The 120090-nt window shown below is 36.7% G+C and overlaps 3 protein-coding genes and 1 pseudogene across 12 annotated transcripts; 2 read left to right on the plus strand and 2 right to left on the minus strand.

Annotated features, from left to right (window-relative positions):
- The first annotated feature begins 1350 nt into the window (after positions 1-1350).
- Positions 1351-10919, plus strand: HSBP1L1 (heat shock factor binding protein 1 like 1). Of its 2 annotated transcripts, none has more exons than XM_020986900.2 (4): positions 1351-1483; positions 5274-5340; positions 6873-6967; positions 9299-10919. In XM_020986900.2, exons 1-4 carry the CDS (start codon positions 1469-1471, stop codon positions 9302-9304), a joined length of 183 nt encoding a protein of 60 aa, XP_020842559.1. In that variant the 5' UTR covers positions 1351-1468; the 3' UTR covers positions 9305-10919. The 2 variants fall into 2 exon arrangements, with proteins under 2 accessions (XP_020842559.1, XP_020842558.1); XM_020986899.2 differs by lacking the exon at positions 1351-1483 and adding an exon at positions 2138-2363.
- Positions 10920-12455: 1536 nt separating this feature from the next.
- Positions 12456-30690, minus strand: TXNL4A (thioredoxin like 4A). Of its 6 annotated transcripts, none has more exons than XM_020986893.2 (4): positions 30583-30690; positions 29446-29618; positions 20226-20329; positions 12456-16728 (listed from the first exon to the last, which is right to left on the minus strand). In XM_020986893.2, the coding sequence occupies exons 2-4, from the start codon at positions 29596-29598 to the stop codon at positions 16557-16559; spliced, it is 429 nt and encodes a 142-aa protein (XP_020842552.1). In that variant the 5' UTR covers positions 29599-29618; positions 30583-30690; the 3' UTR covers positions 12456-16556. The 6 variants fall into 6 exon arrangements, with proteins under 6 accessions (XP_020842552.1, XP_020842553.1, XP_078009683.1 ...); XM_020986894.2 differs by lacking the exon at positions 30583-30690 and adding an exon at positions 30296-30564; XM_078153557.1 differs by lacking the exon at positions 30583-30690 and adding an exon at positions 30148-30256.
- A 32153-nt stretch (positions 30691-62843) lies between these two features.
- On the minus strand, positions 62844-77121 carry LOC110208773 (centrosomal protein of 97 kDa-like; annotated as a pseudogene).
- On the plus strand, positions 68773-101424 carry LOC110208743 (glyoxylate/hydroxypyruvate reductase B-like). Of its 4 annotated transcripts, XM_078153559.1 has the most exons (8): positions 68773-68879; positions 87990-88083; positions 93738-93803; positions 94359-94743; positions 95356-95527; positions 96288-96466; positions 98368-98464; positions 101208-101424. In XM_078153559.1, exons 4-8 carry the CDS (start codon positions 94362-94364, stop codon positions 101362-101364), a joined length of 987 nt encoding a protein of 328 aa, XP_078009685.1. In that variant the 5' UTR covers positions 68773-68879; positions 87990-88083; positions 93738-93803; positions 94359-94361; the 3' UTR covers positions 101365-101424. The 4 variants fall into 4 exon arrangements, with proteins under 4 accessions (XP_078009685.1, XP_020842551.1, XP_020842549.1 ...); XM_020986892.2 differs by lacking the exon at positions 93738-93803; XM_020986890.2 differs by lacking the exons at positions 87990-88083; positions 93738-93803 and having other exon boundaries at positions 68774-68879.
- Positions 101425-120090: the final 18666 nt, after the last annotated feature.

Here is a 120090-nt window from a genome sequence, read left to right on the forward strand (position 1 = left end):
CCCCCCCCCTTTTTTATGGTGTTGCTGGGTCAAAGTGTATACATAATTTTATAGTTCTTTGGGCATAGTTCCAATTGCTTTCTACAATGGTTGGATCAGTTCAAACTCCACCAACTGTGCATTAGCATCCCAGTTTCCCACATCCCTCCAACATTTATCATTTTCTTTTTTCTGTCATATTAGCCAATCTGATAAGTGTGAGATAGTGTCTCAGAATTGTCTTAACTTGCAATTCTCTAATCAATAGTGATTTCAAATATTTTTTATCTAACTATAAAGAGCTTTGATTTTTTGGTCTGAAAACTGCCTGTTCATATCCTTTGGTCATTAATCAATTGGGGAATGACATATTCTTATACATTTGAATCCATTTTCTATGTTTTTGAGAAATAAGGCCTTTACCAGAGATACTTGCTGTAAATTTTTTTCTCAATTTTTACTTTCCTTCTAATTTTGGTTGCCCTGGTTTTGTTTGTGCAAAATGTAATTTTTAAATTTAATATAATCAAAATGATCCAATTTACATTTCATCATGTCTTTTACCTCTTATTTGATTCTAAATTCTTCCCTTATTGAAATATCCAAACTCATTAAGGAAAATAAGAAATGAGAAAGATAACCAATTTTCTCAGTATTGTAATTCATATTCCAACTGACTGGAACATAGTAGGCCCTTAACAAATTCTTGTTGATTGATTAAACTGGTGCTATCACAGTGTGTTTATGCATCATGAAGAAACTGAACTTGGGTGATACGCTATCAGGGAATTCAATGAAAATAAGAATTACTTTACCAAGCATGGCCTCTTTAATTAAAGGAACAAGGGAATGGAATACTCATGACCAATTCAAATTGTTCTTTTCTCAATGCATTTAAGTAGCACAGAGAATAATCTGCCAGAGATTCTACAAGTCTTGTAGACATTATCTCAAATGAAATCCAAATTGGGCATATATAGGAGTTTTTTTAAAAATTACTGCATTTGGAGCTTGGTCTAGTTCCAAGTATGTGTAAAGAGGGGCATAGGGTTGGATAATAGGCTTGATTGCCTCTGTAATACTACAACGTTGAATACACTGCTGCATACTTCAGGGGAGTTGGGTAGAGCAATCAAATATTCAGAGACTATTTCCTGGTCTTGGGATTATACATAAATCTGAAAAACCCCACTTTGAGAAAGGCTTTGTGGTTCTTGAGAAGGTGGGAGATTAGAAAAGGCACCTATTTTGAATAAAAACCAAATCATACTCTTGGAGCCTACCAGCCCCCTTGAGATCATATCTTTAATCATTTGTGATGTAAGAACAGAAACCACAGCTCATTACTTGGCAGTCCACCAGGTTATTAAAGAAGCTTTTAGTGTTAGGCTGCAAAACCTGATAGGTTCCTGGTTTTAGTCGAAGGGAGGGCCTAGTATTCAGCTTTAGAAGACAACAACCCCTCCCAACACAACAAATAAGAAGTCGAATGAAAACATACAAGGTAACAACCAATTATACCCTTACACTTATCTTCTCCTACCCTTCACTGGACTAGTCATTTCCTCCGGAGATTATCTCCTTCCTGATTTGGCCAGCGAAATCAGATAAGCCAGCCACTGGATTTGGGTGTGTTCATTTAAAATTTTTGTTTGTTTGTTGTTGTTGTTTAAGCTCTTTAACCTGTAAATAAAGGTCATTTGAGGTGAAAACTGTAGGAATTTTGTTTCGGAGTTCGAATACTTTTTTCTTTTTGCTGCAAGTTAAACTATGACGAGCACATACAGATCCGTATTTGCATTTTATTTTGTAAACCAGAAGCTTCAGGTTGGAAGCCTCCCCATCCCTTCTATTACTCACACCTTCAGTCATCACTCCTTGACATCTACTGTAGTAGGTAGGGTCTTGAGGAAACCATGAGTTTGGGTGAGACTTTTTCCCAGCGAGAATCTTTTTTAAACTCGATCTTGGCACACAAAGATATGCTTGCTCTTAGCACTCGAAGAGCTCATTAACATTCACGTTGGGTTATTTCGTCTTGGGGTTTATAAATAAGGTGAGTGGGAATTACCTCAACTCTATCACAGTGCCAGGAAGAGGAAGGAGGGCAAGCAGAGCTAGAGGGCTGTCAGACTGGGCTAGGGTTGGCAGTGCTTTGTCATTCGCGGGTGTTGCCTTCCACCAGCAGGCGAGTGGGAGGCTGCTCGGGACGCCGCCTGTGTTAGCTCTGGCGGAGGGAGCTCCGAGAGCTTCCTGGTTGTTGCCTTCTCAAAGCACTTGGGCTGCCGGGCGCAGCCAGGGCTGGCCCTGTAAGGGGGCTACGCAGGGAGAGGTGACCGATGGCAGACATCGATACCCCAAACGGGCGGGCTCTCACCGAGTTTGTAAGTTTCGAGCTTCGCCCACAACTCCTTGTTCCCATTCTTCCCTCGTCCTTCTCCTTCCCTCTTCTTGGGAATTCAGGTTCCTCGGGATTGAAGACAGCAACGCTGCACTAGCTCCTGAGTAAAGCAAAGGAGTTGTGCAGCCGAGACCTAGGCACTGGCTGTTTGTACATAGTGAAATTATCTGCACTCGACTTTCTCGAAAATCCTACCCAGACGAGCGGGCTAATGCCTGGCTGGGTTTACTGCCTTTCTTTTCTTCGGTTTAAGCCAATACCTATACACATATGCATGCAGTGGGTGATGAGAGCCTGCTTCTTGGAAAATTTTGCCTCTCTCAGCCAGGCATCTGAATCCGCAGAAGGCTTTCCAACGGGGCGAAAGGCATACCTTTTATATTGTCAGAAAAAGTATAACAGCAATATCCCACCTCCCAGTTCAGAAGACTGGAATCTGGAAGCGTGGAGCTAAAGGGTGGGTGAAGGGAGATAGGACCCGAGGCTCTTAATAAAAGGAAAATCATTATCATAGAACTTTTGAGCCCAGAAGAACGAGATGATGTTTGACTGTTATTTACATTTAAGGACTGAATCCCAGAGAACTGACTTTTCCCTCACCCAAAGACGTATCCCTTTAGTTAAAAGCAGAGCTGAGATTAGAAGTTCATTCTTCTGATCCCAAATCAAATGTATACCACGCAATTTTCCACGTTCTAGCCATTACTCCCCCTCCCTGGATTCAGCCCTACCTCATCATTGGCATTTGGGACCTTTTGTTGCCAGCCTCACTTAGCAGCAGGTTGTCAGAGAAAGCTTGGGTAAAGACTGTCTGAAAAGTAGGAAGTCGCATAACTTTCTCTTGAAGTGATTTAATGATCTTACTACTGGGGGAGGAAGGGTGTTAAACATCCCATTCAATTCAATGATTCAGCATTTTCTCCCTAGACTGGCAACCAGATGAAAGGATCTATTATCTGAAGGGCTCTGTGAGATTGTTTCAGACAAGAGATGGACTGGCTTTGCCAACTACACCCTCTCCTCTCTTCCTTAAGTGACAACTAAGATTTAGGTTCTAATTAAATGCAATACTAAATTATGGCAGCAGTTGGACATTGTAACATAGAATTTAAAAGTCTGGATATTTTACCTGCCTTCTAGATGGATTACCTACTGGATCTTTATAGTATATAGGGCAGATTGTATAATTCAACTCCAAAAAATAAGTGAACGTTACTCCCCATTCCCAGAGTGATGTATTATCTGTGGTTTAACTGATTCAAGTCTGAAACACGTTTTATTGTAGAGTTGTTAACTGTGTCCCCCTCGTACATATTATATACCAAATTCTATTTTGTATATAGAGACAAATGCTCTATTATTGACCATTTTCATGAATCTTACAACCTAACAGTAAGGAAAAAAAAGACAAGATGTTAAATAATAATTCACTTTAACAGTTTTACATATAACTTTTAGAGCTACAGATGTTTCTGGTGCTTGGAGAATGAACACTTAGAAACCTATTTGTTAGTAAGTTTAACTTCTAGGCAATATCCATGTTTTGTTTTGAAAAGTAAACATTACTGTCAAAGGAGGTAGCATGATGTACTAGCAAGAACACGGTATTAGCAATAAAAATTGGCCCTAGCTCTGCCACAGATTGTATGACCTCGGCATGTTGTTTGACCTATCTAGGCCTCATTCTCTTCATCTATAAAACTGAGGAGAGGTAGACTATACAAAATTTAAGATACTTTCCATTTTTAACCTTGTATGAATTTTTTCTAGGGCAATTCTTTTTAGCCTTCAAACAGGAATAATTGGCTCCCTGGTCAGATCATTATTGTGGTCCTAAGAAATACAGAAAGCATAAATAATCACAAGTCTATATAAACAAATCTTAAAACACAGTTGGTAATTCCAAGAATAGTATCAACAAATGAGAGAACAGTATGATATGCACTTGCCGCCATAATCACATGTATATTTCTAGCTGGCAAATTCTGCATCTACAACTCTTAACATTACATTATGTCTAATGTCTTTATGAATATTTAGGACAAAGGACTGCAGCACAAATATTACATGTTACCTGTTCGCAGAAGTTAACAAGCTTCTTAAGACTTGGCTTTTATCTTTGAAACAAGATAGCAGGCACTATAAATTTTAATGTTATAAGCACTTTAAGCTGTAGTGACTAGGTGTAGGTAGTGTGGTCTAAGAGGTATAATTGCATTTGGGAATCAGGGACAAGATGTTCTCCATGAGCTACTGAAAAACCTCACCAACTACTCTAACAACTGTTATTGTCCCACTGTCATAAAATAGGCGACATGCAGCTTAAAAGAGCAAATATTTTTTAAAGTCTTTTAAAACATTTAAATGGATCTCACCAACATGGTCATTCCTTCTAAGGAAAGAGATCATGACCCATCTAAGCTTACCCATCCTATGTAAGTCTTGTCCATGTCCTCCCAGTTTGCCAGAGGACCCATCAAAAATGCTTGGGGGGTACTTCTTGGATTTCTCCCGACATCACAAAGGATATCACTGGAACGCCAGTTCTCTCTCCTCCGTCTTGCCATGTGATTAGCTTTTTTTTTTCAAGAATACACTTCTTTGAAAGCATTATTTACTGTTAATTCTTTTTAGTTCTTTGTAACATATTGCAGCCTGCTCATAGGCACTTTGGGCCTCTCCACTGCTGGGAAATTTTTACTCTTTATTTGCCACACTATTCTGTTACTAAGTTATACAACAATATGGGTAGACTATTTATATAAAAAAGAAGGGGTTTTATTTCTGGAATTAGAGTCATTAAAAAAGTTTTACAATTTCCCAAGGGCAATCTCACCCCAAAATTTAGAAATGTATATTAAACATTATATTCAATGATCTATTTTTGTTCCAGGCAGAAGATTTATTACAGGAACTTCAGGTACACTTTCAAGCTCTGACTGAGACAATAACTCTCAAAAATATCCTTTTGTATTTTAAAAGAATGTACAGTGTTGCTCTGAAATTGCATAGTGAATAAGAAATGTTTTCATGATCAACATTCCTGGCCATTTTTTTCTTTTCATATAATTTTTCTAGTATGTATATTTTTTAATGTAAAATGCATATTTCCATTTTGGTGGCATACTTGGAGATGTATTAATATTCACCCGTAGGATGGAAGATTATTTCATATTTTATCAAGAGGTGGAAAGAGAACTGGTATGTATTTTTCAAGGATAAAATAAAAATTCATATTTATAGTCCTCAGTATGTCAAAGATATGTAATTCTGTCATTGTGGAAACTCCTTCTACCAGCTGCCTGAGACTTAGAGATGTTAAATGATTTGCCCATATTTACAGAGCTAGCAAGGGTCAGGGGAGGGATTTGATTTCAGAACTTCCTAGCTCTAGCCTCTACTCTATACACTATGCTAAGTTAACTCTGAGTAGCCATTGTGGTGCATTGTAAAGAATGCTGGATTTGGAGTCAGAGGCCCTGAGATGAAATCTGGCAAGGCCTTGAAGGGGCTGGTCTATAAAGACTTTTAAGGTCTCTTTGCTGTATAAGCCTTATCTTATCTTATATTTATAAAGTATTATAGGAAGAAATCACTAGTTCTATATCATCTGAATCCCACTATTCACACCAACAAGCATCAAACATTTTCAGCAATGCAATTTTTCTTTTTACTTCCAACTCTTTCGACTTGTGGCTTTGACTTAGCAATAGTCAAGTATGACAGGCTGTTTCCAGTTTGTATAAAACCAGAAGAAAAACTATCAATTTGCTGAAAATAAATTTTACCTTACTTCAAAAACCAAATTCCTGAATATCTGTGTGCAAAACATATATGTACAATAATTTCTCACTAACTTATACTCCAAATTTGGGAATTAGTTTCCTTAGGGGGGAAAAACACTGATCCTAAGGCATAATGAAATTAATACTTAAATACCTTAAAATGTGCAAGTGTAAAAAAGAGAGTTTGTCTAACACAATAGGGCAAGACAATTTAGTTAAAAAGACTAAGTCCTCAAAATGTTTAAATGTTTAGTCACATATTAAAATACACCATAGTTAATTCCTATTTCCTTGGATTTTATTCCAGACTCTATTCAATTAAATTAAATCCACTGGATTTCGGCTTTTTAATAATTTTTAATATATCAATGACTATGCTTATGCTCCAGTTATTTGGCAATATATCAGGTCAGAGAAAAATTATATGAAGGGATTTTTTTCCTTTCACAGATTAGACAGTGGAAGTAAATTAATTTGCTATGATTTCTTTGTCCTCTTAATTTGCTTTAAATCTTCATAATTTAATCAAATTATCAGGATTTGTTGCAAGTGCTAATAAAAAAGGGTCTTTGAAGAGGGATTTTTGGCCAACAGTTCGAAAGTGACATTAAATATGCAAACTGAAGGACTACTATAAAGTATGTAATGGAGAAGTTATTACACTAATGAAATCAATCTGCACTATTCAGTTCTCTTTAACTTTATACTGGAAGAAATGGGGAATCGAATTGATGACTTACAGAACAATGTAACTGATCTCATGATAGAAGCAGGGATCCAAAATACAGACAAAGAGCAAATGGTAAGGACCATTAATTTTTTTTGTTTGATGTTTTTAAAGGCTATTATTTGTTTTCTTCTTTAAAAACTGACAACACACTTGTTTTTACAGCCTGAGATACTATACAACCTGTATACTAAAATAAAAATCTTGAAATCTACAATTTTTTCAAGTTATAAAGCCACAGGCAAATTTCCTGTGCTTTTTATCTTTATAGATATCAATTGTAAGAACTTGAATGCATATTTTTTTCTCCTTAAATAGGCATAAGTTAATGTTTTCATACTTAACCCTCAGAGAAATCACTTTGGAAAATGTATTTAGGAAAATAGCTAGTTTTTAAGAGAATATATTCATGTAGCCTTCAAGAAAAGCTTTATAAATTATTAGGTTCATAATATAGTCTCTGATACATCTTAAAAGAGTTTCTGTTGTATGTGAATGCACCAGAAAGTTTAGTTTTTTATGCTACAGATTTAAAAACCACCCTATTAGTCAAAATTGGCATTTTTAGTCTGAAGAATTTAGTATTTTCAGCTTATGGCATTATATTAACATGCTTTGAAAATAAAATATATAGGGGCAGCTAGGTGGCACAGTGGAAAGAGCATTGGCCCTGAAGTCAGTAGGACCTGAGTTCAAATCCAGCCTCAGACCAAATACTTGACACTTATTAGCTGTATGACCCTGGGCAAGTCACTTAACCCCAACTGCCTAAAAATACATACATATATGTATATGTATATGTATGTATATATATACTTGGAAATAGGCATGTTTCATTTAAAATAATTATGCATATTTGCTGACTTAGCTTGTGATATTTGGTGGCAGCTGTCCTAATTCAGCTAACAAAAATTTTCATACCGAATAATAACACCGAATTCAAGAGGGTTCACTTTTCAATGCCTGATTGAGTTAGCTTTTCTATGAATAACTATATTATAATCATATACTAGTAATTCAAAATCAGGCATCATGATTAGCCCTAGTAAGGGAAAGAGTTTCAGAGGGAAAAAGATGCTGAAAAGTTTTGAAGGAATTGAGAGCTTCAAACTTGTCAGTTAAGTGGGAAGTCATTTGCTCCAAGAGTTTAGAGTTTTAGTTTGGGTTTGAGACACAAGGAAGAAGCCTGAAACAAGTGCTTTTGAAAATTAGATGGGCAGCAAGAGTAGGATCAAGAGGCAGAAAAAAGTGAGGGCCCAGTTGTAGTTAGGCACCATAAATCTATAATGGGTTAAAATCAGTGTTTCTGTCAATGGCAGCTGGGAGCAAAGGGGGCCCAAAGTGGCAAAACTGGACAGCAGGGCTGAACCACAAAGCAGAAGGAGTAAGCTATTTAGGAATGCTAGGTCAGTGAGAAAAGGCATTCTAAAGTAGTGGCTAGTAAAGCATTAAAGTGGCAGACCATGGGCTCAAGGCTGGATAGGATGGTAAGAGTGTGGAAGAATAAGCATAGGTCAAAAGACTAGAGATAACAATAAAGGAAAAATATGGAGTTAGTGTGAATCAGAGTGGGTAAGGTAGGTAATTGAGAAGTGTTGCTCAGAGACTAGACATTTTCAAACTTCTGGTTCTTGGAGGTGGTGTAATTCCAAGAGATATTAAGTCTAAGATGTGACTGAAGTGCAATGCAAGAGGTTGTTGCAAATGAAGAAACTGAGGAATTGTGTTCAGGTTATTCACTAGGTCATTAACATGAACACTGAAGTCTCAAAGGATCACACTAAGGAAAAAGGACAGAAAAGATAACCATGAGCTAGATGCTAAAGTCATTCAAAAGAGTTGGGAGAGTTATCAGGTCAATAAATAACAGCAACAAAGATGGGGCAAGAATGGTATAAACTGATTTCACATAGCACTTCTTCATTCTCATTACTCCAAAGCCATTGTATATGAAACGAGCTGGTCTCTGAACTAGATAGACTTGGGTTGGAATTCCAATTCTGATCCATACTGGCTGTGTGATCCTTGACAAGTTACCCAGCCTCTTTTAGGGCTCTGGGCTCCTAAGACTGTAAGGGGCAGATAAGGTGCAGACCTATATTGGCAAAAGGGAGTTTTCTCATTAGGGAATTTACTACATCATAGATATATAGGTTCCATCCTTATCCCTATTACAGTTATCTATGTATATGTATATGACTTATTCCCCATGATACTGTAAGCTCTATAAAAAGGAGTTTTAACTAAACTGTGTACTTCCCCCAGCATCCAGCACAGTAGCTTAATATTTGTTGCAGTGAATTGAACTTAATTATATAGTTACCTGGAAATTGAATTTTAAGATGTTTAGTTTTAACTGTGCATGAAGAGATGTAAATAACATCTATTTCAACTTTTCCCAAACAGACTTGAATTACTGTAATGTTAAAAGATGCAAAGTGCATTCTTTATGGATAAAGATTCTGCTGCACAGAAGCTGTTCCTACAAGAGAAATCTTGTCAAAACAGTTTGAAAATTTAAGCATATGATATGATAGACAATATTACTGTTTCAAATGTATGTTTGTTTTAGTAACTAATTAGATTTGTTTGTAGAAATTCAGTTCTTAAATTACTTTTAAGATTGATAAGGATGTTTATAAAAATGTCTTTCAGGGAGCACATATCAATACATAAATATTTTCATCAAAGATGATAATAGCTGAAATTCACATAATGCTTAAAAATGTGCAAGTGCTTTTGATATGTATGATCACATTTGTTCCTCATCATGATCCTGTGAAGGAGGTACTGCAGGTATAATTATACCTATTTTACAAATGAGGAAACTGAAGGAAAACTCTAAGCCATTATTACAAATGGACCTTTGGCCTCCAGAAGTCATTATCCTTAAATGAGATACCCAGTCAGTCTCTTAAAAATGGATGTTCATTTTCTATTGTATGGTATAACATCCTTACCTTTGGTTTAATACTCATGATAGTTCACTGCTAATCTTCGGGGGGGAAGAAATCTTGAAGAATCTTAGTTATAATTTACAAATTTACCATGGCTAAAATGCCCAAAAAAGCTTCAAGAAATCAATTGAACAAGTGAAATAGCACTTATGGTCTATCTAGTGATTTTGAAACATACTAATATATTGTTCATCTTGGACTATCAAAAATACAATGGAGTCTTTTAAAAAAAACAACTGCCGAATCAAGCCAATCTCCTATTATAGGCTGACATTCTACATCTTTTCATTCATTCACCTAAACTCAACACACCCATTTTTATGGGGAATCCAGTAGGGTAATCATCTGAAACAATTATACAATGGTACCTCCTTTTACTAATTCTGTCTGACTTTTCTATAGTAACTGTTTTCCCTAGTACCCTGTTATAACAAAGATTAGAATATCCTCTTATAAGCATGATAACATATATAATGCATAAGGTTTAAAAGTTATTTAAGCACCCTAGAAATTCTTATCACCTTTATTTAAGTAGTAAACTGCTATAGCTGAACACAAGTTTTAAGTATGAGATAGTTTATAGTATACCCAAATAGAACATATACATTTCCACAACTAATAATATTCATACGTTTAAATAAAAGTATCTTAATTTTTCCAAATGTGTTCAAACACTGTCTTAAATTTCAAATCACAAATAATAGTTTTTTTCTGAACACAATTTTTATATTCAGAAGAAAGAATCTGGAAGTAAAAAATTCTGGTACTATTACAGAAATACGTGGGGAAATTGTTGGAAACATCTGGAAACAAACATCTTCAAAGTCAGTTTCTGAAATTATAAAATAACTTCAGTTAAATGTGAAAATGCCACACATAAATGTCAAAGATCAGATGATTATTATTTTTTAAAATGTTAACAGTGCAGGGAAAATATTATAAATTGTACTGAGTACTACATTGTTGTTTCTCAGTACTTAGTGCTGCTTTATAGCTTTTTAATGTTTATAAAATGCATATTTTCTTTGTATCTACTTTATAAGAAATAAAATTAAGTCTTCTTAAACATATGTTAGCAGTCATTATTATCAAAGTATAAGGACTAGCCTTTAAAGACTTTACCTCAAAGCTACTTTAAGAAATATGAAGAAGGAATTCAGGGGATTTTGCTATCTAGACAACCAAAGGTTTTGTTTTCCTATGTTTCTCCAATAGCTAATTTCAACAAAGTCAATATACACAAACTAAAATGCCAAACTATTATTATGAATCAATTATACTCTGATAGTACTTTGTCACACAATCCAATTTTGTTTAAAAACCTCAATGATCTATAAATCAGTTTGGTCACTGTTTAAATAAGCAAGAATCTTTACCAAGAAACTATAATGAAAAGCAATGGTAAATATAAAACAAATGACATCTGTATTTGATTTTTATTGTGCCTAGTATCCATAAGCCTCATTTGGCACTAATTGCTTGATATTGTTAGCTAACTTTTTATAAGTTAATTCTGTTTCCCTAACTAGATTGTAAGCCCTTTGAAAACTGTCAATCACACATACATAAAGAAGGGGCTCAACAAATACCTGCTAAATAAATTAATAGCACCAGGTAATGAAAGGTTAACATCAATTAAAGTATAAAACATGATACAATTTTCCTTTATTCTACTAAAATAAACATCAGAAATAATTAAGTTACACAAACCTATTCCATTTCCCAGTGATATAAGTGAAAATGTCATTGCTGTGAATGTATGGCATCACAACTATAATACATGCTAATCAAATCAATTGGTACAGTGCTTCATTTTGCACAATGGAGCAGAACAACAAACAATAAAACCTTTCTGTTATTAGACCCCAATTTCTACTAAAAGCAAAGGCATATCTTAATGTAGACTAAGGAATATCACTTATAGTGACACTATTCAAAGCTGGCTTTAAAATGTGCTAGTTGAAAAGTTTTAGCTAATAATCTAAGGAAAAATGTTTTATTGCTGCACACTTACCAACTGGAAAGGAAAATTGGGGATTTCTGATTTAGATTTGATACTTTTTTTTTCTTCTCTTTTTCAGAGATTACTAAATCATGACAATAGTTTCTCTATTTGATCATCAAAAAAGTGCTATAAAGATATAATTTACTTATAACTGCCATAAATTTATTCCCAGCAGGAAACTTTTCCAAGTTTTTTTTACATTTTTTTGATTTAGATTTTATTTTTAGTTTTCAACATTCACTTCCACAAGATTTTGAGTTCCAAATTTTCACCCTATCTTGCCCCTCCCTCCTCAAGTATTATTTCTAATCAAAATAATATGATTCACTTAGGGTTGTTTATAATTAATAGAGACCACATAGAGATTCTTGGAAATGTTTAATTCTTACTGATGATTGGAGACATAAAAGCAGGAAATGTTATGAATGGGTCAATATTTAGAAATAAGATATTATTTATGATTGGATTACACTGATGAAAGCTTGTGGATTGGTGACAATGAAAATGATCATTGCTTTGAAATGCCCAGTAGCAAATGTTGGTGATTTGTTTTCTTTTCATTAAAGATACTGTCTTTGCAAAAAAAAAAGTGCTATTTCCATAAACTTAACTAAGTAAAGCATTTTATTTTCCCAAAATGATGTGAGGTGGTTTACAAAGCTGGCATACATAAGACAATAAAAATTAAAATAGAACAGAATTAAAACTCAAAAACTGATTATGAAGAGAGCATCAAAACCCCCATACTAGGCACGGTAAATGTTTGTTAGTTACTGCAGGTGAACAATAAATCAGTGTGGAGCTTCTAGACAGCTAAGGCCAAAGGGGAAATATGTAGGGTTCTCATTATCAACAATTCAAGACATTTGTAATACCTACTAGGTGGCAAAGCAAAGTATGCCTTGTGTTCAAAACACAAAGACACAAATGAAGTAGTACTTGCCTTTAAGGAACTTACATTTTACTATTTGTGTACATCATGTACATAAATAAGTAAATGCAAAGTACATAAAGTAACACTAACAACTGTGGAATAGGAGCAGGAAAGGCCTCATTTAAGAGATGTCACCTGAGCTAAAACTCAAAGGAAGTTGGGGATTAAAAATCTACAGATAAATAAATATAGTTTAGTAAAGGAGAGAGCACTAACAATGTGGGGAGGGGAGCGCAGGTGGGAAGAGGTGGCTTTGTAAAGATTTTTCATGGAAGTGGAAACTTAGATGAATGTTAAAGGAAGCTTGAGATTTTAAGAATCTGAAGTAAGGAGGGAGCACACTTTAGACACAGGAGAACAGATTGTGCAAAGGTATGGATGGAGGTGGAAGATGGCATGTCAAGTTCTGAGAAATAATGACCAATTTGACTGGAACATAGATTAAATGAAGAGGAGAAATAATAGAAGATATGAAGGAACCAGATTGTAAAGATCTTCAGTATGTAGGGATTGTTTCATTATTTACACCTATGACTCCAGTGCCTCATACAGTGCTTGGAACATTGTACACACTTAATTAAATGATCAGCTGAGAAGTCTAAATTGTATCTAGAAGCAATAGAGAACTACTAAAGATTTTTGTGTAAGAGAGACATGATCAGACCTTTGTTTCAGAAATATTAATTTGGTAGCTGTATGGAAAATGGATTAGAAAAGAGGAGAAACTTGGAGCAGAAGAACCAAAGGAATCTTACAAGTTTAATGGGGAGAAAAAAGTTTTCTTGGTAATACAGTTCAAGAGGAATTCACCTCTAGGATCCTTTCATAATAGGTATTACCAATTACAGTTTTGCAAGAGATACAGTAATACCCCTCATATAGACTTTTTGTATTAGTCCTCTACCCTCTATGATAGCTGAGGGTCATGTTAACTTCTAGCAAGGGGAAAATGTTTCTCCAGGGAGCTATGGTAATATGGTCTCTGCACACAGCTTCATAATGATCTAATTGATATAGGGATAAATCTTTTAAAACCCCAGAGGAATCAATAATGAACACATTAGACCCTTTTTCTCTAAAATATCAAATGTCTCAAATAAAATGCTCGCAACTGACAGACATCAGATTGTTCATGGTTAAATTACATGACAATTCCCTGATATAACAATCATAAATGTTAAAGGATAAAAGGATTGATGTTTTACACATCTGTCAAAGGAAAATAGCATTAATGCTGCTATGAAAATGCATGACCATAATCTGAATTCTTACACAGACAGAAGGCTATCCCATTTTTGTAGAGAGGTGGCCAAAACTGCTGATTTAGCCTCCACCCTTAAGCTAATGCAAATGTTATTACAGATGAGAAACAATTAAAATGGTAGGTCAAATATTTGACAACCAGAAAAAACTGCATTCTCTGTAATAATTTCAATATACAAAGGTGTTAAAGGTCTAAAGATAAAATAGAAAATAATTTCCATTTGTGTTGATCATGCTTAAATAACCTTTTAGCTATTATGAAAAAATATAGAACATGAATGTCACATTTAGTTTTACTTAACTACCAGTCAGCTAGTTATTTTCCAGATTGGAATTAGCCAGCTATCATATATGCAAGGTGATAATGAAGTAACAGGACTTTGACTGCCTTGTTCTAAACAAACAGAAGTACTTACATATTCAAATGACTACTGATCCAATCACTTAAATTCAATAAGTAGCTTTATTACATGCCAAACAATATTGTAGGTCAAGGGTGGGGAACCTGTGGCCTCGAGGCCACATGTGGCTCTCTAGGTCCTCAAGTGCGGCCTTTTAACTGAAACTAAACTTCACAGAATATAGAATCCCCTTAATAAAAGGATTTGTTCTGTAAAACTTGGACTCAGTCAAAAGGCTGCAACCAAGGACTAGAAGGTCACATGTGGCCTCGAGGCTGCAGGTTCCCCACTCCTGTTCCAGGTCAAGGACAGGTCCAAGAGCCAAGAATAGTTTTCACATTTTAAAAGTTTTGTTATATTTAAAAATGTAAAAACCATTTTTAGCTTGGGGCAGTAAGCAGTAGGCATCAGGGAAAATATACCCCCGGACAGTAGTTTGCCACTTCTTTTTTAGGTTCTACAAAAACAAGAACAGTCCCTTTTCCTCAGGAAGTTTACATTCTACTAGAGGGATATTAAGAGGTACAAAAATAAATATAAAGTACATACACAGTAATGAACAATCCCTTAGGATAAGGGTGAGCATTCTTAATAATGGGGCTGGGGATCAGAAAATACCTCATGTTGGAGGCAGAACAAGATCTGAGTTGAAGGGAACGAGGTATTCAAAGAACCAGAGATGAGGAAGTGGGTGAGTATTCTAGACATGGGGGAGGGGGGGAAACAAAATTTCAAATAACATTCCTTTGAAAGAAGTCACCACAGCAGGCTACATACCTATCCCAGTGATGCTGCCATTGCTCAAAAAGAGGAGTCCCTTGAAAGCCTGACAATGCATTCTTTTGAATATCCTCTATCAAATCTTATTATTCATTCTTTAAGGATATAAATTTTGGAAAGTAGCCAAAAATATTCAAGGTCAAACCTGATGACCATAGTAAGTGGTCATGCAAGACACCGTCTTTTTTGTACCCTCCTCCAACCTCCAAGGGTAGACACTAAAGAAAGCGGTTTTAAAAGAACATTTTGCGTAATGGAAACAGAGGAGTAAGTACCTCAAGGAAAAGTTTTTCGGACATTAATTTAGATGTTCAGATTCTGATATATCTGCTAAAAAAAGAAGTTAAGGACTTGTTTTGCAATTTTATTCAAATGACTGGCAAAATTGCCCCCCTCCCTATATAATGGAGATACGATAAACATAAGCTATTCTATAAGACTACCTAATATAGCAGAAAGAGTACTTGATTTGGAATTAGAGAAGTTAGATTCAAATTTGGCTCTGCTATGTACTACAAGATATGACCTTGGTACAAATGAAATGACTTGACTTCTCTGGGCCTTCGTTTTTTATCTAGTTCTAAATCTACATCCTATAATAACCACCTAGGCTAGAATAAGAAAAGTGTGATTAATTTGCCACAAGGAAGGTTAATATTGAAGATTTTTTACCTTTTAGCATTATAGAGTGAACTTCCCCAGAGATTTTTAATAGAGAAAACAAATAAATAATGATAATGAATAAGAAGGCTAAATATGTTAGACACAGACCTAGCTGAACAATCAGCCCTTTAATTCTAAGTGAACTTAAAAAAAAATTTATATTGTAGGGTTCTGTTTATAACCTGATGATAGGATGAACACTTCTTGTTCACATTTGGGGCGGGCACTTTAGGAGCTTTGGACAGTTATTAAATAATGAGAACAGAACAATGACAGATTATAAAATATAAAGGATGAACCCTTTAATCTTCTGAGGCAACTTTAGTGAAACTTTTAACTAAATGCAAAGAATCCTCAATCACAAAGTTGTTTCAAAACAAAAAAAAATCACATTAACAAATAGCGATCACATTTTCATATATTTTAATTTTTTCAGCTATGAATTGTTTATAGTTATTTAATCATATAAAAATACACTGAAAACACAAGGCTATATAGCCCTTATTCCAAAAAGATGTTAGAGCTCCTTATTTCATGTAACTTCCAAGCATTTTCCCCAAAGGACTTAAATATCTAAAAACAAAAAACTCCACATACAAAAAACCCCAAAGAGCCTTTATATACTCTTAAAGAATTAGAGCACCAGATGTCCAAAACAACATCAGTATCTGTATTTGGTGGAATAGTCCTTTGGAGAAACCACAAGACCTCTACCTTTACGAGCGCCTCTATATACTGTTTCTATTATGTCAATCATCTCTTGCTTGTCTTCCATTGCCCAGTTAATCTTGTTGTTGTTACCTGTACCCAAATCGATCATGATGTGCTTGTTCCTTCAAAGAGAAACAAAAAGAAGTCAACTCACATGTGACTTTAAAGGAAAAAGAACATTAAGTACTCCACACATACCCCATCCAAAGCCATATGTTAGTATTATTTTTTCAAGTCTTGTTACAAGCTGCAGCATCAACATCACCTTAAATATACAGCAATCTCTGTATTTCTGGTTTTGTGTATGTAAAATAAAAACTTACTCTAAAAATGCATTGCTGCTTTTACTCCACTAAAGAGACATCTAAATAGACATTAGACATGTGGCATTTATTAAATACCCACTATATATGTCAAACAATGAACTAGGTCTTGTAGATAAAAAGGAAAAAATGAAAACAGTCCTTGTTCTTAAGAAGCCTTCATTCTACTGGGTTGTGAATTGTTTATAGAAATGGAGCAGTCCTCAACTAACAAACTGTTTTTCAAAAGTTCATTTTACATCAATTAAACAACTATTCATTTAAGCACCTACTATATGCTATTTATTGGGAACATAAATGATTTTTGAAAGATCAAAGAGAATACAACTGACAAGTACAAATGTCCTACTTTCAAAAGGAGAGTGAGAATGGAGTCTGAAAATTATAAATCAGTGACACTAACTTCATTTCCTGGTAAAGTTCTAGAATTATTAAAGATATGTTTAGTAAACATCTCATGATGAAGCATAACTTCACCAAGAACAGGTCACACCCAAGTAATCTCACTTCCTTGACTGACAGGGCTGATAGATAAATACATAAATTTTAACTAAGTTATTTGACACTGACAATCTCATGCTTTTTTTGCGTGTGAAAAGATTAAGGCACGTGGGGTAGGCAATAGTACAATTAGGTGGATTTGGAACTAGTTGAATGGCTGGACCAAAGACTGGTCATGACGGATTAATGTTAACTTAGAAAGACATCTCTCCTGGAATGACTCAGGGTGCTACATTTGCCTCTATACTGTTTATGACTTTCATTAGTGACTTAGATGAAGGTAAACAGATGGAATGTTTATCAGATTCACTGAGGATACAAAGCTGGGAGGAATAGATAAGACAGTAGATGACAGTCAAGATCCCAAAAGAATTTGATGAGCTATATGTAATAAGGTAAAAATGTATTAGAATATAGAATACAAATGAAGCCTTATAAATTAATTTCATAGGGACAAGTTAGGGGAAGCATGGGTTAAATGGCAGTTCACTTAAAAAAGATCTGGAAAAGACTCAGAAGAGACAAGATAGTTTTATTAAAGTATTTGAAGATCTGTTAAGTAGGAAAGGGATCAGATATTACCTGTTTGGCCTGAGAGGGCCGAACTGGGAACTGAAGGTAAAATTACAAAAAGGCAAATTTAGACTAGTTGCAAAATACTGTGAATTCTACATCCACAACATCTCTTGCATCTGTTCCTTTCTCTACTCAAATAAGTCACCACCAAATTTAGGCCTTCATCACTTTTAACCTGGTTATTTGCAGGTCTTGCTTCATAGTTTCTCCCTTCTCCAATGAATATTCCACACAGCTGCTAAAATGATTTTCCTGAAGTGGAAGTCTGACTATGTTATCCTTTCCCCCATACTCAACAAACTCCAAAGGCTCCCTAGGGCACTAGGGTCAATTACAAACTCTTCTGTTTCGCTTTTATAACCTTTCACAATCTGATTACAAACTCTTTTCAATCTTATTATATAATATTCCCTTCCTTATAGTTTAGCCAAATTGGTGTTCTTATTGTTCTTCACACATGGCACTTCACCACTAGTTTCTTTGCCAAACAAAGTACAGGCTTTCCTCATGTCTGGAATTCACTTCCTTCTCATCTCCACATCTTAGAATTCCTAGTTTCTTTTAAAACTCATCTCAAGAGCCACTGTCTACATAAAATCTCTCCTCATATTATTTCCCCACTCCTCAAAATATTACCTCGAATTTATTTTGTGTGTGTGTGTGTGTGTGTTTGCATCAAACACATACATATAACATAAACACATACACACACATTATCTTTCATTCCAGAATGTAACCTCCTTCAGGGGAATGGATGTTTTATTTTGTCTCTGTATCACAGGGTAGATACTTGAACATAGCAGAAACTTAAAACTCATCAATTGCCTAAAGTAACAAGGTAGTGAGTGGCAGAGATCTGAACACTTTGACTTGAAATAGTGTTCTTCCTACTAAAGCAGAATGTCCAGAACCATCAGTGTTGTCACTGAATCCTACCTCTCCCTCAAATCCAATCAGTAGTTAACTCTTTCCAGTAGTATCCTTCTCATCGGTCTCATCTGTCCCATCCCTTCTCTATTCCCATTACTATCATGCAACTTCTGTTTTCTTACCGGACAGTTCCGATAATCACCTGTGAGATTTTCTGCCTCATCTTCACCTCCTTACAAATGAGCTGTCACTGCAAGTCAATACTGCTCTCATACAGATCTAGTTACATCATTCCCCTGCTCAAAAGTTTTCAATGTCTCCCCATTTATTAGATAAAATACTAGATACTTATACTAGATGCTTATCTTGACATTCAAGAGCCTCCAAAAGTTTCTAACCTGCCTTTCCAATTTTACTTCAACCTATTCCCCCCTTCATATACTTTACACTTCTACCAAACCAGTTTATGTGATATTTACTAACACACTATATCTTCTCATACCACTGGTTCTTACAAGGTGTGCTACAGCACTAGTGCAACACAAGTCTTATTAGGTACACTATACTTATTAGGTAGACTCCTCACACCCTGAGACCCTGACATTCCCCCCTTCTCCCAGCTGCAGTTTGTTGCCTGGTCTTCCTAGGCTGGCTTTGGAAAGGTCACAGTATCAGCTCTCTCCATGGAGGAACACAGTCACCTTCTCCATGGTGAGTCCTGGAGAACTAACGAAGAGAACAAGGGGGTGCAGGATGGAAAAGAGAGGTAGAATATCCCACCAGTCCTACAGGCAAAGAACACTGTGATATGAACACAAAGAACTCATCCTTTATTGACCCTCTCAATGCCATCTTTTCCATAGTCTTCTGTGATTATCCCTTCTATATTGGGCAGGCAGTATAAATTTTCTTTTCTGAATTAGTCATAAGAATTTGGGGAGAACAGAAGCAAATGACAGATTAATATTACATATAAATTATTAAATGTTATGTCTGTTAGGGTACTAAATAATTTTAAAGCCTCCGTACATGAGAAAATCTCAGCATAGCTCCAAAAAATATAAACACAAAATGGAAAAACTCTCTTGAATACATTAAATACACTTAACCGGGTTTTCTTAGCAGTCACATTTTATAAAAAGATTACTGGAAGACATTAAATTGGCATAACTTCATTTCACTATTAACATAATGAGATTCATTTTGTATTCTAAGTTAATTCCACTTGGTGTGTAAATCAACTGTTCCAAAATAGGAAGTATCATACCTAAAGGTGTTCTGAATACGTTAAATAAACATCACAAGTTTTCTAGAATAAACTGAGTAATAATTTTTTTAAAATAACATACCTGAAGAAAAACATGACAGTACAGGGATCATACAATTCATACATCTTATTGAAGTCTGGTACTTCTGTAATATCCACAAGATATATAACTGCAAAATTTTTTACCTAAAAGGAAAATGAAAAAAGAGGAATCAATCTAGGATATTCTCTTTTATTTTCATCTCAGAAAGGCAAATTTTTAAAGAATTTGGTTACAATATATTTAAAAGGCATTTATTCATATCTCTGCCAGAACCATTTTCCCCATGATAGCTTTTACAGAACAAAAAATACCAAAAACATCCAATTTTGACACCTAAATGTTAACATATGCTTCATACTTCCATCTTCTAAGATACCTCAGAATATCCTGGTAAGTTTCAAACAACAATCTAAATCTGTTATGAAGGTAATAAAGAAAATTGCAAAAGGTTTTATAAACAGAGGCATTTTAATAAATGATTCTGACGTAAATAAATAACTGTGCACTAAGCCGTTCTAAAGAAAAGACTCCTAAACATAATCAGCTAGTTATCTTGCCAGACACCTCTGTCCTCACCCCCAATCTTGGCAGGATACAGTCCTGGAGGGTTCCAGTTTGGCATTGACCTTGAACTTGATCCTTTGGCTTCCACTTTTCCAATTATTCTGGTTGAACACTTGCAACCAACGCTGATGTTAAGCAGCACCCAAATACAAAATTACTATGTGAAAGATACTTTGCAGGGAAAAGCTGATTTTCAAAATTATACTCTTTTATCACGTTTTTAAAAGATTAATAAGAAATAGGAGTATAAACTTCTAGACCAAGGTAACTATACATAATTATATATGTGTAAACTATATACAACTATACTTTTTTCCTTCCCCACTCTGCTCAATGGTTAGCACAGTGTTATACACTGAGTAGGCACACAAGTGTGTAATCAGTATGCCAAGAAGATAAGACACTACTCCTATCAAGGATACAGTGTCACCCCAAAATGTAAAAGCAGTATGGTACAGCATAAAGTTAGGATTTGGAGTCAGAGAATATAAGTTTGCATCATGGCTCTGTTACTTGATTTTTAGTGTCACCTTAGGCAAGTCATTAAAACTCTAAGGGCCTAAGTCCCTCATCTGTAACATGACAGGTTTGGGCTACAGGGCCCCTGGGATGCTTTCTAGATCTAAATCTATAATCTTATAATCTTTATCCTTTGAGTTTTCTTTAAATGAAGTTTTATTCAAATTTCTGCATCACCAAAATTTCTCCCAGTTATTGATCCCACTTCCCTCTCCCAGAGAGCCATTCCATATAATATCTATTTGCTTGTACACAATAGACCACTCTATTTTCTTATACGCAAATTAGGTCTAAAGAAGATAAGTGTTTGAAAAATAAACATATGAACTTGTGTGCCAAGATATACGAAGACAGATGAACTGACTTCATCTTAAATGAAATTATGGCCAACAAAAAATAGAAAACATTAAGACAAGCCATAAAAAATTTTAAAACACTCCAAGTAATAAAACTCTTAGTTACACACACACACACACACACCCCTCCTAAATATCACACATTTAGAACCAGAGGAAATGACATATTATTTATTTTATAGAAAATTTGACATGAATTAACAGATATTCCATAATATTATTCATTCTTGAAGATGATATTCATATAGACATACAATTACCAATATTTCTAACTGTAGCTTCATCATTATTAAGTTCAGCAGTAAGTTTCATTGTAACTTTTTTGTTGTTCTTCACATGTCCGACTCTTCACGATCCCATTTGGGACTTTCTTGGGAAAGATACTGGAGTGGTCTGCCATTTCCTTCTCCAGCTCATTTTACAGATGAGGAAACTGAGGCAAACAGGGTTAAGTGACTTGCCCAGGGTCACAGCTAAGTATCTGAGGCCAGATGTGAATTCAGGAAGATGAGTTTTCCTGGTTCAGGCCCTGTACTCTATCCACTGTGCCATCTAGCTGCCACTCATTACATCGACTATCCTTCAAAACTTTAACTGGGTTCAAGGTATTGTACCATGAATTTCACTTCTTTCAATAACCTCTTTTCTTTATCTTCCATGTAACCCTACATAGTACTCTCACTGAAAACCAGAGTGAATTTTGCATACTGCACTTACACTTTTGACCATGCCTGAAGATCAATATACGCACAGATATTCTCTTCCACTACTTCAATCATAAAAGAAACAGTAAATAAATGTCAAAATCTTAATAAACATGATAAAAGATTTGATAATATATATACAGTGACAACAATATATTACCAGGCACTTCAATTTCTGGCCTCTAAAGCAAAGAACAAAATACAGGGAAAGGCAAAACATGGGGATATGAGAAAGATCAATGAGTGAATAAACTACATACCTAAAGGCCTAGAATTCTCTGATATAAAAGCAAAGGTTATTAGCAATATTTTCTTAATAAAAGTAAAGAAATACAAATAATCACTTAATTTTCAAGATTAGACTTCTACAGGAATAAAAGGGCAATTTCTTTACCACTATAATTCTCAAACTCTGAACATAAAGCTGAAAAAGTGTTAGGTTTTTAAAATCCGTATCTTTTTACTAGTCTTTAACACTGACAAAACAAATAATAATTTATATTTCTAAGTGTTTTTAATGGGATGTTGTAATTATAATTACTAAGGTTATCCTTAAAAGAGGAGTTGAAAAGATGCACCTCTACCCCTTTGAAAATGTGGGGGACTATGGATGTAGAATATGGTACATACTGTCAGACAGTGGATGTGTTGGTTGGTTTTGCTGAACACTTTTTTTTTCTTTTTTAAAAATCTTTGTTAAAGAATGGCTTGCTTGGCAGGGGAAGGGAGGACATATACAAAATGAAGACACAAAAGCAAGAGCTATCAATAAAGATTTTTCAAAAGTGTATTCCTGTTTGGCCCGGCTTAACTTTAATACTGAATATACTCTTTACAACTTGACATATAATAAATGTTCTCATTTTAACAGATTATTATATATTATTTAATCTATAATATGAGCTACATCATAGAATCTTAAGAGCTGAATCTAAATATCATCTAGTCTAACCTTGAACTCAATGCACAAATCTCCCCTCTGACATATCCTGCAGACTGATTTTTCAAGCTTTTTAGCATGAACATTTCCAGAACAGTTCATTACCCCCCAAAATAATCCATGTTATTTTCAGTTGGGTATTTGAAAGTACTTTCTTAGTCAAAATCTGTCTCTCCATAATTTTTACCCACTGAGTCAGTCCTCTGAAATTGTATGGAAAACATCTAATTCCTTTTCCCTACAATCTATCGTCACATATTTGGAAATAGCTATGAAATCCTTTAGGTTTTCTCCTCTCCAGGAAAAACAGCCCTGATGCCTTCAACCAACCCTCCTATGACATGTTACCAAGACTCTTCACCATCCTAGATACACCTATGCTGGATATGTTTAAGTTTCTCAAAGTCCCTCTTAAAACACGGCCCATTGGAATGAACCCCAGGTATAGTGTGATACGACACACAGTAATAGGCAAAAAAGAAAAAGAGTCGAGGCATGGTGATGCATGTCTGTAATCTCTGCTGCAACTAGTGAATCACCTGAATTTGGGAGCTGAGCTATTATAGTAGGACTAAAGCTAAATGAAGGACCACACTAAGTCCAGAACAGTATGATACGCCCTTGGGAGCAGGTCACCAGGCTAACTAAGGAGGGGTGAATTAGTCCAGTTCAGAAAAATGGAGCAGGTTAAAGTTTCTATGCAGATTGGTATTGGGATCCAGCCCATGAGAGGATTCTGGAGCTCCAGCCTGAGGAAGATAGACTTCGTCTCAAAGGAAACAAACAAAAAACCAGTAGGATTATTACAGTGAATGACACCTGAGTATCAACTTATATCGAGCTTGTAATTTAAAACCTCTAAGGTTTTTATAGATTGCTGTTGTTGGCTCTTTCTCATCCTGTACATGTGCAGTTTGTTTTTTAGCCCAAGTGAAAGGTTTTACATTTGTATCTATTAAAGTTCATTTATCAGCTTGGTACATTATTATGGCCTATTGAGATCTTCTGAGACTCAATACTGTCATTTAATACACTGACTGATCCATGAATGAAACACTCCATCTCTCGGCTCCAGGCATCTTATCTGGTTGTCCCCCATGCCTGGGATGCTCTCCTTCCTCAACGATGATTACTGACCTCCCTGGCTTTCTTTGAGTCCCAGTTGAAGCCCCAACTAAAACTCTACCTTCTATAAGAAGCCTTCCCTGAACCCTTTCCATTCCAGTGGCTTCCTGTAATAATTATTTCCTATTTATTCTGTATATGACTTGCTTTGTCTCTTTTTGTTTGCATGCTGTCTGCTCCAACAGATGGAAAGCTCTTTGAGGGCAGGGATTATCTTTTGCCTCTTTTTGTATCCTCAGTGCTTAGCACAGTACCTGGCACATACTAGGCACTTAGTAAATGTCTACAATTGACGACTGACAGATTAATTCACTGAATTTCTTCATGATGTGTCTTTCTGCATGAATGATAAGCAGGACTTCTCTACCTTCAATCAAACTATTCATGAACAAGATGGATTCCTGTGGCATGTCCTTGGAGATTTTTCTCTGCTGGCTGACAACAATCCTTTAAGAAATACTCTGGAGACATTATGTGGATACAGGTGTTCAACCAAAAAATATTTTCCATACTATATATTTTTGGGCAGTAATTTTTATACTTTCAGGGGACTAATTTTGCAGTTGTAATAAAATCAAATGATGATGATTTTATTTACCAGTGGACAATCAGGTACCTTACTGAGATCCACTCTACCACAACAATTCATTTGGCCTCATGCAACTTTTTTACTTTTAGCACCAAGGCATTACCTCTGTACAGAGACACTTTCAGTGATTAGGGCTAAGGAGAATCTGTAATCTTCCACAGATACTGCTTTTAGTAAGAATTTTTAGACACACAAACTCAGTGACAAATCAAACAGTATCTTTATAATATATATAACATAATATTATAACATTATATATAATTATATATAAATACAAACATATGTAATATATGTATGTATGTACATATGTGTGTGTACACACATAAAATTCTTGTAATACTCCTCCAAAACAAATTCCAGAATTATATGTTTCTCCTATGTCCTTAAATTGAGGGGGTGGAATATATATGTTCTCTATATATTATATAATGTATAATATAATATATATTTAATATTTCTAGACTTATTATGCAATTTCCACTGGAACGAGTGGTTTTAATTTTTCTAAATGAAGGAGCTTTTTGAGCCCCCAAAATTGGATTTCTAATGCAGTCCCAAGAAAATTTTATCAATATACTGCTCCCAAATGCTACATAATACGAAGTTAAAAACCTTAATCTATATCTCAAGCTTTAACATTCCTTAACTTTATTTTTGTATATATGGTTCTACCTTTCAACTACCAAAGAGTTTCAAAAGAAAAAAAGTATAAACAAGATTTTTATATGCATTGGATATAAATAGGGAATATGAAGTAAAAGCATGGTATGACATAAAGAACACTGGATTTGAAGTCAGGCGACCCGATTCTAGCATCATCTCAGTTATTAACTAGAAGTGTAACTTGGGCGAGTCCACCTCCCCTCTACATATTTTCCCTAACTTATAAAATGAAGGTGTTAGCTAAGATGATCTGAGTTTTCTTCTGTCTGCAAAATTCTATGTTGTTCTAGTGCATCACAAAGCAACACTGACTGAAATTCATTAGTACTACTTCTGATATATGACTTCAAATATTATCGTGAGCCTCAATCCTTCAAAACTCAAAAATGTTTTGTATATATGAAAGAAATATACTTTACTCTAAGCGTTGAGACTACTTGTTAAAATGGCAACTTTATTTAATGCCTGAAAATATTATTGTACCATATCTGTAATAATAAAGACTAAAAATAGTTTCCATCATTAAGTATACACCTCATAACTGAATTAGAATTAAATCAGCCTGAGGTATTGATTGGCAAAAGCAGTATGTCAACAAACTATATTCGAGGAGAAATACTGTATATCCAAGTCCCACCTGAACATCTGGAACTTTTACTCACTTTAAAACTGTCGTGATATCCAAAGATGGCTTGCTAGCAAGATGAGGAAGGAGATCTCCCATTATCTGCCATTTCTGCAGAGGGAGATTTTTAAATAGAAAGTTATATTTTTCTTATTTCCCACAGAAACCTTAAGTGTCAAAAATTCTTGTAATGCTCCCCCAAAACAAATTCCAGAATTTTACATTTCTACTATGTCCTTAATTGAGGGGGTGGAATATAAAGCTTTGAAAAAACAATCTTTGCACCTCAGGTTTGCATTCTATATAGATATTAAAATGGATGTTAATTTAAAAATAAATCCAAATTTCACCAAGTTATAGAAATATGAAACAAATCTACAAAGCCCAGAAGCTCAAATTATTTCTAAAAATGTTTTCATTACTAATGGATTTACTGGTATATACAATTTAGCCTTTTATATTATGATTTATAGCATGGAAACTATAATAATAGAATTAGAAAAAGAACAAATATAGTTAACAGGACACGAAAACTCGTATTATATTCCCTAGCCAGTTGCAATTTATTACAGCTTTGTTGAGATAGGAAGAGAAGACTGATACTCATATCATCAACCATTCCAGCCTCATTTTGACTAATGGGAGCATGATTTAGACCACTTAGAGTCAACATTACAGCTATGTGTACCTACAGTCAACTTTGTATGATACAGCTAAGAAATGGACAAAATGGGAATGAAGGGTCTTATCTTTTATTATTCTTGGCCCCTGTCAGTAGCAGTTCCTAGTTCAAAGGAAATGCAGTTCTTCTCCCTTGCTTTCCCCAGAAATCTGCAGATTCCTTAGTCTACTGAGGTGGGAGAGGGAGATCAGAACATGGCTAGAAGTCAAAAGAGTAGAATAGAGTACACAGAAGTCAAAAGAAAAGCATTTCTTTAATTCTAATCTCCAGCCAACTACCAGTGATAATGACTGCCAGGTTAGCTTCATATAAAATGTTTTTATTGTTATTCGTTCATGTCTGACTTCATGACGCCGTGGACCATAGCATATCAATATTGTCCAAGGGGTTTTCTTGGCAAAGATACTCGAGTGATTTGCCATTTCCTTCTCCAGTAGATTAAGGCAAACAGAGGTCAAGTGACTTGCCCAGGGTCACACAGCTAATAACTGTCTGAGACCAAATTTGAACTCAGGATTTTCCAACTCCAGCAGCATTCCATCCACTGAACCACTTAGCTGCCTCCTGGGCAAACAGAGGTTAAATGGCTTGCCTAGGGTCACACAGCTAATGAGTGTCTAAGGCCAGATTTATAGTCAGGTCTTCTTGACTCCAGGCCCAGCACTCTATCCACTGAGCCATCTAGCTGCTCCACTGCATGGTTTTGTTTTTCAGTTGTTTCAATTGTGTCCAACTCGTGATCCCAAAGATACTAAAGTGGTGTGCCATTTCCTTCACTAGCTCATTTTATAGATAAGGAACTGAGGCAAACATGGTTAAGTGTCACACAAGCCCAAAGTCATGCAGCTATTCATGCAGCCAGATTTGAACTCCTGAAGATTAGTCTTCCTGACTTCAAGGCTGACACTCTATCCACTGTGCCATCTAGCAGCAGCTGCCCTGCATATACATACACATACAAATACACACATACATATATATGCCCATGCGTAAACATGTGTATGTGTGTGTGTGTATATATATAGATATATATCTATCTATATCTATCTATATCTATATAGATAGATATAGATAGATATATATCTACAGAGCTATGAAGAGATTCATGTTGGTGTTTCTTATTAACACTATGGAAGACTTGAAAGAAAAATCATATTTACAAAAATGAGCCATGATATTTGGTGATTTAAATGTTTTATATGTTTTATAGCTTTCATTAACCTTTAATTACATTTAATATTAGTTTAGAAAATTTCATCTTAATTATTTATCAACATCATTATAACATCTGAAAGCAAAATTTCTTGATGCTAAACGATTATTCCTACCACAGCCTCCAGAAATTTGTACCAAAAGTTTAACACCCAACAACACAGTGATACCCCAGATTGATACTATTGTTGTCAGCAAAATAAAACACTGAAATACAGTACTTTGGTTTAGACAACACAAGTCCAACATTTTATTTCCAAATGTCAATGGAATTTGCTTCAGAGGAAGATATCAATTAGTTCATGTATGGTTACCAAAGAGCACAAGTAAGAGAATATTAAAGACACCAATTTCAAGATTATAGTATGCTCTATGTAGGTTCATATAACACACATGCCTCAGAAAATTTTAAATTACACATAGGTAGCAAAAACCAAATTTAAGCATATCTAGAGTAGAGCTTCTAGGATGGTGAAGGAGAATCGTGCCTCTAAAAATAAGGCATAACACTCCTGGAATATCCTCTGAACGTTCAGACCTGTTATTTTAAGTTAATGTTTTCTTTTATGTGGAGTTAACTAATTTTCACAATTTTAGCTGTTAACAGTCACAAAAATGGACTAACACTGAAGGTAGCAAAAAGCAGAAGGCAGGAAGATCCTGCAATCAAGAAAGAATGAATCAACAACACTTACTGATTATCCCCTATGCTGGAAGCCTGTGCCACAGATGTATTTCTATTTACCATGTTTATTATAATTCTGATTCATTTCAATCCTGAATGAAGTTACATACAACTACAAATGATGGGGTAAGTAAATCTTGAAAAATACCTTATGTATCTAAACCATTTGTGTACTGGTATACTAAAAAGCAAATCAATTCAAAATTTTAGGCTTCAATATGAGGTGTGGCTTTTAATCCTTGATCATATACATTCCTCATTTCCTTAGTTCCAGGAAAAATAGTATAAATGTTTAAGAACCTAATTAATGATTTCAATTACAAGTAGCAGCAGTGTACAAAATGGAAAGAGAAACAGAGAATTAGGCAGGTTCAAGTCCTGCCTCCATCCCCATAAAGCTGTATGACCCTTTATAGTCACTTTACCTCTCTGGGTCTCCATTTTTTTCATCTGTAATATGAAGATAATACTTGTTCTGCCTATTTCATGGGCTGTTAAGAGGATCAAAGGAGAAAAAGGACATCAAAGGGCTTTGTAAACAAACAAACAAATGAGGGATCATAGTATTAAAAACTGTTATTCAAATAACATTTACCTTTTCTGCAATACTATATAAAACTTCATCCATTTTCATACAAGTGGGGTCCCAATCATGTCCAAACCTAATAACAACAACCCGGTCCTCTTCTGAAAGAATAGCTTGATCTACCTGCCAACCATTGTGCAAATGTGGAAGCATGTACGACATCTTTAACAGTTAGCTGAGTCCTGCAGAAGAGAATCCACTTATTAAAAATCATGCTGTTTCTTATTGTCCGTCCCATTCCTACTAACATTAAGAAATAATCCTAGTAATAACAGACAATTGATACTTCAACCCAGACTAGTGAAAACCAAAATACTCCCCAATTCCCTCACCCTCCCAAAAAAAACCTCCCCACAACATCCCAACCATACCTATAATTCTTCTGCTACAAACTACACTCCTACAAATGGCCAAGTAAGACTCTCCTCCAAGGGCTTCTTAAATTTTTTCCACTCGAGACCCACTTTAAGAAGCATCTACACTAGACCATTTATGTATTGGAAGACTAAAGAACAAATCAATTCAAATTTTCAGTTTTAATATAAGACGCTGGCTTTTAATACTAGATCATATGCTTTTCTCATTCCCTTAATTCAAGGTCAAAAGTATAAATGTTTAAGAACCCAATTAATGACCTCAATTATAAGTAGGAGCAGAGTGCAATGATGCAAAAAGCAACAGAAAATTAGGAGATGCAAGTTCAAGTCTGACCTTCATCCCTATGTATCTGTGTGATCCTCCACAAGTCATTTTACTTCTCTGCAGTCTTTTAAACCAAAAGATAGCAGGAACGGCCCAGCAGCCGCGTCAGCAGCCCAGGCCTCTGACTGACCTCATGGGGGGGGGGGGTGACTAATACCGGTTTTCCTGAATCTGACGTCCTGTCCCGAGGGAGCAGTCGCCGGGTCTCCTCCGGGCCCGCCCTCCCCGGGCTTCCCGTCGCCTGCCTCGGCCCAAGCGAGACCCCAGGGGGCCGACAGCGGACAACACGCTCCCTTCCGGGCCCCCAAACCGAGGCCGCGCGCGCCCTCCAGGTCTCGCAGATTACAGGCCGGGCTGTAAGCGAAGCCGACCCTCGGGGGAAACGGCGAAGCGACGGAAACCCGCCGCGGGGCCAGGCCCTCACGAAAGGGGTCGCGCACAAACCTGCCGCCAAAGGGAGAAAACCCAGCTCCGGGAACCGCCACTGGAACCGCTGGCTCGACGTCTTCCCCGCCCCCCACCATTAGCGTGTGTGCGTGAGAACGCACGTGCGGGCGCGCCCCCGTCCCAGTCCCAGTCGAGGAGAACGCGCTCCCTGAAGGGGACGCGCGCGCGCGCATAAATCTCTCCTCGGAACTCTGTTTCTAACCTCGTCTGAGCTAGAGTGGTTGAGTCCGTTCCTATCCATTAACGGGTTTTTTGAGCACCAGCTAGGTGCTAGACCCCGGGAGGGCTCAAATGATGAATAAACCCTCTAGGAATTTACATTTCATTAACGTATTAAGGTTTGCAAAGCACTTTTCTCCCCGTAACAATCTCGTCAACCCTCTCGGTAAACACCTACTTTGTGACCTAGTGCTAAGGTCTGGGATACGAAGAAAGGAGAAAAACTTACCTGCCCTCAGGGTGCTCAAATTCTGCTGGGGAAGACAACACTCAAATGCCTCTACAAACAAGTTATATGCAGTATAAAAGAAGTTAATCTCGGAGGGAAGGCACTAGCAGCTGGATGCATAGAGGTGACATTTGCGATGAGCCTTGAAGGTAGCCGAGAAGGCAGAGGAGAGGAGGGAGAGTCAAACCAAAAATATAAGAACTAAACTTTCTTTGAATTGGTAAGGATAATCAGTAAGCATTCACATATTGTCTAATAACTTAAATTTCCTTAGTGTTTAAAGTTTACAAAGTACTTTTCCAACAACTCTATGAGGTAAATAATGAAAATATTATCCCCATTTTACAGATGAGGAAACTGGATGCTGAGAGTTTTTGGGCAAAGGTCAATGAAGAAAGAAACAAATGATTTTGTCTTTGGCATATATTACAGACAACTTGCACAGAAAGAAGAGCTAGAAGAGGAATTTGGGAAATAAATCATGAGACTGGCATAGAGGGAACTTCACTTATCCAGACTTTTAGTTAGTCAGTAACCATTTACTAAGTGCCTGTTATGTGCCCAGCATTGTGCTAGATGCAAGGAATAAAACAAAAAGCAAAAGACAATCCCTGACCTCAAGGAGCTCACCATCTGATGGGAGAGACAACATACAAACAAATACACACAAACTATATGCGGGATAAATAGTAAATAGTTATAGGAAAGGCTTCCTGTGGAAGGTGGGATTTTAGATGGAACTAGAAGGAAGCCAGGGAAGCTACAAGGTGGAGATGAGGAGGTAAAGCATTCCAGGGAATAGAGACAGCCAGAGAAAATGCCCAGCTGAAAGAATGGGTATCTTGTTGGTGGAAGAGCAAGGAGGCTGGTGTCATTGGATCAAAGTGACATGGGAAAGAGAGGGTGTTAAGTGATGGGGAAAGGTGTCCTAAGTTTTTAAGGCCTTTGAATGCCAAACAGAAGATTTTGTATTTGATCCTGGGAGTCAGAAGGAGCCACCATAGTTTATTGAGTATATGGGTGACATGGTCAGACAGTTCCACTGGCTAGAATTCTGTCTCTCTGCCAAAAGCAGAGCAGCTAGAGACTGCTTGAATTTGCTTAGTGGTAGTTTCATCCTTCTAAAAGTAGAGAAACCAACAGGGAGAAATTCTGTTTTTGGATTTGATTCTCACTAACAGGGAGGAACTGTTTGCTAGAGTAAAAATAATGAGATCCCTGAGGTAAAAGTTACCACTTTTTCCTACAGTTTGTGACAGAGAAGAGGAAATCCATCATAGTCTGACTTGTACTCTAGGTGTTTGAGAAAGCAGATTCAAAGGGTTCACAAGAAAGATAGGTAGAATACCATAGACGAAAATGCTATAGAAATAGTCAGCCTGGGGCGGGGGGGGGGGGAGGAGGGAGTTGCTTAGAAACAAAGAGAAACTCCTCATAAAAAAGGAAAATGAAACTTGTCTGAAGAGACTTATGTGGATACATTGGGAACTTATAACTTACATTTAAGAAGAAGTGTAGAGAAAGAAAATGGAAGCAGGGCAGAAAATGGAGGTTGAATATAAAGCACTGTGGTCCCGAAAAAATTACTTTGTTTATCAAGATTAATGACCTTTGCACAAGAAATGTCAGAACAAAAATGACTAAAAGGAAATTGATATCCAAGATAAGAAAGGAAATAGTAAAAGAGTACCTAATTGTACTTAATATATTTAAGTTACCTGACCCAGATGAACTATAGTGTCAGGTACTAAAAGAACTGGAAGATGTGATTACTAGCCTTAGGATTATTTGAAAGACCATGGAAAATGGGAAAGTTACCACTCCCTACATCAAAAAATTAGAGAAAGTCAAATATACCACTTTTCAAAATAGGAAAGAGAAGTGATCTGCAAACTATAGGTCAATGAACTTTATTTGAATTCTTTTGATAATTTTAGAATTGAAGAGGTGGTTGTCAAATACTTTTAAAAAGGGAAGTGGTGGTTACAAAGACCCAGCATGACTTCATCAAGAATAGGTCATATCCAAAAAAAGGAAAATGTTAGATGTTGGAGAGGATGGGAAAACTGGGACACTAATGCACTGTTGGCAAATTGTGAACTAATGCAACCATTCTGGAACTAACCCAAAGGACTATAAAACTGTGCAAACCCTTCGATCCAGCAATAGCACTGCTAGGTCTATATCCCAAAGACATCCAAAAAATAAGGGAAAAGGACGTATTTATAATATATAAATAAATATATACATATAAATATATATATATACATATATATATATATATATATATATATATAGCTCTTTTTGTGATAGCTAAGAATTAGAAATCAAAGGGATACCCATCAATTGGGGCTAACCAAGCTGTGGTATATGATTGTAATGGAATATTATTGTGCTATAAGAAATGACAAGCAGGTGTATGGACTGATGCTGAGTGAAGGGAACAGAACCAGGAGAACATTGTACACAGTAATAGCAATATTGTTCAACTGGTGAATGACTTAGTTATTCTCGATAACAGTGATCCAAGACAATCCCAAAGCACTAATGTTGAAGCATACTATCTTCCTCCAGAGAAAGAACTGATACTGACTGAATACAGACTGAAGTATGTAATTTTTTACTTTCTTTTTTTCTTTAATTCCAGTCTTCTGGAATAACTAACTGTTGCCCACAACGAGATTGTACACCGAATGGAGAGGCGTGAAATAACTTATGACATGGGCCAGGCGGAGTAGAATTACTGACTCAGTTTATTCATCTGAGGGCACAGAATATATAGGGAAGATCTAGCCTAACTTCAAAGAGTCCTCCCCGTGAGATACTCCCCAGAACATCTGCTGAGGATGTAACAATCATGAATTTCCTCCTTATCAGGGTTCCTAGATTGGGCTGTAGATTCCAAGGTTTTCCCAGGCGCCTTGGTGCCACCTGCATAGAGGAGTAAATATGTAAATCTAAGGTTCAAAGAGAGAGAAGGGATGTCTCAGAGACCTCTTTATCAGGAAGGAAGTTGGGGAGCCGTACCACTTAATCCCTGAGCCCTTTGGGGTGAAAGCCTGAGCAGAGGTCAAACTCTGCCTTGGATCTTAAACCCTTATCAGACTCTTAAGATCGGCCCTCAACAACTAACGGAAATGTTTTACATAATTGCACATCTATAACCTATATCTGATTGCTTACCATCTCAGAGAGGGAAGAGGGTAAGGAAGGAAGAAGGGAGGGAAAGAATTTGAGACTCAAAACTTAAAATAAAAATGTTTTTAAAATTTGGGGGAAAAAGAATAGGTCATGTCAAACTTCCTTTCTTGACAGGTCATTACTAAATAAGTAGATGAAGGGAATGCTGTAGCTAAAATTTGTCTAGATTTTAGCAAAGCTTTTGATTAAATATCTCATGTATTCCTATAGAGAAGATAGAGAGATTTGAACTAGATGATAATACATTTAGATGCAGAACTAGTTGAGTGGCCAGACTCAAAGATTAGTTGTTAATATCCAATGTCAATGTAGCAAGAGGTCTCCAAGGAGTACCTAAGGAATCTGTCCTCTGTCTGCTTTGTTCTGTGCTGTTTAAAATTTCTATCAGTGATTTAGATAAACATATAAGTAGCATACTTAAAAAATTTGCAAATGACAAAAATCTAAGAGAAGTAACCAATACATTAGATAATAGAGTTAGAGTTTAAAAAGTTCTTGATGGTCTGGATAATTGGGTTAAATCTAATAAAATAATATTCTACAGTGATAAATGTGAAGTCTTACATTGGGTACAAAAACATAATTAACTTCACAAGTACAAGATGGAGGAGGCCCAGTTAAAGAGCAGTTTTTCTGAAAAAGAACTGGAAATTTTACTGAACTACAGGTTCAGCATGAATCATCGGTGTGATATGGCAGCCATAAAGTCTAATTCAATCTTTGGCACCATTAATAGGCATAGTTTCTAAAAACAGGGAAGTGATACTCCTGCTGTACTCTACCCTCATTAGACCCTATCTGAAGTGTTTTGTCCAGTTCTGAGTGCCACAGTTTAAGAAGGATGTTGAGTGTCCAGAACTAGGTTGGCAGGCCTTGAACCCACGGAGGGGATCATTTGAAGGAATTGGGAATAGAAGACATTTTGGGAACATGATAGAAGAGAATATACAGGAAGGCAAGGTGATAGATATTGTCAAATCCTGCAGAGAGGTCCAAGAAGGAAGAAGATTGAGAAAAAGATCACTAGTTTTGGAAATTAAGAGATCATTGGTAACTTTGGAGAAGGATAGTTTCAGTTAAATAATGAGATCAGAAGCAAGATTGAAGAGGGTTTAGAAGAGAGTGAGAGGAGAGGAAATAGAAGCAGTAAGTGTATATGGCTTTCTCAAGGAGTTTAACACTGAAAGGGAACACAGATGGGCATACAGCTACTGAGGATGGATTGGATCAAATGAAGATATTTTTTAAGGATGAAGAGTCATTGGCATGTTTGTAAGCAGCAGAGAAAGAAAATATACAGGAACAGTTTGAGGATAAGAGAGAATGGATGATAATGGGGGCAATCTGTTGGAGAAGTTAGGAAGGCATGGAATAAAACATTTATGTAAAAGGGTTGGCTCCAGCAAGGAGAGGGGCCAGCTCTTCATTCAAGACTGAAGTAAAGGAGAAGATAGTAGAAAAAGACATCTGAATGATGTGAAAGGAGGAGGAAGGAAGGTACCTCTCAGAGAACAGCCTCAATTTTTTTCAGTTAAATATGTTAAGGTCCTGGGGGGTGGGAGGGCACGAGCAGGGGATTTGAGTTCCAGCTAATTGCCAAAATAGAAATACTTCTATGAAGGATAACACATGGGATCTTTTAAGTTATTTACACTTTTAAGTTTGAATTAGTTTATCAGAGTATTTCCTAAAAATTCATTTTGACTGTGGGGATAAGAAGAAAACCTGAGAATACAGGAGGTTTGAGTGGTGGTGGGAGCTCACTAAGTGGGGTGGGGAAGAGTATAGAGAGGGGAGACTATGGACACTAATATTGTCAGCATGATGGAGGGCTGGACTTGGAACCTTATGTATTTTACCTTCTCTACCTCTCATAAAAATATCTCTTATAAGAAAGAATTTTAAAAAGGGGAGGGGGAAGCAATTCAGTAAAATTAAACAACAAATAAACCAAGTCTGACACTAAACATAGTATTCATCCAATCACAGTATGAGTTTAGTTGGCACCAGTAAACCTTATGTAATGAATTTATGTAACCAAACTGTATAATAGACTGTTCTGATTGCAGGGTAGGTCTTTGGTCACTGGCTGGGCAGAGAGGAGGAAAAGGCGGGGAGGGAGAGGGACTATGACACTGACTTCTATTAATAGCCACTGCTAGCCTTGCTAATAAATAGATTATGCTCAAATTTTTGTGCCTTAGTTTTTCTTCATTGAATATTTTTATCACAACAATTGGCCACCCAGATGGGAACTGAGTGAAGAGATCTTCATCTCAGGATGCCCTCTCCGTGGAAACCTCTCTTTGAGGAGGATGTCCTGGAGATTGAACTTGCTCCTCAGTTCCAAGCCAAATTTCCTTTGAGCTAAGGTAAGCTTCCAAATGGGAGATATAAACCATCCAGAAGTTTTCTGCTGTGTGTATCATACAATCTGTGATAAAGAATGAGAAACTTATTAAAGATAGAACATTTTTCCTTACTAAGAGGAGAAAGATTTATGTTTCTAGCAATCTAAAGAGTTAGGTACTTAGATGATTTTTATACAAAAGTAGAATGATGAAAATTATGAGAGCCTGTAAGCTTTTATCAGAAAACTCTAAAGAGAAAGTAAAACATAATGGGGAGAGTTAAGAAAAATATGCATCACCAGGAATCACTTTTCAAAGTGACAGGTCAGGGCAGCTAGGTGGCACAGTCAGGAGGACCTGAGTTCAAATCCTACGTCAGACCAAACACTTGACACTAGCTGTGTGACCCCGGGCAAGTCACTTAACCCCAATTGCCTAAAAAAAAGAAAAGAAAAGAAAAGAAAAGAAACAAAGTGACAGGTTACCAAGACAATGTAAGATTCATCTGGAATGACAAAAAAATTTAAGTAATCATTTGACCATTTTCCAAATAGTAACAGCAGTCCTAAGGGCCTCCTTAGTAACCACATAAGTCATGACCCAGAGACCAATTCTGTTACAAATCAGTAGTTGTTGCATTAAGGCTGTTTTGAGCATGGTACTGTGATAGCAGTCTAGAAAGCAAGGAGTGTCATGAATATCTGGGAGGGACCACCTGGTGAGGAATACCTGGGTTTTATTAAATTAATGAGCCAAGGATCAGGCCTGTGACTATGCTTCCAAGGCAGCCACATCTATGTGGCCAGGTAAACTGAGTCAACGTAGAGAGGAAAGGCTAAGAGGTACAACTGAACCATATGGTTCCTTGGAAAGGAACTCCTGAGGGATAAAACCTTAGTAGGAGGGTTGGCTGATCTTGAGGACTACATTTCTAAATAACTGGCTAATAGCAGCAAGTCTCATAGCAGGGAATTAGGGCCTTGACTAAGATGTCTGGGGGATGCCCCATGAGTCAATAGTTCTCTTTCATGAGAGTGCCACTGTAGGGTCACTTGTAGCAATCTTCCCTAATTAATCCTCCCCAGGGCCACTTATGATTGTCCAATGTTGATTTCCCACTTAATATCCTTTTAAAAAGTGAAAATGGGAGCAAGAAGCAGTGTTACTCCAACTCCCCAACCCCCTCCCCCACATCCCCCACACCCACCCCAAATCCTGGAGTTAGGTATTCTGCTGGTTCATGTGGGAACAACGAAGTCATATGCTCATATGCTGTTAAATGACTATTGGTCTAAGATGACTAGATACTGTTCTGGCCTAAGTATGGCTCTTTGGACTATTGGATCTGAGAAAAATTAAGACTGACTATTAAAAACTCTCACCCATATCAAATGAACTATTGGTCTCTCTGGGCATCTCTTAGTGGTGAATCATGCCCAGTACTTCTCAAAGTGCCCACTTCTGACTATGCTGTTCTGACTGTACCTTCCTCTTTTGCTTCTTCACCCTATTCCTCCTCTACTATGGTAAAATAGAAATTTGTAGCATGAGAGTGGGGTGCAAGTGGGAATAACTGTCTGTCTTTTCTGTGCTGGCAAGTGTTTCCAAATGTTTATTTTGTTCTATGTCTTGATAGTTCAACCTATGCTTTTTCTTTTGGCCTGATCAACAATAGGAAAGGGCAATAAAAAGTAAAACTTTCAGAAGTCCTCAGAGAAGAAAAATCTCTTTTTTCTCTTTTCTGACACTGGCCAAGTTGGAAATTACAGAGATGAATGACAGATACAAAAATTAGAGACTAAATTTGTTTTTAAAAATGGAGGTGATTTCTCTTCTGGAAATTTCTAAATTATGATGTGAAATTTCTTATGGGTATTTTGATGAATTTTGAGGTTACCAGTAAACTTTATACAGTTTTAAGTTTTGTATATCATGAAATCTGCTCAAGAGAAATTCATTAAAATTCAGAGAAATGTTAAGATAAGAACTTAGGAAGATAGTACAGGAGAAATTGAAGTAAAACTCTTGTGAGTTTAAATAATTCCGTAACTCCAAACTTAAAATGAAACACATTTGCTATTTGACATTAAAGTAATACATTGGGGGATTAAAGATTAGATCTCTAACTATTCAAGTCTCATTTATAAGATCAGTCAGTTCCACTTCTTGATCAGCAGAATAAGTTCAAAGCAGTTTTCAGTTTGTCAAAGCAGTTGTCAGTTTCTGAGTCTGAAGTTTTTGGGTGCCACTCTGTGGAACTGGTTTTTACAAATTCTTGAAAAGATACATTTAAAAACTGTACTTAAAGGGAATGACAAATTTATTGCAGGATGGAATTATTTTTTTTACTAATGAAAGGCAGAACAGGGAAATTTAGACCACTTTCAGTTTTCTATTCCTAAGAATAAAAAGTTAATAAAGTTGAAATTTATTCAGCAAGGCAATTGGGGTTAAGTGACTTGCCCAGGGTCACACAGCTAGTGAGTATCATGTGTCCAAGGCTAGATTTGAACTCTGGTTCTCCTGACTCCAAGGCTGGTGCTCTATCCACTGCACCAACTAGCTGCCCCCAAAGTTATAATTTATTTACCCTTCTATTGCTTGCTGCTTCTGAAGACACCAAGCAAACCATGTTATCAGCCCCTACATTGGGACTCCCAGGTTGAAAGTGAATCCCAAAGTGCTCCCAGAAAGAGAAAAACTGGTTTTACAATCAGAAAGCAACTGAAAAGTAAGTAAAATTTAATGTCTTCTGTGAAGACTATGATATTAGGTTAAGAAAAAAGAAGAAATAGACAGCCTTTGAATGATTTGAAAGGAAATAGAGAAAAAATTATACTTAAAACTCTTCAGAAAATTACGGTTTCCATCAGACTGAGAGAAATGATTCACTGAGGACCCCTACGCAAACTCTGATCAGTATTAGTTCATTATGATTTTATAAGGGGTAAGGCTTGTTAGTAATTTTTAAAATATATTCATTCAGTAATACACATCTAGTCAATCACCTAATAATAGGCATAAGAATAAGCAATGTATTAATCTATACTTTGTATAAGTCACATAGCAATATAGATTCTAATATGAGTCCTATAATAGGCCTCAAACTTTAATGTAATGTTTATTACTTGTTTACCAGCTATGGAGTTCACTTGTGCAACCACAAGAATGCTGACAAAGATATGTCCATCCTGTTTTGCTCAAATTCCATGACGAAACCAAGCATGGGTGGTGGCATGGTAGGGAAAGTCCCCCCTGATATGTTCTTGGAGCATATGTATGGATTGTAACATCTCCTCCTGCCTAACCTAAGGAGGATCACATCCATATTATGACCACCCAGTCAGTGGAGATATTCCTTGCTTCACCCAACTTATGACCCTGCTGACAGATAATTTTTGCTTATTTTAGCTTATGTATCATATGGTCCACCAAAGGGATTCTGTATTTTGTATAGCTACTTTAAAATGTCTAGATAGCAAAACTGGTATCAAACCCTATGAAAAAAAAAAAACAAGGTCCAGGAAGAAGGAGGCATCTCAGATTGTGAGGAAGATCTGAGGTCCACTTCATTAGAGGGTATCATAGACCCTTCAATAAAGTATCATTGGTTCATAGCTTTGCCCTAGTCTCGTTTACTGTAGGTTGAACAATTTTAATCCCCATAAGACACTGTTTTTTTTTAGTAGTACAACTCTTCTTAACTCTAATTCATATTCATTAGCTCTCATTAGTCAAAATTGTGTCTTAATTAAAGGAGATACTTTAAATCTAGAAATTATCATGCTACAAATCAAAGGATACTTTTAATGCAAATCATTGTTGACCATCTAAAAAAATGAGGGAAACTTTATTATAGACCATAAAGGACAATAATTTCTATCAAAGAGATAGTGAAAGTGGTATGAAGTCATTAGGGAAAGCCATGACAAGACTATATCAGTCTCTTTAAATGTCAAAGGACTTAAAAAAGTGTATTGTTAAAAGGTTCGGTTGTTTAATTTACATTTGATTGAACCAATGTGATGTTCACATTTACATCTCAACAGGTGTAGTCTTACCATCACTTTTCTGATTGACAGCAGTGAGACCTGAAATTTAAGATCCTGGCAGTTGATGGTCTTTGTGAAAGTTGAGATTTTAAAGTGATAACATTTATGATTTTACAGCTATATTTGATTTAGTTGAATCCAAAAATTAGTGTGATAAGGTTTGTTAATTTAAAGTCATTAGAAAATTAACTCCTCTTTGATGAGAGAAAACCTAAAATTCTTGATTAATTAGATGCAATAATTCAATAATGAATGGTATTGGAAGATATCACAAAGTTTGTAAAAGGAGGAGACAACTGGGAACTAAGATCATTCACAATCAAAAAGTGCTTACAAGTTTCTTTTTGCATTTAAAAGTTGAGAGAAAGGGTTATTAAATAACTAGTTGTTAATTTTGGGGAGACAGAATTTATCTTTTGCTTTAACTTTTTTTTAGGCGCTTAGGGTTAAGTGACTTACCCAGGGTCACACAGCTAGTAAGTGTTCAGTGTTTGGTCTAAGGTCAGATTTGAACTTAAATCCTCATGACTTCAGGGCTAGTGCTCTATCCACTGCACCACCTAGCTGCCCCACATCTTTTCCTAAAAAGTTATTCTCTACTAGGCCAATCCAGCATCTGAAAGACATCTGATAATGAGATTAGACTAACTTTCTCCTTAATCTTGTCCGGACCCCACCCAGGTGAGGAAGCCTATTGTGTTCTACTCAGGTTTTGGGTGGGGATAAATTCTTTGATTAGATTGCCATAGGCCGGATTTGGTTTGGGAGTAAAGGACTTGACCAAAGTCATATCCTATAATGCCTCATTATAATAAGTCCCCCTCTCCATTATGATATTCATTCTTTCTCATTACTTGTTAACCAATCAGAGTTGATTGCCACCCTCAGGAACACCACTCTTCCCAGGGCATATAAGGGTTGAGTGGGCTCCATGAGGAGTCTTTGGCATTCAGAGTGTCTCTGACCCCTTTTATTAATTATGTGCTAGCATGATTAATCAAATGCTTAATTACTTAGAAACTATTTCTCTCAAATTTTTATGTGTCACAAAATACCGGCACCAAAATGAAAGTTGCTTTTAAACAATAGACCATAATTTGAGAATCCATAATTAGGCTCTGATTAGTTCCCCTGATTATGGCGAAGTAAAGTCCTCTGTGAAATAAGTGGATAAATACTTCTCTAACATTAAAGAGGTTAACTTTAAGAAGGAAATAGATGACTTCATCTCCAAAGTCTTCCTGCTTACTGAAATATATAACATTTTACAATAAGGAATAAAGAGGAACCTAAATTTTGCAGTTGTGACGAGTGAGTTGTATTTGGGTTTATTTGACTATCACTTGTAAAAACTATGTGATTCCAACCAATTCTAATTGCCCAAAAGGCCTCAAAGAAATTGGAATGAACTATGTACTTGTAAGGCTTTAAGATACAAAATTGTAACAGTATTTGAAGTAAAGATTAAGTCTGTCCACAGTCTTAAAGATTAGAGGTATTAATAAAAAGGAAAAAGTAAGAAAAGTATTGGATAAGGATACAAGAAAGGTACAATTTTGGAGGGCTTTAATCAAAGTCCATTGGAGTGATATAAAAAGAAAGGGAGGAAGAGAGTTTAAGCAAGTAGGGATGAGTGAAGACTGGGTACAGAGTTAAAGGAAAGTTGGAGTCTGCATTGACATCGTGTAAATGAAGAGTAAAGGAGTTCGGAGGTTTGGAGAAGGATATTTGAGGAAGGGTTTTGATCCTACTGAAATAAAAAAAGTTTTGAAGAATTTTTAGAGAAACGTGTCTTTGATATGTATAACATGTCTCCCTTTCACATTCAATATAAGATTAGAAAAGAAATTTCATAAGACTTTGAAGGGGTAAGTGGAAGTTTAACAAATACAAATTGACTGACTGATAGAGAAAATATTATTTTTCTTTATCTGGTTTAAATAACTGTGCTAGAGGCCTTTGTAAAAAAAAATAGTAGCTTTTCCTGCCTGGGTTACAAACCAAAAAGCCTCATAGTAAAAAGAAATGTGCCCTTTATCTGCCTCTTCAAGATACACTAGTAGGGTTGTTAGGAAAATAAAAGAAATTGATTTGGCTCTTTAGCTGATTTTTAAAAATAAAGAAACATGGAGCAGCTAGGAGGCACAGTGGGTAGAGCTCTGGAGTCAGGAGGACCTGAGTTCAAATCCAGCCTTAGACATAACACTAGCTGTGTGACTCTGGACAAGTCACTTAACCCCAATTGCCTCACCCCCCCCAAAAAAAAATAAAGAGTTATGGGGGATTGGGAGTACCACCATGAAGTTTTGGTTGGTTTTTTTTTTTAACATGAGCTAACTGAAAACAGTAGACCCTTGGAAAATTGAGATTTAATATTGCCATTGGTAATTATAAATCAAGAACTGATTTGGTTGAAATTTTGTTCTAAAACTAAAGGTGGTCTCATTTATAGTGAGATGAAATATTTACATCTACCTCCCAGAGTTGTTGGGAGACGCACATAACTGTGAAATGCTTAACCCAGTGCCTGGCTTGTGCAAAGGATGAGAATTGCAATATTCACACCTCATAAGAATTCAATTGGACAAAATGCTCTGCCACCTAAAAAGTGCTTTTTAAAAAATTAGTATTGAAAATTAATAAATTTGCTGATATATTTTAAAGATTTAAAATTACAACTGAAAAATAAGCTAAACATTTTAAGTAATACAGAATGCATAGCTCTGAAACTCTTTACATTAAGCTTTACAAAACAAGAAGCCTGACATGTGGGAAGTGCTATATAAACTTTTATTAAGTGTAATTATTTCATACTGAAGATGTGATAGTATAAAAACTCCAGGAGTAATAAGATAAATGATTTTACTGAATTAATGTCACTTGATTAGTAATACTAAAATCTTTATTGTGAAATTTGAAATTTGAGAAACCATTGCATCAGAATGCCATTAGAAAGGTCACTTTCCTTTTTATCTGGATGCTGTTGTAAGAATTCTTAGAAGAATGTAACAAAAATGTTACAACTGTTACATATTTAATGGGTTATAGTTTGTTTTAAATTAGTAAATAATAAAAATGACTTGCTGCTGAGAGAAAAGAGTAGCAAAATCTTCTTAAGAGATCCTTGTCTGTGAGGTTTCTTTGGATTTCCTACTCCAGCTGGGTCATAAGGTCTTACCAATCCTGACAGTGTATTGTAAAATTCTGCATTTTGAGGAACTAAGACCTCTGCCCCTCGAAGTGGAGAAATTCACAAGTTAACTTCAAGCAAAGAGTGATTTAATATCATTTGGAAAATCATGAAATTGTATCTGTTAATAATTAGTATGTAATAAAGCTACATTTTTGAACCAAGTATTTACTGTGTATGTGTGATCCAGTATATGCTGCATCTGAGTGTAAGTCCAGACTGTAATTATTCTTACATGAAAGATTAATAGAATGTTTTGATGCTTATTAAGAGAAAAATAACAATAACCTAGTTCTGAATTGTAATTAGTGAAATTTTGCTTTTTGAGGAAAAGTCTCTCAGGACTTTAATCTGCTGTTATCCTAAGTTTTGATTTCAGGTATAAGCATCTGACCTCTCATAAGGGCACCATTCCTTGGCATTCAAAGGAAATGTGTTCTCCTACAGTCTGAGTACTGCCTCTGGAAAAGTTGAGGGAACAACCTTTTGAAAGTGAAGGTAAGATTTTCTCGACTTAGTTTTCCCATCTTGATAAACAAGCCATTTTCCCGCCTACTTATATCTGAAATCAAACAGAACTTTGGAACTATGGGACATAATATTGCTATGTCGATCCCTTTTTTTAAAAATCACATAGCAAATTCCATGGATAAGGACGAGTGTATAATGATACCTCATTTTTTCATTGTAATAAACATAAGAGATAAACCCTATAGGTGTCTTTTCACTGAATAATATAGGCTAGTATAGAACAATTATATTTAGGAATCATTTTAAGTTGTCATTTGCATTATAAATGATAGAAACCATCATAACCCTGTTAACAATAGAAAAGACACTTCCCCAACCTTAATTGATAGGGTATTTAATTTATAGGAGATCAATACTACAACATCCTTTCATTATGTTAATGTAATCATAATATCCTCCTAAGGGGGAGGAGCAATAAATTGGAATCAGATTTAGATAAAGATAAATGTAAAAAATTTTGGAATTAAATAGAGCATACCATAGACTGTCAAATACAAATGACTTTCATGGACTATATGTTGTTCCATATTATTTTTTTTTGTTACGAGCTTAATTTTTTTCTGTTACGAGTTTTAATTCTGAAATAAAGACTGATAACGGCTCATTTTATAAGGCAGATCTGAAAGCACTTCTTTTAGAATGGATAACAGTGATCATATAAGATACAAGGTTTGGATGAAAAACAAAGATACCCAGGACTTAAATACTCTGAAGTTTCAGGTGTGGGTTCCTAATTTGATGTTACTAAATTGTATACTTAAGATCTGTTTTGTAAAAAGGCTATAGCAGGAACACCTAGGAACCTCTGCATTGGCCAAGTGGCCCATCTCTGAAGACACACCTTCAAAGTCGTCATCAGCTGAGGCCTACTCTAGAATGAGACCAAGAGAAATTGTTTCCAGGGACCACACAAATACTTGAGACATCTGAAACTCAACTGGAGATTAAATGGACATTGTGAGTGGGACATGTAAATTTTCCCTTTTCCATGTGCCATTTTCTCTGTAAGGTTAACTTGCCAAAGGCATCTGCTCTGAAAGGATTTTGTCGATGTATAAACTATAGGTAGCAAGGCTGTTGCACCAAAGCACTCCTGAGTCATAGAAGTCTATTCCTGTTAAGTCATCTTTCCTGGCCCATTTGTAACAGTCAGTCAGTACCAGTAATGATCAAATCTCTCATGGCTGGCCTTGGATAAAATGTTGACCCTTTTAATTGTTTCTTTCCATTGCCCCATTACTAATTTAATTCCAATGGAGTCTGATCATGCCTGGTCATATAAATTTCAATTCAGTTCAATGGAAACATGGCTCCATAGAATCAAAGGGAGGGGGGAAATGTGAAATTATTATTTATTATAGATCAATAGCTGAGAGTTTTGGTAATAAATGTAACCAATTTCTAAGGCTTAGATTTGGATTTATTCCATATAGGCCTTGGTAGAAAAGTTTGGAAGAAACTATGTAAGACACTGTGCATGCAGCTGAGACTGGACCTGACTCCTGAAGGAGGTAATGAAGATGGATGGAGGATGAATCGACCTGGTCAGTAGATATTTTTCCTAGCACTGGGTCTCTCTGGTAAAGGAGGTGGGGGATGGGGAGGGGCATGTGGTTGAGGACTTTCCAGAGAATGTTGAACTCTGTGTTTTCCTTGTTACTATGGCTTTTGGAGACAACCACCCTCCTTTTGCAAGTCAGCATAATTATAGACCAATTATAGTCTGAGTTTAGTTGGCACCAGTAAACCTCATTAATGAGCTTATGTTAACAAACTTTATAAAAGGCTGTTCTGATTGTAAGGCGGGTCTTTGATCACTGGGGTGGAGGAGAAGAAGAGGAGATGGTGGGGGAGGAGCATTGACCTCTAGTATTGGGAGCTGCTAGCTTTGCCAATAAATAGATTTTGCTTGGACTTTTGTGCCTCAGTTTCTCTTCATCACAGATTTGCTGTGATGCTGCCATCTTTTCAAAGAAGGGAAGGAAGCCCATTCTCAAAGTTCTCCCTTGGGGGTAAAACTTGTTCATTATAATTTTACAGTATTAATTTTCTGTTTTCCTTTTATTCTTCTTCCCATTTTCATGTTATAATCATTGTGTATATTGTTTTCCTGTCCTGCTTATTTCATCTTCTATTAATTCATGTCTTCCCATACTTCTCCACTAGTTATGTTTCTCCCAATTTCATACCCATCAGAGTATGAATATTTTAGTCACTTTTTTAGCACTATTCATTATAGCTATTTCTTATATCACAATAATATTCCATCTCATTCACTTATCACAAATCGTTTAGCTATTCCGCAAACTGTGAACATCCACTTTATTTTCAGTTCTTTGTGACTACAGAAAGTGTTACTACAAATATTGTGGTGTACGTGGGATCTTTCTTTTTTATAATTGTCTTGGGGGGGGGGTTATATACTTAGCAGAATCTACCGCTAAAAGGGAATGAATATTTTGTTCCATTAGTGTGACTGACATTTCAAATCCTGTATCCCACTTTTTGCCATTTTGTCAATTTGCTGGTCTGAAATGAAACCTCTGAATTGTCTTAATTTGTATTTCTCTTATTAGTGATATGGAACATTTTTTTCATGTACTTAACAATTTGCAGTTTCTCTTTTGCTTGAAACCTACATCAATGTGGGGGCAGTCTACCAGTGTTGTGGCTGGACTACTTAAACATGGAGGTACAGACTATTATTATAACATTTATTTCATTCTGTGACACTGAAAGTTTTGGGGGGTTTTTGGTTGAGGCAATTGGGGTTAAGTGTCACAGCTAGTGTCATGTATCTGAGGTCGAATTTGAACTCAGGTCCTCCTGACTCCGGGGCTGGTGCTCTATCCACTGCGCCACCTAGCTGCCCCTCTGAAAGTTCTTTTAAACCACACTGGTGATCACAGCACTCAGATCAGCAAACTTAGCTCTAGAGTACAAAAGCGACAGGTATGTTGGCAGAAATACTCTAAAATTATATTCAATTCAGTTAAACAAACATTTATTAAGGAAAAGTGGAGACACATGAGTACACATACCCAGCTCACACCCACACCAATTCACACTCTTACAGAATTATACTGCCACCTTGTGGCCTTCTAATCTCTTTTAATAAAAAATTAAAAAGAGAAAAAAGATCCTGTATTTCAGTCAGTCAACTAACATTTATTAAGTTGCCTACTATGTACCAGACACTATGCTAAGTAATAGGGATACAAAGAAAGTAAGACAGTCCCTGATTCCAAGGAGCTTAAAAGTCTAACAGAGGCAGACAATATACAAACAGCTGTTTGACTGAAATACAGAATCTTCTTTCTCTTTCTTCGATCTCTTTGAAGTATAAGACTAGTAGTGGTATTGCTGGATCAAAGGTTATGCTCAGTTTAGTAACTTTTTGGCATAGTTTCAAGTTGCTTTCAAGAGTGGCTGTACTAAAGCATCAAGAAATATACCCTAGCTCTATACTACAACTCCTTCAAGCATGCAGAAAACACATCAAACTGAGTCACGATGAAGAAATCCAAGAAAGAAAATCAGTCATTTTTCTAGCCTTGGTCAGAAGACAGAGACAAAAAGATCTATGGGCACTGGGATTAGATCTGATCAGAAATGGTCAAATGGAACATTCTGGAACAGGAAGAGGACTAGGTCAAGAAAAGGTCCCAAATCTAGTACAGAGGGGATTAAATTTGTGCAGGATACAGGAACAGGTGTCAGCTGGAGGCTCTGTTGCTTGCTACTCAGTTCTAGGTCATAGAGCCAGTGTTGGGATGATGCTCCAGGGTGAGGAATGATCACAGCCTCCAATTTGCTTGGTCGTTGTCCTTCATTCTTTTTTTTATTATATGGGAAGCTCTGGTTTAATGAGTTAGTTTCAACAGAATCAATACTGAAATTCCACTTATGTTGGGCTTGTTATTATAAGGAAAATTTTAATGAAAACATACTTCTTTTTTCATAAATATGGTATTTTATTTTTCCTCCAGTTACAAGTAAAAACAATTTTTAACATTCCTTTTTCAAACTCTGAGTTCCAGATTCTCTTCCTTCCTCCCCCCCCCACCCCCCATTGAGAAGGCAAGCAATTTGATGTAGGTTATACATATGTAGCTGTGCAAAACACATCCATATTGTGAAAGAAAACATGGACAAGAAAAAAACTCAAGAAAAATAAAGTTAAAAAAAGTATGCTTCAATCTGTATTCAGACACCATCAGTTCTTTCTCTGGGGAAGAATGGCATTTTTCATTATAAACTCTTCAGAGTTGTCTTGCATCATTGTCTTGCTGAGAATAGCTAAGTCATTCACAGCTGATCATTGCTGTTACTTTGTGCATAGTATATTTTTACTTTGTATCAGCTCATGAAAGTCTTTCCAGGTTTTTCTGAGAACATTCTGCTCATCATTTTTTATATAGTACAATAGAATTCCATCATAATCCCATACTGCAACTTGTTTAGCCATTGCCCAATCAATGGGCATCCCCTCAACTTCTAATTCTTTTTTTTTTTGGCTAAGCAATGGGGTTAAGTGACTTGCCCAGGGTCACACAGCTAGTAAGTGTTATGTATCTGAGGTTGGATTCGAACTCAGGTCCTCCTGAATCCAGGGCCAGTGCTCTATCCACTGTGCCACCTGGCCGCCTCTCAACTTCTAATCCTTTACCCACAGAAAAGAGCTGCTATAAATATTTTTGTACATATAGGTCCTTTTCCTTTTTGTTTTTATCTCTTTTGGGATACAGACCTAGTAGTGGTATTGCTAGGTCAAAGGGTATGCATGATTTCATAGCCCTTTGGGCATAATTTCAAATTGCATTACAGACTGTTTGAATCAGTTCACAACTCCACCAATAATGCATTAATGTCTCATTTTTCCCACATCCCCTCCAACATTTGTCATTTGCCTTTTCTGTACTATTAGCCAATCTAATAGGTATGAGGCAGTACCACAGAATTTTTAATTTGAATTTCTCCAATCAACAATAAGTTAGAGAATTTTTTCAAATGGCTATAGATAGCTTTGATTACTTCATCTGAAAACTGATCATATCTTTTGATTACTTATCAGTTGGGGAATGGCTCTTATTTTTATAAATTTGACCCAGTTTTCTCTACGTTTGAGAAATGAGGCCTTTATCAGAGAAATTTGCTTAAATTTTTTTTTCACAGTTACTACTACTAACTTTATCCTATTATCCTATATATCCTAACTCTATACTATTACTATTTCCTCCATCCTACACCCCCCTTTATTCTATTCTCTCTCCTTTCACCCTGTCCCTCCACAAGTGTTTTGCTTCTGACTACCCCCTCCCCCAATTTTCCCTCCCTTCTATCACCCCCCCATTCTCTCTCTTATCCCCTTCTCCTCCTATTTTCCTGTAGGATAAGATAAATTTCTTTGCCCAGTTGTGTATGTTATTCCCTTTTTGAGCCAATTCTGATTAAAGTAAGGTTCACTCACTCCTCCTAAGCCCCTCTCCCCTGCCGCTTCATGGTAAAAAGCTTTTTCTTGCCTCTTTTATATGAGATAATTTACCCAATTCTCCCTCTCCCTTTCTTTTTCTCCCAGTACATTCCTCTCTCACACCATAATTTTATTTTTTAGATATCATATCTTCATATTGAACTCACACCTGTGCCCTCTAACTACCCTAATAATGAGAAAGGTCTTATGAGTTACAAATATCATCTTCCCATGTAGGAATGTAAACAGTTTAAACTTATTAGTCCTTTATGGTTTCCCCTTTCTGTTTACCTTTCTATGCTTTTCTTGAGTTTTCTATTTGAAAATCAAATTTTCTATTCAAGTCTAGTCTTTTCCTCAATAATACTTGAAAGTTCTCTATCTCATTGAATACCCATTTTTCCACTGAAGTATTATACTTAGTTTTGCTGGGTTGATTCTTGGTTGTAATTCTAGGTCCTTTGCCCTTCAGAATATCATATTCAAAGCCCTCCAATCCCTTAATGTAGAAGCTGCTAAATCTTGTGTTATCCTGACTGTGCCTCCACCATACTTGAATTGTTTCTTTCTGGATGTTTGCAATATTTTCTCCATGACTTGGGAACTCTGGAATTTGGCTGTAATATTCCTGGCAGTGTTCATTTTGACGCCTTTTTCAGGAGGTGATCAGTGCAGTTTTCCTTGATAATTACCTGAAAGATGATGTCTGGGATCTTTTTTTTTTAATGGCTTTCAGGTAGTGCAATAATTTAAAAATTATCTCTCATGGATCTATTTTCAATGTCAGTTGTTTTCCCAATAAGATATTTCACATTCTCTTCTGTTTCTTTTCTCATTATTTTGGTTTTGTTTGATTGTTTCTTGATTTCTCATAAAGCCATTAGCTTCCAATTGCTCCATTCTAATTTTTTAGGAATTATTTTCTTTTTTTTTTTCTGATACAAATATCCTTTATTCTTCATCTACCTTCTTGGTGTACCCTCTGATATATCTTTGAACTTTGCTAATCAAGAACAAAATAGGAGCCTTCAATTAGAGTACTGTGGAATACATGCTAAGCAGAACCTAAGAAGATTATGTGTTTGTGGAGGCATCCACCAAGAGAATGAGGTTCATAGCTCTGTCTCCCTAGAAAGCAGTACAAGTTAGTTGTGAGTGAGCTGAGGACCTCTTATGATAAAGGTTACTTGTATAGAGTTAATAACTCTGTTGGTGCATGCATATGTATATAAATATATATATGTATGTGTGTGTATACATACATGTGGTATATAAATACATATGTGTATGTATATGTTTATATGCATATATATGTACACTTGTATTTAATTAATACCTCCATTTGCTCAGTACATATAACCTCCTTAACCTTGTGCAAACCAAAGGCTGGCCCTCCTACTCTACTGAATATACTCATTCCATCCATTATCACCAGTGGGAACTTGCTTACCGGTATATCCAAACATCATTTCTTTATTCTCATTCCCTATTGGCCATTCAAGACAGTTCTTGGAACTCTCTTCTCTTCTGACTTTTGTGACATGGCACTTGTGTTTTTCCTCAGTTTGCTCTAATTATTCTTTCTCTGTCTCCTTTGCTAAGTTCTCTTTTTCCTAGCGATAAGCATTCCTTGTGGCTCACTTCTAGGCTTTCTACCCTTCTCTTTCTACATTCTCTCAGATAGTTCATCTAGTTCCGTCAAGTCAAGCACCATCACTAGTCTGAAAACTCTTCAAATAATATCTTTTATCCTGTCTGCTCATTGTTGCTCTGTGATGTCCCCACCATTTACCAGGGGTGGAGAACCTTTGGGCTTAAGGCCTTCTAAATTCTTTTTGTTTTGTTTTAAATCTTTTTAAATGTTTTTTTTATTTTTCACATGTGTTTTTAAAACTTTGTGTTACAAGTTTTCTCCCTTCCTCCCTCCCTACCCACCCTCATTGAAAAGGCAAGCCTCTCGATTCAGTTTATAGATGTGTAGTCATGCAAAACACTTCCATAGTAGTCCTGTTGTGAAAAATTAAGTGTATTTCCCTTCATCCTATCCTACTCCCCATTTATTCCATTCTCTCTTTAGACCCTGTTTCTCCTCAGAAGTGTTTGCTTTTGATTATCTCCTCCCCCAATCTGCCCTCCCCCTCTATCATCCCCCTGATCTCTTGTCCCTTTCCCCCCTTATTTTCCTGTAGGGTAAAATAGATTTCCATACCCAATTGAATGTGTATGTTATTCCCTCCTTAAGCCAAATCCTATGAGAATAAGATTCACTCATTCCCTCTCACCTTCCCCCATTTTTCCTCCACCGTAAAAGCCTTTTCTGTTTGTTTCATGTGAGATAATTTACCCCATTCTACTTCTCCCTTTCTCCTTCTCCCAGTATAATCCTCTCTCACCCCTTAATTTTATTTTCCAGATATCACCCCTTCATCTTCAACTCACCCTGTGCCCTCTATCTATCTATACATACATATAATTTTTTTCCCTCCCACTACCCTAATACTGACAAAGGACTCATGAGTTACAAATATCATCTTTCCATGCAGGAATGTAAACAGTTCAACCTTAATAAGTCTCTTATGATTTCTCTTTCCTGTTTACCTCTTCCATGTTTCACTTGAGTCTTGTATTTGAAAGTCAAATTTTATATTCAGCTCTTGAAAGTCCCCTATTTCATTGAATGACCACTTTTTACCCTGAAGGATTATACTCAGTTTTGCTGGGTAGGTGATTCTTGGTTGTAATCCTATCTCCTTTGCCCTCCAGAATATCATACTCCATGCCCTGTGATCCCTTAATGTAGAAGCTGCTAAATCTTGTGTTATCCTGATTGTGTTTCCACAATACTTGAATTGTTTCTTTTTGGCTGCTTGCAATATTTTCTCCTTGACCTGGGAATTCTGGAATTTGGCTACAATATTCCTAGGAGTTTTCCTTTGGGGATCTCTTTCAGGAGGTGAATTGGTGGATTCTTTCAATTTCTATTTTGCCCTCTGGTTCTAAAATATCAGGGCAGTTTTCCTTGATAATTTCTTGAAAGATGATGTCTAGGCTCTTTTTTTGATCATGGCTTTCAGATAGTCCAATAATTTTTAAGTTCTCTCTCCTGGATCTATTTTCCAGGTTAGCTGTTTTTCCAATGAGATATTTCACATTCTCTTCTATATTTTCATTCTTTCAGATTGGTGTTACAGTGCGTTGATTTTTCAAATTGTCACTAGCTTCCAATTTCTCCATTCTAATTTTTAAGGAAGTATTTTCTTCAGTAAGCTTTTGGACTTCCTTTTCCATTTGGCCAATTTTGCTTTTTAGGGCATTCTTCTCCTCATTGGCTTTTTGGACCTCTTTTGCCATTTGGGTTAGGCTATTTTTTAAGGTGTTATTTTCTTCAGTATTTTTTTGGGTCTCCTTTTAGCATCACTCTCAGTTTTCCCTCTACTTCTCTTACTTGCTTCTCAAAATCCTTTTTGAGCTCTTCCATGGCCTGGGACCAATTCATATTTTTTTTTGGAGGGTTTAGATGTAGGAGCTTTGGCTTCATTGTCTTCTTCTGGTTGTATGTTTTGATCTTCTTTGTCACCAAAGTAAGATAATATAGTCTGACTCTTTTTGTGCTGCTTGCTCATGATCCCAGACAATTACTTGAGTTATAAACTCTTTGTTAAGGTAGGGGTTTGTTTCCAGTGTGGAAAATGTACTGTCCCAAGCTTCAGGGGTTTTGTGCAGCTGCATTCAGAGATACTTCTAGGGACTTGTAAATTTTCAGTTCTTCCAAGGTGCTATGATCAAGGGCAAGGTGTTTACACCTTTCCTGGCCTGTGCTCTGGTCTATGAGTGACCACAAGCACTCTGTTCTCTCTTGGAACTGTGAGGAGGGTTTACTCTTCACAGCCACTACAATCTCTACCACGCCAGCATTCCTCCTCACTCCAGGAACGCCACCCAGAACTGTGACCCAGATCCAAGCATGGGCAAAGCAAGAGAATCCTGCACCAGCAGAGAGATCCCTGCAATCCCCCTTGATCTGCCACCCAATTCCCCCTCAGTCTGTGGGACGGAAGCTCAGGAGGCAGCCACCGCCCCAGGCCGGGCTCAGGGAATGGGGCTGGGACCCCAGCTCCTCTCTCACCACTGACCTTCTAAGTTGTCTTCGGCGTTTGTGGGTGGAGAAGTCTGTAAACCACCACAGCTGCCAGAGATTCAGTCCTCTTAAGCCTGCTCCAGGTTCAGAGCAGCCTGTGTGCCCACACTGGGCTGCGCTCCTCTTCCAGCCCAGTGTGATACACCTTTCCGATCAACCATCCAGGTTGTCTTGGACTGGAAATTCATTTCACTCTGTCTTTTTGTTGGTTCTGCTGCTTTAGAATTTGTTTAGAGCCATTTTTTAAAATAGGTATTTGGAGGAGGTTGAGGGAGAGCTCAAGCAAGTCACTGCTTTTACTTGGCCATCTTGGCTTCGCGCCCCCCCCCCAGAATTATTTTCTTCAGTGAGCGTTTGGACCTCCTTTTCCATTTGGCCAATTCTGCTTTTTAAGGCATTCTTCTCCTTATTGGCTTTTTTGTTGTTCTTCATTCTTGAAGAGGACCAAAATGACATCACTATGTTGGGGTCAAGGTACAGTGTGTCCAACTGTGGCTGATCAGACTGGTACAAGCTCAGAAGGTTCTACTATAGGTCAGGAACAAAGAGTTCATATGAACATTGGAGTGGATATGTTTCTAAATTGGCTCATTTCATGTTTCTTTTGAGCTACTGCAATTCTACTTTATTCATACAGCATACTTTCTTTGATGTGGGCACACTATGCTGGGCAATCACATGCCAGTGTCTCCTATGTCATACAATCGATTCCAAAGCTCTTCATGGAGATCTTGAAAGTGTCCTTATATTACTTTTTCTGACCTCTAGGTGAATGATTGCCTTGTGTGAGCTCTCCATAAAGTAATCTTTTAGACAAATGTACATTTGGTGTTTGAACAACGTGGCTGGCCCTTGAGATTTGCACTCTCTGCAGTAGAGTTTGAATGCTTGGCAGTTTAGCTTAAGAAATGATGTACCTTATCTTGCCAGGTGACCTTCAAAATCTTCCTAAGACAATTCAAATGAAAGCAACTCAGTTTCCTGGCATGACACTGAAATACTGTCGAAATTTTAAAAGCACACAATGAGGTCAGCACAATGGCTCTGTAAGACCTGCAGTTTGACTCTAGACAGGAGCAAGTTCACAAGCAAGCAGCAGTTGTGTGACTCAGACCTCAGGAGTGGAGTGAGATCTCAGTTCTACCTTCTAGCCCACTCAGCCTGCAGTGGAATAACCAGGTCTGGAGTCACAGACAAAAGTGAATCCTGAAGTTGTATTAGTGAGTCAGCATATACCCAAAAGATAATTTCGTACTTGCTCCTCTAGTTTTTATCATCTTTGTATCTAAGTCATGTATCAATGACTTATTGAGCTTATTTTCGTATGCTGTGCCGTGTTGGTCAAGTTGACATACCTACATGGTGGTTCCTTTTCCTACAATTTGCATGGCACCTATTCTCAGGCAAAGCCACTCTGCAAGATCTCACTCATTGTCCTGGTACTAAGCACTGTAGGTATCCATGTTGGAATGCTCCGAAGGGCTTCCTGATTGTACCTCTCTCCAGTGAATGCAGGACTTTGGTTATCTGACCATGCTGACCTAGATTGGAAAAATGTCTTACTGTGGTTTCTTCTCAGATTTCTAAATCACTGTTTGGGGTCTGGTGCTTCATCTTTTTTAGTTTGGGGAAAGAATTGGAATACACTGCTTCCTCCATTCCATCATTTTTACTGCTATGATATGGATTTTAAAGACTTTTCTTTGCAGTGGGGCATTTTCTATCCCTGTGTACTTGCAAGCTCATGTTGGAATATCTGGAATATCAACCTCTTAAAATTCCTGTTTTCAAGATTCATGTGCCACTTTCTCTGTGAAACCTTCTTTCCTCCAACTTGTTAGTGTGCTCTCTCTCCTCAGTTTTCCCAGTAGGGTATAAGTTTCCTTAATTTGGGTATATAGTGTCCTTCTACGCCTACCCCAAACCTAAGCTCCTTGAGATCACGGTCTATTTCATTTTTTTCTTTTTTATAGCAAATAGTAAAGTATTTTACACATAGGTGTTTAATAAGTGTTGGTTAGATGGAATTGAGATAAATACTGAAAATATTATGACACCCTGCCCGCCATGAAACTGAGTTAATCTAAAGGTAAAATGACTTGTCTAGAGTCACACAAGTAGTGAGCATCTGAGGTAGAACTCAAGTTCAGGGCTCCTGACTGTCCAGTATTCATTTCTACTACATCAAATCATTTTTCATTTTTTCAGAATGTATCTAGACTTATGGAAAAAAGGACCCCAAAGGTTTTTTTCTCATAGTACTTTTAAGAACTTATTCTTCAGAGTGAGCCATGGCAGACCCCGATGTGCACAGATAATGAGTGACCCGGCCTTGCGGCTTATCCGGGAGCAGATTGCAGGAGGACCGGCAGGCACTCAGCGAACACTTAAAGAACCCTGTATCGCCCAAAAGATCCAGAAGCTGATGGACGTGGGTCTTATTGCAATTCGATGATGACTTGTTGAGCCCCCGTCCCTTCCCCCTTATCTGTGGAAAGAGAAGCTGTGACCGCGGCAGGAGCAGAGAAGGGGAAAGAAGAGACCCACACCTTCTCTCTTTATATTTATACACATATACATACATATATATGTGGAAGACACAGACTTCCTCACCTCATTCGTACAGCTGCCGCTGCCTTGTGGCTTCCCCAACATATGCATGGTCTCGCTCTTCACTGCTGCCCCTTTAAAGCCCATGGCCTCCCTTCTACCTTTGCTGTCCCAGCTGCTCTCCTTCCCCTTAGTTGTTGTTTTTTTTTTTTATTTGGGGCAGTGGGTGTGTCAGGGGAGGGGAAGGGCGCCCCTTCCATCCCTTGGGCCCCAGCTGCTCCTGCTCATTGTTAAATCCACATCCCCATCACCTCCAAATAAAACAAGCCAGTTGGCTGGTTAAAAAAAAAAACTTACTCTTCAAAGAAAAGTTCGATCACTTCCAAACGACCAGTGATGATGCATGCTACTCCCCTTCTGACAGAAAAGTGATGGATTCAAGGTGCTGAATGAGACATACCTATTCAGAAAGAGCGGATGTGGGAATTTGTTTTGCTCAACTGAATATTTATTATAAGAGTTTTCTCTTTCTTTTCAAGGATGGGGTGTGTAGGGAGAAGAGGACAAGCAATAGTGCTGACAAAAAAAGAAAAAGGAAAAAGGATCCTTAAAGCATGTCTCAAAAACGCACAGAAGAGGGTAAAAGAAAGGCCAGAAGGAAACATAATCAGGGTAGTCCTGAAAATAACATAGTGAACTTATTGTGCAGGTAAAAGATAAAGCAAGCTGTACATAATTGAGATTCACAGTTTCATAAATAATACTACTTTTCTCAGTCAATTGGGGAAAAGGAGGGGAAAAGGACAAGGGCTAATTAGGGGACATGGATTAAGGGAGAAATTACTCCTATGCAAAATGAACCATAAGGAGTTACAAAAATATATATATATCTTTTTGAGGTAGCAAAGAAGGGAAATCTGAGAAGGTACTGATAAATTAGAGAACAGATTAACAAGTTATGGTATGTAAATGTGATGGAATACTATTGTGTAACCAAGATACGATGAAGGGTATGGTTTCAGAGAAAATTGCAGAGGAAGGAGAGGATGGAGCCAAGATGAGAGGATGCCTCCCCCATCCCTTGGACAAAGATCTAGAGAATAAACCAGACTAAATTCTTATTAGGAAAGCTAAGAAGAAATCACAGTGAGTCATATTTCTAGTCTAGGGTGGCTCAGAGAGATAAATAGTGAGGTCTATGGACAATGGGGAGTGGGATCTGGCCAGGAGCAAGCGGAAGGGAGCCTTCTAGAGCCCAGGGACTGAGAGAGACTCAAGACTGGCACCAGGACAGAAAGTATCGGGGCAGAAAGACATCCCTAGGGAGCCCTGCAGAATGGGTGCCTGACAGCTGTCACTCATTACCCAGTTCTGAATTATCAATCCAGGGCGCAGGGAAGCAGTCATGAGCAAAGGCCCTAGCTATCTGTGTACTGAGCACAGAACAAGCCTTGGGAAGCAAACAGTAGCTTTGTGGCTCTGATTCCAAGAATACTACATAGTATTCCAGATCAAAGAGGAACTGGCAGTTCAGTTGCTCTGAACTTGCAGAACCTCCTAGAGGGCCAGTAGTGTCAAGCTGGAGTCTACTGAAACTCCCAACTAGAAACAAGCCAACAGACCCAAACTTTGGTCAGGGGCTTGCAGAAGTTCAACCAGGAGGGCAAAGAACAGCTCTCCCACCTTGGGAGCACTGAAGCTTACAAAAGAAGACTGAATATGTGGAACCCACCATCCATTAAACTTCACATTATACTAGAAATATGATAAAAAAATATTTAATGAAATCCCCAGCCACTTCAGTGTTCATAAGGCATGTTCATTTCTAACATACTAAATTCATAAATCATGAAAATGGAAATAAATTAATGCAAATTGAAATAGTTAGACTAACCTTAGCTCTAAGCAAACAATTTCAAGATACATATTCATTCTTCCATCATCTGTAAAACTTGTTAGACTAGCCTTGCCTCTAAACCAGTGATTAAAAAAGGAGAGAATGGATGACCAAAGACAGCCACAATATTAAGTCAGTTACAGAACTAAAGTTTTATGGTATTTTTTTTAACTCATGAAAAAAAAAGCTAAAAATTAAACTCTCCAACTTCCTAAAAGTTACTTCACATCCAAGGTTACTTAAATACCCACCTTTTTCATGGCATTTTCACTTTAGTTGTTATTCCCATGATCTTTGTTTTTCTAATTAATTGTCTCTTGTATTGCTTATGCTGTACACCAAAACATTAAGACAAATTCTTTAAAGGTACCTTTTATGATCTGAAAAATGTTTATTCAATCAAATTTTCATAGGTCTACACATTTCTTACATTCTAAATTTCAACTATTTGTCACCTTACCTGCAATGTAAGAAACTGTGCATCTTCTGGAGAAGATCTACCTAATGTTCTTCTATTTCAAAACTTGGTTAAAACAATGTAAAATTTAGCTAAAGAATATTAGTAGCAGCTTATCATGAAGTAAAAGATTTTTGTTCATTATTATTTACCAGATAGAGTAGTATATACATAAAAAAGATGCACATATGCTGATAAACTAGTGTTTTCTTGTCCAGACCTGGAATTTCATTAATAATTTCTCCCCATGAGAAAACTTCAGCGATATAGTTATACAACTCAGAGTCTTGGGAGGACTGCTGAGGACACTAAAGGGTTAAGTGGCTGCTGGCTTATAACTGCACTGCCAGTAGATGTCAGAGGAGAAACTAGAACCCCACTTCTTCTGAATCCAAGACCTCTTTGCTACACATTGCTCTGGCTCTCACTCAGGGTATAGCAGTCAGAATGATGTACAAATAACCTTAATAAAATTTAAAATAAACCAACCGTATGAGTCAACTGAAGGTAATACTGTAATATGAAACGTCAGTGTCTGAAGCAAAACTAACACACTAAGAAATAGCACCTGACAATAGGGCTGTTGAAGCTTTCTCTTTGTTCAGGTACCAGCAACAAACATTGCACTTATATGGAAAACTGGAAAAACAGGAACTTGAAAAATAAATTTGAAACAACCTACAAAAATTTTTTTAAATTATTCAGAGAGAAAAATGCTTCAATTTGAAATAAATTTGACACATTGTCTCTAGTCAAATAATTGAATTGTAAATCCCTATGGCAATTACACTTAGGCAAGTGCATTGTCTGCTTATGATTAGGCAGCTACTCCAGTTACTTCTTTTTTCTTGGTCCAGACCTGTGATTTCCTTGATATGATAAACTCCTGGTATGGAAGCTCCCAACGCCAATATGGATAGGCAGCTCACATTTAACTTACTGAATTTAACTTATGGAAGCACCTGGGGCAGGGTGGGATGAAATGACTTGTTTTGGTCACACAGCCAGAGTCTGTTAGAGGCCAGGCTTAGACCCTGGTTTATTGGACTCCAAGATCAATTCTCTATTCACTACTTCACACTGCCTCTCATTGCAGTTATAGAAGTCAGAAAAGATTTCCTTAGCAAAATATTCTGAGTTCTCTAAGAATTGGGGGTGTGGGAATCAGAGTTTTCTGACTATACTACCTAATAAATCAGAAAAAAGTACTATTTAACCTACTAAATGTTTAAAATTAGTAACCAGTTGAACCCACTTCATCATTAATAGACAAGATCTACATCATTTCTGAAGGGTCAGCCACTTAACCCTTTTTTTTTTGACACTTTAGGGTGGAGTTGCCACTGAGCTCCATAAATTAAAAACTATGCCTTTTCTATTGTTCTTATGGCAGCTGCAAGATGCTAATATGACAGTTTCGGGGGGCAGAGCCAAGATGGCAGAGTGAAAGCAGTGACTTGCTTGAGCTCTCCCCCAAACCCCTCCAAATACCTATAAAAATGGCTATAAACAAATTCTGAAGCAGCAGAACCCACAAAAAGACAGAGTGAAACAAATTTCCAGCCCAAGACAACCTGGATGATTGATCAGAATGGTGTGTCGCGCCTGGCTGGGAGCGCAGTGCAGCGCGGCATGGGTGCACAGGCCGCAACGTGGGCGTGCAGGGTGCGGCAAACCTGGAGCAGGCCTGAGAGGACTGAATCTTGGGCAGCTGTGGAGGTTTTCAGATTCCTCAATCCATGAATGCCAAAGACAACTTAGAAGGTCAGTGGGAAAAGTCTGTTTCCGAGGTACTTAGAGAGGAAAGTGGGAGTGCAGCTCCAGTTCCCCTAACGTGCAGCCCTGGGGAGGCAGCAGCCCACAGACTGAGGGGGAATTCAGTGGCTGATCAGAGAGGAATTGCAGGGATCTCTTTGCCAGTGCTGAGGCAGGAATCTCTTGCTTTGACTGTGCTTGGATCTGGGTCATAGTTCTGGGCCGTGGTCCTGGGACAAGGAGGAGCGCTGGCGTGGTGGAGTTTATAGTGGCTGTGGAGAGGAACCTTCCTCACAGTTACGGGACAGAAAGGAATACTTGTGGTCACAGGCCAGGAAAGGAGTAAACACCTCGCCCCTTATCATACAACCTTGGAAGAACTGAAAATTTACAGGTGCCCTACAAGTGTCTCTGAAAACAGCTGTACAAACCCCTGAAGCTTGGGACAGTATATTCTCCACAATGGAAGCAGACTCTTACCTTAACAAAGAGCTTAAAACTCAAGTAATTGGCCGGGATCATGAGCAAGCAGTGCAAAATGAGTCAGACTATATTATCTTACTTTGGTGACGAAGAAGATCAAAATATATAACCAGAAGAAGACAACAAAGTCAAAGCTCCTACATCCAAAGCCTCCAAGAAAAATATGAATCAGTTCCAGGCCTTGGAAGAGCTCAAAAGGGATTTTGAGAAACAAGTAAGGGAAGTAGAGGAAAAACTGGGAAGAGAAATGAGAGTGATGCAAGAAAATCATGAAAAACAAGTCAACAGTTTGCTAAAGGAGACCCAAAAAAATACTGAAGAAAATAACACCTTAAAAATAGCCTAACCCAAATGGCAAAAGAGGTCCAAAAAGTCAATGAGGAGAAAAATGCCCTAAAAAGAAAAATTGGCCAAATGGAAAAGGAAGTCCAAAAGATTACTGAAGAAAATACCTCCTTAAGATTAGAACAGAGCAATTGGAAGCTAGTGACTTTGTGAGAAATCAAGACACTGTAAAATGATAGTTTAAAAAACATTTCATGTTTGGGAATTAGAATTTTTGTAGCCAAAAATATTAAGATCTTATGTTCTCAAAAGTTGTATAGGTAAAACCAAATATGATTTAATACATAAATATGCACAAAGATGATAATTATTGCTGCTTGAATTCTAGGGTTTAATTTTTTTTAGTAAGACAGAAAATAGGGCTGTATATTGTTCTTAAACAAAATAATAAAATTTAGGATCTAAGGAATGTGTAGCCCAATGAAAATTTCTATGAAATTAATGTTAACAGAGTTTAAAAGACAATTTAAAAAGTCTATATATTTGTTGCTATAAGTCATTATAACCATACTATTCTACCAAATGTAGTAGCTTTCCAGAGTTTTGAATAATTATTTACATAATTCAACCCCCAAACTTTCAGTGAATATATGTTTATATGTGATATATGTCAGGGTACCTATCCCAAGTGAAGGCCAAAGTTGGGGGAGAAAACGATAATGGACATTATAGTAACAAATCAGATATAAATGGGAACAAGTAGGGCAAAGGTTAAAAAAGCAATGCATCCAATGGATTAAAGTATGTGTCCTAGCATAATTTCTAAAGGAATGGATGTTTTGTCCTTTCTGACAAGTAGTAACAATATTGTATTTTTACTAATTTTCATTAAGCAAGTCTAGTTTTAGTGCTAAATTAATTATTTCATTTAGCCAATTAAAGCTTATTGCTTTTTTATGTATTTTTGACATTGAAGACCTATTTCTCAAGGCAATAATCACTTACTTGCTGAAAGTCTTCTATAATTACATGGTTTCTTTCTCCTATTTTTGTTTTAATAAGATTTTCTTAGTTCCTTATTAGGAAAAAATCAAAGCTGGAAATAACTTCTTATCCCTATTGGATGCTCTGCAAAAGTCACTAGTTCTTTCTGTACATCATATTGCCTGTGCCACCTCCTTCCATTTTATATGCCTGCACTTTTTACTTCATTATTTTACATGTTAGTGACAAAAAAATAACAATAACAAAATTTTAACAAATTCTAGTTATATATCCTCTAGAATGAAATATAATGACCACTTTATACAAGAAATAAAGACTTATTTTGATATAAGTCAGTAAAAAAGAAAACTACAGACTTCTTTTAGGAACATCTTTTTTAATATAACAAAGTATTTGAAGACATAAGGTTAACAAAATGTTATTAAATTGAGTCTTAGTTTGGGATTTACAATCCAGAAAATGAAAGAACAGAATTCTATATACATAGTAAATCAAGAAAAAACAAAGGCATGAAAACACAATCAAGATACACACATACACAAAAAAGAAATCAAATGCACAATTTTTAAAGTAGAAAGTCAAGTAGATTATATAGTTTTCCATGAAAACTACACAGCAATACCAGTGTGCAGAACCTGAAATTCAGGGTCACATGCTGGCTGAGGTGCTGGAAATTCTGCCTTCAGTTCATTCCTCTCAGGTGTCTGAATGATTTCATCTTGCAAGATGGTGGCTATGTCATGGTATATGTCTACAGCAGCAATGTTCGTTAATGAACTTGGGTTTTCCAGGGGCAGAGCTGTATGAAGTTTACTAGCTTCCCTTTCACTACTGATACTTATCATTTCAGTAGCATCACTAAGATGATGAACTGTCATTAAAAAATCTAATAAGAGATTACTATCTGGTTCATTGTTAGAGCTACCTTTACTCCATTTACTCTGCTCTTCATGAGTATCCTCTATATTTGGATCATTATAACATCTAACTGTTTCTATTAAATTATCTGCTGTAGAATTCTCATTTTCTCCTGTAGAATTTATCTCAAAATCATGAGAAACTTGCAAGTAATCTGTAAGGGAGGAATGAAAACCAGAATCTGGAGGGATTTTGGGTATCTGAAATAAACCAGTCAAAATAATCAGAAGAAGAGGGCTTTTGATTTAGTGTGAGGGGCAGCTAGGTGGTGTAGTGGATAGAGCACTGGCCCTGAAGTCAGGAGGACCTGAGTTCAAACCTTAGACCAAACACGTGATACTCACTAGCTGTGTAACCCTGGGCAAGTCACTTAACCCCAGTTGCCTAAAAATAATTAGAAAAAAATTTGATTTACTGTGGATAATAGAGAAGGCTTAAATGGCACAGTACTCGACACAGGAACATGATACTGCCAGACAGAATGTAGGTAGTGGTTCACTAAAAGTTGCCGGATTTGTAGGGATCTTATCTGAAAACCACAAGATAAGGTCTCATTATGAATGATGAACCATTTCATTATCTGTAAGACATTTTATAAATGAGTGATAACCTTAATATTTTATAAGTCTGTCTCTTTTGGACAATAATGATACTTTACAATGTAAGATGTTTCAGATAATCATGTAAGGTAAAAGAGGTTCTTTAAATAATTTAAATGCACTCCTCATTAAAAACAAAGATATTCCTAGTTCTTGCTCGGATGACTTTTACTTAGATTTTATTCTAATGAGATCTGATCTATATCTGTAAAACATAGGTTGTGATCCTTAGGACAGGCATAATGCAGGCAAAGACTTTCAGTGTTGTGTTCAAATCACATCAGTGAGCTGAAGATGAACCCTGAAGATATGTGCAAAGAAGTTCAAATGTGGCTGCTGATGTCATTTAGAAAGAAATTAAAGAACTTCCCTCTTTTGGCTGTTTCCCTTTATTCTTACATCTTTGGTTATCTGTTCCAAAGGAATTTGATAGCCTCCTTTTGTACAAGTTTCTGCATGTTTCTTTTTTCAATCTATAATAAAACAATATATTTCAATTAATGATGTAAATAAATCAGACTGTTCTAACCTGTATTTTTTTTTTTAGGTCCAGACCCGTGATTTCATTGGCATAAGGAACTCCTACCAAAGTGCATCAGCATCTGTTCTGCAATTTATAGTCTTGGAGAGGTCGAATTGCTGGAAGGGCTAAGAGGTAGGTGACTTGCCCAGAATCACATAGCTAGTATATATCATGACTCAAATGTGAATCCACATCTTTCTGACTTCAAAGCCAGCTCTGTCTCCACTAGGGGGTATGTTGCTCCCTGTATTCAATGCTACTATTTATTGCAAAATGAATTTGCTCAAGTCTAATAATTTTGCTTTTCCATTTTATAATACGATTACTTAAAGAATAAATGTTAAATGAAACTTCAGTAACAAAATAAACTGAGATGTTTGAATCAATAGCAGCCACCTGGATAAACACTACAGGCTAAAATCTATTTTTATATAGGAATGGCAATGTCAACAGGAATGTCAGTCATAGAACCACAGAACAAGGTTTAAGATGGCTCTTTGTATTTTTGGAAAGTAGACTGTAAGGGATACAATCAATTATATATTTCTCTGATATTTTCAGGCTCAGGTGGATTCTGTGCATCCTATTTTCAAAACTGAAAAAAGTGATAATGTATATAACTCATCCTCTTAAGTTTAATAAAAAAAACACAAACTATGCATTTTCTCAGTTGAGAATTAAATAAAGTTAATGGTCAACAAATAATGGAAATGTAACACAAATTATAATTTCACCTGCCCATATCCAGTTAATTTTCATGTATTTCACTGTTATATTAATATGGGAAACACATGATTTTACAACATGCTAGATGGATAGAAATGAAAGTTGATAATTTTAAATAAATTCTTTCATTACTCTTCAACTTAGCTTGTAAAAAAATGCTACTATTTGATAAAGTGAATTTATATCTTGGGCCATAGAACTTAATAAAGGTTGACTCCAAACTAATTTCTAGCTATATTTAGCATCTAGAAAAGTCTAACATTTTGCCATTTTTGGATATCCTTTCCACATTATCTGACTCTGTTACTTAATAGTTCTCTTTAAATTTTTTTATTCCCTTTATTTCTACCCAGATTATTTCTTTCAGTTATTTACTCATTTCCTAATTTTCCACATCTGAAAACAAATAGAAGCTCCCTAAAAGGCCTATGGAGAACTTTCTATCATCCAAGATGTACAGTGTCCTGAATTATGGCTATAAGGATTCAGTTCCCAAACTAATGGAAAGACATGAGGCAAGACTTCTGATCTACCTCTGTATTTCATCAGTTAAGCAGACAATGTGCTCTTGCATTCTACTCAGCAGAATTTCAAATTGTGCTTCTTTAGCATGAGGGATAAGATTTCTTGTAAAGAATCCCCTCCAGCAGGCTTGAAGTTTGGTGGCTGCTTCATTCATTTTCTGAAGAGAACTCTCTTGGTCCAAAGCCATAGCTAGCTCAGATAAAATTCTGCAGGAGGATTTTTCTGAAATGGTTTGTAGATATCATTTCATTATTACTCATTTCTGTATTGGACATACTATATCCTTCTGTTTTTAAAGAGGAAGTATCATAGTAGTAGCTAATGCTATTTTTTGAACCATAACTAGATATTGTTAGGTCAGGCAAGACAATACTCTTTATTTTCTTCTGGATTGACCTTACTTTTCTGTGCTTCAACTGAAGTCTCTTCTGCAGGCCATAAAGTCTCTTGTTCATCATTATCCACAGCATGTCTTTTCTCTTCATTCACAAATTCAATCATAGCACCATCATCAAGTCAACACCATATGGTATCAGTTCAATGGTAGGAGATACTGGAGAAAGCCCTGAGACAATGGGCATAAAAATAAACTCTGCGGATAGAAGACTACAGTTCAGTTTATCTTCATCTGTCTGTTTATCTTCCAAGAATAACTCATCATAAGACTACTTTTCAGTTGGTACCGAGCCAAGAAAGTATTCTTAACAATATATGAATGATAAGTATTGATGCTTTCTCAAACCCAATAATTTATTTGAATGTCAGGTGCTAGAAAACAGAAGGTTCCACTAATCATTTATCTATCTATGCTGTCTTAAATCAAACTACCTGAAAATCAGTAGAAGGCAATGAACTGTCAAAATCATCTCCTTTAATATTCCACATAAGCCAATATATCACAGTTTAAAAACCATACCAATGGATAGTTTATAATAATTACAGCACTGGTCACAACATATGACTCTGAGGTATGTAATCTTGATTTCTGGTTCAGAAAAAAGGTTGATGCACTGCAGATACTTCATTTATAAAAGGAACCATCATTATATGTATCCCTCTCTCCATCTAAACAGGGGGGATTCTGTTAACTTGAGAAAAAAAAACAAAAAGAGCGACATGCATAAAAACAAATAGAGGTAATCAGCAAGACTGATTTTTTATTTATAGTATGTAGAATCATCCACTAGCTTTAGGGTCATATCCTTATGTATTGCATTTGACCTTTTAATGCATAATCCATCTAACCATTAAAATAAAATCACAGTAGTAGATTGAGATCTTACCACTCTCAACAAGTATATGAGGCTCTTGAGTTGAACTTAAGTTCTCAGGTTCAAGAAGTGACCCTAACTTTCTTGGTCTGGAGAAAGCGAAGACTTCTTCTTTTGAATTTTGGCACATCAACTGCCTCTGGTGGAACCTAAAATCCAATAATATCTGGATGTTGGTAGGTAGACATCCCTAAATTTTTTGCTAGCATCCCCCTCACCCTTTCAAAGCTCTGATAACTGATCTTAATGAAGCAAATAAAAGATGTCAGAGAAATAATTCATAAGAATGTACTTGTATACACATACATATTTAAGAAATTTTGTCCTGGAATACCTTGATCAATGAAACCAAAAGTAAACACTTATAAATATAGTATTTTGAGTATGCCTACATAATATATATATGTACATTATATATATATATACACATATATATATATATACACACACACATACACACACATATGTCTATACTTAGCAGATACTTTATATTTGTATGTAATATTTAATCTAACTCCACTATATTGTAAAAATTGCCTGCTTGGCTTTCCTTCCCATAAAAAAAGGGGGGGAGGGAACAGGATCCCATGGTTGCAAGAGGCGAAAATGAGAAGCTGCAGTTGTTCTGCATTGATTCTGCTCCTCCAAAGGGTTTCAAAAGAAAAACAGCTCTCAGCTCCTCTAAGTTCCTGAAAGCCTAGCAGAATTCCTTTTGGGATATATAATTTGCATATGAATTTTAATGATTACATTCTTTCTTAAGAAGAAAGGATACCTCAATTAAACGTATTCTTTGAAAATCCACCAGTTACTAATTTGGGCTCCCCTTTGCTTGCTCAGTGTCTTCTTCAGCCTAACATCTTCTGTGATTTGAAGGTCCACTGTAGAGGAAGGAGGGCAAGCAGTAGCCAAATACTGGATTAATTGAATAAGTTGGCCAGGCTGATATAAATGTCCTTTGCCTTCACTATAAAGCCATTTACCTTTTAAACTGAAGACATAATAATTAACCTTAAACAGCATCAATGGAGGAAAATATTATTGCTACCATTCTCTACCAGTTTCTCTTCCATTAATCAATCAATGAGCATTTATTAAGTACCTGCTTTCTAGGCACTGTGCTAGATATTGTGAGAATCATTTTCTTTGATAAGTTAGTCTTGATTATGGTTAGTTTGTTTTTAGCCGAAAAGATAAGAATGAATTTAGATAACTTTAGAATAAGATGTATAATCATTATGAAACTAGTTATACAATCAGTAGATTTATGTTAAATATTAAGTTCCTCATTTCTACAGTACTCAGCTTTTGCAAAACCAGCTCAACACAGTGCCTTCCTTGTTTCCCAAGTAAGCATTTGCCTTTTGTGTTCAGCTAAGTTAACACTCTAGACCACATTTAGTACAGTACCAGAACATTTCAGTTACAGCAGTATTTACTTGATGGACGGGCTGATTAAGGTAGTATTGTGACTGATTAGATGGATAGCCTGGGGACTGTCCCTACCTCCAAAATGCTCCATTACACTCCCAACATGCCCATACCTGAAATGTTGGCAATAGTGCCAAGCTATACTTAGCATGTTCCAGAATATACCTAACCTAACCACAAGTCAAGCGACCTGTCTCATTCAATCAAAATATGTTCAAAACAAGTTTCTCATGAATCTGGAATTCTCCAGTTCCTCTTTTACTACTATAAAAAGAAGCTCTGGAACTCCTCTGTTTGTCTCTGACTACTGAGGGTTTCACTGACTCCAATTATTGGCTGTGCTCAGCCAATTGATTGTGCTCAGACCTTTGCACCTTAGTCTCTATTCCAGATTTTACTTTTACAACACCAAGAGAAAAACAAAACACTACCTGTTCTTACCACTGCAGTATAGAATTAGAAGAGGCAAATATCCAGAACAAGAGGTAAGTCTATCTTGGGAGGCTTTGCTCTTTTTGGTGTTTTGTTCACTGGAGCAAATGTTAATTGGAAGGGGGACCAAGCACTTATTAAATGCTTACTAAGTGCCAAGGACTGTATTGAGAGCTTTATAAATATTATCTCACTTGAGCTTTACAACAGATAAGGTGCTATCATGATCCCCATTTACAGCTGAGGAAACTGAGGTAGATAGAAGTTATGTGACTGATGCATAGTCATACAGATAGCGAGATAGGCCTGATTTGAACTCAGGTCCTCCTGACTCCAGGCTCAGCATTCTACCCATAGTACCACCTGGCTTCCTAATAAGTTCATCATCAGCAATGAGTTTGCTATAGGTAGTTAAAATTTAAGAATTTAGTCTAAGATAATTTTTTACAAGATATATTCTATGAACTAAATAGGTTAATAGGATTTAGAGATGGAAGAGACCTTATGGAGCCCCTAAGAGGGGAAGTGTGATGAAGTTAGGAACTTGTCTGGTGATATCAGTAGTACAGGGAACTCCCAACAAAACAAAAAGGTGCATACAGGCACCTTCTCTGCAAGTTACAGACTTAGAGATGCCTACAGTACCAAGAGGCTGAGTGACTTCTCCAAGGACACACAGTTAGTATATGGCAGAGATAGAACTTGAACCCAGGTTTTCTTGGTCTTGAATTGGACTCTCTGTCCATGACATTAAAGTGCTCTTTTATGAAGGAAGGTGAGGAAATCTCCACTGCAGGTGGTATGTGAGAAAAATCCCAATTAGATATTAACTGTTTCAGTACATGACAAGATTTGGAGTAAGCACTGAATAACACTATCATACAACAAAAAAGTGTTGTCTCTGTGTCATTTTAGTTAAATCAACTCAACAGACATTTATTATGTGCTAGGCACTGTATTAAGTGCTGGAGACACAAAGTATGGCCAAGACAGCGCCTCCTCTAAAGGAGCTCATAATCTAATGAAGAGGACAATATGTAAACAGCTATATTTACATAATAAACTGAAGATGATCACAGAGGGAAGGTACTGTTAAGTGGAACCAAGTAAGACTTCTTAAAGACTCAGTTTTAATAAATTTACCACTTTCTAATGAATAGAGGCTGAGATGATATATCAACTTAGTATTGGGTCATATCACCGGTAAACATAACTTTTCAGATGAATCATACATTCAGCTTCTAGGCATTTAAGAACAAACAGCTTTTTCACTAATGCTTTATTACCTTGTGGAATAAACCAAAAAAGGCATAACTGCAAATTGTTAGGATATGGTATTTTAGGTGTTAATGTCATATTTCAAGTTAAGAATGGTTTTAATACTCATTTGTAGTTATTACACAGAAAATCATGGAGTAAAGAGGTCATACTCACCTTTATTTTTAAGAAATCATATATCCATCTAGGGCTTTGAGATTTAGGCACCAACTAACAACATATGGTCGCTAATTAAATCCTGGAACAGATGGCACAGTCATTACACAAAGATTGTTCATTATTGATAACTCTTCTATCCCAGAAAGGGATGACAAGAAAGAGATCAGTAATAAAAGATCTGTCTGTTGAACTAAAAAGACTCAGTGTCACACAATGGGTTTCAAGGTTTAATTATCTTCAGCATGTATGAGTGCAACAATTTCTCCCTGGTTCTGAAAATCAGCTCCTCTTCCATCTACCAAATTTAAACCAAAACAATATGATCATATGTCTACTCTACTTTGGATGAATCCTTGGAAAGTATTATCTCCCTTCCCCTTTCCTGTCAGAAGGGACGAATAAAGTTTAAAAAAATTTGTCTGGAAACCTAAGGATAAGTGGTTTATTCCTTTTAACTTCTCTTACCCATTCAGAAGCCAGATCTTACTTTAAAACAAAAAATAGTTTACCTTGAGATGATTTCCTGCCAAACTGAGCCATTCCAAGTAAACTGGCTTCTTTAGCCCCTCCACACAACCAATGCTGTTAAGAGGAAAATTTACCCCGATTGCTGAGTCAAGCTTGGCCACACCCATCATTCAAACTAACTGGTCGTTAGTTACTGATAACTAATGTTATTTTCAATGGCAAAATACTGAAATCACATATTTTTAAAAGAAACAAGGATTATATCAAGAATAATGTTAAAATGGTGCACCTATCTTTAAAATGAAACATACAAAATGATCATACCAGCATGGCCACTCATATCACATTGCCTTTCATTCTGTTTGTCTATTATTTATGTGTTGGTACATGAATTTTAATTTTATAGTCACACACTATATATTGTTCTGAATCTGCTTTCTTCTTTAAAAGTCTTTTTAAACTTTTCTAAATTTCTATTTTTATCATTTTAGTGGCATCAAAGGATTTGAACAAACAGTTCTCAAAAGAAACACTGCAAATTAATATAAATTATATGAAAACTCATTCAAAATTACCAATAAGGCAAATACAGATCAAAATAACTATGAGATTCTAAGTCTTTCTTACATTGACATGCAAGTTTGTTGAGCTATTCCTCAACTTTTGGACATTTAGGCTATTTTCTTTGTGATTATAAATAATACACACTTTCTATATAGCTATGTATATATATGTGTGCATATATGCATAATACTGCAAAATATGCCTTTTGATAGGTAAAACTTTTCATATGTATTCTCCACAATGAGATTTTAAATTAAAAATATATGATGATTTTTGTGATTCTTGCTGCTGATTGCCAATGTGCTCTCAAGGATTGTAGCAATTTGTAATTCCACCAGCAATATATAAGTGTACCAATTTTTCCATATGCCAATCCAAACTGTTTTTATTATTTTTAATAATTCTTGTCAATCTGAGCAATATAAAATGGTACCAAAACATGTTTTCAATTATTAGTGAGGTTGAACTCAACTCTCATTTTACAGTCCAAATATAGTACTTCTTTTCTTTTTTGTTGTTGTCCTTTTTCCCTTGTATCATTCATTTGGTTTTAATCTTCCTCTTCCCTCTCCCTACTTGATCCCTAACTGAATCCTTCCTCAAAGTCTATACAGTTATTCCTTCTGCATTGCAACTTTCCCCATCATAGTTTTGATCTATGGTGTCTGCATAAGAAATTAAATGAGAATTTTTTGGGAGTTTTGTGGAAGCTACAGATGAGCAAAGGCTAGCAGATGACACAGAGTCTATGACCAAATACTTAACACAAATTTTATAATAAATACTGTAAACATCCCATAAAAGGAAAAGAAAAAAGTCAGAGTTCTTCTCTGGTACAAAGGGAAGCCAAAAGATAATAGGTACGCCACACCCCTAAACCTGTGATGTGGAAAGGATGACTGTATTGCATTCCACATCCTTAGGACCCAACCTTTCTCTTAAAAGGAAGGCAAGTACATTTCATCATCTGCTTGACAAGGCCATGATTAGTTACTAACAGTTACTCAGAGTTCAGGTTCCTTTCATTTCCTTTTTGTTCAAATTATCGTAGTTGTCATTGTGTCTTTGCTTTGTATCACTTCATACAATTTGTTCTAATATTTCTCTGATTTCCTCTGATTAATTCTTTTACAATAATAGTATATGATATTCATATAGGGAGGAACCAGTTATTTCATTGCTATATAGAATTCTTAAGTAAGGAAACACTTTATGCCAATGCAGGTCAGCAACTTTTCTGAAAATTATGGTCTTGCCCTAGATAGTCATCTTGAGCACTGAGAGATTAAGTGACTTGCTTGGGGAAATAGCCAGAATGTTTCAGAAGTGGGACTCGGACCCAGGTTTTCCCAACTTCAAGACTCACTCTCTATCCACTACATCATGCTGCTTCTCAATACATTCATATACCACAGTTGTTGTTTTTTGTCATTCTCAAATTGATGAATATCCATTTTGTTTCCATTTTTACTACCACAAAATGTTACTGTGAATGTTTTGTTACAAATAGGTTGGTTGTTGTCCTTCGTTCTTGAAGAGGACCAGAATGACATCACTGTGCTAGAATTAAATTTCTGTGGGTCCGACTGTGGCTGATCAGACCAGTATGAGCTTGTAGTGTTCTACCACAGGTTGGGCACAAATAGTCCATGTGAACATTTGGAGTAGATTCTTTAAATTTGTGCATCTTGCATTTCTTTTCAGCTATTTCAATTCTGCTTTGCTCTTAGAGCACAATATCTTGTCAGATGTGGGCACTCTATGCTGAGTGGTCCTGTGCCAGTGTCTCCCAAGTCACACAATCAATTCCAAAGTTCTTAAGAGAGGCCTTGAGAGGGTCCTTGTATCATTCTTCTGACCATTATGTGAAAACTTGCACTATGTGAGTTCTCCATAAAATAGTCTTTTTGGGAAGCGTAGGTTTTGTATTCGAACAATGGGGCCAGCCCATCAGAGCTGTGCTCTCTAAAGCAGAGTTTGAATGCCTGGCAATTTAGTTCGATAATGTCTAGTATCTTATCCTGCCAGGTGATCTGCAGAATCTTCTTGAGACAATTAAGGGGCAGCTAGGTAGCACAGTGGACAGAGCACCGGCCCTGAAGGCAGGAGAACCTGAGTTCAAATTTGGCCTCAGACCAAACACTTGACACTTACTAGCTGTGTGACCCTAGGCAAGTCACTTAACCCCAATTGCCTAAAAAAAAAAAATTCAAATGGAAGCAATTCAGTTTCCTGGCATGGTACTGGTATACTGTCCAGGTTTCACAGGCATACAACAATGAGGTTAACACAACAGCTCTGTAGACCTTCAGTTTGGTAGTCAGTCTAATACTTCTCTCCCACACTTTCCTTTGGAGCCTCTCAAACACTGAGCTAGCCCTGGCAATACATGCATCAACCTCATTATCAGTGTGTACATCTCCACTACCAAGGTAAATGAACTTATCCATAGCATTCAAAACTTCTCCATTTGTTACAACCGATGGTTCCACGTATGGATGGTGTAGTGGTGACTGATGGAGCACCTGTGTTTTCTTGGTGTTAATTGTTAAGCTAAAATTAGTACAAGCAGCAAAGAATCAATTCATACTTTGTTGCACCTCAGCTTCAGAGGCTGCATTGAATGCACAATCATCTACAAACAGAAAATCATGGTGTACCAACCAGTGTACCAACACTCCCTCTTCTTTGGTCTTGGCTTATAGCCTTTTCAAGTTGAAGAATTTACCATCAGTGTATTCATCCTTGTTGAAAGCATTTTACAACATGGCTGAAAACATCATGCTAAAAAAGCATGGGAGCAAGCACAAAGCCTTGTTTCACTCCATTGGTGACTGGGAAAGCATGAGAACTTTGTGCATTTTTCAGAATCCAGGCAAGCATGCTGTCATTAAATTGACATACAGAACTGATGAACTTCTCTGGGCAACCAAATTTTGACATAATTTTCCAAAAGCCCTCATGATTGACGGTATCAAAGGCCTTGGTTAGATCAACAAACATTGTATAGAGACTTCTGTTCCACTCTTGTCATTTCTCCTGGAGTTGTCAGGCAGCAAAGAATGTATTGACTGTTCCTTGGCCCTTTCTGAAGCCACACTGGCTCTCGGGCAGATGACTATCTTCCAGGTGAAGGATCAACCTATTAAGAAGGAATCTTGCCAGCAGTGACTAAGAGAGAGACCTCCTCTGTGACTGTCACAGCACAATCTATTTCTTTTACCTTTATAGAGATGGAAAATGGAGGCATTCTTGAACTCCTGGGGGATAACCTCCTCTTGCCATATAACCTGGAAAATTTCAGTCAGCTTCTGTATGAGCAATGGACCCTCTACTTTGTAAATCTCAGCTGGAACAGAATCAGCACCTGGTGCTTTGCCACATTAAAGGAGCCTAATGGCATTCAAAACCTCTTCTTCAGTTGGAACTTCAGCTAGGCAGGGACTGACTTCAATCTGAGGTAAATGGTGAATGGCCTCAGCACTGACTGATGACAGTCTGTTAAGAACACTATGCAAGTGTTCAGTCCTTATCACTAATCAAAGTAGCTCCATCAACACTAAGTAGTTGAGATGCACCATAGGTCTTTGACCCTAAATAGCTTTCAGGGCATCATAAAAGCACTTTGGATTGTTACTATTAGCATAAAGCTGAATTTCATCTGCATTCTTACTGAGCCAAGAATCCTGCATCTCTCCAAGTTTTGCTTGTACTTTACTTCTGATGGAATTAAATGCTGCCTTCTTAGAGATGGATGAGCTATACTGCTGGTACATATAGGTAGGGCTGGAGTCAGCTCTAGCTAGCTTGTGGGAGTTGACTTAAAATTTCAGTGTAAGCCTTTGCATCTTGGAAATCAGCAAATGCTACAAATTAGGGGTTGATTAATTGTTTGTTGATTGCATATACTTAAGAAGATTAGATAAAATGTTAATAATGCAGATTAAACTTAAAAGTGTACTGTGTACATTTTTTTTTATTGGAGAGTCAGTTGTTTAACATTTACCAACACATTTCTGCATTTAGGATTTTTCTTTCTATTATTGACCTTGTTGAGATGTATGGCTAGATGGTTCAAAGGATATGAAGTTTTATTATTTTTTTTCAGATAATTCCAAATTGTTTTCCAGAAACGATCAGTGCAATTCATAAGTCTGATGGAAATGTATTAGTGTGCCTGTATTCCCATAGGCCCTAAAACACTGACTGTTTCCATTTTTTATTATCTTGCAACAATTTGTTGGATATAAAGTTAAAAACTTCATAGTTGTTTTGCGTTTCTTTCATTATTAGTGATTTTGACTCATCTTTCTTATGGTTGTTAATAGTTTATAAATATTCTTTTGAGAAGTGTTCATTTCTTTGACAATTTAACCTTTGGGAAGTGGCCCTTAGTCTAATATATTTATGTCAATTTTTATATATATCTTGAATATTAAAATATTTAATGTAAAGATTTTCTCATTACGAAAATTTTCTCTTATACTGATTTTGTTCAATGTAAAATTTTTTCAATTTTATGTAATGAAAATAATTAATTTTACCTTTTATAATCATCTTTATGAGCTCTTGCTTGGTAAAACATTATCAAACAGTTAAAGTTGTAAAATACCGCTTCCTATTTTTGTTGTTGTTGGGTTTTGGTGTCATGATTTCATATTTAGGTCAAGTAGCCATTTGGAATTTACTTTCTTTAAAAAATACTTGCCTTGCCTTAAGATGGTAGTTTCAACCTATTTTCTGCAAACTACTTTCCAGTTTTCCTAGCATAGGAAGTACACCTGAGTTTGCTGAACCATTGAGTGTTATCACAATGTTTATTTTCTATTTCTCAGCAAAGGAAAGCAAAGATACAACAGCCACATGACCAGAACAACTTTATGACTCAATCACAGAGGCAGAGCCATAATAATTTTGATCACAGAGGAGGAATTTATTTCTCATTATGAGAAGGGAAAAATATCTTGAGATTTTAATAAAAATATTTTCATATCAGCCTTTCTATTTTAGTAATATAAATATAGTACAAGATTATCAATATAATAAACTAGTTTTACCCTTGGCCATCTAAAAGCAATTATTTACAACTTTATATAGGCTTTAAAAAATAAATAAACTACTAAATAATAATTTCTCTGAGTTTCACACAATACCTGCAATAATCTTCTGAATTTCTCAAGTTTTCCAATTTAATAATTTGATTTTTATCAAGAATTAAAATAAGGATATCAACTTTACAAGGCAAATTTGGATCCAATTTCTGTATTCCTTGATCTTGGAAAAAAGAGAAGAGGAAAGTATTATAAAGGAGAAGTAAAATAAATACAAAAGATTTTACATGGAGATATAACTGTAGTTAGAATGAAAAAGCAAAAGGAAAAACACTGAAGATTTGAAATTTTAACTAATTAGTCTTATAAATATTTTCTCTAAATTGTCCAATTTTTCTATCATATATGATTTTTTTAAAAAAAAATCAAGTGTTCCAAATTTGGCAACCTCCAACACTCATTTTGTTAAGCAGACAAAATTGTTAAGAGGAAAAAAGAATAGTAAGAAAATCTGAGATCTAGTTCTAGCTCTTCCATTAACTCTGATGTATGACTTTGTACAAGTTGTCTCTAGGCCTCAGTTTTCACATCTGTAAAAGGAGAGGGTTGGATTAGATTAGAGGTTCTTAACCTAGGGTCTATGAACTTAAAAAAAATTCTGATAACTGTATTTCAATATAAGTAACTTCCTTTGTAATCATATACATTTTATTTTATGCATTTAAAAACATGCTTTTGAGAAGGGCTCACCATCGGCTTCGCCAAAGGAGCTCATTACTTACAAAAGGTTAAGAACCCATGGATTTGATGATTTCTGAGCTCCTTCTCTAGCTCTAAAGTTCTATTATACAATAAATGCTATTTTAAAATATTGTTTGTGGTTTTGCAAAATAAGTATGCAAGGAAAAACTAGAATCAGGATTATCTTGGTAGACGAACAGTTCCCCAAAATCCTATACTGTGCTGTGATGCCTCATTACGGCATCCCTGACTTAGTGTTCTTGAAGATTATGCCAGCAGAGGGCAAACTTAAGCAGGCTCTACCATCCTCAAAGGCTTCCAGTACAGACCTGGAAACAAACCGTGTCTGCTTTATGAGGCTCAACCTAGCTGAGTACTGGAATAAGCTAGACACTTGGTGATGAATTCTTTGGCCATGGCCACCTATGATACATCAAAATACAGAGTTTTACCATATTCTAAGGATGCTGAACTTAAATAAATCAATTGCCACAGCGAGGAATACAAGACAGCCTAGCTAAACACAAAGAAATTGCTTCAGTCAGCACTTTTATCTCTCTGACAAGTAGAGAGCTATAGCAGCCAAAGTCAGTATTGGTTCAGAATATAAGCTCATCTGTTAAATCTTATAGAGGAAGATGGAAAATTATGAGCAGTATTACCCAATAAAATAGCAAGAAGCCAGTCCCAGCCCCTCATTTTAGATATTAAGAAAATAAGTCCTAAAGAAGTTAAATGACTTATGTCATGTCACACACTGAATGGCAGGCTTGAGGGTTGGAATCCAGGTTTCTGATTCCATATTTGATCATTAGGTTTATTTTTATTAAGTAAGTTAATTTTATTATGTACACACACATACTTAAGGGTAGTTATTAAATGAGGCTCAAAAAATTCTGATAAAGTACATAAAAATATGTGAAAATGTGGACTTTTCACCACTTGGATTTACTTCACATGCCACATGGCAGACTACTTATTGGACACTTTTCTGAGACAAAGTTAGAATTCCATAGATTCATAGCATTGTGGAGAGGGCATCTGATTCACCTTTTATGTATACCTGTACTGACATGATTCAAGTCCTATAGAAGATTTATATGATGCTAGTAAATAATGTCTGCCATTACAGAGACTGCTTCCTAACTGATACAAGCTCTGAGAAACCAATAACATGATACTGTGCTTTGTAAATAAAGATGTACTGATCCATCAATTCATTCAATAACCATTTATTAAGGGACTACTATGTATAAAGTATACTAGATTTGGGAGGAAGATACAAAGGTAATTAAAACAAGATACCTGGTATTCCTGAACTTAAAATCTAGCACAATAACAAATATGCAGTATTATGCAACAATTATGATACAGAATACTATGTAATTAAAGCATAAGAAAATTATAAAGTGCTATTGAAATTTGGAGGCAAGAAAACATTCCCAACTTGAGGGAGAAGCAGGAGATCAGTGAATGCTTAACTGAAGAGGTAACATTTGTGGTGGGCCTCAAATAAGTCACAAAATTTCAAAAGGTGGAGATTTGGAGTTAAGAGAAAGGGCATTCCAGGATTAGGGAACTAGACTAGCAAAGATAAGCAGTGGAAGAAATGCTAAATATATACAAAGAGTAGCTAGTAGTGGTTTAGCAAGGTCATAGCACACATGGAGGAGCATAACATGAGACAAGGCTGAAAAGGCACCAGTCTGTCAAAAGTTAAGAAGTTTAAGTTTTATTCCATAGGAGGGCCATGAGCAGGTGTATGGATAAAAAAGATTAATCTCTCAGTAGTGTCAAGGGTAGACTGGAAGGGCAGAGAGACAAGGGATGTGGAGATCAGAGTTAGGAGATTGTTGTAGTAGCTCATGTAAGGAGTAATGGAGTTCTGTGAGAAAAGAAAGAAGAGGACACCACCTGTAAGACACATACTGAGTTTCTAAAGTATTATAATTGTCTTATTACAATCAATTATTACTATCCTGTCTTGGTTCTTCCTTTATAACCATTTATCCTTATTTTCGTGGTTGACAAGGGCTGGGAAAACCAACAATTTTAGTTGGAAGAGACCACAGCAACCATTTCATCCACCCCACATGGCCCATCAAAGTCCTTACTATAACAACGTGATACAGATAAGTGGTCATCCAGTCTCTGTTTAGCAACCTTCAATAAGGAGAAACTCACTAACTCCCAAGCAGCCCATCTATTTCTGAATGTCTCATTATTAGGAAACTTTTCCTTGTAGCAAGACAAAATTTGCTTTTTTCTAACCTCTATTTATTGCTCCTGGTTCTTCACTCTGAGGTCAAACAAAACAAGCCTAATGTCTTGTCCATATGATAGCCTTTCAAGTACTTGAAGACAACAATCATGCCCACCCTTAGCCATGTCCCTATTCCCTAGCCTTTTTTTCCTCCAGGCTAAATGTCCTCCCCCAACGCCTCCACCCCTTCAGTCAATCAATGCTTATGACATTCACTTGAGGCTCTTCCTCAACCAAGTTACTCTTTTGGATGCTCTCCAGCTTACTGACTGTGACACCTAGAAGGAACAAAATATTCCAGAAGTGGTCTGGCCAGGGCAAAGTGCAGCAGGGCTTTCATCTCCCTATTCCTAAAAGTTAATCTTTCTTAATTTAATCCAAGATTTTTTTTTAGGATGCCATGGCACACTGATTCATATTGTTTTGCAATCCACCAAAACCAAGATTTTCAGATAAACATCTGCCTAACCATATTTCATGTATTATTGAATTTGATTTCTTCTCACTGCATTGATCAGAATTTTAAAGTCTTTCAAAGTTGATTTTCTTTATAATATTATTATCATATAGATTGCATTAATTATCCTGTTCACTTTTCATCAGTTCCTGTGGGTCTTCCTAGGTTTCTCTGACACTCTCCATTTCATACTTTCTTGTAGTGCAGTATTATTCCATTATATTCACATACCATTTGTTTAGCCATTCACTAGAGGTGGGAACCCCCATAGTTTCCAGTTCTCTGCCACCACAAAAAAGAATTTTAAACATTTTTATATATGTATATAAGCCTGACTATGTGAATATATTACTTATAGGACACTTGGATTCACTTAATATGACACATGCTTGAATATATGGGGTGTAGACGGAAGGGAGTACTTGCAGTTTCCCCAATTTCCTAGCTCCAAGAGAATCGACAGAATTAGGCATATGCGTCCAGATAAGGTGTCCATCTCTATGCTGTGGAAGGTATACCTAGGTCCATGGCCTCAAACCACTTGTCTGAGAGTCTGTGAGGTCAGGCTGAGTGCAAAACAGCATTATAACTGTCTGACCTAATGGGATCTGAAAGGTCAGGCCCCAAAAGCAGCTTCAAGCATTCCTAGGGGAGAGCAACCCCAACTGCAGGATGAGAAAGACACAGGGAGAGAGGGGAGGCTTACATACCTTCCAGTCTTGGTTGGAGAAGAGTTATAACAACACAGGGCCCAGAGACCCTGAAACTGGGGCACAGGGACCCTCAAAGAAAGTCAGGTGTGGAGGCCCACTTACCTGCCTCCCCCAACATCCCACAGGGGATGTGATATTTATATAGATGATATTTGTAACTCATGAGGCCTTTGTCAGGATTAGGGTAGTTGGAGGGGAAAAAATTATATGTAGATAGAGAGATAGGGAGATAGATAGATAGATAGATAGATAGATAGATAGATAGATAGATAGATGATAGATAAATAGATAGATAGATAGATAGATAGATAGATAGATAGATAGATAGATAGATAAATAGATAGATAGATGGCACAAGGTGAGTTGAAAATGAAGGGGTGATATCTGAAGAATAAATTAAGGGATGAAAGAGGATTATACTGGGAGAAGGAGAAAGGGTGAGGTAGAATGGGATAAATTATCTCATATAAAAAAGACAAGAAAAGGCTTTTACAGTGGAGGGGAAATGGGGGAAGGTGAGAGGGAATGAGGAAATCTTATTCTCATTGGATTTGGCTTAAGGAAGGAATAACATACACACTCACTTGGGTATGGAAATCTATCTTACCCTACAGGAAAATAGTGGGGAAGGGAATAAGAGAGTGGGGGGTGATATAGGGGAGGATAGGTTGGGGGAGGGGGTAATCAGAAGCAAAAACCTTTGAGGAGGGACAGGGTCAAAGGAGAGAATAGAATAAATGGGGGGTGGGATAGGATGAAGGGAAATACAGTTAGTGTTTCACAACATGACTACTATGGAAGTGTTTTGCATGACTACACATGTATAACCTGTATCAAATTGCTTGCCTTCTCAATGAAGGTGGGTGGGGAGGGAGGGAAGAAGAGAGAAAATTTGGAACCCAAGTTTTAAAAACAAATGTTAAAAATTTTTTTCACATGCAACTGGGAAATAAGATATATAGGCAATGGTGTATAGAAATCTATCCTGTCCTACAGGAAAATAGAAGGGGAAGGGGATAAGAGAAGGTGGGGAGTGGAGATAGAAGGGAGGGCAGATTAGGGGAAGGGGTTTTCAAAATGCACGACGTCCTGGGGTGGGGGGAGGGACAAGATGAGGAGAAAATTTGGAACTCAAAATCTTGTGGAAGTGAATGTTGAAAACTAAAAATAAATAAATTTATTTATTTTTAAAAAATAATGAAGAGTGAAATGAACAGAACCAAGAGAATGTTGTATGCAGTAACAGCAATATTGTTTTAACAACGACTTTGAGAAAATAAGTCATATTGACTATTATAAATACCCAAATTAACTACAAAGGACATATGAAGGGAGGCACTCTGCACCCAGGAAAAGCCCCTTAGCATTGTGGCCATTCATTGTGTTGATCGGAGTTCTTTTTCAAAGTTATTTCTCTTTATAATATTGTTGTTATTGTGTAATTGCTCTGTTGGTTCTGTTCACTTCATTCTGCATCAATTCATACAAGTATTCCCAGTTTTTTTCTGAAAAAATTTCTATTAAATTCATATGCCATAATTTATTTAACCATTACAATTGATAGGTACCCCTCCTAGTTTCTACATAGTTACTTGTCAGCACAAAAAAAAAGTTTACTGCCAATAAAAAAAAATAAAAAGAATGTCTGCCCTAGTTGAAAATTAATGACAAAGACTAACCCACAGAATGTGACCTTTGTAAAAATCCAGAGAAATTGCTCTGTGGTCACCCATGCATTCCACCTTCACTGAGACAGTTTCACAGGTACAGACCTCATTCTTGAAAATGAGAGAGCTAGAGAAAGCAAGGATTGTAAAGAAATCCCATTAGCTTCCTCACCTAATAGACTTGTTAACAAAAAAAATCATAAATCTTAGCCTTAGGTTGACTTGGAGTTTCATCTGCTGGTCTCTAGGCAGGGACTGAACTTTGTACTCATTCCATAAGTATTTATTAAGCCCTGCTATGTGCCATGCATGATACTAGACAACTGGAAAACAAATAGTAAATAGTTGGGATTTGCACAAAGTTGGTCTTTAATAAATGCATATTGAATAAAAGAAGGAAGCCTCAAGCGGATTAGTAACAAAAGTCCTAAATAGGGGAAAATATGAAGACAGTTTGCTGGACTACCATGTATGACTGCATTTGGACCATATATTTAGTCTTTCCAACTATAGTGTGATTGTTTTTTGTCTGTAGTGTTTGCCGAATTGCTTTTAGCAAACATTTATTAAGGATTTGCTATGTTCAAAACAATGCTGTGTGCCAGGAATCCAAAGGCAAAAAGTGAACAGGCACTTGAACATACATTCTAAGGGAAGAGACAATATACATATAAAAATACATACATGCATACACACATATATGTCTATTTATATGTGTATGCATGTAGATATTAATTATGTATATATGTGTGTATGTTTATACACACACACACACATACACATAGACACACAATTAATAGAAGGTTTGGGGAAGGAGAACACTAGCATCCAGAGCTATTATAGTAGATAAAGCTCAGAACTTAAATAAGGAAGTTGTTTTTTCCGTCATTTTTCAGTTGTGTCTGATTCTTCAGGACTCCATTTGGGATTTTCTTGGCAAAGATACTGGAATGATTCGTCATTTTCCTTCTCCAGCTCATTTTACAGATGAGGAAACTGAGACAAACAGGGTTAAGTGACTTGCCCAGGGTCACACAGCTAGTAAGGTCCTGAGGCCAGATTTGAACTCAGGAAGAAGAATCTTTCTGACTCCAAGCCCAGCAGTCCATCTACCGTGCTACCTAGCTGTCTTGTGCCTGGCACATAGTGGGTACTATATAAATGCTTCTCCCCTCTCCTCCATCCCCTTTCTGACTCTAAGGCTAGTTCTCTATCCAATAAGCCATGCTGTTTTTCTTTTTCCTTTTTTGAATCGGTCATATTTTCAAATGTTTGATTCTTTTAAAAAATTAATTTATTTTTAGTTTTCAACATTCACTTCCACAAGATTTTGAGTCAAAAATTTTCTCCCCATCTTGTCCCTCTCCCCACCCCAGGACATCATGCATTTTGAATACCCTTTCCCCTAATCTGCCCTCCCTTCTATCTCCACTCCCCACCTTCTCTTATCTCCTTCCCTTCTATTTTCCTATAGGGCAGGATAGATTTCTATACTCCTTTGCCTGCATATCTTATTTTCCAGTTGCATGTGAAAACAATTTTTAACATTTGTTTCTAAAACTTTGAGTTCCAAATTCTCTCCCTTCATCCCTCCCTACCCACCTTCATTGAGAAGGCAAGCAATTTGATACAGGTTATACATGTGTAGTCATGCAAAACACTTCCATAGTAGTCATGTTGTGACAGACTATATTTCCTTCCATCCCATCCTGCCCTCCCCCCATTTATTTTATTCTCTTCTTTGACCCTGTCCCTCCTCAAAAGTTTTTGCTTCTGATTATCCCCTCCCCCAACCTGTCCTCCCCTATATTATCTCCCACTTTCTTATCCCCTTCCCCACTATTTTCCTGTAGGGTAAGAAAGATTTCCATACCCAAGTGAGTACTTATGTTATTCCCCCCTTAAGCCAAATCCAATGAGAATAAGATTTCCTCATTCCCTCTCACCTCCCCCCTCTGCCCCTCCACTGTAGAAGCTTTTTCTTGCCTTTTTTATGTGAGATAATTTATCCCATTCTACCTCCCCTTTCCTCCTTCTCCTAGTATAATCCCCTCTCACTCCTTAATTTTATTTTTCAGAAATCATCCCTTCATATACAACTCCCCCTGTGCCCTCTGTCTATACGTATTCCCTCCAATTACCCTAGTTCTGAGAAAGGTCTCATGAGTTAACAATATTATCTTTCCATGTAGGAATGGAAACAGTTCAACTTTAATAAGTCTCTTGTGATTTCTTTTTTCCATTTACCTTTTCATGCTTTTCTTGAGTCTTATATCTGAAAGTCAAATTTTACATTCAGCTCTGGTCTTTTCATCAAGAATGCTTGAAAGTCCTCTATTTCACTGAATATCCATTTTTTCCCTGAAGATTACACTCAGTTTTGCTGAGTAGGTGATTCTTGGTTTTAATCCTAGTTCCTTTGACCTCCAGAATATCATATTCCAAGCCCTCCAGTTCCTTCATGTATCAGGTGCTAAATCTTGTGTTAGCCTGATTATGTTTCCACAATACTTGAATTGTTTCTTTCTGACTGCTTGTAATATTTTCTCTTTGACCTGGGAACTCTGGAATTTGGCTTTAATGTTCCTAGGAGTTTTCCTTTGGGGATCTCTTTCAGGAAGTGATTGGTGGATTCTTTCCATTTCTATTTTACCCTCTGGTTCTAGAATATCAGAGGACTTTCCTTGATAATTTCTTGAAAGATGATGTCTAAGCTCTTTTTTTGATCGTGGCTTTCAGGTGATCCAATAATTTTTAAATTCTGTCTCCTGGATCTATTTTCCAGGTCAGTTGTTTTTCCAGTGAGATATTTCACATTATCTTCTATTTTTTCATTCTTTTGGGTTTTTTTTAGAATTTCTTTATTTCTCATAGTCATTAGCTTCCATTTGCTCCATTCTAATTTTTAAGGAATTATTTTCTCCAGCGAGCTTCTAGACCTCCTTTTCCATTTGTCCAATTCAGCTTTTTAAGGCATTCTTTTCCTCATTGGCCTTTTGGACCTCTTTTGCCATTTTGATTAGTCTATTTTTTCAGGTGTTATTTTCTTCGGTATTTTTTTGGGTCTCCTTTAGCAAGCTGTGAAACGTTTTTCATGATTTTTTTTTTGCATCACTCTCATTTCTCTTCCCAGTTTTTCCTCTACTTCTCTTACTTGATTTTCAAAATCCTTTTTGAGCTCTTCCATGGCCTGAGACCAACTCACATTTTTCTTGGAGGCTTGGGATGTAGGAGCTTTGGCTTTGTTGTCTTCTGTTTGTATGTTTTGATCTTCTTTGTCACCAAAGTAAGATTCTATGAGTTTTTTTGCCTCTATTTGTTCATGTTCCCAGCCAATTATTTAACTTTTTAACTCTCTGTTAAGGTAGAGCTCTGCTTCCAGTGTGGGGAGTGTACTGTCCCAAGCTTTAGGAGTTTTGTACAACTGTTTTCAGAGATACTTCTAGGGACTTGTAAATTTTCAGTTCTTCCAAGGTGGTATAATCAAAAAAGAAGTGTTTTCTCCTTTCCTGGCCTATGCTCTGGTCTGTGAGTGACAACAAGCACTCTTTTTTGCCTTGGAACTGTGAGGAGGATTCCTACTCCACCACATCAGAGCTCCTCCTTGCCCCAGGGGCTGATACCTAGAACTGTGACCCAGATCCAAGCACAGGCAAAGCAAGAGAATCCTGCCTCAGTGCCAGCAAAGAGATCCCTGCAGTCCGCCTTTGATCAGCTACTTGATCTCTCCATCATCTGTGGGCCAAGAGCTCTGGAAGCAACTGCTGCCACTGTGGCTGCTGCCCTCAGGCTACACACTTTTCTCTCACCCAGGTCTGGCAGACCTTTCCCACTGATCTTCTAAGTTGTCATTGGCATTTGTGGGTTGAGTCTAGAAACCACCACAGCTCCCTGTGACTCAGTCCCCCAAGGCCTGCTCCAGGTTCACTGAGGCCTGTCTTTGCCTCTGTGGCCCACACTGAACTACACTCCTCTCCCAGACCAAGTTTTTATGTACCTAGTTCCCCCATTAGAATGGAAGTTCCTTAAGGGTATACACTGTTATTGCCTTTCTTTGGCTCCTTAGTGGTTCCCACAGGGTTTGACACATATCAAATGATTAATAAAGGCTTGTTAACTGTCTGACTATGCCCACTTTGCAACAAGACACAATTCCAGACTTGGATTTGGAAGAATGTAGCACCCCACCCCATCTCTAACCCTCCTACAGCCTCCGTTCATGATACAGAATATCCTTTAACCATTTTGGGGCACATAAGCAAAGGAATTTAATAAAGTAACATCAGTGAGCAAAGATGCAATAAAACATTTTCCTGATAAACCTGGGGCCTCCTCCTCTGTTAAATGCACACACACTATCAGTGGGAAGAGTATAGGTCATATGAGTAGAGGCACATCCCTAGAGAACACCTGGTCAGGGCAACAATGTTACTGGGGATTTGGTCTTTTTGAGATATTGCTCCTCTACATGCTGTCAAGCTTTGTCCCCTTGGGCATGTGATTGTGGAACTTCTGTTTCCTTTCAGTGTCGCTTAAAGTCATTGGCTATGATCTTGTCTCTTCTTCTTGAAAAGAGTAGGCTCTGCAAAAACATATGAATTTGTCCTTCCCTTGGACCCAGCCACTACATAGAAGCAAAGACCCAGATGCGTAAAAATATTTAAAGAAGCTCTATTTTGTGGAGGAAAAGAATTGGAAACTGAGGGGATGCCCACCAATCAGGAAATGGCTGAATAAGTTATGTTATATGGATATTATGGAATACTAAATGTGATGTAAGAAATGATGAAGGGGATCCATGATATGTGAGTTTTGAGGTAGCTGTTTTGGAGTTTTCTCAGAAATAGTACCAAGATTGATGTCATTTTCATTAATTTCATATTTTTTATCAGCTTGTTTAGACTATTTGGGTTGGAGTTACTATAACTTCAAGCAGTGTCTTCTCATCTCTATCTTAGAATCATAGAAGTTCATTTTTCTTAAAAAAGCAACAAAGTAAAGGTTTAGGGCTTTTTTATTTTAAGCATATGATTCAAGACATTTATTTCTCTGGCTTAGTAGTTAGTAATAAACAAATACGTTTCATTTGTGGAAAATGGTTGGGGATGTTGCTTTTGCATATCACTCAATCTGGGGGTGGACGCCCATGTGACAACATTGGAGTCAGTTTAAAATGGGAGGGAATGTGAGAAATAGCTAGTTCTCATTGCCACAAAAATGCATCTAGGGGCTAGGTGGAAGCTGAACAAAGGAAGCCATAAAGTAGAATTGGTGGGTGAATAGACCAAGTAGCAAAAACCGGTTCTGAGGTTAGGTGTAGATTAACATATCTACATCCCAAGCAGAAGGGTTGTGGGCATACCCAAATAAGGGCAGGGTCGCCAAATTGTGGGGAGTGGGAGATGTAAACAGGGTGGAGACACATATGAGAAATTAGGCACTTTTTGTAGGCGGTAACCTCTATAGTACCCAGCCAATGGGGAAACAGGGGAAGGAAATTTAAAGCGAGAATAGGAAATAATAAGGTGTGTATCTGTCAACACATGTGCTCTCACATGCATGTTCTCACATGTGGGATGCCTGGCCTTCCCAGGCCAGTAATAAAGCTTCCTCCTGGTTCAACAATGGTTTCATGGAAGTTGTGGTAAAGCTAACACATTCACTAAAAAAAGTAGTAGTATTTGATAATGATCTTTTTTACTACATGATAGGTTATAGTTTCAAATCCCTCCCTCTCATAGTCATTACTAGAAAACTCCTCCTTGAATATAAAACTCTTCTTCTCTTTTTTTTTTCCTCCAGTTCATTTTCCTCTTTGGATAGAAATTTTGCAGAACCATCAAGTAAATAATATCTTTTAGAACTCTGAAGTTCCTGAAGACAATTTCAACGAAAAGTAATTTTCTTTTCTTTTTTTAATTCTTAAATCATTTTACAAATAAGAAAAAAAAGGTTAATCTCTAAGCAGTCCAAAGCACAGGTTATAATCATCAGTATCACATGCTGCAAATACCTAAATTATCATTTGGTTAAACCAAAAGAATAAGTATGAATTCTTTTTTTCCCTCTAATTTCAAAGTGTAGGTTTTAACAGTATAATATACTGTCTTGCTGTTGTCCTTATCTTTTGATCTTTAAAAACTGAAAGTATTTACTTTTGCATGTTATTTGTCTAAAGCCTATTATTTAGCAGCAGTTAAGAGAACATTGTTTTGTAGAAGGAAATGGCAAACCACTCCAGTATCTTTGCCATGAAAACCCCAAATGGGGTCAGGAAGAGTAAAACATGATTGAAAAGACTGAACAAGAGCGTTGTTTACCTAGCAGAGACACTTTCAGTCCTAGAAGGCAGATTGTAAAGTACTGAAATCCTATAGGATAAGAGGTGAATTTGGAGTAAAGTACATACTAGATCTTTGGTTAGGGAGAGACTTCTTAACCAAACATGGAACAGAGGTAAGCATAAAAGACAATGTAAACAATTTTTTGATTAACATTTTGTTTTTTTCTCAGTTACATGTAAAAATAATTTTTACCATTCATTTTAAAAAAATTTTGAGTTCAGTTATCTCCCTCTCTTCCTTCCCTTTCCCCTCTTTGAGACAGTAAGCAATTTGATATATGTGATACATATGCAGTCATGCACAACATATTTCTGTATTAGTCATGTTGTGAAAGAAAGCACAGAAAGAAAAAAAACAGGAAAAGAAAAGAAAGTGAAAAATAATATGCTTTAATCTGCATTCAGGCTCCTTTCTTTCTCTGGAGGTAGATAGCTTTTTTCATCATGAGTCCTTTGGAATTGTCTTAGATCATTGTATTGCCCAAAAGAGCTAAGCTATTCACAGTTGATCATTGCATAACAAAGTAATTTTTCTTACAATAAAATGAAAAGGCTTTTACATGAACCAAATCTGTGCAGCTAGAATAAGGAAGACGATACTATTTGTAAAATGAAGTCATTGCATCAAATATCTTTGGTAAAGCCTAAGTATCCGAGACATGTAAGACCAAGAGTTATTCTCCAACAAGTAAATGACCAAAAGGTATTAACAATGAACTAGAAATGGAAACTATTGAAATCTGTTTTTTTTTATTAATGATGCTTAAATTTTTTTTTAAAAATTATTTTTGTGAACTTGACAAACACCAAATGATTTGGGCATTTTCATACACACACACATATACACACATACACACATATATATAGTAAAACAGAAAGAGATGGTCATACATGGAACTGTGAATTGATATTCTCTATAGCTTCCTTTTCCTTTTAAATATGCTCTTCATCTCATATTTTCAAAGCTGTCCTGATTGCTTCTGACTCCTCTGCCCTTCCTTATTTCTGTTCTCTTCTGTATCTTAAAAAAAAAAACACTTCAATGGCCTGCTTTAATTCTTTTTCTTTTATTGGTTAACTTGTTTGAATTTTTCCCCTTCAATCTTTCCCTCAACTGAAAAAGAACTCAGTGACTCTTATAACAAATATGTATGATGAAACAAAACAAATTGTTGTTGACTGGCTAAAAATGCCTTTAGTTATACCTTATTTGGTATCTAGAGGCTATCACCACTTTTTCAGGAGGCAGGTAACATGCTTCATCATCAGTCCTTTAAATTTATTGTTGATTATTTTATTGGTCACAGTTCTTAAGTCTTTCAAAGTTGTTTTTCTTTATAACGTTGTTGTTATTGTATAAATTGTTCTCATTGTTCCATTCACTTCATTCTGAATCAGTTCATTCAAGTCTTCTAGTTATTCTAAAACCATCTCTTTCTTTTTTTCTTATGGTGCAATAATATTACACTAAATTCTTAAGACAAAATTTGTTAAGCTATTCTTCAATTGGTGGGCATTCCTTGATTTCTAGTTCCTTGTTACAATAGATATGACTGCTATGAACTTTGTCTTTGATGTATGGATTCTTTCCCTCTCTTATCTCTTCAGATATAAGCTTAATCATGGATTAACCTTATTACTAGTAATTTGGAGCATTTTTTTCATATCTTACTTTTCTTCTTTGAGAACTTCCTGTTCCTATCTTTTGACCATTTATCCATTGGGGACAAAAAGAGCTGCTATAGACATTTTTGTACATATGGAACCCTTTCCTCTTTCTTTGATTCCTTTGGAGTATGGGCCAATTTGTGTTATTGTTAGGTTAAAGAGTTTATTACTGTTTAGTGATTTTTTTGAGCATAGTTACAAATTGTTTTCCAAAGTGGCTGGATCAATTAATTCATACTTCTATAAAGAGTGAATGAATATGCCTGTTTTCCTGAAGTCCTTCTAACAATTATCATTCTCTTTTGTTTTGTAATCTTTTCAGTCTGAGTGGTATGAGGTTGAACCTTGAAGTTGCTTTAATTTGCCTGTCTCTGATTTGTAATAATTTGGAGCATTTTTTTTTTGTAGAGCTATTGACTGGATTTCTTCTCTTAAGAACTGCTTATTCACATTTTTAACCATTTATCAATAGGTGAATGGCTTTTATTCTTACAAGTTTGAATCAGTTCCTTATTTGTCTTGGAAATGAGATCTGCTGATGAGCCATACTCAATATCTGCTAAACTGCTTTCCATTACTTCCAGCAGTTGTTAAATCAGTACTTATCAAGTAGCTTGGCTTTTCAGAATATCATGCTATTGTATTGCTTTGCCTCAACGTGTGTACCTAGTCTGTTCTACTCTTTATTTTCAACCTCTTTATGTATGTTTTGTATTATATTTTATATTCAACTTCTTTATTTTCTAACCACTCTCAAATCCTTTTGCTGATTAATGCTTTTTAGTATAGTTTGAAATTGGTACTGCTAGGCTCTATTACTTCCCATCCTTTTCTTAATTTCCCTTGAGATCCTTAATCTTTTGTTTCCTTAGCTCAGGAGTCAGACAACTATAGCCCAAAGTCAAAATCCACTTTACCTATTTTTGTAGAGCTAAGAATAGCTTTTGCATTTTAAAAATATAATAAAACTTTATTCAAAAATTTAAAAACCATTCTTAGCTCACTGGCCATACAAAAATATGCAGTGGGACAGATCTGTCTGGCAGGTAATTTGCTGATTGCTGCTCTAGATGAATTTCATCATTTTTCTAGTTCTATAAAGTAATCTTAAAAAATTTTGATTAGTATGGCACTGAATAAACAAGTGGACTTAGGTAATATCTTTGTTATATTAACTTACCTTATCCATGAAACATTAGTTATTTCTTCAAGTATTTAGGTCTAGTTTTTTCCCCTTAAAGCATATTTTGTGTTCATATAGTTCTTGTGTGTATTTTAGTAGCTAAAGTCACAAGTATTTTATATGTCATATAATTATTTTTACATGGAAGTTCTCTTATATTGAGATTTATAGGTAATATAGGAAATGATGTTGATTTCCATGGCAACTCAGTGGTACAGGGGATAGAGTACTGGGCCAAGAGTAAGAAAGACCTGATTTCAATTTCCATCCTCAGAAATTTGCTAGCTATGAGACCTTGAGAATATCACTTGACCTTTCTTTGTTACAGTCTTCTCATATGTAAAATGAAGATAATAATAATATCTACCTCCCAGGATTACTATTTGGACCAAATAAGATCATTACAATGCACTTAGCACAATGCCTTGCACATAGTAAGACCTATATACATGTTAGGTACTATTATTATTGTTATTATTTATTTTATATCCTGCAACTTTGCTGAAGCCATTGTTTCAATTAATTTTTGTCAACTCTTTGGGGCTTCATAGTATCTTCTACAGGAAGTAATAGTTCTCTTTTTTCTTTGCTTGTGTGTATTTCTTTGATTCATTTTTCTTGACATTTTCATGGCTAGGATTTCTAGCCATATGTTAAGTAATAATAATAATAATAAATATCTTTGTGTTATACCTGATTTTATTTGAAAGGCTTCTACCTTTCTCCATTACATATAACATTGCCTCTGGGTTTTAGATAAATGCTACTCACCATATTAAGGACAGACCCATTTAGTCCTATATTTTTAAAAGCATTTTTACTTGAAATTGATGTTGGATTTTTCAGCTTCTGTTGGTATAACAATGTGTTTTTGTTAATAATATTGTATAATCTGCTTATACCTTTTATTATATTGAACCAACCCAAGAATGCATTCTTGGCATAAATCCAAAGAAGGTCATAGCTTATAGTCATTTTGTTATGTTAATATAGTCTTTTTAAAAAATAACATTTTATTAAGGTGTTCTGTTTCTTACATCATAGTTATCCCCACTATCCTTACCTTTCTCCTCCCAAAGAGATATTCCATATAACAAGTAGTATATCTTTAAAGAGTAAAAAAAAAATCAACTCAACTGATAAATATATTTAAAAAATCTGAAGATGTGTAACGTGTAACATCTATGGACCTTCTACTTCAACTAAGACATGGGTTGGGGGATGTCTTCATATCTCTTCATTCAAGTCATCCTTGATCTATATTATTTTATTATTTATTTATTTTTTTACTTTTTGTTATGTGGCTGTTCTTTCCATTTACATTGTTGTGGATGTTGTGTATGTCATTTTCTTAGCTCTGCTTACTTCATTCTGCATCAGTTCATGTGGGTCTTTCCACGCTTCTCTGTATTCATCACGTACATTATTTCTTACAGCACAGTAACATTCCATTATATACATGTACCACAATTTCTTTAGCCATTCCCCAATCAATGGCCATCTACTTTGTTTCTATTTTTTTCTATCACAGAAAATGTTGCTATAAATATTTTGGTGTATATAGGGACTTTCTTCTTATTAATAACTTCCTTCAGGTTGTTTTGCTTTGTATTTCTCTTATTACTAGCAATCTGGAGAATTCTTTCTTATGATTGTTTGCAATTCATCCTTTGAAAACTTTATGTTTATAGTCTTTGATGACTTATCTTTTGAGAAATCACTGTAGGCTCCTTGACAATATTTCATTTAATCTTGATGTTCATTAGGTTTATTGGTCTATAGGGTTTTTTAAAAATCTGCTTTGTCTCTACCTAGTTTAGTTGTCAATACCATATTTGTATCATAGAGTCTAGAAGGGATCCTTTCCCCAGGTCCTTATTTCTGTAAATAATTTGTGTAATAGTGGAATTAATTGTTGTTTGAATGTTTGATAGAATTCACTATGAAATCCATCCAATTCTGTCTTTAGATTGTCTCTGTAACTTGTTCTGTTAATTTGCATATTTTGTTTTTGTATTCATCCATTTTCTCTGTTATCTTTTTTTTGCCATAGAATTAGACAAAATAGTTTTTGACTGCTTATTTCATCTTCATTTGTCATGAATTCTTTATTCACTTTTGATTAAAACAATTTCATTTTCTTTTTTAAAACACACTAGTGTTTAATTAGTGTTTTTAAATTTTAAGCAGCTCTTCATTTTATTTATCAACATGATTGGCGCTTTTCTTGCTTTCAATTTTGTTAAGCTCTTGCTTAACAAGCAAGCTTTTGGCTTTCAAAATTTAATTTCAAAAATTGAATGCTCAATCCATAACTTGTATTATCTACACTGACAGACACAATTTTCTGTGTTAGTACCATGAAAGCAATGTAGGACACTGGAGAGATCACTAACTCTGAAGTCAGAGGAACAAAATAAAGGTGAGCTTTTCATTAAGGGTTTACAAATAAACATTTGTTCCCATTGATTAAATATATTCTGATTACTATATGTCCTGTTTATTATAATCTGAAGAAATTTTCAAGTGGATAATTATGTTATACTTCATATCCTCAACTGAATCTTATATAAATTCCATAGGAAAAAAATTGTTTTTCCATCAAGGGCCAGTGAGACAAAGGCCAAAATTGTTTGCTAGCTATGCTTAAAAAAAAGAATTTCTTATTTGTTGACTTTTAACACGAGATCTTATTTAGTAAATTTAAAAGACAATGAAAGTAATCTTCATTTTAATCACATGGCTAGTTTTAGAACAGAGAAAGGCCAAGGTGGGAGAAAGCAAAGGACAAATGTACATTTAAGGTAGTATGAGCTCCTAGGGACCTCTGAGCTATTCTAGAAATTTTGTTAAAACCTCCAAACAATTCTATTCCATTCTTGTAATTCAGGAAGTCAATGATTAACTGAAGAACACACTCTATACTCCTGAAGATTTTTTTCCCTTTACTAGAGAGACCCTTTATTTTTCTCCACAGGTCATGCAAGATCAAAAGCTACCTTGTGTTTTGATAAGGGATTTTGAAGGACCCTATGGTGTGAATGAAGATCATGTAGAAGATCTTAAGAAACATTTTAATCTTATCACCATGCAAGAATTTCTTGAAAACAAAACACATCTCAGTCAAAAGATACAAGCAATATATATATGGGGAGGGAAACCACATATTGACCAGGAGCTCCTGCAGAGCTTACCTACCTTGAAGATTATTGTAAATCCAGGAGCAGGCCTGGATCATCTGGACCTGAACATGATTGCCAGCTTTGGTGTGAAATTGGCCAACACTCCACATGCTGTTACTAACAGCACTGCAGATATGGGAATGGCCCTACTTCTGGCATCAGCCCGGAGAATATTAGAAGGTAAAATGACCTTTTAAGCCATTTAATTTCATGGTAATTGATAACTAGGAAGACTTTATTTGTAAAAATAATGAAAAAATATTCAGACTGATATTTTTAAATATAAATCCTTTTCATATTGTCCTGATTCCTAGATAATGTCTTATGAAGCTTATGTAACCCTTCTCAGAATGTTTTTTAAATGAACAAATTAAAATACATAGGATCACAAAAAATACCAATTGTATTGAAATAGTTATTAAAAAATTTTAAAGCAAGTTCCCAGACCCATGGTTAAGAGCCCAGCCTTTTTTTGACAGAAGATTGCTAGTTTAGAATAAATGTCATAACGTAACTTTTTTTTGCCAGGATATTCTGATTTATACTATGAGGAAGACTATTACCTGTTCCCAATATGTGATGGTTTATTTTTTGCTGAAACTTTTGTTTTATTTCATGTAGAAATGGATGCGTCATGTGTTCTGGAGCATGAGTTCTCAGAACAACTCATTTTATCAGAGATTATATGGCAGGATGCAAATCACAACTTGTTTCTTCATTTCTTTGTCTTAAAAGTAAAATAGAAATCGTGGAGACAGTTTCATGGCTCACTTTTGCACCTTGGACTTTTAGGGAATGAGGTAGCTACTTCACCAGACACAAAGCACTTTTCTTTTAACTGCATGGGAGAAGAAGTGACTGGATCTACTCTGGGAATCATAGGTATGGGCAATATTGGCTATAAGATTGCTCAGCGAGCCAAAGGATTTGAAATGAAGATTCTGTATCACAATAGGAACCGCAGGTAAAACTTCCAAAAAATAAATTTCCAAACTTAAGTGAAGCTTTGCCTCTCTGAATGAAATCAATGATTCCATTAAGTGCCATATCGCAATGTAAAAATAAAATTCCTCCTGTTTCTCTGTGGACTTTCAGCCAGATGTTCTCCATCATTCTTCTCTTCCTTTCCCATTTCAGTTCCTGGATTTTCCCTCAAAAGTATATCTTCTTAATATCCAGCATTACTTCCATCCCTCTTTACCTATCCTGTTCCTCCAGATATATAGTTGTAAAAGGGAGGAGTATTTTAAAAGCAAATAATGTCTTATAAAAAGTAGTTCTGACTTTTTGGACCACCCTTCCCCACAAAAGGGTGTTGGGAATCCCACAGTTTCTACAAAGCACACTTTGAGAACTATTACTCTATGATATCTGCCTTGGTGAATATGCAGAGGCTGTTTTCTCCCTCTCCCATCCTTTTTATTTCAAAGTCCCTTTGATTTACAAGACAATTGGAGCTAGGATTTGAAGACAGTTTTTCTGATTGTAAATCTGTTGCTTTCCCCACTGTAACACACTGCCTCCACGCTTCATTTATCCAATCTCAACTTAATTGTCAGCCCTTAGATTAAATAATGTGACTAAATCATTTTCCCCTTGTTTTAGGTTCCTTTTCAGTGACTTTTCCCTTGATTTTGTTCTTGGTCACTTGAGGTTTCTTTGGGCATCTTGGGCTGTCTCTGATTAGAGAACTCACTTTACTTTTTCTTGGTTAATTCTGACAGGAAGGTGGAAGAGGAACAGGCAGTTGGAGCCCATTACTGTGCACAGTTGGATGAGCTGCTGCAGCAATCAGACTTTGTAATGCTGGCCGTCAGTCTGACACCCCAGACTCATAAGTTGATTGGAAAGAGGGAACTAGGACTAATGAAACCCACCGCTTCTCTTGTTAACATTGGCCGAGGTAACAGATACTACAAGATTTGCCTACCACAATGACGTTTTTCTCCTTCACTGAAATGATGCAGCAGTAAATCTCAATAAATCTTCTCTTGCAGTCTCTTGGTTCAAAGTATAACGTAGATTGGTAAACAAGGGAGTTACAATGTACCTTCTTATAAGAATTCTTGATCTTTTTGTGAATGTATTTTAACACAGGTTATTAATAAGTCAAGAAAAAGATTTTTTTTTAAAATTCAGATTTTTTTTATACCTTTAGTGTGAAAGAACTGTACCATGTTAGGTATCTTCTAAGTTCAATTAAGTATATGTTTCTCAGTGTTTAGTCATTATTTTCTCAGCAAAATCTTCGTTTTTCTTCCTTAACATTTTTATAATACCTTATTTAAATATCTACACATAGTAGACAAAAGTAAATCGTGGGTTGATTATTGAACTTATAAAACTGAGAACTCTAACAGAGTTTACTATAGAGAGACAAAGTTTTGTTGACATTGAAATGACATAATTGAAAGGAATGGCGATTGCATGCGTCAATATTAGTTTATTGATAATCAGAAAGCAGATAGTGGAGTCTGGAAGACAGAATTCTAGGATTGGCTCTGCTGTTAACTATGACCTTGAATAATCTTTGTGCTTTCATTCCTTCATGTATATATAGTAAAGATAATATCTGTAATTATAACTCACAAATATTAATAAAGGTAAAATATCTTTGGAAATTAAGAATTTAATATTATGATAACATAAAGAAAAGTATATGACTATATAATCTTTATAATTGTATAAATAAAATATAAATATATGTAGCATTGTCATTCTGTATGATATCATTCTTTATCCCTAGTGCCTAGGTGACCATCTTAGGTAAGTAGAAACCTATTCCTCATGGAAGATGCATTAAAGTATAATGTAAATAATCTCAGTTCTGGAAACTATTATTAGGAGATTGTTATTACAACAAACAAAAGAACAATATTTTAAGGAATTGGTCTTCAAAAGAAAAGTATCCTTATCAGAGCATCTCACTAAGCTTTCTTATTCTAAGTTTTGGAGTTAGGCATTTCCTGAATATTCATGGACATTCAGAAAGAGCATCACAAACCTTTTGCAAGTCTGTGAAGGTTCTAAGCATAAAGGAGAAGAGTTTCTTTCTCCACTTAATCACTACTTGATGGGCTATGGGCATAGCATTTTGAACCTAAAAGGAAATGAGAGGCATCATGACCTAGTGGATTGGGAGTCAGGGAGACCTGGGTTTAAATCCTATCTCAGACACTTTCTGGTTGTATGACCCTGTGCAAGTCACTTAACCTCTTTGACCACCAGTTTCAATATCTGCAAAATGAAGTAATTGGACTACATGACCTTTGAGATCTATCCGTTTCAGTTCTAAATCTATGATATTCAATGGTCATAATCAGTAGCTGACATTTTTCTAGCACTTTATGATTTGCAAAACACTTTTATACACATTATCTCATTTTTTCCTCCCAACCTGATTTTGTACATGAGGAAACTGAAAACCCAGAAATTAAGTGACTCACTCACAGACACACACTAGGCAATGTGAGGGAAACTGAATAAAAATCCAAGTCTCATTTCTAAGGCTGATCTTCCTTCCACTAGAACATTCTTCCTCTCAACTAAGTTTTAAATGTGAAGTTCCTCTTGAGTCATAAAAAATATCTGTTTGCACTGTTATACGGCCATATTTATTGTTTTCTAAGCTCCATTTTAAATTTTGTATCACTGTCTTTTGATCTTATGTAATCTACTATTTATGAGTTTCTGTTATTTGGTCAATTAGGACATGGATAACTATACAGTTTTAAAGACATTCCTTCCCTATTATATATAGTCTAACTATATGATAGTGACAAAGATACTGTTATATTAATGCAGGTCAACTGGTTGATCAAGATGCCCTAGTTGAAGCTCTTCAAACCAGGATTATTAAAGCTGCAGGACTAGATGTGACTTACCCTGAACCCCTGCCAAGGTAAAAACAAAACAAAACAAAATTGTTTCCGCAAAGTTTTTTGGGGGCAGCTAGATGATGCAGTGGATAGAGTTCTGGCCTTGGAGTCAGGAGGACCTGAGTTCAAATCTGGCCTCAGTCACATGATACTTACTACTGTCTGACCCTGGGCAAGTCAGTTAGCCCCAACTGCCTCACCAAAAAAAAAAAAGTTTTTTGAAAAATAAAAATAGAAGGAAAGTTGCCAAACCATGTTTGAAGATAAAAGTTTTCTTTGGCTGATATCTCACACATAGACCTACAGGGTTTAGAGGTCTTCTAATCCTGGTTTCCTACTTGGCTTGCCATCTTTGGGCCTTCTCCAACTTCTTCATGTCCCCAGATCAAATACCTTTTCCCCTCCCTCCCAAACACATTTTCTATCTTTCTTTTTTGTGTTTTCTTCTCCCATCAGATTACTAGCTCTTTAGGGCATGGACTTTCTTTTTTTCCTCTTTTTATCCCCAGCACTTAGCAGAGTACCTGGCATATAGTGGGCATTTAATAAATGTTCATTGACTTTTGACTATCCAATCTCCCACCCAAGATAGGAATTCTTCCTATCGTATCACTGAGAGTTATTTGCCCGGCTTATAACTGAGTATCTGCAATGACTTGTTTGATACTCCTATGAGTCAGTCCATTCAACTGTTAAACAGTTCTAATATTTAAACAGATTTTTGGCTCACTATAAGAAATAACTTCTTGTCACTTCATCCCAATGGTTCTAGTTCTGTCATTTTTAGCAAAATAAATCTATCATTTCATCTATATATAGTTCAAACTTTCTGAAATCAAATTTTGTGTCTCTAGCCTTCTCTTCTCCAGGCTGACTACATAATTTCCTCACCTGAAAAATGAAAACATTTGACTAGATCAGTGTCTCTGAAAATTTTTCGTCTCAGTACTTCATTAGGTGCTTAAAATAATTGATGGTTATATCTATTAATACCTTACTATATTTGACACTAAAACTCATAAAAATTATAAAATCTTTATTAATTCATTAAAAAATAACAATAAACCCAAGACATGTTAACATAAATTACATACTTTTATGAAAAATAACATTTTATAAAACAAAAAAATTTTTTGGAAAAGTGGCATTATTTTCCATGTTTTTGGAAATCTCTTCAATGTCTGACTCAATAGAAGACAACTGGATTTTTATATATGTTTATGTATTCAACATTTTGTTTTGGTTGCTTCTTACAGATTTGGAGTTGGAAAATGAAGGAGTATTTTAACAGAAAAATAATATTTTAATAGTCAAATAGCTGTGACCTTGTGGATGCCTCAAACAGGTCTCAGGAACTTTCAGAGGGCTCTCAGACCATACTTTAAGAACTTCTGGACAAGAAAATCTTTCAGGTCCTGTATGGTTCTAAGATTGGATGATTTTTCCATGAATCAAATGGGATTTTCTTGAATTCTTTTTCAATCTTCTACATTTTTATCTATGTATCAGTTTTAAAAATATAACTATAATTTGTTAATAATTCTAAAAGAAACCAATAAAGCTGATACAGCATTTTTCAAAGTAGGGTATTTCAGATCTCATGTTTTGTTTTTGTTTTTGTTTTGTTTTGCTTTTTGGTGAGGCAATGGGGGGGGTAAGTGACTTGCCCAGGGTCACATAGCTAGTTAAGTGTCAACTGTCTGAGGTCACATTTGAACTCAGGTCCTTCTGACTCCAAGGCTGGAGCTCTATCCACTGTGCCACCTAGCTGCCCCCTCATCTTTTGTTAAAGGTAACAAAATTATACTAATACCTTACATTTGTAGCACAACTCTTCAAACTCTATGTCTATAATTAAAATTTAACAGACTTGTCCCTTCCATCTATTAGTCTTAGCTTTGCCATCATTAATAACATAAAACGAATGCATTACTTCATCTATTAATACTATAAATATTTGAAGTCAGATTTTGTGTCTCTATTTAGTCTTTTCTTCTCCAGGCTAATTACCTGCATTAATTTTAACTCTTCCTCAGGTGATAGTTTACAAACCCCTGGCCCTACTGGTCACCATGTTCTGGACACAGTTTGGTTTGTTGAAATCCCTCTTAAAATTGGGCAGCAAGAATTGAACATGTGAAATGTGACTAGTGTACTGTATGATGGGATTATTATTTCTCAATACTTAGTACTATATTTCTATGAATACAGCCAATAGTTGTATTAACCTTTTAAAAATTATGAAAAGCCCCATCACATTGTTGGCTTACTAAGTTTGTGAGCAACTAGAATTGAGAGTGGAAGCTCAGATTTTTTTCTTATGAACTTTTGACAAGCTACATGGACCTCAACCCATTTTGAATAGTTCATTTATTGCACTTGAATGCATGCCCTTACACTTAACTCTTCAAATTATACCTAGTTTTCACTTAGCATTCTATCCCTTTTGGGTAACTTTGAAGATAATAGCAGTCTACCAGAGCCTTGACTTAGGAGCCAGGGGTTCTGGGTTCTTGCATTGTGCCCTTATTCTGAGCTTCTAGTTTCCTCATCTGTAAAACAAGAATACTGGACTAGGCAATCTTTAAGGTTTTGTCTGGTTCTAAGATTCCATTATTACTCCATGAATCAAATGGAATTTTCTTGTACTCATTTTTAACATCCTACAAATTTTTATCTTCCCACAACTATAAAAATGTAACTACAACAAAATAATTTTTAAAAAACAATGAAACCTAAATAATTTTTAATGCATTTGTATTTCAGATCTCATCCTTTATTAAAGTTGAAAAATGTAATTTTAACACCTCATCTGGGAGGCGTGACTCATCAATGTCTACATCTCATTAAGGAAAATATGGTTGAAAGTATTCTGGCTGCTGTCAATGGCCTTCCTATTCCTAATGAAGTACATCTAAAATGATTTGTTTGGATGGAAAGACCATAATGATGAAAACATGACAGAATAAATGACAGAGACTTATGTTGACTTTGATACTTTATGTTTGTTAGTCATGTAGTCATCAATCAGGAAATTGGGGCCTCAAGGTATAGATACTTTTGGGGTGATATAGAAGCTGGTTAGGAGGAGGGGAAGAAGTCCAGACAATGAAGTTGGGAGAAGTCCTCCATCTCTTCTCCCAATAATAACCTCATTGATCAAGTGTCTGTATTCAAATGAACACCTAGCAACTGAAATCATAGATTAGGCCCTACAAAGCCCCCTTCTTAGCCAATCTTGAATAAATCTGGGAATGTTACATTTTTATACTCCAGTTCCCTTCAACTGCTTACTGCACAAAAAGATACCAGAGCTTTGATCTGGAAATGGAGGTAGCAAACAATGCCTTCTTTCTCATCAATTACCACCAAAAAGGAAGAACTTTTTTTTTCAGTCACTCAATAAACGTTTATTAAGTGCCTAATATGTGCAGCACTGCTAAGCTCTGGAGATACAAATACAAATAAAAACAAAGACAGTTCCTACCCTCAAGGAATTTACAATCTAATTTACAACACTCAAAAGGAAGCTGTGTAAAGATTCCCAAACTTACTTGGCCTACTATCCCTTTTCAAAAAAAAAATCACTCAGCTCCTCCCTGGAAATCTACTTTTTTTAAAAAAAATAATTTATTTTGAATTATCAACAATCACTTCCATATGCATTTGAGTTTTAAATTTTTCTCCCCCTTCCTACCCACCCCACCCCCCAAGACAGCACACAATCTGATATAGGCTATACATATACATTCCTATTAAACATATTTTCACATTAATGATGTTGTAAGTAAAAATTAGAACCAACAGGAGGAACCACCAGGAAGAGGAAACAATACTCAACAGAAGAGAAAAAAAATAGCAATTCAACTTTCATAGTTCTTTCTTTGGATGTGGATAGCATTTCCCATCACGAGGCTTTCGGAGATGTCTTAGATCCTTATATTGCTGGGAAGGGTTAAGTTTATCAATATTGGTCATCGCACAACGTGGCTGTTATTGTGTACAACGTTCTCCTGGTTCTGCTCACTTCACTCTGCATCAGACCATACAAGTCTTTCCAGGTTTTTCTGAAGTCAGCCTGGTCATCATTTCTTATAACATAATAGTATTCCATTATATTCATATACCACAACTTCAATTTCCAATTCTTTGCCACCACAAAAAGAGCTGCTATGAATATTTTTGTACATGTGGGTCCTTTTCCCATTTGTATGATCTCTTTGGGATATAGCCCTAGAAGTGCTATTGCTGGCAAAGGGTATGTACATTTTTGTAGCCCTTTGGGCATAGTTCCAAATTGCTCTCCAAAATGGTTGGATCATTTCACAACCCCACCAACAATGCATTAGTGTTCCAATTTTCCCACATCTTCTCCAGCATTTATCATTTTCCTGTTTTGTCATGTGATATGGTACCTCAGAGTTGGTTTGGTTTGAATTTCTATAACCAATAGTGATTTAGAGCATTTATTCATAAGACTATAGATAGCTTTAATTTCTTCATCTGAGAACTGCCTGTTCATATCGGAAGGAGAACTTTTAATTCACATCAGGGATGAGACTTCCCTATACAAAAAGGGGAAACTGGTAATGCATCTTTGGGGCTGCTGTTTTACCACTACCCCAATTCCAGACTTGGATTTGGAAGAATGTAGCATGCCACGCTCATCTCTAACCTTCCTGCAGGCTTGGTTGGTTATATAGGCTCTCTTTTAATCAGTTTTGGACATATAAGCAAAGGAGTTTAATAAAGTAGTATCAATGAGGAAAGATCCAATAAAGCATTTCCCATATCAACTTGGGGCATACCCCTTCATAAATTTCCATACACTATCAGTGGTAAGAGTATAGGTCATAGAAGGAGAGGCATATCCCTAGGGAATAACGGCTCAGGACAACAATGTTACTGGGGATGTGGTCTTTGTTTGCTCCTCTAGATACTGCCAGGCTTTGCCCCCTTGTGCATGTGATGTGGAGCTTCTGTTTGCTTTCAGGGTCAATTAATGTCATTGGCTATGGTGCTATTTCTTCCTCTTAAGTAGAGTAGTCTCTGCAAAAAGGTAGGAAATTGTCCCTTCCCTTTGACCCAGACACTAGTTCTATACCCCAAACAGATCAGAGAAAAAAGAAAAAACTCAGATGCATAAAAATGTTTATAGTATCTCTTTTTGTGGAGGCAAAGAATTGGAAATTCATGGGATGCCCACCATTTGAGGAATGGCTGAATAAGTTACATGAATGTGATACAAAACTACATGTGCTGTAAGAAATGATAAAGGAGATGAACTTGGTGATTCCTGAGTTTTGAGATAGTTATTTTGGAGTTCTTTCAGAAATAGTACCAGGCTTGATGTCACTTTCATTAAATTCATATTTTTTAGACCATTTGGTTTGGAGTTACTATAGTTTCAGGCAGTGTCTTCTCATCTGTATCTTACAATCATAGAATCTCATTTCTAACTCTGATAAAAACAGAATGACCAGCCACAATTCCAAAGGACTCTTAATGAAATATGCTATCCACATCCACATAGAGGTGGACTTAGATGGCAAATTGAAGCATATGCAGGGAAAAGGATTTATTGTTTGGGAAAAAGTGGTATACTGTTTCAATCTAACCTTATATGATTAAAGACTGACTCCAGTAACATTTAGGAAAGGTGAAGATGGCTAGAAGGTGGTAGTGGTGGCGTGGGGGTTTATTCCCCTACATCCTGGATCCACCGAAACCATTTTTATTTTGGGTTACCACACCCAGGACTTGTGATGGATCCACCCAAGCTTCTACTTTGGGTTCCTTAGTGCTTGGGCCCAACCCAAATTTTATTGAATGTTTACATTTAATCATTTCTATCTCAGTCTACCTTGCTTTCAAGTTGCCCTGTCTCTTCAACTTAGCTTAACTGTGTATGTTGTGATAATGGAGTGGTTTGCCGTTTCCTTCTCCAGCTCGTTTTACAGATGAAGAAAAGTGACTTGCCCAGGGTCACACAGTAAGTGTCTGAGGCTGGACTTGAACTTGTCTTCCTGACTCCAGACCCAGTGCTGTATCCACTGCACCACCTAACTGCCCCAAATCAGGAAGACCTGAGTTCAAATCCCACCGAACCCTATCTCTCCCCTATCCAGTCAGCTCCAGGATCAAATAACCGGTTCTCTGCTGGGCATTTAGAGCTCTTCACAATTGACTTCTTTCTATCTTTCCCGACTTCTTGAAATTTTCTACCTTCCAACCACTCTATGATCTAGCAGCACTGGCCTACTTGCTCTCCTTTGAACATGACATCATCTCTACTCTCCTTTGCATCCCTTTGCATGACACTGGCTGTGGCCCCTACCCACAATGTTCTCCTCTGCCTCTTAGTTTTGTTTCTTTTAAAATCCAGCTCAAATACTAACTTTTGCAAAAGGCATCTCCCAGTTTATTGTTGTTGCTGTATTTTGGAGTCAATTGGGGTTAAGTGCCTTGCCCAGGTCACACAGATAGTAAGTGACTCAGGCCAGATTTGAACTCACAAAGACAAGTTTTCCTGACTCCAGGTCCGCTGCTTTATCCACTGCACCACCTAGCTTCCTAATGATTAATAACCTTCCTCTCTTGAATTGCCACCCATCTACTCTGAATATATCTTTTCTGTATCTAGTTATTTGCTGTATTACCATTAGAATGAAAGCTCCTTAAGGGCAGAGAATGTTACTGCCTTTCTTTGTATCCCTAGTGCTTAGCACAAGATTTGACAAGTATTAAGTGCTTAATAAAGGCTTATCAACTGTCTGACACAACACTACACTACCTTATCCTCTTCCATAGACATTCAATATATATTCTATTCCCAGCTTCTCTATTAATTTTTTAAGTGTCCCAGGAAAATTATTGCATGACTTCTTTTGACTGGATCACTTAATAATCTCAGGAATTAGGGATACATGGGAGCATTCTTGTAATTTCTTTAAATAAATAGCTTTACTAAGTATAACAAAGCTGCAGGGGAAACAACAGTTCTCTATACATAATACATGTGTATCTCCTTATTGAGGCGTATATGTACATATTATTTCAACTACTGGGACTTTAATTTGAAAGTCAATTTTAATCACCACACACTGCATATCTATAATATTGCATAACACTCTGACATATAAATTTTTTTTGTTTTTTTCATTTTTTGTTTTTAGGCAATTGGGGTTAAGTGACTTGCCCAGGGTGACACAGCTAGTAAGTGTCAAGTGTTTGATCTGAGGCCGGATTTGAACTCAGGTCCTCCTGACTTCAGGGTTGGTGCTCTCTCCACTTGGCCACCTAGCTGCCCTACTACTCCCCCATATATAAATTGTTAAGGGGTCCTCTGGACTTGTCCTTTTTAGTTGCCACATTTTCCAGAAACATTGGGCCCAGAGTATGCAAGAGGCCCTGAATATGTCAAGGACAAAGTCTCCCTCACCCCAGCTGACATAATTCATTGAGACTTGTTTTAACCTATCACACCTCCATACTATTGTGAGCAAGGAAGCTGGGTCCTCACTCTGAGGCAGTTTAGGTTAACTTTGCCTCCAGGTGAACTGATCTCAGACCCAGTCTTTGGGTCTTTGGGGCAAGAAGAATAAAAAAGTGGTTTCTAAAATTTGGCAGAGACCTCCTGATTCAAGGAACCACCTTGATGTGGCTTTTATCTGAACTGCTTATTAAATATCTCAGAAATTACTTTTACCTGAGGGTATTGAAATATGCTTTGGGTAAAAATACTTCATTTTCAGAGAAATTAATATTATACCATTGTATTAATAAATAATTATCAACTTGTGATCCACATTTTTTTCCCCTTTTTATTATGTTTTGGCCAGCCCAACTGCTGAAAAGGTCAGTCAGTCTCACAGATGACTGGTGAAATTGCTTCTAAACCTCAAAGTACTTGCTCATTAACTTTAGTCAGGACCCCACCCAACTGGGAGACCTAATTTCTGTTTAGAGTACAAACAGAATCCAATCTGGGGGAGCTTTTGCCTGGGGGAAGATGCCCCTGTCCTTGTTTCCATCCATTAGAGGTTAGGGTAACCAAGTTTCTGAAGGAGGAAACAAGCCAGAGAGGTCTGGATGGAAATGGCTCCCCTATCCAGATTGCTGGAGGCTGTTGAGTCTCATGATCAAGCCAAGTTCCCAGCTAATGGAGCTGAAGACTTTTAGCCCACCTTCTCATCAAATGTCCACTAATCAAGGTTGATTTCCACCTGTCAGGGAAGTTCCCGTTCAGAAGGGATTTAAAGCATTTCAGGGTCTCCGTTGGCTACTTTGGCTACCAAGAAAAACCACTGACCATCAATTAATTGATTACTGGCTAGCCTAATTAATAAATTAATTGTTAATCGCCCAGAAACTCTACCTCTTGGAGTTTTAATTCATCATAATTTGACCCTTTGGGCTGTGAGTGATCCATTGTACCAGATGTGGAACAGGGACTGATATACTGGCTCTCCCATACATGCAAAGAAACATGCATGTACATTATAAAGTTAAGTAACTTGATTTTTTTAAAGACTCTGTCATAGTCAAAGAGCCTCTCTGTAAGTTTTCTCCTCCTCCTAGCTGATATCACCTTTTGCTGCCCTTTTATAAAAATTTGACAATCCTATTCTGAGATGGGAAAGAGTTCCCCTGGGCAATCTCTGGTGTTTCTCTGCCTGTGACATCAGAGATGAGGGACCAGTCATACATGTCTACTACATCTGGATTGCAATAATTCATTTCATTATACCTGACTTGTGTTTTATACATCAGTTTCTTATTTGGTGTACAGGGATATAGCTGTGGTTTTTTGTGTTGTTTGTTTTGTTTTGTTATTGGAAGAGATATCCTGACTCTGAGGGACGTAAGTGATCAATTTTGCTTTTTGTAAAATACATATATGCATATGTAATTTTTAAATAGCTGAATTAATAAGTAAGATCTTTGATCCCCTGCTAGGCTCTATGTGTCTTAGAAACTTATTCGACTTCACCTATGGAATTTGAGTTAGCATTTGTCACGTAAAATCTCAAGAGAAAGCATCAGCCCTTAAGAGAATAATCCAGGACCATTCTTTTGCCATTTGCCAGGTAATTCAAGAAACATAACTCCTTGGGAAGATTTATGCATATGTCACTTGAATGTTTCCTGTAAGTTTTAACTGTCCTTTGTTTTTGTCCCTAAAACCTGCAGAGATTAATTATAATAAAATATAATACAAATATTAATATTAACAAATAAAAATAAAAATAAAATAAAATAATATAATAAAAACATTAATTAAGCTCTTACTAAATGCCAGGTCCAATGCTAACCTCTAGTGATAGACATGCAAGCAGGCAAGGCAGTTGTTACACTCAAGGGACTACTGGGGGGAAACCACATAAGGGAACTAAAATGTAGGTTTGGGGAGGGGGAGGCAGTTGACATGGAGGAGAAAAAGAAGTCCAAAGACTCCAGTCAGAAATGGGGTAGAGATTTGCTGGAGCTCTACTGAAACAGTACTCTAGTCCTCTGGTTAGCAACCAGGAAACCATGTCCTCAGGGGTGGTTGGTTGGTTGGCTTTTGGCCTTTGCTCTCAAAGAGGACCAAAATGACAACACTACATGGGAGTCAAGGTACATACAATGTGCCCAACTGTGGCTGATCAGACCAATACGAGCTTGGAAGGCTGTACCACGGGTCAGGCAAAGGTAGTCCACATAAAAATTTGGAGTGGAGACATCTCTTAATTTGCATATGTAACATTTCTTTTGAGCTATTGCCAATTTTGCTTCATTCATAGAGCAGTGTCTTCATTGATGCAGGCACACTATACTGGGCAGTCCTGGTCTCTGTGTCCTACCCTTGATTCCAAAGTTCTTCAGAGAGACCTTGAGGGTGTTGTTGTATGGCTTCTTCTGACCTCCATGTGAGTGCTTGCATCATGTGAGCTCTCCATAAAACAGTCTTTTAGGCAAACATACATTTAGCATTTAAAAAGTGTTGCCAGCCCATTGGATTTGCACTCTCTACAGTAGAGTTTGAATGCTTGGCAGGTTAGCTCAAGAAAGGACCTCAGTGTCCAATGCCTTATCTCGTCAGTTGATCTTCATAATATTCCTAAGACAATTCAAATGGAAGTGTTTCAGTTTCCTGGCATGGTTCTTATATGCTGTCCAGGTTTCACAGGCATACAAAAATGAGGTCAGCACAACAGCTCTGTAGACCTTCAGTTTTGTTGGCACTCTAATACTTCTTCTCTCCCACACTTTCTTTTAGGGTTCTATTCTCCATATGCTGTAACTAATAGTTTCATGTATGGATGGTGCAATGCTGGCTGGTGGAGAACCTGTTTTCTTGGTGTTGTTGGGCCAAAATTAACACAAGAAGCAGACAATCAATCCATACTTTGCTGCATCTCAGTCTCAGAGGCTGCCTGGTATGCACAATCATTTGTAAACAAAAAATCATACACCAGAGACAGAGCCAAAGTGATGGAGAAAAGGCATGAACCTGCCTGAGCTCTTCCAAATTTTCCCTCCAAATATCCTTAAATAATGCCTCAAAACAAATTCTGGAGCAGCAAAATCCAGGACAGGGTGAAACAATTTTCTCAGTCTAAGACAAGTTAGAACATCAGCAGAAAAGGTCTGTTACACCAGAGGGAGAGTGAAGCACAGTTCTGTGCAGTCTGCACCCCAGCAAACTACCTGTAGGCCTTGGGGGGTCACTGAATCAGTGGCCACAGAAGTGGTTTCCAGATCTCTCAGCCCACAAATGCTAAGAGGTCAGACAACTGGTCAGAAAGAGATTACAGGGCTCCCTTTGATGGCACCAGGGTCAGGACTCTGTTGCATTGCCCCTATTAGATCTGGATTGCATTCCTGGTTCTCAGTCCTAGAATGAGAAGGAGCAGTAATAGCACACTAGAACTTGCAGCCACAGGGGAGCTAGGACCCTACTCACAGTTCCAGGGTTGAAAAGAGTGCTTGTGGTCCCTCACAGACCAGAGCACAGAACAAGAGAGTAGTAAACACACCTCTCCCTTGATCACAACCCTTACAAGAACCAAAAACTTACAGGTCCCCAGAATTACTTCTGAAAACAGCTACACAAAAACCTGAAGCTTGGACAGTGAACTCTCGACTCTGGAAGCAGAGCCCCACTTTAGCATAGAGGTAAAAGTCAAGAATTAGGCTGGAAGAATGAGCAAACAGCAGAAAGATCCTGACTATTGAAAGTTACTATGGTGACAAGAAGATCAAAACACAAACTCAGAAGACAACAAAGTCAAAATTCCTATATCCAAAGCCTCAAAGAAAGCTATGAATTGTTCTCAGATCATGGAAGAGCTCAAAAATGAATTTTAAGAATCAAGTAAGAGAGGTAGAGGAAAAATTGAGAAGAGAAATGAGAGTCATACAAGAAACTCATGAAAAAAGAGTCAACAGCTTGGTAAAGGAGGCACAAAAAATACTGAAGAAAATAACACCTTAAAAAACAGAATAGACAAAATGGTAAAAGAGGGACAAAAAAAAAAATCAATGAAGAAAAAAACAGAATTGGCCAAATGGAAAAAAGATATACATAAATTTACTGCAGAAGAACTCCTTAAAAAGTAGAATTGGATGGAGCAGTTAGGTGGCTCAGTGGATATAGCTCCAGCCTTGGAGTCAGGAGGACCTGAGTATAAGTCTGGCCTCAGACACATGATACTCACTAGCTATGTGACCCTGGGTAAGTCACTTAACCCTGATTGCCTCAAAAAAAAAAAAGTAGAATTGGCCAAATGAAAAAGGAAGTCCAAATGCTCACTAATGAAAATAATTCCTTAAAAATTAGAATTGGGCAAATGGAAGCTATTGACTTGATGGGATATCAAGAAACAATAAAACAAAATCAAAAGACTGAAAAAATGGAAGAAAATGTGAAATATCTGATTGGAAAAACAACTAACCTGGAAAATAGATCCAGGAGAAATAATTTAAGAATTATTGAACTACCCAGAAGCCATGATCAAAAAAAGAGCCTAGACATCATCTTTCAAGAAATTAGCTAGGAAATTGCCCTGATGTTCTAGAACCAGAGGGTAAAATAGAAATTGAAAGAATCCACTGATCACCTCCTGAAAGAGATCTCAAAATGAAAACTGCAAGGAATATTACAGCCAAATTCAAGAGGTCTCAGATCAAGGAGAAAAACGTGCAAGCAGCCAGAAAGAAACAATTCGAACATCATGGAGCCACAGTTAGGATAACACAAGTTTTGGCAGCTTCTACATTAAACACCATATCAACATTTCTTTGAAGCCACACTGGCTCTCATGCAGATGATTATCTTCCAGGTGCAGGATCAGCCTGTTAAGGAGGGCTCTGGTAAGAATCTTGCCAGCAATGACTAAGAGAGAGAGTCCCCTGTGATTGTCACAGGACAATCTATTTCCTTTGCCTTTATAGAGATGGACAACAGAGGCATCTTTGAACTCCTGGAGGATAATTTCCTCTTGTCATATAACCCAGAAAATTTCAGTCAGCTTTTGTATGAACACTGGACCTCCCACCTTGTAAATCTCAGCTGGAATAGAATCAGCACCAGGTTTGCCACAGGAGAGGAGCCTAATGGCATTCAAAACCTCTTCCTCAGTTGGAAATTTGTCTAGAGAGGGATTGACTTCAACCTGAGGTAAATGGTCAGTGGCTTCAGCATTGATTGATGACAGTCTGTGGAGAACACTATGGAAGTGTTTGGCCCATTTCTCCAGGATCATGTCCTTCTCAGTAATCAATGTGGCTCCATGAGCAATGACTGGTTGAGATTCACCACATGTCTTTGGCCCATAAAGAGCCTTCAGGGTATCATGAAAGCTCTTTGGATTGTTATTGTCAGTATAAAACTGAATTTCATCTGCCTTCTTACTGAGCCAAGAATTCTATATCTCCCAGCATTGCTTGTTCTTTACTTTTGATGTTTTTAAATGCTGCCTTCTTAGAGATGGAGGAACTATTCTGCTGGTAAATCCTGTGGAGTTGTTGTTTTTCATTTATCAGCTTCTGAATTCTCCCATCTTTTTCATCAAAAGTCTTGATGTTTGCAAGTGTTCTGACCCAGATGAATAAATGCAGTGCTAGACACCAGATCTCTGAAAGCTGCCTACTCCTTTTCTGCTCCACTGTTGCCAACCACACTTGTTGGCCCAACTTTCCCTCCAATTTAGCAACAAACTGTTCCCACTCAGGGGAGCTCAGCTTTTGTTGAATGTGAATATTTAGCTTGGAGAGGATAAGTCTCTGATCAGTCCAGCACTCTGTGCCACACATTGCCTTTGTTACTCTCGAATCCTGTCTGTCTCTTCTCCTTACAATGAGTAGTCTGTTAAATGTCAATGACTGCTGCAAGGGTGTATCCATGAAGTTTTTTTTGTGTTTAGGTAAAAGGAAGATGAGTGATGAGAAGGTCATGAAATGCACAAGTCTTTAATAGTAAGTGACCATTGCTGTTGCTGTTGCATTTTGCCCAAGGACTGTTATAAGCCAATCATGTAGCCAAGATTAGAAGGAAGGCAGAAAATTGAGGGAAAAGTTTCATAAACAATCTTTCTGATAAAGGCTTCACTAAAAGCAATGGTATGGGTGATCTTTTGATTTGCACATAAATTAGATTTAAGTGAGGCAGACTTGTACAAAGTCATCAGTTTCACTCTCTTCTAGAGTCATCAAAGTCCAGTGGCAAAACAAAAGTCAAAAGGACTGATGATGGCTCCAGGATGCAGGGGATGACCTCGGTGTCTTCAAAGTCTAACCAAGCTCTAAGTGCTCCACAGCGCCTGCTTTAGTCACCTTCATAGACATTGGAACAAATTGTTCTCACTTGCCCATTCTGCTGGGGTATGGGTGGTTAGTATGTGTCTAAATCCAATACAATAGAACAGAGCCTGGAAGAGAGGAAGCCACAACTCCTTTCCAGCTCACTCTCCTCTACCAAATGACCTAATACATTTCTTTGTAAAACAATTTCAGATTTGGAGGTTTGTTCTCACAAAGAACACATATTTTCTTTCCTTTCTTTCTTTTTCTTTTTTTCTCCCTTTGGATAAGACTAGTTGGAGAATTTGTTTTGTGGATTATACATATTTGTAATAGATTTTTTTTTCTTGCCTTCTCAGTGGAAGTGGAAGGGGGCAGGGAGAGAGCGATTTTGAATGGGAAAAAAAAATTGAATTCTTAAAAAGAGAGGAAAAAAATAATGAGAAAGTGCTATTTTTGTTTAAGGCCCTGAAGTGTTTTGCAGCTGTCTTAGAAAAGTAGCAGGTAGCCTTACAGCAGCAGAAAACCTCCCTTCGTGGGCAAAAAACCCCTCCTGGCTTTTCTTCCATGGCTGGTCTGTCTTGATCCTGTATGTTAAGAGTCTTGGGCAGAAAGCTTTCCATCTGCAAGAAGAGCTCAGAGCACTGGGATGTTAAGCAATGTGTCCAGTGCCTCCCAGCCTATGTGTGTATCAGAGGAAGGTATTTAATTTTGAAGTTTTCCTGACTACAATGCCAGCCCTTTAACCCTACAGCAGCATTGGTTGTTGTATATCAGTCATTTATCAGCTTTGAGGTAGATGTTTTGGAATTCTCTCAGAAACAGTACCAGGATTGATGTCACTTTCATATTTCATATTTTTTCATCAGTTTGTTTGGAATACTTGTATGGGAGTTACTATAATTTGAGGCAGTGGCTCATCTTGGAATCACAGAATCTCATTTTTCTTTAAAAAAGCAACTAGAAGTTTAGGGCTTTTTTATTTTTTAGTTTGTGATTCAAGACTGATTTATTTCTCTGGCTAAGCAGTTGCAACGAAAAAAAAATGTATTTCATGCACTAAAGAAATAGCAGTGTTACTTGAAATGATTTTTTTTACCCCATGACAGGCTATAGCGCAAATCTCTCCCCCTCACAATCATTGCTAGAAAACTCCTTAAATATGAACCTCTTCTTCTCTTGTTTTTTTTTCCAGCTTATTTTCTTCTCTATATAGAAACTTAGTAGATTCAGAAACAAAGATGACATCTTTAAGAACTCTGAAGTTCTTGAGACAATTTCACCAAAAGGTAATTTCCTTTTCTTTTTTTATACTTCAGTCATTTTACAAGTAGGACATTAAAAAGGTTAATCTCTAAGCAGTCCAAACTGCAGGTTACAATCCTTAGTATCACATGTTGTAAATATCTAAATTATCATTCAGTTAAGATGAAAGAATATGCATCAATTCATTTTTTTCCTTCCAATTTTGTCTTTCTTTCTTTTTTTTTTCTTAGGCAGTTGGGGTTAAATGACTTGCCCAGAATCACACAGCTAGTATGTCTGAGGTCACATTTGAACTCAGGTCCTCCTGACTTCAGGGCCAGTGCTCTATCCACTGTGCCACCTAGCGGCCCCTTTTCCAATTTTGAAGTATAGGTTTTAACAGTATAACATACTGTCTCACTGGTGCCCATGTTTTTCACCTTGAAAAATTGAGGATATTTATTTTTGCATATTCATTGTCTAAAGCCTATTATTTAGCAGTTAAGAGAGCATTCTTCACTTAGCAGAGACTTTCAGTCCAGTGGATGATCCAGAAGCCAGACTGAAAAGGAGTATAAAACCTGTAGGTTTAGAAGTGAATTTGGAGTGATCTCTGATTAGAGACTTCTGAATCAAACAAGGGATAGAGGTGAGCATAAAAGAGAATATAAGCAATTTTTCTTATATTAAAATTAAAAACTTTTTCATGAATCAGATCTCTGCAGCTAGAATAAGGGAGAAAATGCTATTTGGTTAAAAAAAAAAGAAAAAGAGAGAAAGAAAGAAAGAAAAAAGAAAAGAAAAAAAAGAAAGAAGAAAAAGAAATCTTTGCATCAAAAATCTTTTGTAAAGCTGAGAATCCAAGACATGGAAGACCAAGAATTATTCTCTAGCAAATAAATGGACAAAAGGTATTAACAATTTTTTAAACTAGAAATAATTTTTTTGTTTTCTTACTTAATGGTGTTTAAATTTTTAAAAAAGCTTTTTTTTTGGTGAATTTGACAAACATCAAATAATTTGGGCATTTCCATACACATAGTAAAGCAGAAAAAAAAGTTATACATGGTGCTGTGAATGGCTATTCTGTATAGCTTCTTTTTCTTTTTAAATATGAACTTCATCTGATACATTCAAAGCTGTCCTGACTGCCCCTGATTTTTCTGCCCTTCCTTCTTTCTGTTCTCTTCTGTGTCTTTTAAAAAAAGTGGTTCAATGAACCACTTTAATTTCTTTTCTTTTTCTTTTAATGTTTAACTTTGAATTCTTCCCCTTTGACCTCCTCCCGACTGGGAAAAAAAAAAACAAGTCAGCAACCCTGGTAAGAACTATGCATAATGAAGCAAAATAAATGCACTGTATGGTGGGATTGTTGTCTGCCAGTACTTAGCACTATATTTCTATGAATAGAGTCAAGATATATTAACCTTTTGAAAAATTATAAAAAGGCACATCACACTACTGCCTTATCAAGCTGGTGATCAACTAGAACTGGGAATGGAAGCTTAGATTTTTTCTTATGAACTCTTGACAAGCTACATGTACTTTACAATGTCTTCTAGAGTTGATTTGTTGCACCTAAATGCAAGACTTAACACATAATTCTTCAAAGTAATACCAGTTTTCACTCACTGTTCTGTCTTTTGAGGTACACACAGACAATGTGGTGTATTAGATCTTGATTTGGGAGCCAGAATTCTGGGTTCTAAAACTGGTTCTCACACTAATTCATCCTGTGTTCTTAGTGTGGGCCTCTAGTTACCTCATCTGTAAAATGAGAATGTTGGCATAGACAGTCTTTAACTCTGAGTTCTGTCTGGTTCTAAGATTCCATTATTACTTCATGAATCAAGTGGAATTTTCTTGTATTCTTTTTTAATCTCCTACAAATTTTTAATCTTCCTACAAATATCAAAAAAGAAACTATAGCATAATTTTTTAAAAAAATCAAACCTGAATAATGTTAATGCATTTGTATTTCAGATCTCATTCTTTGTTATTTTAACACCTCATATCAGAATGGGAACTTATCAATGTCTCAGTCTCATCATGGAAGAACTGATTGAGAGCCTTCTGGCACTCTCAGTGGCCTTCCTATTCCTAAGAAAGTACATGTTAAATGATTTGTTTGGGTGGAAAGATCACAGTGATGAAAACATGACAGACTAAATAGCAAAGGCTTATTTTTGCTTTGTATACTTTGTATCTGGTAGGCGTACATTCATCAATCAGGAAATTGGGGCCTCAGGATGTAGATATCTTCAGGGTGATACAGCAGCTGGTTAGGAGGAGAAGAAGAAGTCCATCTCTTTTCCCACTAATAACTTCATAAATCAAATGTCCATCAACATCCAAGTGAGCACATAGCAACTGAAATAATAGATTAGACCAGGCATGGAGAACCTAGGGCCTCCAAGCCACATTTGGCCTTCTAGGTCTTTGGATTCAGCCCTTTCACTAAGCCCAAGTTTTACAGAAGAAATCCCCTTTTATTAAGGGGATTTGCTCTTTGAAGTTTAGATTGAAAGGGAGGTACTTGAGGAGCTAGAGGACCACGTGTGTCGCCTTGAGGCCCCACCCCTGGATTAGACCCTCCATAGTTTCCTTGTTAGCCTACCTTGAATAAATCTAGAAATGTTACTCTTTAATGTTCTAGTCCACTTCAACTGATTACTGCACCAAAAGTTATCAGAGAATTGATGTGGATGTGGAGGCAGCAAATTACATCTTCCTTTTCATCAATTACCATGCTGAATTACCAAAAAGGAAAGAGAACTTCTAACACAGTCAGGGATAAGTCTTTTCTTATACAAAAAGGGAAAACTGGTAATTCATCTTTGGAGTTGCTGTTCTACCACCACCCCAATTGCTGACTTAGATTTGGAAGAATGTAGCCTCCCCCTAGCCCTCCTGCAACCTTACTTGGTTATAAGGAATATTCTTTAATCATTTTTGGATGCATAAGCAAAGAGATTTAATAATGTAACATCGGTAAGCAGAGATGCACTAAAACATTTCCCTTATCAGCTTGGGCATACCCCTTCATAAATGCATATACACTATCAGTGGGAAGAGTGTATGTTATTGAAGGATGGGCTCATACCTAGGGAACACCTGATCAGGGCAACAATGCTACTGGGAATGTTATTGTTATTCTATGTTGAAAAGGACCAATTACATACCAAATCAATACACCACATTGTCTGTCACCCAGGTCTAAATCCTATATATTTTAAACCTTCCAGAGCCTGGAGGAGAGGGAGCCACATCTCCTTTTCAGCTCACTATCCTCTACCTAAAGACCTAATAAATTTTTTTCTAAAACTATTTGAGATTTTGGGGTTTGTTCTCACAAACAATACATATTTTCTTCTCATTTTTTTCTTTTTTCCCCTTTTGGACAAGAATGATTAAGAGTTTTGGTTTTGTTTTGTTTTTTTGCTAGAGTACATATATTTCTAACAAGTTTTCATTTTCTTGATTTCTCAATTGATGTGGAAGAGGGAACGGAGAGAATTTGGACCTAAAAATTTAAAAAAATGAATTTTTAAAAAGAGAGAAAAAAATGCGAAAGTACTATTTCAGTTTAAAGCCCCAAGATGTTTTACAACTCTCAGAAAAGTAGCAGGTAACCTCGCAGCAGCAGAAAACCTCCCCTGGTGGGCTTTAAAAGCCCTCCTGGGGGGGCGGAGCCAAGATGGCAGAGTAAAAGCAGTGACTTGCTTGAGCTCTCCTCCAAACCCTTCCAAATACTCATAAAAAATGGCTCTAAACAAATTCTGAAGCAGCAGAACCCACAAAAAGACAGAGTGAAACAAATTTCCAGCCCAAGACAACCTGGATGATTGATCAGAAAGGTGTATCGTGCCGGGCTGGAAGCGCAGCGCAGCGCGGTGTGGGTGCACAGGCCGCAGTGTGGGTGCGCAGGCTGCAGCAAACCTGGAGCGGGCCTCAGAGGACTGAATCTCGGGCAGCTGTGGAGGTTTCCAGACTCCTCAATCCACCAATGCCAAAGACAAATTAGAAGGTCAGTGGGAAAAGTCTGTTTCTGTCGGTGCCTGAGAAAGGAAGGTGGGGTTTCAGCTCCATTCCCCAAGAGCGTGGCCCTGGGGGGGGTGCTTCCTGAGCTTCCGGCCCACAGACTGAGGGGGAATCCAGTGGCTGATCAGAGAGGGATTGCAGGGATCTCTTTGCCAGTGCTGAGGCAGGAATCTCTTGCTTTGCCCGTGTTTGGATCTGGGCCACAGTTCTGGGCAGCGGTGCTGGGGGGAGGAGGAGCGCTGGCTTGGTGGAGCTTGTAGTGGTTGTGGTGCCCCTCATCACAGTTACAGGACAGAAAGGAGTACTTGTAGTCGCAGGCCAGGAAAGGAGTAAACACCTTGCCCCTTATCATACCACCTTGGAAGAACTGAAAATTTACAGGTCCCTACAAGTATCTCTGAAAACAGCTGTACAAACCCCCGAAGCTTGGGACAGTACATTCTCCACATTGGAAGCAGATTCGTACCTTAACAAAGAGTTTAAAACTCAAGTAATTGGCTGGGATCATGAGCAAGCAGCGCAAAAAGAGTCAGACTATATTATCTTACTTTGGTGAAAAAGAAGACCAAAATATACAACCAGAAGAAGACAACAAAGTCAAAGCCCCTACATCCAAAGCCTCCAAGAAAAATATGAATTGGTCCCAGGCCATGGAAGAGCTCAAAAATGATTTTGAGAAGCAAGTTAGAGAAGTAGAGGAAAAACTGAGAGTGATGCTAAAGGAGACCCAAAAAAATACTGAAGAAAATAACACCTTAAAAAATAGCCTAACCCAAATGGCAAAAGAGGTCCAAAAAGCCAATGAGGAGAAAAATGCCCTAAAAAGCAAAATTGGCCAGATGGAAAAGGAAGTCCAAAAGCTTACTGAAGAAAATACTTCCTTAAAAATTAGAATAGAGCAATTGGAAGATAGTGACTTTATGAGAAATCATGACACAGTAGAACAAATCCAAAAGAATGAAAAATTAGAAAACAATGTGAAATATCTCATTGGAAAAACAACTGACCTGGAAAATAGATCCAGGAGAGAGAATTTAAAAATTATTGGACTATCTGAAAGCCATGATCAAAAGAAGAGCCTAGACATCATCTTTCAAGAAATTATCAAGGAAAACTGCCCTGATATAGTAGAACCAGAGGGCAAAATAGAAATTGAAAGAATCCACAGATCTCCTCCTGAAAGAGATCCCCAAAGGAAAACTCCTAGGAATATTATAGCCAAATTCCAGAGTTCCCAGGTCAAGGAGAAAATATTACAAGCTGCCAGAAGGAAACAGTTCAAGTACTGTGGAAACACAATCAGGATAACACAAGATTTAGCAGCTTCTACATTAAAGGACCGCAGGGCATGGAATATAATATTCTGGAGGGCAAAGGAGATAGGATTACAACCAAGAATCACCTACCCAGCAAAACTGAGTATAATCCTTCAGGGGAAAAAATGGTCATTCAGTGAAATAGAGGACTTTCAAGCATTCTTGATGAAAAGACCAGAGCTGAATAGAAAATTTGACTTTCAAATACAGGACTCAAGTGGAACATGAAGAGGTAAACAGGAAAGAGAAATCATAAGAGACTTATTAAGATTGAACTGTTTACATTCCTGCATGGAAAGATGATATTTATAACTCATGAGACCTTTGTCAGTATCAGGGTAGTTGGAGGAAAAAAATTATATGTATGTATATATAGATAGATAGAGGGCACAGGGTGTGCTGAAGATTAAGGGGTCATATCTGGAGAATAAAATTAAGGGATGAGAGAGGATTATACTCGGAGAAGAAGAAAGGGAGAGGTAGAATGGGGTAAATTATCTCACAAAAAAAACCAGAAAAGTCTCTTACAGTGGAAGGGGAAACAGGGGAAGGTGAGAGGGAATGAGTGAATCTTATTCTCATAGGATTTGGCTTAAGGAGGGAATAACATACACATTCAATTGGGTATGGAAATCTGTCTTACCCTACAGGAAAATAGGGGGGAAAGGGGACAAGAGAGCAGGGGGATGATAGAGAGGAGGGCAGATTGGGAAAGGGGTTAATTAGAAGTAAATACTTCTGAGGAGAGAGAGGGTCAAAAGAAAGAATAGAATAAATGGGAGGGCAGGATAGGATTAAGGGAAATAGAGTTAGTTTTTCACAACATGTCTACTATGGACGTGTTTTGCATAACTGCACATGTACAACTTATATTGAGTTGCTTGCCTTTTCAATGAGGGTGGGTGGGGAGGGAGGAAGAGAGAAAATTTGAAACCTAAAGTTTTAAAAACATATGTTTAAAAAAATGTTTTCACATGCTACTGGGAAATAAATATAGGAAATGGGGTACAGAAGTCTATCCTGCCCTACAGGAAAATAGAAGGGGAAGGGGATAAGAGAGGGGGAGAGAGATAGAAGAGAGGACAGAGTAGGGGAAGGGATATTCAGAACGCATGACATCTTGGGGTGGGGGGAGGGGGAGATGGGGTGAAAATTTGGAACTCAAAAACTTGTGGAAGGGAATGTTGAAAACTAAAAATAAATAAATTTATATTAAAAAAAAAAGCCCTCCTGGCTTTTCTTCTAGGGCTGGTCTGTCTTGA

This window comes from Phascolarctos cinereus, unplaced genomic scaffold, assembly GCF_003287225.1.
Source record: "Phascolarctos cinereus isolate Bilbo 61053 unplaced genomic scaffold, phaCin_HiC Scaffold_4;HRSCAF=312, whole genome shotgun sequence".
Lineage (NCBI taxonomy): Eukaryota > Metazoa > Chordata > Mammalia > Diprotodontia > Phascolarctidae > Phascolarctos > Phascolarctos cinereus.

Bases quoted from the DNA above. Each gene is read 5' to 3' on its own strand.
- HSBP1L1 (XM_020986899.2), top strand. From the start codon at position 2,319: ATGGCAGACATCGATACCCCAAACGGGCGGGCTCTCACCGAGTTT. The intron at 2,364-5,273 runs GTAAGTTTCGAG...TTTTTGTTCCAG, and splicing joins GGCGGGCTCTCACCGAGTTT to GCAGAAGATTTATTACAGGA. The intron at 5,341-6,872 runs ATATCCTTTTGT...TTAACTTTATAC, and splicing joins TGAGACAATAACTCTCAAAA to TGGAAGAAATGGGGAATCGA.
- TXNL4A (XM_020986893.2), bottom strand. From the start codon at position 29,598: ATGTCGTACATGCTTCCACATTTGCACAATGGTTGGCAGGTAGATCAA. The intron at 20,330-29,445 runs GTAAATGTTATT...TTTTCCTTTTAG, and splicing joins TATATAGTATTGCAGAAAAG to GTAAAAAATTTTGCAGTTAT. The intron at 16,729-20,225 runs GTATGTTATTTT...TTCTCTTTGAAG, and splicing joins ACTGTCATGTTTTTCTTCAG to GAACAAGCACATCATGATCG.
- LOC110208743 (XM_078153559.1), top strand. From the start codon at position 94,362: ATGCAAGATCAAAAGCTACCTTGTGTTTTGATAAGGGATTTTGAAGGA. The intron at 95,528-96,287 runs GTAAAACTTCCA...TAATTCTGACAG, and splicing joins TATCACAATAGGAACCGCAG to GAAGGTGGAAGAGGAACAGG. The intron at 96,467-98,367 runs GTAACAGATACT...ATATTAATGCAG, and splicing joins TCTTGTTAACATTGGCCGAG to GTCAACTGGTTGATCAAGAT.